The 118,247-nt window shown below is 43.3% G+C and overlaps 8 protein-coding genes and 1 pseudogene across 15 annotated transcripts; 6 read left to right on the top strand and 3 right to left on the bottom strand.

The window, feature by feature from the left end:
• Positions 1–13,490: 13,490 nt before the first annotated feature.
• LOC128458885 (methionine-R-sulfoxide reductase B1-A-like) lies at positions 13,491–14,166 on the top strand (annotated as a pseudogene).
• Positions 14,167–26,032: 11,866 nt separating this feature from the next.
• Positions 26,033–39,096, top strand: LOC128458646 (heparan sulfate glucosamine 3-O-sulfotransferase 6). Its single transcript, XM_053443554.1, has 2 exons — positions 26,033–26,852; positions 37,560–39,096. The coding sequence occupies exons 1-2, from the start codon at positions 26,347–26,349 to the stop codon at positions 38,176–38,178; spliced, it is 1,125 nt and encodes a 374-aa protein (XP_053299529.1). The 5' UTR covers positions 26,033–26,346; the 3' UTR covers positions 38,179–39,096.
• Positions 39,097–46,016: 6,920 nt separating this feature from the next.
• On the bottom strand, positions 46,017–48,620 carry fahd1 (fumarylacetoacetate hydrolase domain containing 1). Of its 2 annotated transcripts, none has more exons than XM_053443625.1 (2): positions 48,173–48,620; positions 46,017–47,679 (listed from the first exon to the last, which is right to left on the bottom strand). In XM_053443625.1, exon 2 carries the CDS (start codon positions 47,590–47,592, stop codon positions 46,930–46,932), a length of 663 nt encoding a protein of 220 aa, XP_053299600.1. In that variant the 5' UTR covers positions 47,593–47,679; positions 48,173–48,620; the 3' UTR covers positions 46,017–46,929. The 2 variants fall into 2 exon arrangements, with proteins under 2 accessions (XP_053299600.1, XP_053299599.1); XM_053443624.1 differs by having other exon boundaries at positions 48,339–48,620.
• Positions 47,907–51,269, top strand: hagh (hydroxyacylglutathione hydrolase). Of its 2 annotated transcripts, none has more exons than XM_053443622.1 (9): positions 47,907–48,066; positions 48,461–48,645; positions 48,959–49,023; positions 49,215–49,332; positions 49,426–49,534; positions 49,733–49,836; positions 50,013–50,114; positions 50,222–50,301; positions 50,408–51,269. In XM_053443622.1, exons 1-9 carry the CDS (start codon positions 48,000–48,002, stop codon positions 50,505–50,507), a joined length of 930 nt encoding a protein of 309 aa, XP_053299597.1. In that variant the 5' UTR covers positions 47,907–47,999; the 3' UTR covers positions 50,508–51,269. The 2 variants fall into 2 exon arrangements, with proteins under 2 accessions (XP_053299597.1, XP_053299598.1); XM_053443623.1 differs by lacking the exon at positions 47,907–48,066 and adding an exon at positions 48,096–48,216.
• A 2,410-nt stretch (positions 51,270–53,679) lies between these two features.
• Positions 53,680–57,505, bottom strand: narfl (nuclear prelamin A recognition factor-like). Its single transcript, XM_053443064.1, has 11 exons — positions 57,421–57,505; positions 56,480–56,575; positions 56,237–56,380; positions 56,023–56,152; positions 55,756–55,890; positions 55,466–55,584; positions 55,210–55,339; positions 55,054–55,126; positions 54,793–54,930; positions 54,521–54,678; positions 53,680–54,367 (listed from the first exon to the last, which is right to left on the bottom strand). Exons 1-11 carry the CDS (start codon positions 57,484–57,486, stop codon positions 54,126–54,128), a joined length of 1,431 nt encoding a protein of 476 aa, XP_053299039.1. The 5' UTR covers positions 57,487–57,505; the 3' UTR covers positions 53,680–54,125.
• Positions 57,506–58,296: 791 nt separating this feature from the next.
• On the top strand, positions 58,297–63,925 carry e4f1 (E4F transcription factor 1). Its single transcript, XM_053443068.1, has 14 exons — positions 58,297–58,445; positions 58,688–58,815; positions 58,908–58,992; positions 59,552–59,733; positions 59,865–59,985; positions 60,082–60,234; positions 60,363–60,550; positions 60,680–60,916; positions 61,007–61,115; positions 61,234–61,451; positions 61,550–61,748; positions 61,847–62,010; positions 62,674–62,736; positions 62,885–63,925. The coding sequence occupies exons 1-14, from the start codon at positions 58,355–58,357 to the stop codon at positions 63,257–63,259; spliced, it is 2,313 nt and encodes a 770-aa protein (XP_053299043.1). The 5' UTR covers positions 58,297–58,354; the 3' UTR covers positions 63,260–63,925.
• A 1,335-nt stretch (positions 63,926–65,260) lies between these two features.
• Positions 65,261–86,144, top strand: grid2ipa (glutamate receptor, ionotropic, delta 2 (Grid2) interacting protein, a). The gene is given in 23 exon segments (XM_053444210.1): positions 65,261–65,366; positions 66,812–67,119; positions 67,203–67,535; positions 67,620–67,774; positions 75,559–75,834; positions 76,934–77,019; positions 77,220–77,289; positions 77,428–77,724; positions 78,046–78,197; positions 78,439–78,594; positions 78,912–79,018; positions 79,118–79,265; positions 79,991–80,325; positions 81,054–83,477; positions 83,578–83,665; positions 83,975–84,064; positions 84,239–84,435; positions 84,572–84,727; positions 85,098–85,184; positions 85,267–85,396; positions 85,506–85,624; positions 85,724–85,888; positions 86,064–86,144. Coding segments are annotated over 23 exon segments (6,066 nt in total).
• A 3,184-nt stretch (positions 86,145–89,328) lies between these two features.
• On the top strand, positions 89,329–94,981 carry slc5a11 (solute carrier family 5 member 11). 2 transcript variants are annotated; one of them, XM_053442912.1, is made up of 14 exons: positions 89,329–89,358; positions 89,547–89,651; positions 89,763–89,822; positions 89,917–90,021; positions 90,157–90,262; positions 90,349–90,429; positions 90,507–90,712; positions 91,254–91,389; positions 92,018–92,125; positions 92,209–92,359; positions 92,872–93,040; positions 93,683–93,898; positions 94,426–94,515; positions 94,678–94,981. In XM_053442912.1, the coding sequence occupies exons 1-14, from the start codon at positions 89,344–89,346 to the stop codon at positions 94,921–94,923; spliced, it is 1,794 nt and encodes a 597-aa protein (XP_053298887.1). In that variant the 5' UTR covers positions 89,329–89,343; the 3' UTR covers positions 94,924–94,981. The 2 variants fall into 2 exon arrangements, with proteins under 2 accessions (XP_053298887.1, XP_053298885.1); XM_053442910.1 differs by having other exon boundaries at positions 94,426–94,600; positions 94,703–94,981.
• A 451-nt stretch (positions 94,982–95,432) lies between these two features.
• arhgap17b (Rho GTPase activating protein 17b) lies at positions 95,433–117,033 on the bottom strand. 5 transcript variants are annotated; one of them, XM_053442906.1, is made up of 21 exons: positions 116,717–117,033; positions 112,529–112,568; positions 106,670–106,774; positions 106,040–106,116; positions 105,623–105,734; positions 105,361–105,437; positions 105,047–105,149; positions 104,676–104,744; positions 104,485–104,566; positions 103,355–103,482; positions 102,205–102,316; positions 102,046–102,127; positions 101,794–101,874; positions 101,261–101,374; positions 101,052–101,143; positions 100,264–100,402; positions 99,171–99,458; positions 98,532–98,653; positions 98,050–98,457; positions 97,311–97,350; positions 96,596–96,733 (listed from the first exon to the last, which is right to left on the bottom strand). In XM_053442906.1, exons 1-20 carry the CDS (start codon positions 116,767–116,769, stop codon positions 97,343–97,345), a joined length of 2,292 nt encoding a protein of 763 aa, XP_053298881.1. In that variant the 5' UTR covers positions 116,770–117,033; the 3' UTR covers positions 96,596–96,733; positions 97,311–97,342. The 5 variants fall into 5 exon arrangements, with proteins under 5 accessions (XP_053298880.1, XP_053298884.1, XP_053298881.1 ...); XM_053442907.1 differs by having other exon boundaries at positions 96,612–96,733; positions 97,305–97,350; XM_053442908.1 differs by having other exon boundaries at positions 96,633–96,733; positions 97,315–97,350.
• Positions 117,034–118,247: the final 1,214 nt, after the last annotated feature.

Below are 118,247 nucleotides of genomic sequence, written 5' to 3'. Positions count from 1 at the left end.
GACTTTGACATGTCCCCAAAAATCATGGATAAACTCCACAAGGTCATATTCAAGGACCTGTGTACGATGTGGGGCTGTCCAGAGCTGCTGCTTCTCTCCTTTCGTCAGAAGGAACCAGAGGTCGAGAAAAGAGTCGCGACCTGTGTAAAAAGCCTCCTGTCCCAAAAACCCGTCAGAATCTCCAGATTCTGCTCTTGGTTCAGCAGATTCTTTAAATGGTAGGGGTGGGGTCGATGATGTCCTTCTCCAGCATGTTGACGTACTCTCCCAACATGGCGTCGTAGCCGATCTCATCTGATGACTGGAGGATCTTCTCCACCACCAGTGAACCCTCCACGCCGGCGTTCTTAGCGATGGTCATGGCGGGGATACGCAGCGCCCGCCTGATGATGTCAACACCTGATTGGAAGGAAAGGAAGAAGATTAATGGAATTGTTTTTCACAAAAGTAAAATCAATGTTATACTTTCAGGCTTGTTTAACTCTAGTTAAATCTCTCGTAACTATTTGGAATGACTTTGTACTTTATAAATGTAATAAACTGAGGATTTGAAAACGTACAACATCTACATGTGGATTTTTATTATGCCTGCTTTTGTTTGACACCAGTTAAACTGCTCCTCGTGATTTTATGTATAAATAGCGGAGTTAGTTAGGAAAACAAACGCATGCTAACACCCTAAGTCTACATGAGTATTTGTTTTTTAACTGTTTACCTTTGAGATTCTACATATTCTACATATCCACGAAGAACCTCGACCCACAAACACGTCCAGACAAATATAGTTAGACACGCTAAAGATTCCATGGAACTAGAGAGCGAGGGAATAAAATACACGCGTCCATCCTGTGGTGTTATTAGCGTTAGCTGCTAACGTTAGCTGCCGTTTACATCAACTGACAAGGTCAAACCGTTGAAAGACTCGTTTATCATCGTGTTTAATAAACTGTGAAAACACGGTGGACAGAAAGAAGGAGGAGGGAAGGTTTGGGGGGTGTCGCCGGGGATCGAACCGACAACCTCGTGACAAGTGGGTCTGCGGAACCATCCACAGAACATGCGCAGATAATTAAAATCTTCAGTCACTGTAGCAACCACATGGAGCAATGAATGAAGTGTTCAGGAACAGTCAGACAGAAGGTCGAGGGTCTGTATTGTTTTAAATCTCTTATTCTGCCTTAAACATGCTGCGTCATTGAAGACTAAGAATTACACTCATGTCATCTTCTTTACTTGCCGATGAAAAAAGCTCAGATCTCGAGCTGAATCAATCAGCCGATTAATCAATAAGTCGATCGATTGACAGCTGTTTTGATAATAGTTTGGAGTCATCGATAAAACTACAATACCCACAAGTACTAGTTCCTACTCTTAAATGTGGACGGTAATACAGAGAAACCAGTTTTGCCAACATAGTCCCATAAAAATAAATTGTTAAGTCACTATCCCAGTCAGATTCATTGAATCTTCGTTAGCTGCTAACAGGTGATGGAGTAGATTGTTACACAAAACTGACAATTTAGTTTTTATTTGCTGCCATTGAGAAGCAATTAATGTGGATTTTGAAAAGTACTCTAGAGGTGATTATTATAAAGCACAACTCCTATTAAAGTTCTACTTGCATAACTGTGCTTGGTTACTTCATGACTATCAGTTACTTACCACATTCATATTGTGTCAATACACAATAAATACCATTGAGCGGCATTTATATAATATGCAGATGAATACAGCAATAAGTATAATCCAATAAATAATATAGATAATGATTAGTAGTTACTCATAATGTGGATACTTTGTGCTTAATGGGGAATTTATCTTGAAACTGAGTTTTTCTACTCTGTGTTATTGCTGCCTTTACTGTTTGACAAACGTCTTGATTTTAATGCTCGATTATATTTGCACAATATCCAGAATGACCGGATCATGTTTAAAATTGAAGCGGTGGGGAGATTATCTCACCAGAATTCATCATCAAAACATGTTTATGCAACTGGTTCTCCTCACACCACCTCGTGTAAAGCAGCGGTCCTCAACCTTTTTTGCGCTATGGACCGGTTGGATGTTAGACAATATTTTCACGAACCGGCCTTTAAGGTGTGGCTACGGACCCTCACTACGGAAGCCCTCTGGTACGGCCTCTGGTGACATCGGAAGCTGATTTTTTTATTTCACGAAATTAACGAATTGTTAATACGCGGCCTCAAATGAATTATTGCGTGGTAAGTTACCAGCAAGATGGAGAGGGACGGATACCAAAGCTCCATTACGCACACGCTGCGCCTCTGTGCGCTTTGGAGAGATTTTTTTGCTATTTAGTAATTGGAAATTAATTCGTTAATTTAATAAAATTCCACCAATGTCACTAGAGGGCGGATAAATACGACAAAATAAAATGATATACGACTAGCATAAAAACTGGGGTATTTAAAAAAAATAAAAAAAATAAATGTGATACTGATGTGTAACTAATGCAACTTTATTCGCAGCGTCCTCGTAACATGGCACCAACAACACAACAGTGAGTAGCAATGAATAAATCACAAATAAAAAGCAAATATAAAGTGCATGAAACATATAACTAACCACAACGCTGAATCAGTGGGAGCCCTGAGCCTGTTTCTCTGCAACAAGGCGGTTCCATCTAGGGCTAAGGGGTGACAATGACACCCGAAGTGTGTTGCTGATGTCCAGTCTACTCCGTAATTTCGTTTTGGTTGCGGTCACAGCAGAAAACCCTGCTTCGCACAGATATGATGTCGGAAATGGCAACAGAGTTTTTTCCATCACATTTTAAGTCAAAGTAAAACTTTTGCATTTTTATTTTAGTTGTTTGATTAGGGGATGATTTGAATTGTTTAAGTGAGAAATTAAACATAAAAGTTAACGATTGGTTATATCTGAATACTTTTTTTAACGATTCAAACAAGAATCAAGACGCTTCACATGAGTGGAAGCAGCCATATTATAATTATTATTGTGGATTAGTACTCAGAAAAGTAAAACTACATAATAAATAACTGTAAATGTATTTAAAAGTTGGAGGCAACCATCCTGGATATCACTCGTTTAATAATCAATGTCTACCTCACACCAGCTACATTTTTAAAGTAACTAGTTTCTGATTTGTGTTGAATATGTCTATCTTGAAGTTAGTTAAGTGGGATTTTTAAGTTGCATTGCATAGACCAGAAGTAAATGTACTTAAAACTTGTAATTTAATGGGTTTTGTGTATCAGAGCCGGTATATATCTCAACAATGCCCCCAGTGGTCACCTTGTGTTGTCACAATAAATCTCAAGGCTTTTCACTGATGAAGTGAATCTTGATGATCATCGGCTCAATTCTTTATTTCTACATGTATGGTTCCTCATTGTTATCCTGGGATATTTATGTTCTTCCAATTTTACGTCTGTCACGTGTAACAGACGTCATCAACACGCTCACCCCGCTATCTTTTCCAGCTGTATTTTCTCAAGGACTTACTTGGGGTCTGTGAGGAAAAGTTCCAGAAAATGACCGGAGCAACAGACAAGTTCATTTGCTTTCTCAAACACAGCCCCTTGGAGAGATTTCAGCAAAATGTCTGGATTCTAGTGCATGTCTGAAAGCAGCTAAACACTCATACACCTCACATGTATGGATCATTCGGCAAAGCAAAATGCTAATGGTGGGAATTTTTTGTTTTAATTTGCTGACATAGTCCAGTTATAAAACTCTCCCAGGGTTAGGGTCAGTTAGGTCAGACATTATATTTTTTAACGATATCCCAAAAATTGGGTCCGAATAGTTTCTTGAGTTTACTTTTCATATACGAAAAAGACAGCAGGAGATTATCCAGGTCAGATGTGATCGCAACATGAATCAGACATTTTTTGAAAACATTCAGGTGAGAGGTGGCTATGGGTAGAGCAGCAGGAGACAGGACATGACGTATATGACTCGTTTTTTTTATGAGCCCATAGACACCGAAGTTGGCTTGTATTGCAAAATGTTCTTGAATCTTGTCTGTCTTTCCAAGTTTACAACTTCGTTTGCGTTTTCCACATGTAGTGTTCCTCATTGTTATCCTGGGATATTTATGTTCTTCCAATTTTACATCTGTCACATTTACAGACGTCATCAACACGCTCACCCCGCTATCTTTTCCAGCTGTATTTTCTCAAGGACTTACTTGGGGTCTGGGAGGAAAAGTTCCAGAAAATGACTGGAGCAACAGACAAGTTAATTGGCTTTCTCAAACACAGCCCCTTGGAGAGATTTCAGCAAAATGTCTGGATTGGAGTGCATGTCTGAAAGCAGCTAAACACTCATACACCTCACATACAAAACAGCTCTTCAAGTTCATTAAATTAATCTTTATTCTCTATGGTTATATGCAAAAAATCCGTTGCTGCTGCTTCTTTGTTCGGTTCATTGGCAGGTGGCATCCAATGTCAGGGTGCGTTACTTATCCCTTATTACCCTATGTGAGGAAAGCAAAATAATTAGTTGAACCAACAAGGTTGTCAAGATGTCTTTCATGGGGGCGGGGCTTATCTGTGTGTCACTATATATAGGATCTCATCTTTCATAGCTTCCTTTAAAGTTTCCTTTGACCGTGTACATGTCTATGATGAGATGTGGTATACTCAGACGTTGGTTTTCACCTGACTATAAACCGAACTACTAACAGGATTTATTAAGAAGAGCTTGCAAGACTTGCAATAGATAAGTAAAAAGACAGATTTGAGTTAAGAGTTTCTTATTCAGCTTCACAATGGGTCCATCTCATGAATTAGAGCTACCCGATATAACATTTGAAACTATTCGCCCGCACATTGACAATGTCTTTAACAACCTAATTGCGGAGGACTGGAGGCTGTTAAAATTAAGTACACCGAACAGTGTCACAAGGTTTCTGTTGGCAGAACTTGTCATAAACATGACATCGACTGCTTCCTCCAAACTGTTAGCGACTCTTGGAAATGAAGGCATGTCCGTGACCGTAGAAAAGGTCAAGTCCACTCTGGTAGACGCCCTCTCTTTTGCACTGGGCAGCTCAACCAACTGTGAGACTTTGGATGAATTCACAGAGTTGTTTGCAGAGGAGGTGACAGAGAGCATCAACGCCAGCCTGCATTCCCATTCCACCAGCATACAGTCCAGTGGACCACCATGGTGTCACCAGACCACAGCCAACAAAGTGGAGAAAATGGTGAGTTGTCTTTGCAGAGTATTTAGGGACTCTGTTTTGGACATCAAGAGCTTGTCCAAGCCAAGACTACGTAGTCAAAAGACATTGGATCTTTTAAATAAGCTTTCTCAGGGTAGAACAACCTCAACCTCTTCAGACTCTGACTCCACATCACACAGTCGTTACTCTGACAGAGCATCATCCTCAGGATCAACAGTCCGCAGCAGGGACAGTGGAAAAAGTGAGGCTGTCCAGGAAATCCTTATGAAGGAGTTTAGAGGCATTATCGAACTCCTTGTGGATGAAATGGCCGAATCGGACCTGAGTGGGCTGATAACTGAATCGTCTCTGGAGCTTAAATCTACTGCAGATGAAATCTGTCAGAAAATCAGTGAAGCATCTGATCCGTGTAGAGGCTCCAAATTCACAAAGAGCCCCAAAGGGTTTTGGAAAGGAGTGGGGCAGAAGATCAGGAAGCTTTTTGCAAAGCTTTTTGGCACAGCATGGATGCTCAAGATGGGGACAGAAGTCCGGAAGAAGTTCTGTAAGGGGACCCAAGTCCAGAGCAGGGAGTCAGTCAAGTCTCTGATGGACGGTGTGGGGTCTCTGCTTCTGACAGAGACCAAGAACAGAGTTTCACCTGAAAACGCCCCCGTCCTCTCCAATGTCCTCTATAGGTACATCACATGTGACACTTTTGAGGCGAATCCAGTTGATGTGACGAAAGTGTCTGTTCCTAAGTCCCACAGAAAGATGTACGCGGACATAAGGGAGAGAGTGAAAAATTCCCTGCCCCTGATGAACTGGTGGTTCTCAAAAGAGGCCGGTGACTACACCAAGAGGGTGACCTCCGCTTTAATGGGGATTGAATCAATCGTAGTGTCTCGGGTCTCAGAGATCGACACTGCGAAGGAACGAGAAGAGTCCCGCAAAAAGATGTATCTCAGTCTCCTCATCGACCAGCTCGTCACTCGAGTGTATTTAAAGTCCAAGGTGACCTTTCTCCCTGGCGAACCAAAAGACATCTCTCAAAACCTGTTTGAAAAAACATGGGCCGAAGTCCAAGATGTTGACTTTGACATGTCCCCACAAATCATGGATAAACTCCACAAGGTCATGTTCAAGGACCTGTGTACGATGTGGGGCTGTCCAGAGCTGCTGCTTCTCTCCTTTCGGCAGAAGGAACCAGAGGTCGAGAAAAGAGTCGCGACCTGTGTAAAAAGCCTCCTGTCCCAAAAACCCGTCAGAAGCTCCAGATTCTGCTCTTGGTTCAGCAGATTCTTTAAATGGTAGGGGTGGGGTCGATGATGCCCTTCTCCATCATGTTGAAGAACTCTCCCAACATGGCGTCGTAGCCGATCTCATCTGAAGACTGGAGGACCTTCTCCACCACCAGTGAACCCTCCACGCCGGCGTTCTTAGCGATGGTCATGGCGGGGATACGCAGCGCCCGCCTGATGATGTCAACACCTGATTGGAAGGAAAGGAAGCAGATTAATAGAATTGTTTTTCACAAAAGTCAAATCAATGTTATCCTTTCAGGCCTGTTTAACTCTAGTTAAATCTCTTGTAACTATTTGGAATGACTTTGTACTTTATAAATGTAATAAACTGAGGATTTGAAAACGTACAACATCTACATGTGGATTTTTATTATGCCTGCTTTTGTTTGACACCAGTTAAACTGCTCCTCGTGATTTTATGTATAAATAGCAGAGTTAGTTAGGAAAACAAATGCATGCTAACACCCTAAGTCTACATGAGTATTTGTTTTTTAACTGTTTACCTTTGAGATTCTACATATTCTACATATCCACGAGGAACCTCGACCCACAAACACGTCCAGACAAATATAGTTAGACACGCTAAAGATTCCATGGAACTAGAGAGCGAGGGAATAAAAGACACGCCTCCATCCTGTGGTGTTATTAGCGTTAGCTGCTAGCGTTAGCTGCTAACGTTAGCTGCCGTTTACATCAACTGACAAGGTCAAACCGTTGAAAGACTCGTTTAACATCGTGTTTAATAAGATGTGAAAACACGGTGGACAGAAAGAAGGAGGAGGGAAGGTTTGGGGGGTGTCGCCGGGGATCGAACCGACAACCTCGTGACAAGTGGGTCTGCGGAACCATCCACAGAACATGCGCAGATAATTAAAATCTTCAGTCACTGTAGCAACCACATGGAGCAATGAATGAAGTGTTCAGGAACAGTCAGACAGAAAGTCGAGAGTCTGTATTGTTTTAAATCTCTTATTCTGCCTTAAACATGCTGCGTCATTGAAGATTAAGACTTACACTCATGTCATCTTCTTTACTTGCCGATGAAAAAAGCTCAGATCTCGAGCTGAATCAATCAGCCGATTAATCAATAAGTCGATTGATTGACAGCTGTTTTGATAATAGTTTGGAGTCATCGATAAAACTACAATACCCACAAGTACTAGTTCCTACTCTTAAATGTGGACGGTAATACAGAGAAACCAGTTTTGCCAACATAGTCCCATAAAAATAAATTGTTAAGTCACTATCCCAGTCAGATTCATTGAATCTTCGTTAGCTGCTAACAGGTGATGGAGTAGATTGTTACACAAAACTGACAATTTAGTTTTTATTTGCTGCCATTGAGAAGCAATTAATGTGGATTTTGAAAAGTACTCTAGAGGTGATTATTATAAAGCACAACCCCGATTAAAGTTCTACTTGCATAACTGTGCTTGGTTACTTCATGACTATCAGTTACTTACCACATTCATATTGTGTCAATACACAATAAATACCATTGAGCGGCATTTATATAATATGCAGATGAATACAGCAATAAGTATAATACAATAAATAATATAGATAATGATTAGTAGTTACTCATAATGTGGATACTTTGTGCTTAATGGGGAATTTATCTTGAAACTGAGTTTTTCTACTCTGTGTTATTGCTGCCTTTACTGTTTGACAAACTTCTTGATTTTAATGCTCGATTATATTTGCACAATATCCAGAATGACCGGATCATGATTAAAATTGAAGCGGTGGGGAGATTATCTCACCAGAATTCATCATCAAAACATTTTTATGCAACTAGTTCTCCTCACACCACCTTGTGTAAAGCAGCGGTCCTCAACCTTTTTTGCGCTATGGACCGGTTGGATGTTAGACAATATTTTCACGGACCGGCCTTTAAGGTGTGGCTACGGACCCTCACTACGGAAGCCCTCTGGTACGGCCTCTGGTGACAGCGGAAGCAGATTTTTTTATTTAACGAAATTAACGAATTGTTAATACGCGGCCTCAAATGAATTATTGGATGGTAAGTTACCAGCAAGACGGAGAGGGACGGATACCAAAGCTCCATTACGTACACGCTGCGCCTCTGTGCGCTTTGGAGAGATTTTTTTGCTATTTAGTAATTGGAAATTAATTCGTTAATTTAATAAAATTCCACCAATGTCACTAGAGGGCGGATAAATACGACAAAATAAAATGATATACGACTAGCATAAAAACTGGGGTATTTAAAAAAATTTAATAATAATAAATGTGATACTGATGTGTAACTAATGCAACTTTATTCGCAGCGTCCTCGTAACATGGCACCAACAACACAACAGTGAGTAGCAATGAATAAATCACAAATAAAAAGCAAATATAAAGTGCATGAAACATATAACTAACCACAACGCTGAATCAGTGGAAGCCCTGAGCCTGTTTCTCTGCAACAAAGCGGTTCCATCTAGGGCTAAGGGTGACAATGACACCCGAAGTGTGTTGCTGATGTCCAGTCTACTCCGTAATTTCGTTTTGGTTGCGGTCACAGCAGAAAACCCTGCTTCGCACAGATAAGATGTCGGAAATGGCAACAGAGTTTTTTCCATCACATTTTAAGTCAAAGTTAAACTTGTGCATTTTTATTTTAGTTATTTGATTAGGGGATGATTTGAATTGTTTAAGTGAGAAATTAAACATAGAAGTTAACGTTTGGTTATATCTGAATACTTTTTTTAACGATTCAAACAAGAATCAAGACGCTTCACATGAGTGGAAGCAGCCATATTATAATTATTATTGTGGATTAGTACTCAGAAAAGTAAAACTACATAATTAATAACTGTAAATGTATTTAAAAGTTGGAGGCAACCATCCTGGATATCACTCGTTTAATAATCAATGTCTACCTCACACCAGCTACATTTTTAAAGTAACTAGTTTCTGATTTGTGTTGAATATGTCTATCTTGAAGTTAGGTAAGTGGGATTTTTAAGTTGCATTACATAGACCAGAAGTAAATGTACTTAAAACTTGTAATTTAATGGGTTTTGTGTATCAGAGCCGGTATATATCTCAACAACGCCCCCAGTGGTCACCTTGTGTTGTCACAATAAATCTCAAGGCTTTTCACTGATGAAGTGAATCTTGATGATCATCGGCTCATTTCTTTATTTCTGCATGTATGGTTCCTCATTGTTATCCTGGGATATTTATGTTCTTCCAATTTTACGTCTGTCACGTGTAACAGACGTCATCAATCCGCTCACCCCGCTATCTTTTCCAGCTGTATTTTCTCAAGGACTTACTTGGGGTCTGTGAGGAAAAGTTCCAGAAAATGACTGGAGCAACAGACAAGTTCATTTGCTTTCTCAAACACAGCCCCTTGGAGAGATTTCAGGAAAATGTCTGGATTCTAGTGCATGTCTGAAAGCAGCTAAACACTCATACACCTCACATACAAAACAGCTCTTCAAGTTCATTGAATTAATCTTAATTCGTTATTGTTATATACAAAAAATCTGTTGTTGCTGCTTCTTTGTTCGGTTCATTGGCAGGTGGCATCCAATGTCAGGGTGCATTACTTATCCCTTATTACCCTATGTGAGGAAAGCAAAATAATTAGTTGAACCAACAAGGTTGTCAAGATGTCTGTCATAGGGGCGGGGCTTATCTGTGTGTCACTATATATAGGATCTGATCTTTCATAGCTTCCTTTAAAGTTTGCTTTGACCGTTTACATGTCTATGATGAGATGTGGCATAATCAGATGTTGGTTTTCACCTGACTATCAACCGAACTACTAACAGGATTTATTAAGAAGAGCTTGCAGGACTTGCAATAGATAAGTAAAAAGACAGATTTTAGTTAAGGGTTTCTGATTCAGCTTCACAATGGGTCCATCTCGTGAATTAGAGCTACCCGATATAACATTTGAAACTATTCGCCCGCACATTGACAATGTCTTTAACAACCTAATAGCGGAGGACTGGAGGCTGTTAAAATTAAGTGCACCGAACAGTGTCACAAGGTTTCTGTTGGCAGAACTTGTCATAAACATGACATCGACTGCTTCCTCCAAACTGTTAGCGACTCTTGGAAATGAAGGCATGTCCGTGACCGTAGAAAAGGTCAAGTCCACTCTGGTAGACGCCCTCTCTTTTGCACTGGGCAGCTCAACCAACTGTGAGACTTTGGATGAATTCACAGAGTTGTTTGCAGAGGAGGTGACAGAGAGCATCAACGCCAGCCTGCATTCCCATTCCACCAGCATACAGTCCAGTGGACCACCATGGTGTCACCAGACCACAGCCAACAAAGTGGAGAAAATGGTCAGTTGTCTTTGCAGAGTATTTAGGGACTCTGTTTTGGACATCAAGAGCTTGTCCAAGCCAAGACTACGTAGTCAAAAGAAATTGGATCTTTTAAATAAGCTTTCTCAGGGTAGAACAACCTCAACCTCTTCAGACTCTGACTCCACATCACACAGTCGTTACTCTGACAGAGCATCATCCTCAGGATCAACCGTCCGCAGCAGGGACAGTGGAAAAAGTGAGGCTGTCCAGGAAATCCTTATGAAGGAGTTTAGAGGCATTATCGAACTCCTTGTGGATGAAATGGCCGAATCGGACCTTAGTGGGCTGATAACTGAATCGTCTCTGGAGCTTAAATCTACTGCAGATGAAATCTGTCCGAAAATCAGTGAATCATCTGATTCGTGTAGAGGCTCCAACTTCTCAAAGAGCCCCAAAGGGTTTTGGAAAGGAGTGGGGCAGAAGATCAGGAAGCTTTTTGCAAAGCTTTTTGGCACAGCATGGATGCTCAAGATGGGGACAGAAGTCCGGAAGAAGTTCTGTAAGGGGACCCAAGTCCAGAGCAGGGAGTCAGTCAAGTCTCTGATGAACGGTGTGGGGTCTCTGCTTCTGACAGAGACCAAGAACAGAGTTTCACCTGAAAACGCCCCCGTCCTCTCCAATGTCCTCTATAGGTACATCACATGTGACACTTTCGAGGCGAATCCAGTTGATGTGACGAAAGTGTCTGTTCCTAAGTCCCACAGAAAGATGTACGCGGACACAAAGGAGAGAGTGAAAAATTCGCTGCCCCTGATGAACTGGTGGTTCTCAAAAGAGGCCGGTGACTACACCAAGAGGGTGACCTCCGCTTTAATGGGGATTGAATCAATCGTAGTGTCTCGGGTCTCAGAGATCGACACTGCGAATGAACGAGAAGAGTCCCGCAAAAAAAAGTATCTCAGTCTCCTCATCGACCAGCTCGTCACTCGAGTGTATTTAAAGTCCAAGGTGACCTTTCTCCCTGGTGAACCAAAAGACGTCTCTCGAAACCTGTTTGAAAAAACATGGGCCGAAGTCCAAGATATTGACTTTGACATGATCCCAAAAATCATGGATAAACTCCACAAGGTCATGTTCAAGGACCTGTGTACGATGTGGGGCTGTCCAGAGTTGCTGCTTCTCTCCTTTCGGCAGAAGGAACCAGAGGTCGAGAAAAGAGTCGCGACCTGTGTAAAAAGCCTCCTGTCAAAAAAACCCGTCAGAATCTCCAGATTCTGCTCTTGGTTCAGCAGATTCTTTAAATGGTAGGGGTGGTGTCGATGATGCCCTTCTCCATCATGTTGAAGTACTCTCCCAACATGGCGTCGTAGCCGATCTCATATGATGACTGGAGGATCTTCTCCACCACCAGTGAACCCTCCACGCCGGCGTTCTTAGCGATGGTCATGGCGGGGATACGCAGCGCCCGCCTGATGATGTCAACACCTGATTGGAAAGAAAGGAAGCAGATTAATGGAATTGTTTTTAACAAAAGTCAAATCAATGTTATCCTTTCAGGCTTGTTTAACTCTAGTTAAATCTCTTGGAACTATTTGGAATGACTTTGTACTTTATAAACGTAATAAACGGAGAATTTGAAGACGTACAACATCTACATGTGGATTTTTATTATGCCTGCTTTTATTTGACACCAGTTAAACTGCTCCTCGTGATTTTATGTATAAATAGCAGAGTTAGTTAGGAAAAACAAATGTAGGTGAACACCCTAAGTCTACATGAGTATTTGTTATTTAACTGTTTACCTTTGAGATCTAAATTCTACAAATCATGGTGTCACATTCCCCCGCCTTAAAATCCCCACTGATCCCTCACAGGACCTCTGTGGAGCCCAACTACTGAAAATCGTAGAGAGAGAGAGAGAGAGAGAGGTTAATCATCAAATCTGCTAAAAAGTTTTTCTTTTATCCTGAAAGTTCACAGAAAATTAGAGGTGCAGCTAAATAATGATTATCTATGATAGAGGTGTACTCTGCCCCCGGTGGTCGGCAGTGAATCATTGAGATGCAGAAACACTGTCCCAGAATGACCTTGCACTTACAGCACAGTGGAGGTGTTGTATTCACCGGTTTATTATCCAGCTATTTAATAAGTCACTCAGTAAATGAATGTCAAGAAATATAGAAACATGTGAGATCTTCAAAAATGATGCAGTATTAATGTAGAAGGAAAAATTGGATATGGCAGTTTGCCCTAAAGCCCCTCAAGAAAAACTGTCATCTGCCCGGTAGCTAAATCTCCTCGTTCTCTACCTGACAAAAGCTTTTTAGATTGATTGATCCGTCGTTCCAACAAATAAGAGCAACAACTAACGAATCAAGAGATTGAGACGGAAATGATGAATCACAGAGGCATTTAAATCTTAAATAACAAACAGATATTATCCAGGCTCTTCTTGTTTGTAGAGAAGTGCAGCGTTTGGCTGCTATCTTTAAAGAAGGGCGTGTTCGGAAACATAATTTGCACGTAACATATATTAGTATTTCCTGGAGTTGAAACTCCCCAGGTGTACGTTGAGCTCTCCGAGGTGATCGGACAGGGCGTTCCACGTTGGCGAAGGCGTTTCCATGTGTACGTCTCAGTCAAAATGGAGTAGCATATAGTGGCCTTTAGGCCACGTGGTTCTTTGTGAAAGTTCATGTTGCTGAACTAGCTGAGGGGAAACTAGTCTTGGTTTTAAGGGGCTGAGACTTGGATGAAATGTCATATTGTTTTTTTTCTGGGGAAGAGGAAGGGAAAAATCACTTCCAGCCTGGTGAGTCACAAAAAGCAAGAGCAAGGTTTAAGGTCAAGGGGAATGGATACCTCCGCTGTATCACAACAACAACAACAAAAATAAATATTTTTTGGTTTCTCAGGTATTTATACGTGTGTTCTTCTGAATGTGGGAACAAGTTATTTTTCAGTAGGTCAAAGTTTGAGCAGTTGTCTTCTTGGCCAGCTTTCTCAGAAACAATCCACGGGGACAGTGTCTCCAACGAGCCTGAAGCATGGGGACCCCTAAAGGTAGATAATGCAGAAGTAGCAGTACTTAATATTTGTTGAATGAAGACTAAGTGGAATTTACTTCAACAGTTGACTGTTATTAACTGTGATTTAAAGGAATTGTGTTTTGACTTGAATCTTCTGGATCTCTCGGTCCCAGGTTTGTTGTGGAAAGTGTGGCAATGGATTGGGCCATGAGTTTTTGTATGACGGCCCGAGAGAGGGTCTGTCACGCTTCTGAATATTCAGCAGCTCACTGTGGTTGATCCCTATGGGTGAGTGCGTCTATGTTGTTTCTGTGTGGCTAGTTCGAATGAAGCTCACCACCCTCATTATCGTCCTCTATTTAACCCACTGTTTGAACCTCTTTTCCCTTCACAGAAAAGGTTGATGGATCGAAAGGTGAGCACTAGAAGAGAAGCTCTGTTGCTGCAGGTACAGGCAGTTGATGACGTACTCTGTGGTAAAAACATGTCGGTCTCCAGGGCACTGATGGACCCTGGCCTCACTGAGCAGGAAGAACAGACCGGTCTGAGTTACTTTTTATAAACCATTAAAAAACTGAAACTGGGTCATGTAGACTCAGCCACATTAATTTGTACTGTGTGATTTAATGCTTAACCTCCATCTCTGGCAAAGACTTTAAGATGTTTAATGGTTACGAGAATACGGAGCTCGCTTCTCTTAGTTTTGCACATTGTTTGCAGGCCTCAGCTCAAATGAATCTACCACATGTGAAATGTACATGACAGACCTCAAAGCGTTCCTCAAATGTGCAGTTGCATATTTCTTTCAGCTGATGGTGCTATTTGTCCTAAAAACTATCCTCTTGTGCTGTAATGCATCACTTTGGACGTACATATGGGGAAATAATAGAGATGTACAGAGCTGGGCAAAAGTTTTAAGTGAGGAAAATGTGTCCACTTGCTGCCCCCCCCCCCCCCCCCCCCCCCCCCGCTCCTCCCCACCCCCCTCCCCACCAAAAGCCACGGGCCTGTTCACAAACTCATCTGCACCAGAACAACTGACTTATTTCAGTCCATGTCAGGAGATGTATGGAGCTTCTATGTTTCTCTACTCTGCAAAGTTTTTCAGGTAACTCAGAAAACCATTTCTTGGCCGGGTTAGGGTTAGGGTTAGAGAGAGAGAGAGAACGTTCAACAGCTCCGATGCTGTCTAAGTGTCTGGGATGAGCAGGTGTGGAGATGCTCATTTCAAAGAGCGAGAGAGATCACAGAAGGAGATGAAAGCTTCAGTGGCAGCCCGGGGATTAAGAGAGGAAGTGCAAACATTCATAGACGGCAGTGCTCTGTGGTATTAAAATATTTTTTTTAAAGCATAGACAGCATTCATTTCCTGTGATAGACACTGTTCTTTTTCTCCCTTCATCTCAGCGGGAGCAGCCGATAGATAGATAGACAGACAGACAGACAGACAGACACATAGATAGATAATTAGCAGTCTAATTTTAGTCATAGTCTATGATCAGCTGCCACCACGGTCAGAAATAAAGTCTAGTAGAAAGTACAAGGCGAGTAGTGCGATCATCTTACGTGAATAAAGCAAAGTTCAGTGCATGGACTGTCTGTAATCCTTATGTTGCCTTACCTCAAGTTCTTCATTAGTGCCTGATCAGACGTTGTTGTGCATTGTTTGTTGTATTGCCACACAGCTGGCACACAGACAGACTGAAGTGTCCTCGGTGGGGGGGGGGGGGGGGGGGGGGGGTCTGGAGGAAGTTACAAATCCACCAAAAAAAAACTAGATAAACTAAATGTGAGAATGAGCGATGAAGAGGAAATGGCTCTGAACCCAGGGCTGTAATTGACGTTGCCTATTTGCACGAACACTCCTTCAGGTCGGATTCTGGGCGCAGCTGTATGGCCAAGTGGAAGTAAACAGGAAGGAGGAAGTGGTAATCCTTTGATAGGATCGTGAGACAGACCCCACTTCTCTTCCACTGACCTCTGGGGCTCATCATGCAGACATGTTCCTTAACTACATTAAACCAGGATGGGTCCAAAGCTGCCCCGCTCCCGAAGGCCGAGCCCCGAGGTCCGACTGCACATATGCGTGCCAGGCTGACTCATTCAGGGGACATCTTGTTTTAATCGTAACCTATGTGAGCTCGTCGCTTGGATGTGGATGTTTACGGGCACTGCACCTGCTTCTGTTTTTAAGTGGTGGTGTCTCGTTCTGCGTTCACATGCCATGGCAGTTCACCCTCGTTCGTTTGAGGCAACATTCCCCAAAAACATCTGTCATCCAGCGGCTCTGCTTCACACGCCACAGAAGCTGTGATCGCTCTGTGGCAGGAATAAAAAGCTCCTGAAAGCGGGACTGTAGCAGAAAGAGAGAAAACGCCTTTCATCAAGGAGTAATATCTGCCGTCTATGTACGTGTCTCCGTCCACACATAGTGGTGCTGCCCTCCACATGTTTCAGACACAAGTACGTACACAGGCCAAACATCTGTCTCCCTCTGAGTAATGAATGAAAGGCCAAACAAAGTTTTTATACATGACACAGGAATGTGATTTCCGCTCTGGATCAAAAGAAAGTTCTGGAAACCTCAGCCGGTCCAGGTCCAGTTGGGCATCGTTCTAATTCTGTCCGGACAACATGTGTTTGAAAGAGACGGAGGCCGTGAAAACCAAAAGGAGGATTCTGTTTTCGCCCTTCCTCTCTGGCAGGCCCGGCAGTGAACCACAACATAAAATGATGTGTATTTTACAGAGTGTATAAACAGATTTTATGTGGTGCGGGTGTATGAAACGCATATCTTTATGGGCCGTATTGGTTATAAACACTGTAAATGTGGAATGAGGAGTAATAAAAACACAATTACAATGAGGAAAAAACAATGGGAAACCTCACATTTCTGTAATTTCCGTCAAAAAGTCAACGGTGAAAACATGTGAGAGATGCAAAGTTGCCCGGTGAGGCCAAAAAAGCGCCTCGTAAAATCCCAAGTATGAGGGCTCCAGTGAGAAAATAAACAATAAGCGAAGTTTCAATGGCCTCGGCTGCTTTATTGTCATCTTTAACACATGAGCACATTCCTGTTTAGAGCTCCCCCAGCTTCAATAACACAGAGGGGTTCTGAACACGTATGTATTTTCAAACATCGCTCGCTATCTGTGTTCTGATCTGTTTCAGGGAGACAGGACCCCAAGACAGCAGCGCAGGTTGGTCTGAAACTTCAAAAGAATACTTGAGGTGTGTGGCACTGGCTTTGTTCGCAGGGATCAGGGAGAGAGGTCCTTATTTTCAGGGAGGCTGTGCTGAGTGAGGGATAACAGAGGAGGTTTTAACCACTGGCTGATTCTATGCCCACATGTCAACTTCTTTATCTGCCTCCATCGCGGACTTACAGGGGGTTTGAAAGGCCTCAAAGGGAGCCACCATAATCCAGAAAGAAACTGTGGACAAGCTGTGTCTGTCGTGTCAAAAAAAAATAATTCATTCCTAGTTTGCGTTTGCTGCATGAGTTTCAGAGTCAGGGGCTGGTGAGAATGATCAAATGGATTCCCAGACAAAAGTGTGCCAGAGGCCAGGAAGCATTCATCAAACACGCCGTCTTCAGAGAGTATGGAAATCTCAGGAGCGGTTTTGGATTTCAGCTGAGTGATTTAAATGGAGGCTCGGTTCAGAGATAGCCGGGGCAGCGGTGGACTGTGGAAAATGCCCTATTTGTGTCAGCGCGTGGCCGGAGATGTCAGAGGCCTTCGCCCAACGCCTGGAGAGGTTCACGGCACTCTAATGCAAACACGCTAAAATGCAGACAGAGGCTGAACCCTACAGAGGGGAAGAAAGTAATTGCCTCAGTCTTTCCCCGGGTACTGTGCCACAGGCTGTCTCCCTCCCTCTCGTCCAAACTGCACCCAGCTAATCCCGGCTCCCTGCAATTTGTGGCTGCTCATCCTCTGTCATCTTGTTCAGTAATCCCAGCTTCATGTGAGATCCACATCAAGTTATGTGGATCTGCCAAGGAGAGAATAAGAATGAGGACAACAACCAGTTGTGCATGTTCCTTTCCGTATATGATCATACACGTCTCTTTGTTTGCAACACATGTATAAATATGGTCTCTACATACATTTTGTGAACCCTGAAACCCCCCACAGGCCCCAGATGGGTGGTCTTAATAGTCAAAATTGCTCCTTTGGTTATGTTGATTGCTAACTTCTGTGCAGAAGTTGTTCAGAGGTGCCTGAGCTCTTTATTCTCCTCAGTGATTATAACCCAATCAGGAACCTATAATCTACATCGTATGTAGTATCCTGAAGCCGTCATGGAGGTATTTTTGACTTGATTTGGCAAACATTTTGAATGTCTTCTTTAGTAATCTTGAGTGTTTGTGATGGTTTTAAATTACATTCACAGTTTCATGCAACCTTATCAGTTACTGTAAATTCAATGTTAATGGTCACATTTGAATGTGAATAAATAAAAGTAACACTTATTCATTCATTTTACAACTTTTGTGTACTTAATTTAATCAAGTTACTTTCAAGTTATTTGATTTATTCACATTCACTCAACATGATAGAAAAGTAATTTAATGTGACACTTTACATTGAACTTATGTTGTAAGGCTACATGGGAAATGTAATACACAAAGCTACACAACTATTTACGTTTCTGCCGAAATCTGTTGAAAGAATGTGTCGCTGCTTTATCCCACTCACTGAACACACGCTCTTTTGAAACAAACAAAACAAAGTTGCCAGGTGGATCTTGAACGTTCTCTTGTCCCCAACCACAAATCTAAATTGGTCCCGCTGACACTTTGTGTTTGTACAGATCAAATGAGCTATAACTTCAAACTGTGATTAATGAGCCTCAGAGGTGCTGGTAGGTGGGTTGTGTTACCTTTTGAGAGAGCCAGGCTAGCTGTTCGGCCCTGTTTACAGTCTTATTGCTAAGCTCCAACACAAAGCAAATAAGCGTGTTTCTCAAAATGTCCTCTGTCATCTGTTATACTGAATTTCACCTCAAATACTAATATAACTGGATCTAAATGAAGTGTTTAGCGTGTTTGTTTGTGTGGATACCACTCACGAGTGAATGAGGGGAATTCCATGCATCTATACAGCTTTATGGCCCTCAGCACCTATTGTGTAACACACACACACACACACACACCTATTCCCCTCAAAGTATGTATCATTAGAGCCAACAATCCTTCAAGAGTTATCACTTATCGGGGGATTTACTATATCAAAAATAATCCTCACAACATGATTAATATTTCTTCCGCATTAATATTTGGCCCACACAAACTTTAATTCCCCACCTTTACACTTTATGCTTTTACTTTTGTGCCAGTAAAGCAAACACGCTCTGATCTCACCTGTCAGTCACTCTGCAGTAATTGTTTCTCTTGATCCCTGCAGCCTCTCCCTGCTGGCGTGTGTGGAGAACACACTGTCGGGCCAAAACTAAAGACACAGTGAGAGACACTGGGAGAACTTTGGGTTTTCCTCCATGTGTATCTGTAACACTCGCTGCAGTAAATGAGTGATTGCTTGGTCAAAACAGAATCCAAATTAATTTTCAGTGTATTTTGGGGAAGTCTGCAGAAGGCCCTTCCTGCCGTCTTTCAGACCAGCAGCTTCCTTGTAGCCCCCGAAAAACATAGACCTCAAAAACCAAAAGTGAGACCAGATGAGAGACACAGGAAGGAGAGGAAGATTGGTGAGTGTGTGTGTGTGTGTGTGTGTGTGTGTGTGTGTGTGTGTGTGTGTGTGTGTGTGTTGGTTAGGGCTTTTTGAAAGAAGCCTCAAAATACATTCTCACAGGAATGAAGCTCACAGAAAACCCAGAAGAGTTTGGTCTTAGTGTTAACTCCATCAAACAAATGTTCAGTTTAACCACTAAATCTGAGCTGATGTGTAAAAGGAAATCTCCGTCCATCTCAGGACACTTTTTGCTTTCTCGCTGAAAGTGACAATAGATTAGAACTTTGATTCCACTCTCATGTGAAGCAGCTTAGCTTAGCATAGATACTGGAAACAGGGCGAAACACTTAGCCTGGCCCTGTCCAAAATCTAAAACATCTTATGTCTTATTTGTTTAACTTGTACAAAAACTAAACAAGAAATAGCATAGGGCACCTTGTCCCCTGTAAAACGACAATTAATCATTTTTAAACATCAGTTCTGATGCCAACGAAATACAACTAATGAATGTGTGAGCTGGTCGGTGGATTTTGGACCTTTGCACAGAGCCTTAACTTTGCATCAGAGCATATTAGATATTTGCCAATATCAAACTTTAACCTTCCTCCCCAGCCAAGTCTTCTTGCTGTAAAACTGTGCTTATGTATTGGTCCAAGTTATAATTCAAATGTCTGGACCTGAATAACATGTCAATCTCCTGAAAGGAATATCCAATTTTTACACCTCATTTATCTCCTAACCGGCCTGTTTCCCCCCTGTAGGTCACATATTTGGTACACTCCTGTCCCCTGTGGCCAAAACAACCATCAGTACCTTAGCTGGTGGTTTGCTTGTTTGAGACGCAGATGATTTCACATTCCTGTGAAATGCAGACTGCCCCCACGGGGTAGAAGAACCATCTCCTGTTTCTGGCGCATGAAACAGTTTTGACACACGCACACGTGCACACACACACACACACACACACACACACACACACACACACACACACACACACACACACACACCCTCTGGCCTGGAGGATCTCACAGGATAGGTGATACTATTTTAGCAGACCCGACTCAACACTGAGGCAACGGACGACTGTTTTTTTTGTTTTTTCAGGATGACAGCTCTGTTTCTCACAGTCGATGTGAAAGGTTGGAATTTGAAAAACATGGGAAACTCCAGAGAGCGGAAAGACTGAAATGCTGCGGTTTTTACACCAGTAATTACAGTCTGTTAACACCCATCTGATGACTGTTTGTGTTTTTATTTACCGAGACTGTGCAGGTCTGAGTTGTTTACGCGGAAGAAAACATTCAAACCAGTCAAATAATGAGACATTCCCTCAGTCGCTCATTCACACGCATCTTTAGTTCTTTCGATTGTTTCGGGGGGGAGCTGAGCGACTCTGAAAATTAATGAGCACGTCCATATTTGGGTGTCGGTTCTGGCCCGCTAACAGAAGCACAGTGTTCGACCCAACTGTCCGTGTCGGGGGACTCGCAGGGACAGAAAGAAAGTTGTTTTTCACACGCACGGCGGAAATAAATGGTGACAGCGACACATTGAAGGGCAAGGCCGCGGTCTGAGGCTGACGTCATGGCAATCAACCTTTTAAAAGACGACAAGGACTTTCAACGGGAGAAAGCCACAAGGAGCAGCCCACAGAGACGTTTCAGTATAAGTAACAGTTTCTGGATGGGGGTAACACAAGTGGCACATGTTGCCCGCAGAGTGGAACAGTGGGGATTCCACGTGCACATGCGTGCATCTGCACACGCATCACATGTGGAGCCAGACGCGAGCTGCTGCCCAGAACGTTTCACCTCCACATCAGCTCTGTCAGATTTGCAGCCACACGTCTTGAGTGGATCCCCCCAGAGTGAGCTGGGAGGCATGAAACTGAACACTGAACCTATCACGGTTGTCTGTTCTTTAACCCTCACTCACACCCATCTCATCTCAAACAGAAACACACACACACACACAAACACACTACTGCCATTCCCTGCTCTCCCTGTGCCTCCACCCGTCCCAACGCACCCAATACCACTTAGGAGCCGACCGCCAGATCCCACTTCTCACCACAGAGCTGTGGATTAGCAGAGAAGGCCTTTCCCAAATGGTCTGTGGCTTGCGTGATGACATGATTGTCATTCAGTTCTATTCCCTCTGTGCTCTTTCGATTCAATAGAGCGCCCAGAGAAGGTAAATAACTGTTTGAAAAAACACGGGACTCCTGTACAGACTTGTTTCCTGGAAAGGCATTTTGTTTTTTATTGCCAGGATGAAAGACACATTGAAAATAGTTCTGTGCAGCTGTTTCCCAGCAGTCAAGGATGGCTTGCATGCATTTTTGTTTATGCGAAAAATATCTTTGGGCTTATATCTCTATACATGTATATTATTTACATAATTGAACCTCCTGGCAGATCTCAAATCTAACCCACATGAAGCTGGAATGAATCTCAGCAAACTCTTCCTCAGATATTAAATGACTCCCATGTAAAACTTGAGGCCTAATGTGGGTCTCACACTGTTTAATTCTTTCAAGGCCGTTGAGGATGATGCATAAGCTGCGACCATGTCTCCTCTCTGATCTTTGGCACATTCATCTTTTCACTGATGTCTTGATAAAGCTGCAGGGCAGAACTGCGACTCTATAAAGTCCCGCTGCAGGGGACAGAGATCGATGCACCTGTGTGAAGGTGGCGGGACACGAGGGACAGACGGCTGGGAGGAGTCCAGGAAGACGTGCGGGCCAGAAGGCTGTGTACGGTTTTAGAGATCAGAGTGATTTTGTTCCCTCCTCCGTCTCCTCTTCCAACCATCAGTCTTACTGTTTTTTGCTTCAATTTGCAGATGAAAGTTGGGACGGCTCCAGGAGAAGGGTGGGGCCTCACCGTGGCTTTGTTGTCCGCCTTTGTATTCACTACCTGAGGGTTCAACAATCGAGCAGCGGACATATTGCAGAGTGTGTGTGACATGTTTTCTTTCTTCAAAGCAGCTGCACTTCAGACACCACAGTATGATCTATAAAATGAATTGTTTTGGGATAACCCCCTGCTTTAATCTATGAACCACATCACTGACGAGAACAGTAGATGAAAGGGGAGTTGGGATATGATTCAATAGAAGCTACATCCAACACAAAACATTTGAAAAACACTCTGTACATCTTCAAATCTGGAGTTCATTATTAGTAAATATCTCATTGATATTCATTCCAGAAAGCATGAGCTTCCATTTGTAGGAAACTACAGCCATGCCTCTGCACCGCTAAATGAGCATCTCCTGGTCTGTGGTTTCAAAGATCTGTCAGGATGGCTTTAAGGATTCTGACGGGTATCTTGCGGCTATTTTAAATCACCGACAAGTTCTTCCTCATACTGGAAATTACAAAATGAGAGTGGAACATTCTGCTTTCGCTCGAGAGGATTTGTAATTTGCTGTAATGGCTGACACATGTACCCGCCACCAGCAGGCCTCTGGCTATGGAAATCTCTATCAGGGATTCACACAGAGATGCAGCAGCAGCAGCAGCGCCTACCTGCCTGCTGCTGTCATGGCTGGATATATAATGTCTGGACTGCACGCACGCATCCACAACGGCCCTACACATGAATGTGAGCACACGGTAAAGTGTACAAAGACAATTACTGTGCCTCACATTGCAAATTTCCCTACACACACTTGTTATTTAGAGTGCATAAGGTGTGTTCACACCATAGACTGTATAAGAAGATGGACAAATCGTCTCCACTTCTTCCCACTTTCCAGGAAAGAAGCCAAAACATTCCGGATCGGAACGCTGCCATCTTGCGCATTTGGAGCCAGAGTCTAGCACAGTAGCGATTGGGGGGGTTGGAGCCATGGTAGAGATGTCCCACTGATTCACATACTCAATTAATCGCTAGTCAGTCTCAGCTGTCAATCATGAAGTTTCACCCCGTATTTATAGAATTCATTAAAACCAAAAGCGCGATAAGAACTACCTAAAATGACTGAAACGAACTTTGAGAAATTTTACTTTGACTTTATTGTTTGGTCCATGTTCCGACCACTAACATGGAGGAGGCAGGATTTATAACCTAGGTGGCGATTGAGACACTATGGCGGCTTCACTTTAGGGGAGCAGTCATGTCGTCCATCTTTATAAACAGTTGGGATGGGTTGGGGTGGGATCATTATGATTTCTACTTTGTGTGAAACATGGGGTGCACACAGGAAAGGTGACAATCACAGTCACGTGTCGCAATCACGATTTCCTATGTGTGTAAGATGGCTGTGTTGGATTTGAGAGAAAACTGCCCCCTGTCAGAATACTTTGAGTACACTGTGTACTACACGGCGCAGACTACTACCTCCAAGTGTACTGACTGAATCATCCAATCTGAGACACAGCCGGAGAGACATATGCACACAAACACATCAACAGGGAGACAGATTATCTAACCACAATCCCAGACAGAAAGACACAGTTCACAACTTGCATGTCGTATTTGTTTCCTCAACACCACTGCTGCCTGTTTGTTTCTTTAATTTCACTGTTTATATTTCTGGGTCCAAGCCTGTCAGTTTAACTGCAACTAGAGCAATTAGTATGAGGGAAAAGCAAATAAAATGTCTGATGAAAGCAAAGCTTGGATCCTGACCTCATTCTGACTGAATCTGCCGCTAGCCAGCAGACAGTCATTTACAAAGCTGTGAATTCCTCAGTGCCAGGCTGGCCTCTCTTTGGACGGGTGTACAATGGCTGTTTGTGCCTCAAAACATGTCATTATTCTATATTTGCCTGGGTCATGTCAGTATCCGCAGAGACCTTTGTTGGAGCACTGTTTTTATCTCACAAGGTGGAAAGTGTAACTTCGTGATAGCCTACTGAACTGTGAAAAGTTATTTTCTTAAAGAAAAAGTTTGACATTTTGGGACCAATTCTTTCAGTTTCGTGAGAAACGTTTGCTGATGAGACTAATCACACTCTAATATACATTAAACATGAAGTTACCCCAACTAACTTGGCTTAGCACAAAACTTCAACAGGGGGAAGCCGCTAGAATGGTTTAGTCCAATGACAACTCAACCTTTTCTTCAGCATCTCTAACACTCAAGCTGCTCTCAGGCATGAACTGAAGTCATTTTATTGCGAGAACGCAAATATCCCAGTTAGTTACTCTTGAGATTTTTTCCTGCCAGACTCAGAAAATGTCTGAGTGAGTCGTGTAAGAATGCAGCAGGAAATTTCCCAGCAAGCCAATGGGCATGTTGATGATGTTTCTCACATGCGACAGATGCCAAACTCTCCATGAAACAGAGGCGCCAGACGTTGACGAAGACAATGAGCTTTGAGAGCCTTTGGTGCCGATGTTGAATGTGCCTTTAATAGGCAGACATGATTTTGATCTTCTCATCTAACTGCAAGAAAGGAAATAAGCAATAATCAATTATTAGCCTGGCAACTGGTCAACAACCAGGAATACTCTACTGCTGGTAGGCAGATTCTGTTATCTTTAAATAGCTGTTTCCCTCTTTTTCCAGTCTTTGTGCTGAGCTAAGCTAGCCGGCTGATGGCGCCCAAACAAGAGACTCAATAAAATTTCCAACAATCCGTTTATATCCAAGCAATCTCTGTTTTCTCCGAGAATATACAGAGCAAGAGATAAAGATAAAGATAAAACATAAAATCCTCATTAGCCAACAGAGTGAGTTTTCCAATGTCATCTGTTTCTGAAACAAGCGGTGCCCCAGGGCTGAATGTGTGTGTGTGTGTGTGTGTGTGTGTGTGTGTGTTCCCCTCTTTCCCACCTCCCTTTACCTCTCCTCCCTCTTCCTTCATCAATCCAGACAGCCGCCCTCGGTGCGTTAGTCAGGTTGAACGACTGAACTCCATCTCGTTGCCAAGAAGAAACTCAATACCTGCTCCAGCTTTACAGAATCAGGGGAACATCCCCATGCTGCTCCTTCCTGTACAGCCCCCAAGGTGACACACTCAGCCTCAGATACTGTATTTATGGGATGGAGGCAGAGCAGTCAGTAAGGGGGGGAGGCTTTTGTTCTGAAGGTTTGTGTCAGGAGACTTGTCACTTTGTTGCCTATGAGTGGGTTCAGTGTTGAGTCTCAGGGCGACGGGATAGACAACCTCAGGCTTCTCTTATTCTCAGGGCCGACTGAGGCATCTATCATATGGGTTCAAAGGGCCAAGGAGGATTTTCCTCCGTGGAGTCAGTTTACATTTGTAAAACCCTGATGGCCCTCTAGCTCATAACAAAGTGCTCTAGAATTTTTTATTTTGCAGGTCACAAAGTTCCACAAAAAGAACGATTTCTGTTGCTCGTGTTGCAAAAAGAGGCCAAAAGCGAATCTTGTAAATCTCTTTGGACGCGGTCTCAAAGCGAGTGGGTTTAACACATGTGCAATGGGTTTCATTATATTGGAGTGATTTTGCTCATGGAAGTTAGCACATATGTCACTCCTACGTTGATGAGTGCATGTTTATGCTATGGCTTGAGAAGAGAAGGGTGGAGACTTAGTAAAAGGGAGGGGGCGTAGGAGACGCAGAGGAGAAACCTTGAATGAGGGATTAGTGGCTCAGAGCGCACAGATACAGCAGACTGTCAAAGTCTATATGCAAACAAACGAGTCATGTTAAATGATACAACTTTCTCCACTGAGCAGGATTAGACTCATTCTCACCAGACTTTCCTGGACAGAGACTATGAAGGTAATTTTTTGAGAAATCCTGTGTGACTCCGCTTCTGAGAGGAGCTTTTCCGTGTGATGGCTCACTTTTACGCAACAGGTTCTGCGATATAAATTTTTACAACAGTATTCGATCAATGTAGGAAGAAGGAGAAGCATGCTGTCTCCGTTTTGGCCCCTGGGCATCGAGCAGGAGATCAACTCATGGGATGTAGTGGAGGCAGAGTCAGGTTCAACTTTGGGAAGGCGCTGTCCAAAGCCTCGGTGTTCTTCACCATGGTCCTGATCTTCACCTACTTCTTCTACTGCCTCGCCGGATTGTGCGACTCGGCTCCGAGGACCCTGTACAGCCAGCGGGGGGTAGACAGGGACTATGACGCTCTGGACGATCATCGCCGCGTACTGGACGACCTACGACCAGCGCGGAACCGCACTGACTCCGCGGAGGCACCAAGGATGGACGCGCCAACGGGACGCTTGCTTCCTCCGCGCGCAACGGACAGCGCCAATGCGAGCGCGCGGAGCGGCGGCATCCCCGTGTCCAACACCTTCGGGACCAAAAGGTTTCCACAGGCGATTATAATCGGCGTGAAGAAAGGAGGGACCCGGGCACTGCTGGAGTTTCTCCGCATCCACCCGGACGTGAGAGCGGTCGGTTCTGAGCCACACTTCTTCGACAGGTTCTATGATAAAGGACTGGAGTGGTACAGGTAGGAAACACCTTCAAAAGCTTCCACTTTACGCATCCTATGGATATATAAGATAATTTTAGTCATAAAGTGAATATAGAGTGCAAATATGAGTTAATCTGTAATAAACAGTAGGCTATAATATTTGCATTTCTCAGTTTCTCCTAGATTATTTGGACTATAGAATATATATTCACTTTGCATCTGGAAGAAGTCAGACAGATCCAGGACGGTGGCAACACATATCACTATCTAACTTTCACTTTTGGTCTCAATAAGCGTAATAAACGGAAAATATGTTAGGTATTATGATATTATAATGTTATGATGTTAATCGAATTACAAATATTGAGTTACGTTTTTGAAAACAAAGGCATACCACGAGTCATGTCCAGATGTTACAGATGTAATACAATCTCTTCAGTGTGAGACAGTAAGAAGTGCAACAAACTCCTGTTACACGTATTCACGGTATAAAACTGCAACCTTAAATAAACAGTTAAAGATTTTACTGTGCAAATTTTTACACATATATGTTTGTTTTTATGTAGTTTTTTTTAGCTTATAATTTGAAACTGAGGAGTTTAAACCTCAGTCGATGCAGGATGATGTATGGTGTCCGGCTGAGGGGTCAGTTTGAGCTTGACATCCGTTCAGCTGCATGTGCAGAAGTGCTGATGCCTCCAGTCAATAGACAGGACAGCCACACACTGACCGGCTGATGTATTCAGATCAGCTATACAGCCAATATTCTCCTTGTGTGTGTGGATCAAAACGCTGGTGAGGTCCCTGAGGAGCAGTTCATCACCTTTGACAGTCATCCATATAAACACCATTTATACACTTCAACATGGCGTCCACGTTCTCACCTTGTTCCCACTGGTTCTCCAGAAGAGGTCGGATGAAACATCACGGTGATTAATACTACTCTAATAAAACTTTGATCGATACAAGCAGCTCATTGAAGATGGTCCGGCCTTTGTGGCGAGTTACAGTTTTACAGTTCTAAAAACAGATGAAACACTCATCTGCCACTCTCACAGGGGCGACCAGGCGGACCAGAGCTATCATTTACGTGTAGTCAAGGCCCTAAAGAAGGATTTGTATGTGGATGAAGCTGATCATCCCCAGATGTTGTTGAAGAAGATCTCAGCCGAGCAGATCAAACACTCATCAGCAGTGGCAGTGCTCAGGTTTGGACCTGTGAGTTCTGCAGTAAAGGTTCCATAAGGAGAGACTGAGCTTTGACAGCATGAACACCACTGATTAACAAGCTCTTTGGTAGCTGAAACACTGAAGTGTAATTGAATCTTCTCTTGTTTTCTGTCTTCGTTACCCGCTTGGAGCTTAACTGAGAACACAAGGACACATGGAAACACTTTCACCATTGATAATTTTAGCATGCTGTTAAGCCTCCTCTCTTTTTCCCCCCTCTCTGCACGCACAAACAAGCGAAAACACACACGCACCACATGCAGGTTAGCACTTCCCTCCCTTATCTAGCGCCTTGTTTTTATTTCACTCCTCTCGTCCGCCGTCTTTCTGCACCACATTCGCAACCGATCTTTCTTCCCACATTATTCGGTCCCATTTTATTTCTCACAAATTTCTCTCATTCCTTATTTTCCACCCCTGCTGTCTAGTTTCCCTTCCCCTTATTATTCCGTTAGTGGCGAGGAGGTCTTTATGTGGAAATACCTGTGGCAGACCTGGTGTTTCCAGGGCATGTTTTATGTGTGTTTCTGTGTGTTTTAATTAGCCTGACTGCGGCCTTAAAGCTGTTAGTGCTGTGACACAGCAGCAATACTGACTGGGATTGTTAGGGCAATCATAACACGGGCTGAGAGTAATGATTCTTTTCATTATTGATCAATCTCACCTAACCATTCCTTCTTTAAACGCATAATCGAGAGACATCCAGTTCCCTCTCCTGTATGACGGAGAAAGTGAGAGTGGACGTTTGTCTGTAGAGCTCAGCTCGGGGATACAGTGGCGACCAGTCCCGGGTTGTACTGTGCCTCTCGTCCAATGTCTACTGGGATTGACTCCAGTCACTGGGGAGACCCTCGAATGATACACAGTATATAGATAACTGAAGAGTTATAGAAGCTATAAGATGAGCTAACGTCCTTCATCAGTTATCAAAGTAATTGTCTTACCAGATCATTTTATACAATTATTGTTTCAGTTCTTATCATATATTCAAAAACCAAACTGACGGAGGCTGGTGCCAAATTTCTCAGTAGTTACAGTCAGCATGAAGCTCACGTGGAATAAAAGTCTCAGCATTTGTTTTATAATAATTATATTTATAGGTAAATTTGGTTCTAAATACAGTACATTCAATATTTCAACCCTCAAGAAAGTGTCATGATTAGGGTTTGATCAGCTTTTGTAAATGGCTGTGGTGTCTGTGACTGCATGGACATTAACTTTCACAATCTGTTGTGTGTGTGGTTCAACAACCTGCAATTTAACGATAGTAGATTTTAATAGAAGTAAGTTCAACTGAAAGCCGAGGTGCAGGTTGAAAAGTTTAACTCAACAACAGAAGCAGCAGCAACGTGAGCCTGAAAGACGATTCTCCTGTTGTCACTGAGTCTCAGGAACTGGGAAAACTGTTCCCTGTCATCTGAAGTGACCCCCAGAGAAGGGGAAGGAGAGCAGTGATGTGTATGTGTGTGTGTGTGTGTGTGTGTTTGTGTGTGTATGTGTGTGTGTGCGACGCTGCTCCTTGACCCATGCATGCTTGTGTTTCAGACATGCCTCCAAAAATATGTTTATCATTTTATATCAGAAAGATTCAGATGTTCGTAAACAACGTATCAATCACCAAGTTGTTCCAGATTGGAGGAGAGCAGATATTGGATTGAACCATTGCTTGTCCCCAGGGGTGATCCACATGTTGGAGACACTTCACAGACGTGGCAGCGTAGACGTGTTGTTACACCAGCGTTGTCTCCCGTGAGACAAACTTCGACAAACATCATTCATGTATGTTTTCCATCGTGATCCATTCATTCCTCTCTTTCTTCACTATTTTTCCGCTCCACCCCGTCTGTCTCTCCACCCCATCCCCTCGTTTGCATGTGTGTATATGTGCCGATTACTGGAATTGAAAAACCACAAACAGCGCATTCAAAAAATTTAAGCAAAGATTTAATGATTTTCTGTGTTGTTTTATGGTTTTAAGGGGAATTCGTAGAAGTGATGGGTTTCAGATGGGACTTGAGAGCCACCACGGAAAACTGAAAAAACCTCGGCTTTCCGTGGCACAATGGTTCTGATTGTCTCGGCTTTGTCACCATGAGGTGGCCTGGAATGAGTAATCTGTAAACTCAGTCTTTTTTCTCCCCTTGTATCTTGTATCTTGATGTCGTTAGAATAAACACATTTGTTTTTGTTGTCTCATAGCGGAACAAGCTGCGGTTGTTTCACTGTGAAACAAAAAAAGATCAGTTAATGAATCCAAGAACCAAAATAAGATCCTGGAAACCAAGTGACTGGTCTGATTTATGAATGAATCATTTATGCATTTCTATTGGAGGAAAAACCTCCTTGGCTCTTCAATATTTTGACAGCTTGTCAATTGGTTGACTTACTGTCTTGACACCAAAGGCCATGCCCGATCGGATAGCTATAAAAAATATCGTACACATCCTTTATGGGCAGCGGCTCAAGGTCAAGCAGAAATGTCGGCAGTGCTGCAATTGACAGTGGTCATTATAAATACAGATTTATGTAAATATGACCAACAGTAGGTCACTAGGACTTAACTTTAGCTGGATCAGTTTTATCTCAAAAAATTTAACTACTCTATAATATAAAAAAAAAAATTCAATTAGTTTTGGCATTTTATCTAATTTGAAAACATATGAAAATATATATAATTTTCGATATAAGCTTTTTAAAACAACTGACCTTTGACCTCCGGCTATATCAAAAATATTATAACATACATTTACTGTCTGTTACAGTTATTAAACTAGAAACTTTTTTGCAAGTAGATTTCTGCAGTCTGTATGTAATTGTTTTTGCAATACCATTAAAAATCTAAGACATAATTAAAGTCATTGATTAGGCATGGCAGATAATCTATTGGACAGTATTTAATCTGCATGTGTACTGAACCGGAGCTGTTTGTTGATGGTATAATGCGTTGCTTTGGTGAATATGGATTCATCTTGATTAAATATGTAATATCAGAGCTTTACTGTTAATTAAAGATGGAACAAAATCTTTAGCTTTATTTCCTTAATGTGCAGTTTATAATAAGTTGTTAAAAATACGTTACATCCATCAACTAAAATTATCCTACAACTACTGCAACAGTTTTTTTCTGTGAGGCCTGAGTCAAGTAAATAATCATCTCAGTCTGGATCTTCAGAAAGATGAAATGCTAAACGTTCACTCTAACACACACGGAGCAATGCCCTCCGCGGTGAGGGTGATTTCCCCGACACCTCATTCTGTGTCAAGCCCTGAGGCCGTTAATGATAGCTGCTGATTGGTGTAACAGACCAGGAAGTGGTGTCTGTAGTGTTGAGCTGTAGAGTCTGTTTCAAAGGTGGTGGTTTTGGCGAGAGTTGGGTCTGGGTGGTGGTGCAAGATTTGAAAAGGCCCCACACTCGTACCCCAGATGGTGAGAATTATAATAATTTGAGGTGCATTGTGGTCTATTTTGGGGCGCCTGTTAAATTGTGGGGAGGTTTGAGTCGTGTCGTGTTGAGTTGTGCTGCAGTTGGCTATCCTGAGGAAAATGCTGTGTGAAGAAATAATGGTGAATGATGAAATGTTTCAGATGCTTGGCATTTGTGCTCAGTTGCGTTGCCATTTTTCAGAAAAGAAAAACACAAAGTTGAAAACAGACTTGCGTATCCAGCGGATCCCTAAATCTAATTTAAAAAACAGTTGTTTTATCGCACATAGTCAACAATTGCATGGTCTAAAAGAATGAGTCTGGTTTTCATAACTGTGAATGACGAAAAGAGCCCCAACCGTAATGTTCTGTTGAGCATTACGCCGAAAAGTGAACAAGAAATGGGCACAAATTGTGCACCTAGCATCAGTTATTCAAGTAGAAAGTTGATAAAGCATCTCTTTTCAGATTCGTATTTACACATTCTTTGATTAGATATGACCACATTTAAGAAATAATTTAGCAAACCAAATTCTACACGCTGGCGAGCTGGTTAGGATCTTAGTCTTTCTGTGAGACCTTTCCATGTTCCTCCCATCGCCGGCTTCCTCCTACAAAAATGTGCAGATTCGAGTTAGATTAATTGGAACCTGCAAATTGACGTAGGTGTGGATATGAGTGTGAATAGTTTGTGTGGTTCTGTATGTTGGCCCTGTGACACACCCAGGGTGCACCCCGCCTCTCGCCCAACGCTTGGCTCCAGCCCTCCTGCGACCCTACAAGTTCTCAATGTGACATAAGAGTCTACATGCGCTAGCAACACCCACACACACTTACACACACGAAACAAACCAACACATATTCCAGCTCATTGCAATTATATAACGCTGTTCACCACCACAGATGTAAATTTAAACACTGTAGTCTCTGCATAGTGAGTGTTGCACATAAACTAGAGTCCCGTGTAGAAATTAATAGAGAGGGGAAACAGCTGATAACAATGTAATTATAATCTGTGAGTGGCAACAGTCTCATGGGGTTTCTATCCACCTCCTCTCTTGTGGAGAGCGAGGTTATGATCGTCAGCGTAACTGCCATAAATTCCCCTCCAGGTTGACGCTGACTCACACTGCAGCAAGTGCGATTGTGTGTGTTTGAATATTGTGAAAATGTGTTTATAAGTTGTTTTTCAGTCTGAACCCCGTCCTCGGGCTACATTTGGCATTATCATCTTGAATTTGTGTTTCAGTTCCCCTTCGACAGACACTACAGGGCCTTGTCACTTGCATCAGGTTTCTGTTTAGACAATGAACACATAGACAGCATGGCGGCACTCAGCCATACTGTTCCCCAAACAATGACGACGACTCTTGTGTGTTCAGGTTCTTGGATACTATCACACTCGCAGTATCAGTGGCAGGTTAATGCAAGCTTATGTTCAGCTTTGTGTACTCTACTCAGGTTAAAGTGAAAGCAACAGATTGACATTTTTGCCGATACATTTATTTGCTATCTCACCCTGGGACGTTGCAACAGGGTAGACAAAGCAAGGAATGGTCTGGGGCCCTCGAGCTGAGAGGGCAGTCCAGAGAATGGCGTTCGTTAGTCTACGGCAAAGAAAGTTTCATAAGAACCTCCTTAAAATCTGTGATTGGCTACGACATGAGACTGCAATGACATCATGGTCGGAAACTCCTTAAAGAGTCCCAATGCACCATTTCTGCTTCATTATTTAAAGTGTTGGTTGGGGGCTATAACGTCTAAATGTGTACGTTACACATTTGATGGTGATGGGATGGTGGAAGGGGTTTGCACTCTTTACTTTTGTACTTTTATTTATGTCCACAAACAGTAAATGAACTTTGTTTACAATTTTAATAAGAGTGGTTAGAAGATTGTAATAAAGTGGTTTGGTGTCAGTTTGGGGCTTTGGAGGGTTGCGTTTCTTACAGAGTTGAGTAAGATTAGATTGGTGCTACTCTAACGTCCATTAAATCTGAAGCTACTGACAGTAGCCATTTAGCTTAACTCACCAAAAAGACTTGAAACCGGTGGAAACAGATAGCCTGACTGAAAAGTTAAGAAAATAGTTCAGCCATAAAAATAAATGTTGGTTTACCAGGTAATCAGTGGATAACTCTAGATATTGATGCTCTCTGCCAAGAAATCTCAAACAAAACTTCACTTAAAACTGCAGTTTATCACGTTTACTCTTGGTTTTGTACTGAAAACAGATGCGATAGAATGTGTCAAGGTTTACAAGTTCCTATTTAGTTTCCTTTGGGCTGAGCCAGGTTGGGTTTCCAGGTCTGTATGCTAAGCTAAACTAAGCATTTACGAGCTAGTCAGATATGTACTGAGTGGTGTCAATCTTCTCATCGAACTCCAGTCAAGAAAACATATGAGTTCATTTCCCAAAACGTCAAACTCATCCTCCACACGTCTGTTTATGTGCTGCTTGTTGAGCTCACAGCATTTCATTTGTTGTGTTTCTGTTGTTTTCTGGTCAGAGGGGAACAGCAGCATTTGCTATCCTGGCATAAATCGAGGTTCCCACATTCATCCTGACGGGGCGTCCGTGACCCTCAGGCTCCTCCTGTCACAGTCGGATCATAGCAGCGCTGCTGGGAAGTGTTTTCCTCCAGATTGTTGTTCACTTCCCATTTTTACAGCCCTAATTTTTTCCACCACCACTTTAATTGGGTCTCGGTTAAGAAAGCGTTTGGGCGTGGAGATGCCCGTCAGATTGTTATCCCCCCTCGAAAAATCAGCTTTCAGCTCAGATGTTTCTGTAAATGACTGAAATCCGTTGGATTTGAGATCTATTCTGTTTGAGAAAATGAATTGCTAATTGGATTTTGAGGATCTTTTTTGATCTAAACATCAGCTTTAATATCTGTGCACAATGCCCTTTGTTGGGGCACTGAAAGGCATGTAGCTGCAGCACATCAGCGGGAGAACCCATAATCTCAGGAGGGGGGGACAGGAAGTCTCTTGGCCACATCCTTGTTGCCGTCGTTAGTATTTAATCGTCGGCCCCAGACTGCAGAGAACATATCAGTAGATTAATCAGTGCTGTGCAACACTTCAGGGAGGAAAAGCTCGACATCCTTTTAACAGCAGGGAGTTCCAGATTAATGTGGTTTGTCAGCAAGGCTTTCCAGGGCTGCACTTAGTAGAAAAACATCTAACCTGTCCAGAGTTACTCTCTTTACATGAGTAGCTGCTGGAGTCTAGAGTCATATGCATTGTGATTTGATGAAAAGGGCCGGGGGGGCCATGAACATCTTTGGAGGCGAACTCTGTTTATTCTGACAAAAAGTCGAGCCCAAATTCAATTTTTACTAATAACACAGAGGCTAACATACTGCTGTATAACTTGCATTGTTACACATGTTCATGTGCAAACAACAGCAGTTTCAAATGCATATTTCCTGAGGCTGAGTGAACGAGGTGTGTTTGTAAGCATAAGAATAAATTTACATGTATGAGAACATTGACAAGATATTAATCATCCCTGAGATGTTTACAGTTGCTCCTGACACCACGTACACAGGTAGATTTATGATAGAAAATGGCTTTTATTGATTCTCTGATAATGAGACAGATTGTGATGAGGGAGATAGGGACCCGAGGAGAGTGGTGGGGGGGCAGAGGCCACAATTCATTAACTATTCATGAGAATTGAACAGACAACTTCTGGTCAATTACTGAAGTGACACTTATGTGAAGGAGTGAAGGACAAATCAAAGACTTTGGACGAGAGAGGAGGGGGGGCGAGAGGAAGATGAGTGCCCAGTTTCTCATTAACTGACACTGACACCTCTGTGCTTGCATGTGTGAATATGTCGCCTGTGTGCACAAATACACCAACACACACACACACACACACATACTCGCCAACATATGTTGAGCAATCCATCAAATAGAGACAGACATATTGATCAGACACAGATAAACAGGGGACAGACAGACAGGGAGAGGCCATTTGCAGCTATTGTAATTGGATAATAATCAATTAATGTTTTTTATTAAGAGTATCACTTAATGGGGAGTTGGGTCGAAATAGCTTAACTTTCAGGAAAGAGGTGAAACTCAAAGCTTCATTGAGATTCATTGATAACTATTCATCTCCTTGTCTAAGTCTAAAGAAAGTGAACAGGTTATGTGTGTTTCCCAAAATGTCAGATGTCCAGTAGAATTTAAAATGAAGTTTAGCGATATTGAACTAATGGAGCACTAAGACACGTGAAGGGAAAACAACAAGGATTTATAATAATTGACTGATTTGTTGTCTTATGAGTTTAAAACATATTCGAGGGTCTATCTCTCGAGTCATGTCTTTAAAGCTGAATGAAAAATCAAAATGATGCTGCCTCAAGATGTCCACCAATTGTTCTGCATGGAACTGGGTTTATATTTGTTTCTCAGCTAATTATAGTTTCCTAAGATGAAAATCATTTCTGCTGCCAGCTGTTATTTTTGTACCGACTTGCAAACAATTAGCCCGTTGGATTTTATGAAAACTGGCTTTTATAAATCACTGATATCAGCTCACTAATAACTGACAAAATGTAAATACATTTATTTTCCGCGTCCTTCATTCATCTACACAAAGGCCTCTTGTCACTGACTTCCAATCTGAAACACATAAAGCACAGAGGCCCCATCTTTGTTTTCTATTAAGCCACATGAAAGATCTCTGTTTCCAGTAACAGGGTATAAGATGTGTTGGTGAATTAACTACAGGCAATTCATTTGCTCTTTGTAACATTGCTCATCTTGCGTGTGTCATGCAGAAATACTTGATCGACCACGAGCCCGCCCATTGCAGTCCATCTGTGTCATAGACAAATGAGACACATACCGTGTCTCCAGGATATGATACCCACCATGTCTGTTTGCTGGATAGTCCTGAATGAAGACTGTGTGTGTAACATGGAGGACAGCTACTCTGATCTGTGAGGAGATGCTGTTGAAGCATATCGATGTGAAAAAAGATTCTCACAGCTATAGTGCACCCAGATGTTTGTAAAGTAGAGAAGAAACCTAAGCTTACCGAAACAGCCTTCAGGTCGACATGTTGCTGACCTTTCTAACATGAGACACAAAACTGAAGAAATACAAATGTATCAGAAGAAGATGAAAAAGAGGAGCCATGCACGTAGAAGAAGCTGAGGAAGATGTCAAGTGGTTCATATGTGAAAGGCAAAAGCCCTTTTCCACAGTTCATTTCTGAAAACAGCTCAAGAAAAACTAAAAGATAAACAAATGATAATTCAGTAGATTAGTGATTAACAGTTTGTCGGATTGTTGTGTAAAAGGAATCTCTGTATTATAGAAAAACAAACTTCCATAATGGATTTCCATAGGCATATCTTGCCGAGCATCTCTCCTTATTGCAGGCATGTGTTTAACACACTAGCTGAGCTCGGCAGCTTGTCATCCTGGTCCCACTTCCTGCTGATTTTGTTTGGGTCCTTGCAGGAGAAGCCCGTAGGGGAGGTGTGTGTGTGTGCATGTGTTTGGGACTGATCTTGCAAGATGAATGGGGGGTTGGAAATCTGTAGGAAATTGCTGTTAAGTGGTTCTTGAGGCTTTGTGGTTTTGACTCATCGGGCCTGTAGTGAGTGGATGGTGCTGTTGTGCAGGCCTCATACACTGAGGCTCTGAGGGCCTGTCTGGGGCCCTCGTGCATAAACACAGAACAGCGCTCGAAGCTTTAATCACGGCAGACTTTGGGGGTGCTTTAATGTATAGTGTATATGATGTGTTTACATTATCGCTTGATTTTTATTTCCCCCAAAGTCAGTGTGGATTTGATGTCGCTGCTCCTGTATTTAAAAAGTTGCTCTGTTTAAAGATTTTGGGTTAAAAAAAGCTTAAATGTAGCTTTTTCCCTTTTGTGCATTTTAGACAAACTGTTTATTTATGTGATAAAGACAATGTGTCTTTGTAAAGATGAACTGATCTATATTTGTATATTAAATTTGTGGTGATGCACACAGAGAGAACTAACAGTTTTCACTTTGGTTTTAAGAGATGAATCAGATTTGGTGGCATCTGACCAGTTCTTTCTTTTCCTTTAGGAACCTGATGCCTCGGACACTGGACGGGCAGATCACCATGGAGAAAACCCCCAGCTACTTTGTCACAAAGGAGGCTCCTGGGCGTGTCTGCACCATGAACTGCCAAACCAAGCTCATTGTGGTGGTCAGGGATCCTGTGACCCGGGCGGTGTCTGACTACACCCAGACACTGTCCAAGAACCCAGGCCTCCCATCCTTCCAGAGCCTGGCCTTGAAAAACTCCTCCACAGGTCTGATTGACACCACGTGGAGCGCCGTGCGCATCGGCCTCTACGCCAAGCATCTGGAGAACTGGCTGCAGCACTTCCCCCTGTCTCACTTTCTGTTTGTCAGTGGTGAGCGGTTGGTCAGCGACCCAGCTGGGGAGATGGGCCGGGTGCAAGACTTCCTGGGTCTGAAGAGGGTTGTTTCAGACAAACACTTCTACTTCAACCAGACCAAAGGTTTCCCCTGCTTGAAGAAGCCTGAGGGGAGCAGCAGGCCTCGCTGCCTTGGGAAGTCAAAGGGCAGACCCCATCCCCAGATCCCCACCGAGGTCCTACAGAGACTGAGAGACTTCTACAGGCCCTTCAACCACCACTTCTACCAGATAAGCGGACAAGACTTTGGGTGGGACTAACACAGGAGGACGCATTATAGACAGCCTCTTACTTTTAGGAGGGACTGTTCAGGGCTAAAGTTCTCAGGTAGGATGTAAAGGAATACAATGTCCACAAACTGGGACTCTTCTTGGCCCATTCTGCCTCAATGGAATCAACATGACGTGCAGCGCTCACAAAATGTCCCTGTGTTGTCGTAGAGTCGAAGATGACGTGCGCACAGTGCTGCCAATATGCAACTTAAACACACACACAGTTAATGGCTTAGTTATTTAACAATTTCTCTTGGTTGTAATGTAATGTACAAAAGTTAAAAAGAAAATAGGTACCAAAGGAAAAGTCAAAAACGTTGCCTTGAAAATCGATTTTACTTGCTTTATGTTTTGTTTATTAAATAAGATGATATTTATAGTTTCTGTTGATTTGAAATGCAACAGTCACAGTTTTTTAAATGACAGAAATGTATTTATTACCAGACAAGGCAAGACAGAATATGTGTTCATTGACAGGACATTGGAAAGAGAAATGTCACGCTTAACAATAAACCACTATTTCTTTTTACTGCATTTATATTTTCATTATACTTACTGTTGGCCTAAGTGATGCTACATATCTTAATGTTGATGATATTCTTCTGTGTTTTGCAGATATAACAGTGATACCTCATCTGTAAATAAAAACAATAACAACAATAATCAGAGAACAAAACATACACAGATTCCATGATGTAGGTTTTTGTAGTTTTTGCCACTTCATCAACTGCCTTGGACATCAATCTGTTTACCACTTATAATAAATTGTTCTATTTCTATCTGTGATTATTTTGAAGCTTTTATGATATGTAAAGTATGCAAATCACAGTGGGGTGTATAAAACCATCATCCTGACTCTGATGCTCTGTGTTGTGAAGTAAAGTTTTATTTCATGTGACACTCACACTATAATGTCTCATTCTTTTTTTGTTTCCTATCGCAATTTTTTTTTTTACAAATTTACAAATTTAAAACCAAAATTTTAAACCAAATATCAAATCCAGCTGAACAGAGATCCAAAACCAACATCAAGGGTGTAGAAATAGATTGACCGCCTGTTTGTGACCTAACTACCATCAGTGTGATAAAACCTAGCATATCTAGTAACTACAGTACGTTGAATTACTCTTCTATGTTAGTGGAAGGGACATAGACAAATATGAAATATATAAGTATCCCGTCAAAATTCCGGCAACTGGTTTTTCTGGTGATTTTTGTGTTCATTTGTTATCCGATGCTATAAATCCAGTGCTAACTTGCCTCCATCACTACTGTTCTGACTCTGGGTCCAAATCCACAAGATGGCAGCGTTCATATCCTGGATAATTTGGCATCTTTCCTGGGTAGAGGAAGGAAGTGGAGACTCGTCCTCCATCAGCAGGTCACTGGTCCGACTCCTGGACAGTTTGAACATATACTGAGAGTCTCTCTCCTATTCCTTCTCAATCTGTTTCCTGTCTCTCCTTCACTGTATCTATCAAAATAAATGCCAAAATGCCAAAAATCTTGATATATATAAAGAGTAGGAAAGAAGAACTTTATTCCCCTTTTTCTCTGCAAAGATCATCAAATTGGGACGATGTTACATTTTTCCTTGAGACATGAAAATATAGCTCCCGCCTGTTAGACTCATGTATGTCAAGAAGTGTTTAGGTTAAAAAACATAAAAGTGAATAAAGCGGACCCTTGGGAAGAGGACCTGCTCCTAATGTACACATAAAGGCTCAAAATTTCAAGAATATACAATGATTCTTAGTTTTCGGTGAATGTCTACTAATGAAAAAACATATTTCTGAATGTTATGTTTCTTTCCTGCTGATGGACACGCTGGACCTTTAAAACCTCAGCCTTAATCCATTGGCATCAAGAATGGAGGGCTGGTTATTGTAAACAACAGTACTGATCAGAAAATATTACAATATCTTTTTAGTCTTTAACCTTTAAGCTCTCTCACATGAAGATCTAACTTTATTCTCCTCCACCGTCACCGGAGAGAAATCCCACTCTTTCCTTCCTCTCGTCAGTTTCTCTCTCCCTGCGTCTCCTCTCGCCACCTCCACACAGTGAGGCCACATGGACCGTCTGAGGTCTGCGTGCGCTGTGGCCTCTAATTATGAGAGATGTCAGCTCACCCAGAAAAGCCCCCTCTTTCCTCTCCGGGCTCAGAATTAGCAGCAGAGCTCTTCTCTTTCATGGTGCATTGTACCCTATGGAAGAAGAAGAGAAAAAAAGAAGCATCTGTTTGGGTGGAACGACCAAAAAAGGAACCCACTTAAGAACTGAAATATGCTCCGACTGACTGAAATGCAGATGTTCTCATAACAATGCGTGGAAAAGGGAGAAACCGGTGCTTGCAACTGATGATTAAAACCAAAAAATGTCAATCAAATCGATTAAGACTGAGCTTTGTTTATGGAAATCTACGGGGTTCGTGAGTGTAAAAATAGCATGCTGCTTGCAGGAGCCTGCTGCTGTCTTTATTTGTGCCAGTTTGCATGCACACACACACACACACACGCAAACACACACACACACTCACATACACACACCGAAGACACACACCCAGGGCTCTGGCTCTCTCCATACATCTCGCCTCCTTTAATTCCACTCAGTATTTAAGTCATATCCCCTCTATTTTTTATAGGTCTGGCAGTAGTTTTTAGTGGGCCTCACTAAAATCTAAATGTGCTCGGCTCACTTCATCTGTGCCAACTTTTATTACTCTGTATTACCAGTCACACATATTTTTTTCTTCTTCGCTGTGCCAGCCCAACACCTGGCAAAGATGTTAGTGACAGTATTTGCAGGAGCACATTCATTAAATCAGCAGGAGATTCAACATAATCCACCGTTGTCACTTAACGCTGGTAATGATGTGAGAAATCCAACTGAGGCGAATGAAAGAACGGGCAGGAAAAAGGGAGGAATGATTGATAATACATGCCCTAAGAGGGGGACGTGAAGATCTACTGCACGTTCGCTGAACTATAACTTGATCTGAGCAAACAAGTCTGAAAATATTGGCTCTGCTCTGTGTTTGCACATATGAGCTCATGAGCAGCCAGCCTCCACTTGCGGCTGCCACAGGAATCCGTGGACACCACCAGCATTTAGTCGTGTTTTATGACTCTGTCGACAATATTTTAGGTGTACAGTAATTCACAAAATGCATGATTCTAAAGCACAGGGGTGTTGCCGTTCCAGGACTTTAAAACACAACTAAGAAAGCAGAACCTGAATGTCTTTAAACTTAAGTCTATTGTAAAATTCAACTCTGCAGAATAAAACAATAGAAAAAAGTTTAATATATTTAATTGCTCAAATGTGAGAAAATAGATCACATACCTCCCCAACAATTCATTCAAGCCACATTAAACTGCTCCTAGATACCAGTCCCCTAAATATTTTGGTTTTTCATCAAGATCTCTGCATTGTTTCTTGAGAAATTCACAAAACATTCTCACAATGTTGAAGAGAATGAAATAAAAATTCCTTGGCCTCCCCGTGTAAAAGAATCCACTCCAAAAGTTAATGTGTACATATAAAAAGACAAAGGAATCTTGGTCAGAATTTCTCTAAAACAACTCAAAGACAATAAACTAAAGGTTCGTAGCTCCTCTCGTTCTCGTGGGAACAGCGATTTGTTTTGCTCGGAAGCTCCCAAGGACTCACGCCCACACTTCAGTGCATGCCATCGACTCGGGCCATTGTGGATTCGTTTGCATGAACCAAAAAATGTCCGGTATGGTCTGAGTTACAGGCCGCTGTGACTGTCTGAGATATGGCGTGATGGATGGAAGGATGTATATTCCGTGTGGTGATTCTTATTTGGGGAGTAATGGGCACATGTCAGGCTAATTAGAAACACTCTGAGGGAAGGATGAACCACTCTGCGCTGAAGGAAAAGGGGGGGGGGGGATTTTCTTGCGCAGCAGATAGAAAAGTAAGGATTAGAGTGTAAAAGTGGTTTCCCATCGAGCAGCCACAAATGAAGACGGTTCATACCGAGGCCTCCACACATTTTCCACCCGTACCGCAGTCTCCTTCGATTCAAGGAAGAAATGCTCAGGGATTTGTTCCCCTCTCCTCTGTGGTTTGGGCCTCGCAGCATCTTGTTAAACTGTGACTGCTGAGTCCTGAGCTTTAATTGATGAGAGAGTAATTTCGGGGTTGGGAGATTTTCAGATGATCATGGTAGCTCAACGTAAATTGAGGAACTTTTTAGGGGAAGTATGGGATTAAGATGTTTGACAATCGGATTTTACAACATCGTTTTTCTGGACACGTTTCAGCACACACTGCTGTTGCCATTAGAGTCGACAATGCACCGGCTATGTTCTGCTCATTGGGGCTTGATTGGAAAACTTGAGTTTATGGAGATGCTCACGTTGATGAGGTCTTAACTGAGACACTGCTGCCAAATGGATGGAAGGAGTAATGCTGCAAAAACACAACGCTCCTGGAAACACTGGTGGAAGAAAGATGCTCAAACCAAATGCTGTGTTTAGTTGCTACACCGACATTATGCTCCATGGTACACTGCCCACTTAGTTTTCCACCTGTGTCTTAAACCATACTGTTAACACGCAACGTGCAGTTAATCACCCTGAAAGAAAGGAGCTTGCAAGTGGCCGTCATGCATGGTTTCTTTTCATTTTCCAAAGATCCTATTCATTATCCCACAAGAATAGATCACGGCTTCATGGCTTTGGCTTTACAAATACGCCAAACACGCACTTATTCATTCAGTGGAAGAAACTGGATCATTGAACGCATTGTAATTGTTCAAACCAGTCAAAACATGCCGATGAATTGGGACACATGAACAGAAGAAGAGACGTATCCAGTGCAGAAGCGTGCAGTCGTTGCTTTGACTTTCCAAAAAGTGAAATGAGATCAGTTCCGTGGCCATGTGGTGCACGTCTTTCTGATGTGATATGTCATATGCATCCACTCTGACTCAGTCCCTCCAATGGTTGCATGTGCACCGCCTCGTGACACACAGTGCTGCACACAAAGTGAGGCACCCCATACCAAAAAGTCATTTTCTGAAGACACGCACACCCACACGCACACACACACACACACACACACACACACACACACACACACACACACACACACACACACACACACAAGGTCTCAGAAATTACATTCGGGCTCGTTCGGAACAGGCTTTGGTCCCCTTAAGATCTACTGGTCCTGACAAGACAAGTGTTTATACTGGGAGAGTTCCTGAAGAGGTAACCAAAGCGAGTACAAACACACACACATACACACACACACACACACACACACACACTACCACACTATTAAACATGCACGGTGCTTCAATGCATTCCAAAATAACGAAATGCAAACTTTTGGATACCTCATTTAACAAAGTCGCTGTATCGCCGCATTTATGCGTTTTATATTTACTACACACTGTGTGTGTTTGTGTGTCTACTTTAGATAAAGTCTGACTTAAGCCCAACACCATCATCTTCCCCTGAGACTCCATTTGAACAGTGTTCACATGTCCCGGCCTGCATTCATGTTCAAGTTATTTTCCTTGTGAACCTGCATGAGATTTGACCCAATCACCTCTGACATGATTCCTCTGTAATAAACTCACTGACGGACTGACGGCTACAAACAGATGTTTTAACACGTCTGTGGTAATATGTCACATGTGGCGTGTCACAGTTGGTGTGAAACAAGCCTCACTTTCAAGTGTTGCATGTGTGTATCCCCGTCCTGTCGTTTTACAGTCTATCTCTGCACCTCTCTGCCCTCACACGCAGCAGATGTAGTGTTGGAATCTTCTTGCATCCAGATGCTTTGGAGGCCTACAGCAGACACATATCAAAGTAATGCTAATAAAATGCACGTGCAAGTATAGTAGTGGACCACATGCACATAATTCTGGGACTTTTGGTATTTTTTATATTTCCTTGTGTGTGGATTAGCTTTCTTATTACCTCTGCCAAGGAGGTTGTGTTCACCCCTTTGCATTTGTTTGTTTGTTTGTTTGTTTCTAAGCATGATTGCAGGACCACGAAACTTAGTTAACATTTTCAACATTTCACAGTATTTCTACGAATAATTCATGAATGTTGATGAAGGAAATCTGGCTCATTTACGGAACTGATACCGATGACTGTGTAAGATTTAGTGAAACTTGATTGAATTTAAAGGGGCTGTTGGGCCTTAGAGGATGTATACGGCCTTCTTAGTGGCGTTACTTTATTACATTTCTACTGATGTTTCTATTTTTACTACTATGGTAACATGGCAAATCCCCTCATAGTGGGACTGGTAATGGATAACCTCAAAGTGTATCATGTTGGCATGCAGGTATTTCATAAACCCAAGTACTCGAAACACTAAGGTTTTCACCTTAAAATGATGCTGGGCTAGAACTGAAGATATTACAACTGATGAGACTAAAATTCATCCCGAGGGCAACACTAAAAACCAGGGGAGTCAAAATGTTGTCACCTGAAATCCAAAGATGTTGTGCCAATCCACCCAATAGTTGTGGAGATATTTCAGTGTGGACCAAGGAGGTGGTCGGACGGAGCAGCATCGTTTGATCCTTGCTGCTCACATGGAAAATCCATTATATCTGCACCTATTTCTGAAATATCAGGGTGGGGTGGAACTTTCTGCTTTGTCTACAAGAGGATTCCCTCCAGTCTCCAGTGTTTGGCTCAGTTACCACCTGGCTTGATTTCATGTCATGAATGACATCATTGTGTGTGTGTGTGTGTGTGTGTGTGTGTGTGTGTGTGTGTGAATGTGATCTCTACCTAATCCCCACTGCTTTGAGAGCGTCAAATACACCTTCTAAGGCTCCTGCTCGATGACAACATACCGTTTCACGTGGTGAACGCTAAACCAGAGCTGAGCTCCGGCTTTGAAGGCATTGTTAAAATCTGTAAGGGTGTAATACCTCCAGTCACACGGGGACAATGAATAGTATGATTCATATCTCATAAAAGACAACACCTGTGAGCACAGGCCATGCCCTACACTGCTCCAACTCTGCTCTAATATGCTTGGGAGGAAAGAAAGGTCACAACTACATTTCTCGGATCCTAAATGTAATTGAATCTGTCATAGCTGTTCTAATGATGGACGTGTAGAACCTGGAGTCCCCTGAGGGTGGGGGTTTGGGTAAGGTGTGAGCCTGGGAGATAACGTGCCCTGCAGGTGTGGGGAGATGATGTACACGACTCAGGTTACAGCAGACCGGCCTGGGACAGGTTGACAGGGACTCTGACTGATCTCAAAAAACAAGGAAGCCGGTGGGAGAATTGTAATTGAACCTGGAACAGATGTTAAACAGGCCTGGAAGAACGCGGTTATGGTGAAGGCACAACGGGCGAAAGCCCAAAATATACCGGACGAACTGAATCATTAACACAGGTCATAACATTTTCTTTTTACTGATGGACTGACACATTTCACTTCGATCCAGTTATAAATATATCCCTGTTTGAATGTGACTCCACCGGACTTGGGGAGGAAAACACATCTCGGCTAATCCGACCAGCAGCACAGTGTGTTCCAAATGAAACAGGAACCGCAGGTGGACGGTGCCAAACCATCAGTCCCATGAGCTTCCTCACTGATACAACTATTTACTCAACTTGAACTCCGCAGGGATAAACGGTTTAACTTCTAATACACCACATTGATTCAGATTGTGCTGTTTAAAGTGACAGCGGGAAATAATAAACTGCAGTGTGAGAAGGATTTTATCAGAAATATACGAGCCAGAAAAATACAGTTATACCGTCAGTGAAAGCCACAAATTATTATTATATCATTCTAATCATAATTTTAACTTACATCTAAAATTATGGATATGACTTAGTCATTATCTTTTGTCTGCTCCATCTACAAGTATATAAATATATTGCTTGTGTGGAATATAACCGAGTACTTAGTAATTTCTCAGGTACTTTATTGTCTGTAACTCTGTGGTAATTGGAGGTAAGCGTCCCTATTTAAATGTTTTAAATCTCTACTCGACATTTCACAGGGAAAAACCCACTTTTGGCACTTGTCCTTCAACATCAAGTTTTTCCATTGTCTGTATCTTAATACTTTGATTCCATGAAACATCAGAGGGAAGTATTTAACTTTTTACTCCATTACATTTATCTTAAAGCTGCAGTTAATTATTACCTCGCAGATTTAGGTTAATACTGAACTTCTCATTCATTACTATAGATTCAGATTTCCAACTGTTTATGAAGTGGTTATTAGCCTCATATTTACCAGCTTAAGCAATAAAGAATGCAGGTATATATACAGGTTTTTTTTTTTGCAGACAAACGTATGTCTACCCTTTATTTCCAAGAACATTATTTATCAAAATATGATTGCATCTTTGATTTGAGTAAAATTCTACTGTACTGGAGATCTAAGACAAAGATGGTGTTTGATGAATGGTTTTCTTTTAGGTGTAAGTAAAAGATACAGAACACCACAGTGAAACAGATCATCATCATCATCAAGTCCCCAGATGTTGCTGAGATTATTCGTTCAAACTCTGAACATGGCAGCATGAGATGTATCCATAGACCTTGTGGGTTTATCAGAGATGTGGTCTCTTGTGTGGCACTGCACTGCCCCCTGCTGATACACACAGACACTGAACAGATATGTAAAAAGAATTGAGGTTCATGTTTGCAGTGAAATCACAGTTTTCTCATCAGTCTGATTAGATCCTCTTGATAGCTGTCACTACTTCTCCCGTCTGTCCACTCTGAAGCTCATGGTGACCACGTCCTCGATCCCGGCCTGCAGCACGTCATGCTCCTGCACGGCGGACACTCCCTTAGGGGTCCCGGTGAGGATGAGGTCCCCCTCCTCCAGGGTGATGAAGTCGCTGATGTAGCTGATGAGGAAGGGGATGGAGAAGATCATCTGGGACGTGCAGCCGTTCTGCCGCAGCTGCTCGTTCACCTTCAGCCACAGCTTGACGTTGCCCGGGTCGGGGATACGCTCCTTGGGGATGAACTCGCTGACGGGGCAAGAGGTGTTGAAGGCTTTGGCCAGGGTCCAGGGCAGACCCTTGGACTTGCACACGTCCTGGATGTCCCGGGCTGTCATGTCCAAGCACAGCGCGTAGCCGGCGACGTGCTCCATGGCGGCGGACTGAGGGATGGCCGTGCCCCCCTTCCCGATCACCACCCCCAGCTCCACCTCATGGTGCAGGTTGCTGGAGTACCGGGGCACCAGGATCGGGGAGCCCTCCGTGACATATGCCGACGGCGGCTTCAGGAACAGGATGGGCTCCGTGGGGATCGCGTTTTTCAGCTCCTTGGCGTGATCCGCGTAGTTCCTCCCCACGCAGATGATCTTCCTGCCCCACTCCCAGAAGAGGGATATGTTTCTCGCTGTCATTGCGGCGGATCGTGAAGGTGACAGCCGCTCAGGGGCAGTCGGCTCCAGCTCAGGTGAACTTCGACCCACGAGGAACAGATGATTCACCTACGGAAAGCCAGGAGGGACATACAAGCAGCTAAAAAAAAGGTAAAATCACAACTGTATCATATCATTTTCCAGTTGTTTATCGAGGTTAAGATATAAACTAAATTCCTCTCATATTATCTAACGCATCCTTGTGGATCCCTCGTTAAAACCACGCAAATAACGAACTTATCAAAAGTGATTATTGACGATCGACTCCCCCGCGCTTGATTGGTCGAGCCTGGGACGTCGGCGTTGAAAAAGAGGGCGGATGCGGAAGTGAGCCAGAACTAAACTTTTCTGGTTTACACGAATGTGATAAGGCTGCTAATGCTGTTGTGATGTTATTCCGGTCCTTGTCCCGGGGTGCGTGCGCGCTGATAGGAGCTGCCACCGCTTTCAAACTAGGTACGTCCGCACGCTTTACCCCCTACAGCACACTGACAGCTAGCATGCTAGTTAGCCCTGTGTGCGTGCATGTTGTGTATTTTGGGGGTTTCGCCAACGTGTTTACCTTTTTGTCGTGAGTTGAGGGATGGTGCCAGCTGGCCCGTGTCGGTAAACACTTCCGCTTACATAATCGCGTCTGCTACGGTCACGTCAGATCAATGTTTGTCCTGCTAGCCAACGCCTTTTAACGCTTATTTCTACAGTTAGCATCGAAGCTACACGTTGTTTACCAGTGTTATCCATGGGTTGTCAGTCTTGTCGTGACAGCACAGGGTTGAAGTGTCAAACCCAAAGTGGTGTCCTCGTGTCAGTCTGACGTGTGTCTCTGCCTCTCGTTGACCCCCCGGTGCAGCTCCTGTGGAAGTCCAGGCCCAGGCAGTCGCTCTCCTTCACGGCGCAGTGAGGAAACCATCGCTGGTGCAACAAGCAAACATGAAGGTTGAACTTCTCCCAGCTCTCAGCGACAACTACATGTACCTGCTGATCGATGTGGACTCCAAAGAGGCAGCGATTGTTGACCCCGTGGAGCCAATAAAGGTCAGTGCACATATTACATTGACTCCAGTACAGTCTGCACTGCTTTTAAAGTCCCTGTACCTGAGTATTCTTTCCTTTTGACTATGCATCACCACCTGTCACACTTTATTTCTTTAACAGCAGCAATTACTAGTCAGTTTACACATTAATATGAGATAAAAACATGTGATTAACTTTTGTAAACTTATATGGTGCATCAGGAGAGGCCAATATGGACAGAACCCTCAATACTAATGAATTTGTTCTTCAGATGGATTAACCAACTAAACAATTCACCACTTTTTCAGTTAAGTGTGTTTGTTCTTTTCGACAGGTTGTGGAGGCTGTTAGAAAACATGGCGTAAGACTCACAACAATTCTAACCACCCATCACCACTGGTAGGCTACATGTTGAGTCCCGTTTTATTTCACCTATACACCGGTTTACACTGGCCACTATATTCAGGATTACAATTCTACAAACGCATGATCTAACCTGTTAATATGTTAGCAAACTGTTAAACATTGCTTCATACTTCCCTTCTGCTGAAGCAAAACATTACAGTACGTTGATCATTTTCTCTTCTCAGGGACCATGCCAGTGGAAATGAGAAGATGGTGAGGCTCATGCCGGGACTCAAGGTCTATGGAGGAGACGACCGAGTAGATGCTCTCACGAAGAAAGTCTCTAATTCCCACACTTTCAAAGTAAGACCACCTTCAGTCACCCTAGGTATCCCACAATCCAGATACAAGCCCCAGATGAGTGATGTTGTGCCCTCTGGTGTCGTTCTTTCCCAGCTTGGATCACTCACCGTCAAATGCCTGTTTACACCGTGTCACACCACTGGTCACATCTGCTACTACGTGACAAAGGAGAACTGCACTGAGCCACCAGCTGTTTTCACAGGTACATATAAGCACAATAACCCTTTTAGTTCAGATGAACAGCACAAGTTAATACTGGGTCATATGACACACCCACAAAACAAAACCCTTTAATCTGATGAGCTTGACGAGTCTGTCGTTATGTAGCCTCTGGAACGACCCTCTGTCATGTGCCAACTTACGATGCCCTGAGGTCACTGTTCTGTTTGTGTTCTTGAAGGCGACACACTTTTCATGGCTGGTTGTGGCAAATTCTTCGAGGGTACAGCCGAGCAGATGTACAAAGCCTTGATAGAAATTCTGGGACGACTGCCTCCTGAAACGGTAAGTAAATGTACTCTATTTGTACATGTCAGTGTTGGAGCTGTTATTAAACATCTAAATGGAGCACTGAAGACATTTTCACACCTAGTGATTTAAAAAATGTAATCGACTGACAAAGTATCGTGAAGCTGTACAACAGATTGATTAACCATGGTGATATTTTTCTCCTCGTTTAGCGTGTTTACTGCGGTCATGAGTACACCGTCAGCAATCTGAAATTTGCACGTCATGTGGAACCAGACAATGAAGTCATTCAGGAGAAGCTCGCATGGGCAAAGGTATTTGTTTCACGTGTCCCATCTAAGCAATCATTGCTTCCATCAGATGATCAATCACTCTTAACTGTTGAAATCAATATATTTGTGTGCGTTTTGTGTTTCCACAGGAGAAATGCAGCAACGGAGAAGCTACTGTTCCTTCCACTCTGGCCGAAGAATTCACCTTTAACCCCTTTATGAGAGTAAAGTGTGTACAGCTCAATCAAACACTACTTATTTAAGCAGACTGCAACTTCTTATGAGTTCATTGCAAAAAGAATGCTGCCTAATTGGTTTTCTGATTTTCAATTTAGAGAGAAGTCCGTCCAAGATCACGTAAAGCAGACGAACCCGATTGAGACCATGAGAAGCCTACGGAAAGAAAAGGACAACTTCCGGGTGCCCAAGGAGTGACGCCCCAAAACAGTCACGCTGATTGTTGCTGAACAGTTGCTTCTGACACTACAAGTTGTTAACAGTGTACTAAAGTAAATATCTGCAGCTCATCTTCAGAGCCACTTCAAATAGACTTTCTGCATTCACTCTTATTTCAAGCACACCGTTTTTAATCTATGTTGATCACTAATGTGGCTACACATTTCCCAGTCTTTGTTTTAATTGAATTTCATTTGATTGGCTGGTATCGGTTACACTTTTGAAGAATGTATGGCCATAAATGGAATGCTTTAAATGAGAAATGCATTTGTTTGTCTTTAAGTAAGAGTTTTAGAAATTATGTTTAATATATTATGTACAAGGGTGAACCACTGTTTAATTCAGTGTTTCAATGAGAAACAAAGCAAGAAAACACTTAAAGTAACAAATCTTGGAATGTGTGTAGAATTTCTGTGAATTGACAACATAATTTGATATGTTAAGATTCACCTCGGTTTTATTCTGACCCGGAATGTTTCTTCCTTCCATGTCTTTTGTATTGGCATGAAAGCAAAATTTGTATGATTTTATAATTGAGTTTGAGTGCTTTTCAATTTTTCCTTCATTTAATAGCTTTCTGTGACCGTGACAATCTCTACCTGTTGGTGGTTCAGCATTAGATGCCCTCAGTTCTGCTTTGCATGTAGAGGAAAATCATACAAAGATTATTTCTTCAGGATCTTTGGAAGAGCAATAATACATATTTCTTGCCGTTCAGTAGAAATAAAAGAATTTAAACTACTCATGCTGCAGAATAAGATTTTTGTATCATGGACGAATGTATCGGGAGCGTTTGGATGCAGCTGGTTGAGGTGCAGCTAATTGTATAGGCCCTGCACAACTACGCACTTAGTTATATCACTTAAGTGAGCCTCTGCTTAGGTTAAAAGTCTGCCAATGTCTGTTGTGTTCACCTCAGGTCACCGAACTTGACAAACCTAAAGGAATGATCAACAGCATTGCCTCACTTGAACTGTCCTGTCTGGCTTTAAAACTGTTTGTACACTGTGGAAAAGTTACATCTGTGTAAATGCATCACAATTTCTAAAATTATTTGCAGTGTAGCTAATAAAGGTATCAAATATGGAGTACAGAAGAAACCAGCAAAACACAAATGAAGCACCTTAAAGTTATATTTAAGTGGATTGCTGTTGGTTATATTAAAACCTTTGATGCGGTCTAAGTATTCTGTCACATTTCTTTTATAATTGTCTTTATTTTCAGCCATGTTTAACTAACCTCATTAAATCAGTCGAGTATAGTTTTTGTCCTGCCAACCAACGCATAATACACCTTTATATAGCATGTTTGAAGGCAAACCATAGTGCTGATGAAAACATAAGCTATAATAACGAATATCCAACCCAAATAATCCCATGTTGTATTTCCTCTATTTTTTAATGTCACATATTTACGTTTTCTTAGAAAGAGACATAAATAAATGATCTCATTCTGTGTCCAGGAACTAAAACTCCTTCCTGGTTGAATGTTTCCGGCTCGATTAAAATGTCTTTTGACATGTTGACGTGTGTGATGTCGCGATAACTTCCGACTGTGAGCGCACATATGCAGCGTTGTGCATAGATGTACACTCCTGATCAAAATCTTAAGACCAGTTAAAAAATTGCATGAATTTGCATTTTGCACTGTTGAATCTTAGGAAGGTTCTAAGTAGAGTTTCAAAATGCAAAAAGAAGAAATGGGAACAAGAGCCCAAAAGTTGTGAGCAGGCAATTTATTGAAAACAACAATTTAACTGAAGTAGGCTGTTCATCAGCTGATCAAAAGTTTAAGACCACAGCTAAAAAAAAAAAAAAAAAACCTCCTAAAACAGAAATTAAAGTGTCAAAAACTGACTCAGTAATGAGTAGCTCCACCATTATTGTTGAACACTTCAAAAATTCGTTTTGGCATGCTTGATGCAAGTGTTTCTAAAAGGCTAGTGCGAACGTTGAGCCAAGTGGTGAAGATGGCTTCACGAAGGGCATCCACTGTCTTGAACTGAAGTCCATTTTTGTAAACTTCCCTTGCCATCCATCCCCAAATGTTCTCAATTGGATTAAGATCAGGGGAACACGCAGGATGGTCCAAAAGAGTGATGTTATTCTCCTGGAAAAAAGTCTTGGTCAGACGGGCATTGTGAATTGGAGCGTTGTCCTGCTGAAAAACCCAGTCGTTACCACACAGACGAGGGCCCTCAGTCATGAGGGATGCCCGCTGCAACATCTCCACATAGCCAGCTGCTGTTTGACGCCCCTGCACAACCTGGAGCTCCATTGTTCCATTGAAGGAAAAAGCACCCCAGATCATGATGGCGCCCCCTCCAAGTAAACATGAACTATTCATGTTTACTTGTATGAACTGAACTTTGAACTAGTTCATGAGAGGTGTGAACTTGCACAACACTGCACATATGTAGGATCATGAATTCAACAGCATCACAAGTGAATAGAGAATAGTCTGAACCTGATAAACTCTGGTAAATGAGTTTCTCTTCTCGTCCACCGACTCTGTATTTGACATGTAATGTTTCAAATGCCTGGAGATGTCGTCTGAGCTGCAGCAGAATTTTATCATCATTAATATGACAATTTTTTCTTGATATAAGTTTTGGCCCAGTATTTTCCAGTTTCATCCTTGACTTAACAATGTATATTCCTGGATGACTGGTTGACCCTCTTATAAAAGCCTGTTTCAAACTTTTCCCTTAAAAATGCTGCTCTCCCACAACTTATTTTCTTTAATTTATTGATTGCTTCATTGATATTTTATTTCCGTGGAATAATAAGCTTAATGTCTTTGTCTAAATTGAATTGATTTCCTTGGTATCTACACTTGATCTCCTAATGTTTATTTCCTGTCTGTAAACCTTGTCACTGCTTTGTCATTTAGCAGTTTGACTCATTTCATTATTTATGTATGAATATTTTCCCAGTCCCTCATTTTCTAACTTGTGTGGTTGAAAGATAGACAAGTGATTTACTATAATATAATTCAAGATCATTTCTGTCAAAGTGGCGGATACTTGATGTGTTATAAACTCTGCAACATAAGGGTAGAGAAAGATTCCGTGTACATGACCATGAATGTGAATTGCTGCTTCATCCCAGGAGTTCACATCCTCATTTCGAGATTATACACTGACATAACATATCAGCCCGAATCTTTATTGAGTTGGACAGATTCTTACGAACAAATTACAATTAAATAAAGTTTCTCGAAAATATATATATGTATATTTATGTATAATCATTAGGTTAAATACACGAGGAATGATTCTGCTGTGTATTAATTCAGCTGCCATTTTCAAAGTGTAACAGGTGCCACACAAAATAATTATATACTATTCGTACATTTCAGAGCACAATCAGTAAATCATCATACACATAATTCAGTTTGGCACAGCGTTGTATCTATAATCTAAGCCCTGATCTTCCACAGTGCCAAGTGCTCAGGTTTTGGACACAGAGAAAAGTGGTTTGAAAGATTGCTGGCAAACATCAAATCTGCTTATATTCCACTTTGTCCATGTAAAACAAAGTTTCTTGTGCAGTTGAGACAAAAAATGTTATTTGTAGACGGCTCTGTTTTCACTCATCACCACTTCATAGTGAGTCCATTGGTCATCTTCTCCACTGTGTGGTACTGGGTGTGCAGCAGCTCTTTGGCCCTCTCCTCCCCAACACTGTGTAGCCAGGACTGATACAGCTCAGCGACGCGAGTATCGTCTTCTGGCAACAGGGGGTGCTCTGCCTTGTAGAGCTCCTCAACCTTCTGGAGGAGCTCCTTTTGGTTCTGATCAGGTGAGGCTTTTACCTGTCCACCACCATTTAGACAACCTGAATATCAACAAGACGTAAAAAGAATCACAATTAATCGTCCTTGCAAACTGAAGTCCCTACTGTCAGTGATGAATCACCACAATGCCATGGTGATACTTTTATGATGTGGCAAACTAATGCTGTGTAGGTTTTTGGAAATGTTCTCCTTACCTGATGGACAGGCCATTACTTCCACGAAGTGATAAGGTGACTTTCCCCTCTTGAGTTTCTGCACCAGATTCTGTATGTTGCGGAAGCCATATGTAGAAGCAAAGGAGAGCAGGACCACTCCATCTTTCTCTAGAGTCACTTCCTGGAAGTCTTTATTCCTGCAGCAGAGGATTTATACCCCAATCACATTATTATTCACCATCAAAAGCTATTGTGAGGCCAATTAAAATGTTTGAATGTATGTATATAACAAGCACTGGAACTGGATTCACTTGAGGGTCTTATAGGTGAGTTCCTTCACTTCCTCTCCAAACAGCTGCTTGGCAGCATAGGTGAAGACATGATGGAGGTAACCGCCTGAACCACTCCCTGCATGGCTCAGGAACTCATCTCCACAAACACTACTGAACCTGGGTAAAGAGGTAAATGAAGTGTGTGAGAATGAGTTCACACATTCTTCTGGAAATTCATCCTATGGCTTATTTTCACAGAAACAACAGGCTGAGAAAAAGCAAAGATGGTACAGATCTTACATCGTATCCAGGGCTGTAGGTTCCACATCATTAAGGGACACATGTTTCTCCTCCATCATTTTCTGAACCTCTCCTGTATGAGACAATGGAAAGAATAAAAAACAAGATACTCCACATCCACACGCACGAAAAGCATTGTGACAGTAGTTTCTGTACCTGAGGTGATGACACAGTCTACTTCTCTGGTCTCAGCTTTGTTCAGGTAGAAATCTGACCTCGAGGCTTCAAGTTTCTTGTCAAAGCAGGGCATTACTGCCACGTGATAGATCTGCTGTGGACTCAGGCCCTAACAACACACAATAGACAACTTAATGGCAACTCTGTATTCTGTATTCTATTCCCAGCAGTCCAATGTCCGCACTGGATTTTTCACGGATTTACTCTCACATCTGTTATTCCTCTACAACTTTACCTGTTGTTCAGCAAAATATCCTTTAACCAGTGAACCCATCATCTGCTGGGGGGAGCGAGTGGTGCTAATGTATGGAAGAATGAACTCCCCATGGGTCTTCTCTGCATAACATATCCAACCTGTATAGAACACGCACACAAACATATTGGAACGCTGTCTTGCTGATGGTCTGAGTACAAACATTAAAAACATGTAAATATTATAACACTAAAGCCACTGATGCAACTTGTTGACCTCATTGCATTATACATTAATCCGAAATTATACATTTAGGGTTTTTAGTGAAATACCTGGACAGGCCGATGTGAGCATGGGCAGGGCTTTGCTGTCCTGCTCTTTCCTCTGTATCCGCTCCATAAACTCTCTCTGACTCTCCAGCAGGCTGAAGGTCCGACTAAAGCTGGTGTCAAACACATGATGAATCCCTGAAACACAGATAATGAAATGATAAGAATAATGAATATTCAGGGGACACTGTACATGCCTGAATCAACTCATCGTATTTTCATTTCCTGTTTTACTTTGAGTTGTAACCCTAACCCAAAATTTGAACTCACCAATGCTTTTGAAGAAAGAGGTAAGTCTCTTGCCTGCCTCGCCGCTGCTGAGGTTATAGTGTGCTGCAAGGGAGGCTCTGGACTGTGGTGACACCGAAACCACCACAACCTTCTTATCAGTCACGTCAGCCTGACACACAAAATGTTCACCCGTCATTTTTCCAAAGGCAGACACATCATACACAGTACCTCAAACGCATGTATCCAACTGTACCTTGTTGTTTTGCAGCACTTTCAAAAGCTCCTCGTGGCTCTGCTGTGCGATGAGGACGCTCTCAGCTGAGGTGATGCAGCCACTGCAGGCCAAACAGTCGTTCAGTGTGATCTTTGCTCTCTCCAGCTTCTTCTTCCCACCATCCTACAGACATAAAAGCAAATGACTTCAAGATAACTGTTGGTGCGCTACCACTATCATAATAGTTCACACACAGGTTTTGTTTCCGCCTGAAAAACCCACCTGGTTGACTTGGACGTAACTTCCATCATCTTCTATTTGAATTTTGGCCACAGATTTACCTTGTTTCTTCTCTACTTTCACAGGTTTGACACATTCCTGTGAAACAGAGAAAAAAAGAGTTGACATCAAACTATAAAACAACTGGTGCTTAATGTTATTAAAGAATTTAATGATCAAGCAACATCCCCAAGGCAACTCGGAGAACTGAGTACGAACTAAGAGAAGGAAATAAGTTAATAGAAAATAAAATACTCAACAAACAAACATAGACCATGACAAATAGAGAGATAGGTTTCTTCCTAGTTCCAGTAGCATTTTATTTTCTTCATACAGCTTAAAGAGGACAGAGAGTGACGACACATTTGTATGAGAAAGGACTGAAAAAAGCAAATGAACAGTGTCACTGCCACATAAGTCAGGTGATAAACTAAATTATAGTTATAGTTCTCAAAGACATTCAGCTTTACAATTAGAACTCAGTGAGTCAAGCTGCAGTGTTGCATTGTCTGTTAATATAAAGAAAAACTTGCCAAAATCAACTAAACCACGTTTTTACCAACCATGTTATTTCATGGTGCTTACATCAGAGCTAGCATTAGCAGCCAGCTAACTACATACATGTGACGGATTAAACCTCCTCGCCTTTTACGCCTCGACAGTGGTCAGCCTCACTTTACCAGTAACAATTAAACCAAGTAGTTAAAACCATAACAATATAAGCTTCACTCGGTGGTGGTGGTGGGGGATTAAGTTGCGGGCTCTTTCTCTTACACAACAGACACCGACAACAACAGCTAATAGCTAGTAAACATGTCCGCTACTTCTGTATGTTTGTCCGCCACTCGCTGCGTTTCAATGCGACCTGAGTTTATGGTTCTAACCATGCGGGAATACGTATAATGTTATAAAACGTTACAGCGTGTTATAACAAGTTCCACAACCTGAGAGGGGGTGATAAAATCATCCAGATCGGTCAACTGGAGCACACCGCTAAAGTGCGACGCCATATTTGATGCCGTAAAGTGTTTGTTGTTTACCTTTGTGTCGTGAATACCCCACACAGCTATCCTATGTTCACCTCCACATGTTGTCTTTTGGTATCTCACATGCTCTGCATGATAATAATAATAAAAATAGCGATTCTACTACTACTAAAAAAGGAATATAAGAGAACACATTTGAAGTAACATAAGAATATGTTAAAATGACATTTATAAGAAAGGAAATAGAAAATAAACTATTTTTATGCCAATTTTTGTAAGAATAATTTATAATATAAAATAATAATAATCCTTACAATTTCAATAGGGCCTCACTGGTCAGTGCTCGGGCCCTAAAAATTAAATTAAATTAAATTAATCCTGCGCAGGAGATTCATAGTCCGCTTCTGCGCAAGAGGTAAACGTTTTTTTTTTTTATTATTATTAAATTAAAAAGAAAAAAATGTATAATAACAAAAAACAATTAATTTGCCTGAAAAAAATTAATAATAAAAACCAGGATTGTGCAACCCTTGAAAGTACCAACTATAAAACACAATTTCAAAAATGTATTAATTAAACTTACAATGAGTGCATTCACCATGAGGGTACAGCCCCAGAACAACAAGAATCAGTCATGTAAATAAAGGTGCAATAATATCAATGTGGAGAACTGATGATTATACATGTATGGAAATAACATTACCACCAGGAAGCTATAGCATTTAAAAGCTTTAAAGATGATTAAAGTTAAACTAAAGTTTCTCTCCTCCTCTCTGCCTGTGGGGGGACGCACGCACGCGCTCTCCTTGTTGTTATGACTACGGGGTCGTAAATCCGCCATGTTTTCCCTCCGCGGAGCAGCGTTGCGACAGAGACGCAGAACTCGAACGACATGAATGTAGAAAATAATCTTACGGCAGAAACAGAGCAAACGAAGAACGGCACCGAGACAATCACCATCCAGACCACGCTGGGAGACGAAGGTCAGTCCGCCCGCACCAACACTCCCTGGCCGCAGCATTTGGGCCTTTGCTAACTTCTTCCACCGTGAAACGTTGCTAGCAGCTAGCTGCCGTTAGCAGCGTTAGCAGCTTGGCTTCCCCGCCGCAGCGTCATCGGTCCAGCAAAGTGTTTGTGTTTACGTGAGCTAGCTGGTAGCTTGCAGCACTGATGCTGCTCGAAAGTTCCCCTCGCGTAAAGAGCTTTGGTCTGTGTGTCTCCTCAGATGAGGACGTGCACCGGTGCGGACGCTGTCAGTCCGAGTTCTCCACGTTGGAAGCTTTCATCCAGCACAAGCTGCACCAGGGCTGCCGGCGGGAGGAGAGCGGCGGAGGCGACGACAACAACCAGGAGGTACGAGCTGTGTTGTGTTGCTTTGTTGTACTGTGTATTGAGCACTGTGAACTGCAGACCTGGGACAAATGTGGATCCCTGCGTTTTGCTAGGTTACTGCCACCGTCGGGACCCCTTCCCCTGAGGTGAAAACAGCTGAAGGTGCATCCTCGGATGAGCCAGAGAAGACCACTCAAGGTGGGTCAACACAATGGCCGCAGCTAACAATCTACTGAATACTCTTATTTTTCAGCTTATTACGAACACCCAGTTAAAACGAATGAGGTCTAATACACCAGCCCTGCAGTAAATCGTTCCTGCATGAAGCTTTGCATAATCTTAAATTGACATTTGTGGAGATTTTGGCTGTTGGCCAAACAGAACATGACATTTGATGTCGTCACCCTGTGCCGGAGGAAATCATGGTGATATTTCTTAAAGGTTACAAATCAAATGGTTAATATATGTGCAGCGGGAATTATCAAATAATTTGTTAGTTTGACCATTATTGAATCAGGCTTTTCATTATAGATTGTTTATTGCATAACATGTCATAGAATTTTCTCTACTGACGAGGTGGCCTGATTTTATCCAAAGTTACAACCATGTGAGTCAAAGAAAGGCATCATCTCCACCAATTAAAATGATTAATTCAATAATAATTAATTAAGACCCCAGTCAGCTTTTGTCTGCTCTGTTTTAGCCTGTGAATTAGATCTTAGATTATTTGGTCATTTTGTTGTTTTTTTAAACTCAGATGAAACCGGCGGTCTGCTGGGTCGAGGTCGCAGGAAAAGAACAGCTTCCCTTAAAGTCACTGACCTGTCAGATGGGGCCGAAGAATCCATATCTGATAATGCCGACAGTGACAAGCTTGTTTACAAAGTCAGCCAAGATGGACGCTACATTTGCCAACTGTGTGAAAAGACATTTAAAACAGTGAGTCCCACTTTCACTTGTCTTTATTAAAAGATGTTATACTTTATAATATCATGAGCTAAGTGATGCCAGCCCGTCTATTTATGTTACTTTATGTTGCCCGTGTTGACTCTATTCCCGCCCCCCAATAGACAAACATCTTGAGAACTCACATGAAAACACACAGTGACCAGAAGAACTTCTCATGTGACCTGTGTGGAACCTCCTTTCGTACCAAAGGCTCCCTGATTCGCCACAACCGTCGTCACACTGGTACAGAGCGGAAACTTAGCCACTGTTCTGTATTGACTTGCTGTCCTCTAAAATTTGACGTGATGATAACGCTGCTTTCTTCCTGTCCTCTTACAGATGAGCGGCCATATCGCTGCACCCTCTGTGGTCAGTCCTTCAGAGAGTCGGGGGCCCTCACTAGACACCTGAAGGCCCTCACACCCTGCACAGAGAAGATCCGCTTCGTTCAGTACAAGGAGATCCTGGTCAGCAAAGATGGAGCACAGAAAGGTCAGACTAACTAACATGGGTTTCACATTCATAGTCCATTGTGTAGTACTGTATTTAAACAAAGATTCAGAATACCTTAGGAAGTGACAGTCCATTTAGTCACAGACTGGCTTGTGTGCATTGAGCAGGTGTTGAAGCTGATCATGCTGCAGGGGCTGGCCAGCAGGAGGTGGTGGTTGTGGAGCAGCAGCCAGAGGAGCAGGAGATGGTGGAGGCTCAGACTGCTGTCGTCAGCGTGGTAGAGGCTGGTTCCCAAGAGGTTCTGCATCAGGTCCACTTCACAATGGAGGTGGATGGAACGACGCAGGAGCAACAGGTGAGTGGAGAAAGCGGGTTCATAAAAAGCCCTGTGAGGGCTTTTACCGATCAGGCTTTTGTTAGTTATTTTCAGATTTACCTGTATCCCCTCCAACCTGTTCTCTTTATGTGTTGTTGACCTGTCCAGGTGGTGGTGGAGCAGTCTCAGGCTGAAGCGCTGGCTGCAGCTGCAGCAGCAGGCGACAACCTCATCTGTCAGGCCATCATCAACTCTGGTATTGCACTGGAGACGGAGGAAACAGTAGTTGAGGAGATCTCCGAGGAAACTGAGGAGATGGAAAAAATGGTCTCTGACTGTCCTGATGTTGATGAGGGGGTCACAGAGATCCAGGTTAAAGAGGAGTTTGTAGAGAGGGAGACAGAGGTAGGCAACTGTTCCTAATCATAATCAACTAACGACTATTTTCATAACATTGTTTTTTTTAACTGACCTTCTCCTTTGTTTATTTTTCAGGAAACCGAAGATGGAGACAGTCATGTGCCAAAATTGTACTCGTGTCCACATTGTAATCGCTCCTTCAAGGGAATAAACTACTTCCGTTTTCATGTCAAGGGCCATTTGGGTAGGTCCACAACTAGTGACGAAGACTCACTGAATGCTTTCTGTAACCATCCAACAATCACTTAAGCGAGCTGTTGATGGGACACTGCCCTAAAGATAAATATGGTCTCTTTTTGCAGGTTATAAGCCCTTCAAGTGCACACTCTGCCAAAAAGAGTTTCTGACTGGTTACCTGCTGAAGAAACACATGGAAGTTCACGTCAGTGAGAGGAGATACAAGTGTGGCGAGTGTGGTAAGCTGTACAAAACTGTAGGACACGTACGTGAGCACATGAGGGCCCACTCGGACGAAAGACCCTACAACTGTGGCAGATGCAGCAAAGGATACAAAACCAAGGTGAGTTCAGTGTACGTGACAACTACTATTTGTAGATATCATTTTTTGTATTGGATGGTATTTTTTAGCTTTTTCCTAACCCTTCCTTTCTTGCTCAGAATGCCTTGCAGGTGCATCAGCGGACTCATGGTGAGGACAAACCCTATGTGTGTCAATTCTGCTTGAGAGGCTTCAGGGAGAAAGGTTCTCTGGTGCGACACATTCGCCATCACACCGGAGAGAAGCCCTTTAAATGCCAAAAGTGTGGACGGGGTTTTGCTGAGCACGGAACCCTCAATCGTCACATGCGTGCTAAAGGTCAGTGTGATTGATGGAAATCAAAATAAATCATTGTTATTATTTAAAGCAAGTGATATTACCAGGTCCTAAAGCGAGCTGGTTTTGATTTCCACCAGGAGGCTGCCATAACGACGACTCCTGTGAGTCGCAGGTCGAAGTAACTGAGGAGCAGACGTCAGTGGACAGCCTCGCTACAGCAGCCATCATCTCAGAGGACCCTCATGCTGTCCTGGTGGAGTTCTCCTCTGTGGTGGCAGACACACAGGAGTACATCATCAAGGTGAGATCCACAGGGATTAGAGCAAAGGGAAAGAGTGGTTGCCTCTTATTGAGCGGAGAAAAACAACAACACAGTCTGTGTGCTCAAGCTCTGAAGAGTGTTATAGATCTGTCCACACCCCACCCCTGGTATCGGCAAATATTGTCTATTAGTAATTAATAGCTAAATACGTGCATCACTGATTGGAGTGCAACACACTTTGTACAGAATGATTTGATCTATGGGGTTTTGAATGGTTTGCTGTTTGGGAACCAATCACTCAAATCTTTCCCTTGCCAAGTGCAGAGTGCAGAGTTTGAACCCAACAGTGAGGAGAAAACCTGATTTCTGGTAGTTTTAAGATTTTTCATCTGTTTACATATATCGACTGAAATACAAATACTGGCTTCAGTGAATTTTAATTTACACAATACTGGGAGGCGAGAATTGTCAAATATTTGATCATGCTCAAGCGAATAATATGCTTAGAGAAGGCTAACGAGGCTTGAGGGGGCCCCAAAAGAGTTAACCACTTATATAACCTTTAGATTACTTTCTTCTAACAAATACATTTTACTTTATAATTTACTTTTAATAATAAATAGCTTGTTGAGGCAGTAGCTGACTTTATAGGAGTATGCCGCTTTTCTTTTACTAATTTAATCTGCTCGTCTGGTTCTCCAGACTCAAACGGACGAGGAAGTGCACGAGGAGGAAGTTACACTCATCCAAGACGGCCAAAATGAGGTCAGTACACATGTAAAGGTTTTAATCTCAGTGTTCATACAATAACTTTCTCACTGTTACACTTATTTAAGATACATTATATATAATTGCTAGTGATGTTTGTGTTGTTTTTATAACTAATGCATCATATCAAACCTCTCCCTGCCAGATGGGAAACCACATCATGAAAGTGGTGCAGCGGATTGTCAACCAGTCCCGCAGCGCCGGCGGCACGGGCAGCCATCAGATCATTGTGCGTAACGTGGCGGGGGACGAGGAGGGCCCGACCATCTCCGACTGTGGGGACACCATCACCATCGCTACGCCCGAGAGCCTGACGGAGCAGGTGGCCATGACACTGGCCTCCGCCATCAGCGACGGCACGCTGCTGGCCGCGACGGAGACTGTGGAGACGGCAGACGGAACAGTTACTATGGTTACCAGCGAGGAAGCAGGGGAGGAGGGAATAGAAGTGGTGCAGCAGCAGGAGGAATATGTCATCACCACCCCAGAGGACGTGGAGATTCAAACTGTCATCGTATGATGGAGGAGGACACAGACTATGGACTGTCGCATTTGGGCTCGACTGTACCCGGGTAGCAGATTACTGTATTTTACTTTGTAGGAGCTTCATGTGTGATATTAAAACACATGATAACAGAGGCCAAAGTAGATAGAAAAACCGTGTCCAATGTGGACTAGCTCTCTCATGTGTTTTGATTTTTGATTGGTTTACTGAAATGAAGCACTGCATACAATCTACTAGCTAATTGAACTCATAGGTGCAGACAGCTTAAAAGAATAACTAGATTAATTGTGTGACGTTTTCATTCTGAATGCCTGAACAGTTTTATATTTAATTATATTTGCTATTTCAAACGTTCAGTTTCCTTTTCCTATACTGCCTTATATGGCCTGATTTCATTGCAGTTCTCTCATGTGCTCTCTGTTGTCCTGGTCGGCTTCAGTTTTTCTAAACTCCACATCTCGTGGAGCCCTCAAAAGTCCGATCATCCTAAACTGTGCGCATGTTCCTGCCCGTCTGAGGACGTTCAGGGACACAACCAATCCCCCATATTACAGTGTTGCACTTCTAAGATGGTCAATCGTGATAATGCATCTTTAAGCATGACAGATACGCCGGTAAACGTGAAAATGTGTTCAGTTTACTCAAGCAGAGTTTGCATCAAATAAATGCTATTTTATTTTTCACCTGACTTCATGTTATCTTTGATGAAACCTCGTTTGTCTGACGTTTCAGGATGTGATTGTTTGGTGCACTAGGTCTATGTGATGCCAAACCTTATTTTGTCAACACAAACCAAATGCATGTGTCGATCTAGCAAAACAGTCTTTTGGGACCCCTGTTGATTCAAGAATAAGAATCTTTGACCCCTTAAACCAGAGGTCTTCAACAGGGGGTCCTTGGCCTGAAAAATGTTGAAGACCCCTGCCTTAAACCAACCAAATTGCTTACATCAAAGTTTTCAATGAGAGTAATCCACTGTACTGATCTCCCTGGTCCACATAGATTTGTCTGTAGCATGTTAGGTTTTTACCAATCCACCTATTATAATTGTTTCCTAAACTTGAGAGAAAAATGCTTCAGTATCAGCCGTTTTTCTTTCCTACGTTGCAAAGCTGAAATGATCAACCAATGTTAGTGATGGTTTTTCTCTGTTGCTGAGTTAAATTAATGTCATTTTTATTTTTAGAAGTGTGTGTGTGTGTGGCTACAGTGTGAATGTCATCTATCACCTCATCATGGGAACACCACCTGCTTTGAAAACACAGCGCCCACTGCTAGTTATCTCTGTATCTCACATATTCCAAGTCTTACTGACGATCCTATGCTAAATTCCCACAGCTGATTGGCTCTGCTTGGTGCGTGTAACCTTGAGCATATCCGCAGGTTACATCTCTGTGACCGCTGCTCCGCCACTGAGGTTAACACAATTTTTCTATAATCAGAGAAGTGTCCCTGGCTGGTACAGCACACAGTTTCTGGGTCACTCCTCAGCCCACAGAGAGGGCCCCCATCCACATGAGCGACAGAGGGAGACAGAGAGAACGAGAGGGCGGGAGAGAGAGAGAGAGAGAGAAAGGGATAGGTATTTATAGAAAAATGGGGCTTTGCAGTACCTTTTCTTGCAAAGAACCATTTCAGGACCAAGTGAGAGTGTCCCAGTTTTCTGATCACCGCTCTGCCATAGGGCTTGGACTGAAGCTGAGGCTGGGCTGCCTCATCCAGGATGGAGAGCCTGATTTTCAGATGCTCTCCCCTCTCCTCTGGCCTCCCTGTCCTCAACTACAGAGCACTGGTTCTTTGATTGAGAACAGGGGATGGTATTGGCCTATATTACCTACAGATGTGACCTTTTAAGGTACCCTTGATTTGCCTAGCCGGGTATAGGCTTTCGGAGGAGGTGAGGTCAGGTGAGGAGCAGCACGAGAGTGTCCGAGGGCACTCTTTGGCTGCATCGACCCCCTGGACGGGGGTTAAAGGAGGCTGGCTGGAACGTGCCCTGCCGCAAGCCGGGCAAGGATGAGGCGCTTCCTGAGCAGGAAGGGCCGCTTCTCCCTTCGCCAGAGCAAGTCCGGGACCCGGAGTGCCTCCAAGGATTTCTGTAAGTCTTCTTTTTCTCAGATTCATAATTTTTACAAAGCTGTCCTGAACTGCTGGAGGGTCGCTGAGATTGTGTATCTTGGGCACAGGTTGGAGAGAACAGTACTGAAGAAAGTCTTGACAATCCTCTGAGTGCAGCTTGTGTTCTGTCAGGGAGGAAAGACTGCTGCTCCACGACAGTGATTTCCCAAAGTATTTTAGATCAATAATCGGCTACAGTTTGATGCTTCCTCTCGTTAGTCTGAACCAAAGTTCTGCGCCTTGTTGAGCCTTTTGGTTTGATTGGACTTATTCACTCAGCCACAGCCCTCCCTGACTATTTTGCCCTGTGGTCCAGGAAGATCTGATTTGTCTTTTTCTGCATTTAAGCTGATCTGAAGACTTTTATTCTCTCACTTCTTGTGCACTTAAAAAAAAAACTTTTATCTCTATATCTAATTTTGTTTGTCTCACTCTCACTGCCTCCATATTTCTCTGCCTCCGTTCAGATACAAGAAGAAAAAGACTGGTTTAGTTCTCGTGGTTCGATGAAGCACTGCATGCACTTACTTTTTTCTTTCATGAGCTCTCTTTCATCCCACAATGTCAAGGTGTCTCTTTTAGCTTTGCACTCTGGGGGCGATTAAGATAATTATCATTGGGGAGTGGTAGTGCAGCCTCGACTTGAGACTTGAGGTTATTTTTATTATTCATTTGAGTAATTATATTTCAGGTCATTGCAACCTAAGCTTTTATTAAATCACAGCGAAACGAGATTGGAAAACAACATGAATTTAAACGAAACTAAGGGCAAGTACTTGTGCTTAAAAATTATATTTAGATTTATCAGTTTATGATCTAGATTATGGAGCGAGATTGTAATGTTTGGTGAGAGATTTTCAACAGACACCATCACATAGACTGATCCCTGTAATGTCCTACATAATTCTACTGTGTATATATAAATATATGTTTGATGATCCAGATGGTTGTAGATCAGATTAAATGGGCCTGTTGGGACTGTTCCTGCTGCAGTAGAATGAGGCCAGTGACCAGGGGAAGGGCAGCAGTTCAACATGTGGGTTCGATACCATCAGTCCAAAATAACCTGCAGTCATTTTTTATTTCTCTTTAACTGTCGTTGAATTTATCGAAAACAAATCTATCATTCTGAAAGATAGATTATTTATTCTTCCGTGTCTTTTTATCCGTGGCCTCATTAAACAGACCAGTGCACTTGCTGGGACAAGTCGGCAGCTCCATCACTGAGGTGCCCTATTTAAACCAATGGACATTCTGACCTCCATTTTAGTCACAACCTGCTCCTCTCCATGAGCCGCATGCTCCAGATAAGCAGTTAATACTTGCTCATGTATCCTCCAGCATTAAAAAGTCCCTGTTTGCTGATTTCTTGTGTTGATGAAAGAAAACTACCTTCTGTAAACTGAGCTGAACTGTTTTACTTATACATTCCAAAAATATGCCGATTACAGTGTCCGTCCCTTTGAACCTCTCTGAGTTTTATCTTTCCATCCATCCCACCAGACCTTGGTCTCCCTGCCACCAATCAGAACTGGCCAGAGGCGTTTGGCTTCCGGCTGGGTGGCACTGGGCCCAGCTACATCCTCTCCGTGGTGGAGGGCAGCAGTGCCTACCTGGCTGGCCTGCAGCCGGGCGACCAGGTGGTGGACATCGAGGGCCAGGATGTGACCAACCTCAGCACACCGGCGCTAGTCGCCCTGGCTCAGACCCTCAAGACTGTCCCACCCAGCATCGGAGTAGTGTCACGGCTTGAACAGGTCAGCTGACACACAATAATCTGCATTTTGTGTTTTTATTTGGTGACAAAAAGTCACTCAGCCATGCTTTTTCCCTTCTTTAGATCGACATCACCCCTGGCCCTGATGGCCGTTTTGGATTCACCATCGTTGGAGACAGCCCTCTGATGGTGGAGGACTGCATGCCCAGCGGCCCGGCCGGGCGCAGTGGCCTGAAGGTCGGAGACTACGTCATGGAGGTCAACGGCATCCCAGTGAAGCATCACGAAACGGCAGCGGCCATGATCAAAGCAGCTCAGGGTCGACCTCTGCGTCTGGGCGTGCTCAGTATGGCCCGGCGACCCAAGCGGTTAAGCAGCAGCATGAGGGTGTTGTCACAGAGCGGGGACAGCGTCAGGGACAGTCGCGCCCACAAGGCCATGGAGTTCAATAAGAAGGTGCCTGTGAAACGCATGGCTGCATCTCAGAGGGCATACATGCTGTTGCAATAGTGTGTATTAATGAATGTATTCATCCGTCAGGTGGAGGAGGTGCTGGGGGAGGAACCGGATGTGAAGGAGCAGCTGTTTGATGTGCTGAAGCAGTACGCTGCCGAGAGGGATGTGGACAGTCTGGCCGAGGCGCTGCCTGACATCCTGATCACAGAGGAGCACCAGCAGCTGATCGACAGCGTCAGGTAGCTGCTCGGCTGGTCGCACTCAGAGGTCACATGCACAGCTTTTCATGTTTAATAGTCTGAGCCACCACATATGGGAAGATTTAAGAGGCTTTGTCAGGTACAAGGGAATTTCTTATAACTGAAAACCCTCAACACTCTGCAGTCCGTGAAAACCAGGGCCGATCCACTGTGTGACAAAGTTCTGCAACAGCTTTACATCTGGATCCCACTGCAAAGCATTCATGTTTTAGTGAGCACTGCTGTTTCCAGTCTTATCTCTGAAAGGGGGAATTGTATTCGCTCGTGAGCTCAGAATTGAAGCTGAGGGTTCATGAGGGTGCACGAAAAGTCCTCTCATGCATTGTTGGGGAATAACTGTGATGCTTCTTAGTACGGAAATTTTTCCAAACAACCAAAACTCTTTGTATATCTCAATATTGCTTGGATTGTATATTGTTACTTGAGTGGTCCTTGGGCCTTTTGTAAATTACTTCTGGATTTCTGCAGCTCTTGACTATAATACATTAACATAACTAAGATTGCAATCAGGGGAGCAAAGACCTCTACCAAAGTCCAGTCCCCTTATGAAACCACGTTTACATTACAATATGTGTTTCGATAAATTATTAATGTCTTTCGAAATACAGAATTTTTTTCCGAATTCATTCAGTCTATTGTCATATAGTTTCCCACCAGAGCTGATTGTATTTTCATGAATTGAAAACCAGACTCAGATAAGGTTGTGGATTTGTTGGTTTCAATCATTTGCTCTCCTAGTCTTTAGATTTTGAGAAAGCTTGTAAAAGCGCACAGGGGAGAGTTATAGTCAGATGTGTGGTACATTATATCCAGATTCACTGTACAGCATATTATTATGTAGCTAAAGGAGCAGAGAGGGATTTCAAACTCCTTAATTGCCCTGTGAAATCAGTATTTTAGAATCGCCCCCTCAGCAGTTTACTGTGAAATATGGGGGGTGTTGCCCTCGGGTGCTTAAATGTCACTTTGTCCTGTTTCCCTCCTCTTAGGAACAGTACACGAGGCTACGGTGAGAAAATCACTGCAGAATATCACGTTTCTCCCGACTCAGCATTGATCTGGAAATCAGAATCGAAAATACAATACCTCTGCACACATTCGCAAACTCTATTTGGCAGCCCCCCCCTCCCTTCAGTCACTTGCTCTCACTTTGACTTTCTCTCTGTTGGTCCCTTCCTCTCCCAGCTCTCCCTGTCAGCTGTGATGCACCCTTTGATACATGCACCGTTTTCTTTTTTTTCCCGTGGATCTCATCACTGGATGCTCTTTATTCCCTCCTCTGCATACAGCTCTTAGCCAGTTTGCTGCTGGTGCTTTACAGAGCACAACAACATGCAGATCCTCACACTGCATGTCTCTCACACGCACATGCACATGGTCCCTGCTCTGAAGTTTTCTGCTGGGAGGAATTATGCTCTGCTGCCTCAAGTGAGTATTGAAAATCAATTTGACATGGCATTGTGCATTTGCAGATTTTGCAGTGAGCAGTGAAAGAGCTTGGTGTCCGAGCGTCTTGTGTCGCCGCCCGTGATTGGTCATGAAATGAGCAGAGGTGCAGTTGGAGTATATTGAACGAGCAGTCGTGTTACTGTCAATTAGTGCTCAGCTTGTCCAGTGACAGATTAATGTTGAGTAATCTGTTCTTCCTCCAGCTGTTGTCAAGCCGCCTCTTCATCACAGCTCTGATTTCCTTTCTTCGAAAGCTGCCTGTGAAAATGCTTCGTAATGTTTGTGTTGCACAGCAGTGACATTAATTATGCATTGGCTGTTTCCACAGAGGCCTGATGACTGTTTCCCTCACATTCAGGCAGCGAGGAACTGTCCCAGTAAGAGCCGTACTTTTTTTATATAAATCTACTGTAACTTCAGACAGCTGTAGTTACCCATAGCTTCATCCTGCTGTGTAAAGTTCACGTGTGCTTGAACATTGAAAGGCGTTAATGTGAAAAATATTTCTTTGAGGATGGTGATGTTTTCAGCAGTCTTCTCATCACATTTCTGTGGCAGCAGCCTTGTGGAGGTTTGCTTCCAGGCTGTTCACGAGCAATGGTTTGTGCAAATGGCTGCCACCTTAGTAAGGTCAGTACTTTGAACACAATGGGTTGTGACCGAATAACCAATAACCTCCCCTGTATAGTGTCTACATATCAAGTGGTTGCGTGCTAACGTGATAAACTAGTCTTGTTGATATTAACCCAAAGTTAAAGCTGGTCTGAAAGTGTCAATAGCTGTATTTACTTTTATTTTCTCTATTCCAATATTGGAATATATATTGAATGCATATGTTTTTTGGCATCCAGCCTCTAAGACATCAGCAAACCACTGAAGATATTATATTGTAGATGTGCTGGGGGTCACTCTTGTCGTCTGAGGCTTGGAGAACCAATGTGTCTGGAGCTTGATCCCCCAACCTGTCAGTCTCTCTTCTCCTGCCTCAATCATTGTCACATCAGTCACACACACACACACACACACACACACTCCACCACCCGCCCCCAACTAAGACCAGTTCTTAGTGGGTTGTGTTAGAGGATGTGAGCCTAACATCAGTCATTTCTTATGTACGCCCTGTAGAACTTGACCAGCCGGGGCCACGCTCCCCTCCGTCGGCCTCGGTCCCCTCGCCGATTCGCCCTGCCCTCCCAGAGGATGTGTTCTATTTATATGCAGCCTATTTCTTTTAATAAATTCTCTCTTAGGTTTCTGACGCACTTGCCAGTGTTGTTTCTTTAAATGGCTCCAAAAACCCAGGGGTTACAGTTTTAGCGAGTGCTTGAACAATTTGGAAATCAGGCAGAGGATTATGTATCCTGAGTGTCATTAGAGACAATCCCGGAACAGCTATTAGCTCTTTAGTTTGTGTTGTTCTGTCGTGTTGTTGTAACTGAATTTAATTACAGCCTTTGTGTATCTGTATATAGACTTCAAAGCTGGGAATTAATTAGACCGGTGCATTCTCTACCCAGGGTTTGGGAGGCAGCGCATTTGTTTTCTTTATTTTTCCTCACTGTTTGATGTGTTTCTGTGATTAGTGAGGATTAGTGAAGCTGTTGTGGGCTCGAGGTATTTATACAGATTAGGACGGATGCCGAGCAACATGGTCAGAAACTTAAATTCAGATTAAAATGTTCATATCAGACGATATTGATTATAATCAGGATAACTATCACATTATTACTTCCTTTAAGTTTAAAGAGTGAATTTAGCTCCTGAGAGAAGGCTAAACTTGTCTTTATGGGCAGAGAATAACAAACACAATATTTGACAATTCTGGGGTAGAACTATTCGACAAAAATTATATTGCGTTATTATTGATATTGCTTTATTGCTCAGCCATATGTGTAGAAATAAATGTGTCAAGCATGTCATTCATGTAGACATGACTGTAAACGTTTTCGTACATTCAGTTACTCATATAAGTGGTTCTCACACACACACACACGCACACACACACACACACACACACACACACACACACACACACACACAGTCATTTTTCTGACCTGCCTATGAAATTCCACCGGGGCTCTCGTCTCTTCTCAGATTCTCTCCTCCTCTCTCCCTCCTCACCTACTCCTCTGTTCCTCTCATTCCTTCCTCCTCCCTCCACTAAGGGAAGAGATGATTTGTCACTCACTTCTTTCCTCTGCCAAATGATGGATGACTCAGGTGATGAGGATTGTCCCGTAGCTGTGCCCGGGAAGACCACCCTGTGGTGACCTGGCTTCACGGGTCCCCCGAAAGAGAGGGAACAACATGGGGACGAGGGGAGAGTGCCGCCCCAAACATGAAGTTGGAGAACAGCTGAGGATGCTGCCTGAGGATGTTTTGGAGGTGTGGAGGGATTTTTGCACTTTGCTCCCTCCCTCTCTCTCATTCTCTCTCTTTCCTCGTCTGGCTGTTTTCCGAGTCTGCAGTGAGCGGTTTTGAGATCCCGGACGCCTTCTTGTTCCTCCATCTTTCTCCTCTTCTCCCTTTGTCCTGGAGAGTTTGCTTGTTCAGATAAGATGGGGACTCACCGAGATACAGGGGAGGCACTTGCATTGCTTAACTGAGCGCAGGCACTTCCTCAAAGCCCCCAAAGAGCCATGGGAAGGGACAGGAGCCTTTCCAGACACGTTCGGTATGGCGCTTCCACTTTGCTTTTGTGTTGTTTGTGCTGACTCGTATCTGAAGTTGCGGGAGTATTGTCGTGCAACGGTTCTGTGTGTTTGTTGCCACGGCTTGTATTGACAATTATTCTGCCAGCAAATATATGAAAATCTGTGCTGTCTCTACACAGAGGAAAACTGCAGGTTCCAGCAAAACTCAGCTCTACTTCTGCTGATGACTCTATCTTGTTGGGGTTCTTCTATTTCTGAGACGGTTTAATTCCATGTCTGCAAATTCATGCTTGGCCCTGCTGTCAAAATGTCTGATCAGAAGTGGGTCTGATGGTTGTTGCAATGAGTTTCCCAGCTGATTGCGGTTGTCATTCATCTGTCTGCGCGCCCTGTCCTCGATCCACCCCCCCCTCCGACCCTAATTATAGGCTCCTCTCGTCCTCCTTATAATTGAGGGCATCCCGAGGCCTACATCCAACTTCAGTGGAGGCGGCTGTGAAGTTCTGCTCACTTGTGTTTGGTTGGGTTACAAGATTTGGCGATTGAAATGCTCCTTCGCTTAGATGGTACCATGGCAGCGCAGCGAGGCCAAACTTCAACTTCGAGAGCTGTCGGTGATGATTGGAGCCGAAGTCGATGGTTGATCAAATGAAATGGAGCCATGATGCTGCTGTAAAACGATGAATGGCCCTGTTCTTTTTCGTTCTCCCTATCCGCGGTTTGTCCGAGTCACTGTGGTGATGTATGAATGTTGTTTGGGAAAGTTCTGTGGCCTACATAGCGTACGGAGCGCAGAATACCCAGCTTCATTCCCAGTAGCTCCATGACCCTGGCCTAGAAAGAGCTCTAGTTCTCCACTTCTTCTCTCTCTGGCTCTGTCATATTTTACCGCTTATATCCTCATATTGGCTTTTAATGCCTTTCTTCAAATCATTCCATTGATTCCTCCTCCTTGTCGTTCTGCCTTTCACCAACTTCTATCTCTTTCCCCCCACTCTATGTTTTTGCCATAGTCTCTCACTACTTCTCTGCTTGCAAGAGAAAGCTGACCCTCGAGATGACACCACAGAGCAGCTTGGCGTCACAGATGAGCACGTTGTAGCCCTCGGGTGAAGTTTTGCCTTTTTGGTGCATGAACACATCGTGCACTTAATCACTGTCACCTAGACACCCTACTTCCCTTGGCTTTTGTTTTTCAGGATGTAAGAACATAAATCTGAATCCATAGAGAAGATTATCACCTCAAAAATGAGATCACTGATTGATCGGGGTTGTACTGACACATTTTCCACACATGCACCACCACGTCACTCCTCTCATAACTTAATCAATAGTTTTAAGAGACAGTGAATCCAGATGAGAGATCAGTTGTTGGTTTTCACCTTGGCACAAAACACTAATATGTCTTTCATTACTGCCATTATATGGCTTAATTAATAAGCAGTTATTGTTGTAAGAATATAGTGGTTTGTGTTGCAACCAGTGCCTCCACAGCTGGGTGAACTCACAAAAAACAGGTATTAATCATTTAACTCACACAAACACACACACACACACACACACACACACACGCAAATGCACACACACATACACAACACATGCACACACACAAAGTGATTTGAAAGTTTGCTCAGGATTCCCATCACATCTTGATCTCTAACCCTAACCCTAACCCTAACCCTAACCCTAAGATGCAAGTGTGTGGTGCCACCGTTTCATAGCAGCCTGGTTTATCTTAAAAAATCTTACATTACTGAAACGGTGTATTGAATTCAATATATTGTTATATATATAACACCATAAAACGCACTTAGTTTTAATTGGTTACGAGTGGTTTAACTTGGATTTACAGACTGAGAGTCCATGACCTGATTTGAAAAACCTGGACTGGATCAAAGTGAGGCTGCCTGGTTTTAGCTGTAATTACAGGCATGCTTTTTGGTTTGTGTGTGTGTGTGTGTGTGTGTGTGTGTGTGTGTGTGTGTGTGTGTGTGTGTGTGTTTGTGTGTGTGTGTGGGCGCGTCAGCATTTTGTCTCCTCCAGAGGGCAGAAATCTGTTTTTTAGATATTGGTATGGAGGCAGCTCAGCTTCTTTATGACTCTTGATTCAAATCTAAAACCAGAACATGTATTCCTTGCTTCCAAACAACGTTCCCAAATGTACCTGCAAACTGACTGCAGCCGCTTTTAATACCGAATCTGCATCGCTGAGCATTATTCTGTGGCATTTGCGTAAGGAGCTGTGCTGCGTGTGTGTGGATGCACGTTGGAACTTGTGCAGGCTCAAAAAAACACAAGGCACTCTTTTTTTCCCCAATGCACAGCGGAGGAACCCTGGAGATTCACATTGAAGACGGAACGATAGAGAGAGGCTTATGATGAGGATGGAGGCAGCATCATCTTGTGGGTGGGATGGGGAGGCAGATACGCAAAAGACAAAAGTGACAAATGAGGTGTGTGTGTACGTGCATGTGAGGTGGAGGTTTTCTCAGTTATCTGTGTGCAATTATCTCCAGATGAAGGAAACAGAATCAGGGAGGCTTCAGGCGTCCTATATTTAAAGGAAACATGAAATCAAACACTTCTAAAACACAGTTATCGGCAACGTCTCTTTCCTTTCTGGGTCATTTCTGTTGTTCTGTTTTGTTATTTTCTTGTTCTCGCAGATAATTGGCCAAAAATAAATGGCATGCAGTGCAGCTACAAGGGAGTTTGATGGGAGCAGGCATTGCGAGCAGTCTAAAACATCAGTGGTGAATGACAGGTTTGACTGCTAGTTATGGGAAACAAAGAGCTTCTTCACAATTCTGTGCTGATGCTGAAAAGCAACAAAAGACAACCATCTTACACAGAAGAGGCAACGACACCAATTTTGCCACCAAGCCTCAGGCTGCTTAAGACACGAGCCTTCTCCGATACGTTTGCACTTATAGTCACTACTGCTGGTCCTCTTTCCAGTCTTCATTTTAATGACTGGACACTTTCTTATAATCATCACACAAAGCAGACTAGAGGAAAGTGAGCGAGCCAGGCTTACAAATACTCCCATGAAAAGCAAACCACATCAAACTCAGCAGTATCTGAGGGTGGGAGAGGGGAGAAGGCATCGGGAGCTGATGATGGGAGGAGAAAATAACACTCATGGAGGGAGTGGAGTGTTTTCTCCGAGAGGTGGCTCCGGCACTGCTCTTCCTGCTCTTTGCATATTAGCTGTGGGCTGTCACTGATGCTGAACACTCTTACCTGCAGCCGCCAATACGGGACCACACACACCAAAGCTCATCCTTTATCGCTTTCATCCTCTTTCTCTCTCACACACACACACACACATACCACAGACACACACACACACACCATCTATAGCGTTGGACCAGTTTCTTCTACATGCCATGGCCCTCTCATGAGACGATGTGGACTGAACAGTTTTTGAACCAATTAAGTGGATCCCCAGCCGGTTTAATATGTATCCAGAGCAAGAATCCATGTTCTTTGGAAACGCAGAGTCGTGGATTTTGTGGCTGAGATGTTGCTTTTCATGTGATTGTGTTTTGTCGCTGTGCATAAAACAAAAAAATTGGTCTTTTCACTGCCTGAGCTGAGCGGGATGCTGCTCCACATCTGCTCTCCTTACTCTGACTCTGGTTTCACAATGTTTGCCAGGATCTTCATTCCCAAGAAGCACCGGGAGCGTTTTGACGAGGTGGTTTCCCAGAGCCTGATGAGCCGGCTTAAGGGGCGGAGCTTCAGTGACCCCAGCCGCAACCGCCTACGCCGCAGCCGAAGCGAGGATCACCCCGAGCGCCTCCTGGTGTCCACGCGCGCCAGCTCAGTGCCACGCACCCACGCAGAGGAGGGCGGGAACCAACCACCCAGGGGCATGAGGAAGACCACCTCCCTAATAGCCGGCCACTCCAGTGGCACCACCACCAACTGCAGGTGTGTATGTTGCAGCCCCACCCATTACTGTGGCTCATGAATATTTAATTACTCATCCTTTCTGTGTGTTTCTATCAGCAGGAGTCTCAGCTTTTATTTTTAAGCAACACTGGTTTTAGGGCTGGGCGATAGAACAATATCATAAATTATAATTTTCATCAATAGCAATACAGCAAAAGTCCAATTTACTGTATATATTGATTTTATGCTTATGCAATGTGCACAGTGAGGAGGATTCACACATAATTGATCCACCTCAGATTTGCAAAGAGTCATTCTTTGCCCATGAAGAAGAGTTTAAACCCCCAACCTTCATCAGTCTTAAAACATAATGTGACAACTATCCTGATAATTATCGATATTGATTGATGTGAAAATCTTTACGATGAAGTCTTCGCTCAGCCCTAACTGGTCGTGTCAGTTTTCAAAGACGACCCTTTTCCAGAAATAACTCTTCCTCTCCCGTTGCCTGATCAAATCTGTAACCACTCCACACGAGAACCGCTGTGATACGTCTTTTTGTGTCAGGAATTAATGCCAGCGGAAATGTGGAGGAGTGAACTGAAAAGCAGACCCACCGGTGGTGACGCCTAAATCTATATAAAGCATAAACCTATTTGGACGAGTCATGCCTGACCTCCTCCTTCCTGTCTTCATCTGCCGACGTGTCTCTATGTTTCCTCTCTGCTAAGCTCCTGCTCACATTCATCTGGATTTTATAACTATTCAAAACACGTAAACAACATGATTACAAACATCCTATCACCATCCGTTTAAACTTTAGGAATAAACTTCCCCAGGAATCTGCTCTGCAGTGGCCCAGGTCTTTGAAGATGCTCTACAGCTCCCCGGGGACGTCTTGTCCATTTTGAAGTAGACTCTGTCATGCAGGATGTGAATTTAAAGTAGTCTGCTGAATATGGCAGTGTGTTGGAGGTCCACTGTGTCAGTCCACAGTAATAAATAGACCACCTTTACTAAAATACACTTTGGTTTCACTATGAGATGTCTAACAGGGTTTCTATGGTAACTTGTTGTTGTTTGTTTTCTACAACATTTGGTTATTCCTGTAAAGCTCAATCTTTCTCTGTCTCTTCAGGACGGTGAGAGTCTGCAAAGGCAACATGAGTTTTGGCTTCACTCTTAGAGGTCATGCTCCAGTGTGGATTGATTCCGTCATCCCTGGTACGTTCACTTGTCTGTGCATTTGTGTCTGTGCAAATGTAAAATGTGCCAGCTGCAGTTCCAGATTAGTACTTTCACATATTATAGTCAAGTAACTCTTTTTCAAGGGGACTTTTGTAATATCTTGACTTTTTCCTCATCTTTGCTTTTTCCTTGGTCAAATCATCGAATCGCTGAAACTCTCTTTTTCTGTTCTGCAGGAAGCCCAGCAGACAAAGCAGGACTGAAACCAGGAGACCGCATCCTGTTTCTCAACGGGCTGGACATGAGGTTGAGCTCCCACTCACATTAACTTGACTTTTTTGCAGAAAACAATGCATTTACTGAAGCAAATCTAAACCTGATACATAATACAGACGTTTTTAAAGAAAAGGCTTCCATCTAGTGTATGTGTGCATGTGTGTGTAGGACCTCCTCCCATGAGAAGGTGGTGACCATGCTGCAGGGCAGTGGTGCCATGCCCACTCTGGTAGTGGAGGACGGTTCGTCCACTTACAGCCTGGCAGAGCAGGACCTCGCAGGGGGCGGTGGTCCTCCAGAACGTGCCCGCTCCCCTGTGTTCAGCTCCCTGCAGTGGGTGGCGGAGATTCTGCCTCCCAGTATCAGGGTTCAGGGCCGCACCTTCGGTCAGCAGCTGGAGCACCTGCTGACCATCCAGGAGAGGTACACCATCTGCAAGGCTTTGGAGAACTTCTTCCAGCACAGGTGAGCAATCGGGTGGGAAGAAGAGTGGGGCGTTAGAAGGAAGGAAAGCTGGGAGGAAATAGAGTCAGAGGGTGAATTTGAAGTCAAAGGTATAACTGAACTGTTGATATTTTTCAGTGCAAGTTGAATTGTACTTAAATTAAACCACAATTGGCTGTGGAGATGCTGGAAATTACCATTTCATGAGTGTTATTGTCAGTATATAAAGATTTCAAAATCAGGTGGGTCTGTGCTACATAGGAGACGTGGATCAGGAAGTAGAATTGGTTCTTATTAGTACAAAACATCTCTGTCACCTTGCCTGTGTTTCCTTGAAAACAGGAATGTTGACACTCTGATCGTGGATGTGTTCCCGGTGCTGGACACTCCAGCCAAACAGGTGATCTGGCAGTTTGTTTACCAGCTGCTGACGTACGAGGAGCAGGAACACTGCCAGAGCAAGATCTCACGCTTTATTGGATTCAAAGCATCAGGTGTGTGAGCTCACATCCACATTGTTAGATGTGACTTTGGTTTTTACATTTTTGTGAAGTTTTGTGTGTGTAAACTACAGGAAGTTTGTTTGTGAGAAGATCCCTCCGGCTGGGATGTGTAATACATTTGTCCGCTTCACTGAAGTGCAATAAACTCGGGTGCTGATTTTTTTTTGCCTCTTCCTCTGCACTGCCAATGTGTGTGTGTGTGTGTGTGTGTGTGTGTGTGTGTGTTTTCCAGTTCCACCACCACCACCTCCCCCTCCTCCCGAGCCTGAGTCTGCCCACGAGCCCCATCGCCGCAGCAGCTCCATGAGAGTAACGGGGACCACGTACAGGAGCAGTGTGAGGGGACGTAGTTCAGACGACCTGGTCATTGGCACACACTTGGGCCTGGGTACAGATCTTCACTGTCTTCCTCATTGCTGTGATCAGAGGCATCATCACTATTTAAATCGTTATCACTCACATTGCCGTCAACATTATCATAAATACAGTTATTTAATAACCTTTTACATCACCAGTGTGGCAGATATTATTTCATACTGTAGATTTTCCAGTACATTGTGATACAATCAGCTGCCTGCAGTCACTGGCCCAAATCTGACTGGAGTACATGTAAACTGAGCTGATCTTATCCCAGATCAGCTGAATCCTGCACCGTAAAAACCCAACAAAGCCTTGGATGTCATTCTAATGAGTGTATTACCATAGGCCTCCGTGCAGAGCCAGTGATGGAGATGGGGATGAGGTTGGCTCCAGGAGAGAGACAGTCAGGTGATGGTACCTCCCTCCCTGAGACTCCCAACAACCTCACCAATGTAAGAAACACCAAGATACAGTAAATATCAAGATAGGATTCATAGTCATCGGGACAGGAGGTCTGACCCCGGTCTCTCTGTGCATTTCCACCCCACCAGCTGTCGGCAGTGTACGCTGAGCTGGAGAACATGTATTCATCCAAGAGGTCCAAGTCTCTAAAGAGTCGCCCTCTTCCCACCCAAGAGAGTTTGCTGGATCTGGATCCTCCTTCGCGCTCGGCTTCCCCCACAATGCTCGCTAACACAGGTGCCCAAAGTTCACATCCTACAGCAGCTGGAGTTAGAAAATAACTTTATTGTAAACGATTACTATTGCGTGCATGAGTGAGTGTGTGTATGTGTTTAGGGGAATGATGTTAGAGAAAGAGGATGACAAAAATGATGAATCCCAAGGTAGCCAACCTAGTTCTGACTCAACTGTACATCCTTGGATTTTACACAGACAGGCATCTTCCTGATCTCTTTACATCTCGGAGTCTTTTTCAGTGTTTTTCATCCTGGCTGTTAATAGATTCAATTTATTTTGCATGTGTGAAGAAAAAGAGTGCAGGGTCAGAGATGGCATCAGACACAGGGAGAGGAAATTTTTAGGCGGTTCTTTTAACCAACTGGCTTTTTTTTTCTGGATTTGCTCTGTGCATCGCTTTTCCTCCCACAAGTCAGACTCTCAGCCCCAGGGATGCAGAGTGCTCTCAGATTTCACTTTTATGTACAAGGTGGGCTTGTTACTCGCATAAGGAGGACATGAAGATGGTGGAAGTGGAACTAGAAAGCACACAAGACACCATCTAAATCAAAAATATGTTTTTTTTTAATTGGGACATGTTCTGATTACTTTTTGTGCAGTATCTGAAAGTGTCACTGATAGAAGGCCTCTGATAGAGAGTACGTATTATTGTTAATACTGTTACATGATGCTTCAGATGTTTATCTTTGATTAATATAACTGAGTTTGTATCCTCCTTCTCTCAGGTAGCCGTAAAGGTCCCCCGACCCCTTCATCCTGGCATGAAACCCCTCTCCCCAGCCCCCCTCAGGCTCAGTTCTACTCATCTGGGCTGCCCAGCCAGACCAGCGGGGAGTCCAATCCCTACATCAGCTTGGACAGTCCCCCACCTTCACCCCCGGAGCCCGCTGACTACCCAGCAAGTCCACCACCGACTCGCAGCAGCAAGCGGCGCTACACCTTCTCCAAACCCCCGCGTTCAGAAGACACAGATCGCTTCCTGGATGCACTGAGTGAGCAGCTGGGACAGAGGGTGGCCATCATCGACGACTTCCTGACTCCTGAGAACGACTACGAGGAGGTGGGGTCATATTAACGCTGCTCTGTAAAGTCTCATTCTGAAGCTGTTTTAAAAATGTATTGGCTAGTAATTTAAAAACCTTTAATGCTTATTCAGTTATCACGTTTAATAAGTGTAACATCTGAATCATCACAAATTATTGACATTGACTATTTTTTCTACATTACCCATAATGTCATAGGTCCTGTTGATAGCGGCTTAATTCCCCCATGGTACACTGACTCCCTGCAGTGCACTTAAGTTTGCCTTAAGTTAAAATAGGACAGATCCCATGACTCCTACACATACATAGAATGGGTATAGACCATATTATCAGTACCCACTGGCCTGTAAAGTTTGTTTCCTTCAGTAAATTTTGTCGTGAAACACTTTGACGCAAAAGAATCTATAAAAAACACAAAGATCGGGCATTGACATCGGTCGTGGGTCATCCAATCATACGTGGACGGCTGTAAGAACAGATGTGAATGCACCCAAGAGGCATTGAGGACCCATGTGAGATCTCATCACTCAGAAAACATCACCCCACCCTCTATTATAGTAAACCTAAGCAATAACAACCTAGGTTTTAAATTATTTTTTGCAGGCAAAGAGAGCTGAGAGATCCTGTAAACCCATACTAGTTTTATTTGGCAACAATGCAACATGATCAATTCATTTACCAATATGATAAGAAGTTCGATTTTGAAATTAATGGTCTAATTAAGTGTGATTGGTGTTAATACCAGGATGTTGTGCAGATGGGTTTCCCGGATGATGAGGATGAGGATATCGAAGAGGAGCTGGGGGTTGACGAAGAAGAAAGTGGAGGATTTGTGGCCCCAGAGCTGAGCAGCCCGAGTGACGCTCAAAGCAGCAGTGGAGAAGAGAACGCCTCCTCTCTCACCTACTCCTCATCCTCTGACCACATCCCTCCTCCCCCAATGACACCTCCTCCGCCTCCACCTAATCAGTTCAATGACCCACCTCCTCCCCCTCCACCACCTGCACAGCCTCAGCACCAACAACAACCGAAGCAGCAGCTCGACTTCACCCCCGAACACTCCCCAAGAGCATATGTGCCCATTCGCCGTAAATCTGGACCCCCTCCGCCACCTCCACCCCGCAGTAATCCACCAGCGAAGCGGCTCTCTCTCCACAAAGCACTACCCACAAGAGAGGACTTACAGGTGCATGCTACCATACTAGAGCTAAAAGCCTTCCAAGAACAACACTCCTACAAGGAAAGGCAAGTCTATGAGAAGCAACAAGCGTTCAAGGAGAGGCAGGCCTTTGAGGAGCAGAAAGCCTATGAGGAACAACAACTGTTTCAAGAGCAGCAGGCCTACCAGGAGCAACAGGCCTATCAGGAGTCATTCTTCAAAGAGAGACAAGCTTATGAGGAGCAGAAAGCATACGAGGAGCAAAAAGCTATTGAAGAGCAACAAATGCACCAGGAGCAACAAGCCTACCAAGAAAGACAAGCATACGAACAGCGTCAAGCCTACCAGGAACAAAAAGTATACGAACAGCGCCAAGCCTACAAGGAGCAAAAGGCATTTGAAGAGCTTCAAGCTTACCAGGAGCTTCAAGCTTACGAAGTGCAAAAAGCTTTCGAGGAGCGTCAGGCCTACGACAAGCAACAAGCTTATCAAGAGCAACAGATGCAACAGATTTACCAGAGTCACCACTCGATGCCTACCCAGCCAACGCAGCAAAAAGCCCTGTCACCACTTCCTCACCAACAACTTCACCAATCCTTACCCCCACTCCCTTCTCCGGACTCCACCCATCACCACGCCAACCATCCTCTCTATGTGATGCACCAAGCACAGCTGCAGCAGGCTCACCCGGGTCATCACCACCGGCGTTTGTCTCGTTCAGCCCCTCCGCCGCACCAACCGCCACCTCAACCGTCGCCCCAACCGATGGCTCACCCCAGCCAACAAGTTCAATATGCTGAGGGAATCTACCAAAGTCACCAGGGCCTGAGACCCCATCCCCACCATTCTTCAGCTGAGATGCTCCACCAGACGCATCAAGCCCCCACCCATCACTCCTCTGCTGAGGTGCTCAACCAGTTGCAACAATCTCAGGCCCACCACTCATCTACTGAGATACTCCAGCAGAGGCAACAAGCCCATGCCCACTACTCCTCCTCAGAAATGCTCCACCAAATACACAAAACCAAGGGACATCATTCTTCAACAGAGTTACTGAACCAAGCTCATCAAATGCAGCAGATGCAGCCTCACCACTCCTCAACAGAACTTCTCCATCAAGCTCAACAGATGCATCAGGGTCAACCACACCATTCCTCTACTGAGCTGCTCCATCAAATGCAAAAGGCCCAGGCCCACCACTCCTCCACAGAGCTGCTCCATCAAGCCCATCAGATGCACCAACCCATGCCCCATCACTCCTCTGCAGAGGTTCTGCATCAAGCCCAGCAAGAGCCTGGCTCCCTTCCTGTTCAGTTAAAGCAAGACAGTCACTCACACCAGAGCCGCAGAAGTCTTAAAGGTCTTCATCAAACCCAAGCTTCACCTCAAGGGAGACACCAAGAGCAGCAGATCCACCAAACCCATCACCCCCAACCCACTAAACCCTCTCCTCAGAGACCCCACTCTATCCAGCAGACCCACCACCACTCTAGCACACCTCAGATTCACCACATTCACCACATAACCCCACAGCCCCCTCCGAAGGACTACCAACACCAGATTCATGTCATCCACCCCCCACAGCAGTCCCACAGGCCCCAGCCTCTTCTTTCTACCTTTCAGCCCCTCCAGCCACATCAAACCACCCTGTCTACATTCCAGCCCCTCCCCCAACACCACAAGCTGCAGCACCAAGTCCAGACCTCCACCCAAGCCACTCGCCCACAGTCTCAGCCCTCGCATCACCTGCTGCAATCCCCAAACCAGCCGCAATCCCAATCATCCCACCATAAACAATCCCATGGCCAGAGTCAGCCCCAGTCCCTCCCGCACTCTCTGTCTGATCCCACAGAGCACCTGGGGCCCCCTCCTCCTCCGCCCCTTCCCCCACCTTGTTCTCCTCCACCACTGCCAAGGCCCAATCTGTCCAGAATGGATTCCAATCACATGAGTGTGAAGCGGTTACGCTGGGAGCAAGTGGAGAATTCAGAGGGGACTATCTGGGGACAGGTGAGTTGTGTGGTGTTTGACCACAAGGAGCCAAGTAAATGCTAAAGTTTTGTCATGAAATCATTATTCACATTGCACCATTTTTACATATCTTTGGTAGTTGGGAGCTAATTCTGATTATGATAAACTGCACGACATGGTGAAGTATCTGGATCTGGAGCTGCACTTTGGGACACAGAAGAGCTCCAGTGAGTACAAGTGGCTGTATTCATATCATAGTAATTACTGTTTGATTTGAGAGAATGACACTTGAATAAAGATACACTTACTTTTAAATACTAATTAACCAACCTTAAAATGATCATTATTTCCTAGTTTTATTTCTGTAATTTTCCTTGTAGTGCAACTGTAGTTTGTGGAATCTAAGGTTATTCTCCAACAGCACTTCTTGCAGTTTGACCTCCTGAAACCAATCAAAATGGAAAATGTTCACTAACGTGTATCTACCATGTACCTGTGTAATATTCTGCATTTTACCAACACTGACCTCACTTTAGTGCCGGCTCCAGATCCATCCCTCCTGCCAGAAACCCTCAAGAAGAAAGATGTGATAGAAATTCTGTCCCATAAGAAGGCTTATAATGCCTGTAAGTATAAAATGGTATATAATGTGTGACCATGGTTTGGTTAAGGATACTCTTACCTGCCTCAGCTGCAATGTGTGTAGCTGAAATTATCAAATACTGATAGAAGAATAAACTAAGATGGTGAACATTAAACCAGCATTTCTCCTGCTTAAACCTTTGTTTGTTAACCTCTAGCCATCCTGATAGCCCACCTGAAGCTGTCTCCTGCAGAGCTGCGTCAGGTGCTGATGAGCATGGCCACTGATAGGCTGGAGGCGTCGCACATCAAACAGCTGCTGCTGTACGCCCCCGACACAGAGGAGGTCAAAAAGTATGAAGAGTACAGACAGGATCCCGGCAAACTCAGTGAACCAGACAAGTTTGTGTTGCAGGTACAGTCCTGACCGGGTAGTGGAGTGAGTCATTGTGTGGCAGACATCAGCCTGTGTCATTGTTCATGTTGTTCATCAGTGGGTCGTTTGCTTATTGTGTGTGTGTGTGTGTGTGTGTGTGTGTGATTTCCACCAGATGTTGTCAGTACCAGAGTACAAGACACGCCTGCAGAGCCTCCTCTTCAAGTGTTCCCTGCAGGAGAAGACCGAGGAGTTGAGGGGAGCGTTCGACTGTATCAACAAGGCCTCCATGGAGCTGAAGACCAGCAGGAAGCTAGCGAAGATACTGGAGGTAAAGTACAATTTGGAAAAGTACACGAAAATTCAAAGAAGGATATACCTGTATTGAATCAACTTTGTATGGTGTCATGCTGATGGGGTATAAAAGCTGCGTTTACAATTCTATGTGATAGTGATAAGGAATATGGTGTTTATGTTATCAGATATGAAGAACAGTAAAACATTCACTAACCTACAGCACATTTACATTTACCCCTGAGCTGGAACTATACAGACAGTCCAACCAACAGAACAAATATTCACGCCTATAAATGAAGATTCAGAAAAATATTGCCAAACACTAAAAATCCTTTTAAGCTCAAACATGAATGAGTTGTTTGGCAGAGTAACGGTTCTGCTCGCCTCATTCTGTCCTTCCTCAGTTTGTACTGGCGATGGGAAACTACTTGAATAACAGCCAACCGAAAACCAACAAGACCACAGGCTTCAAGATCAACTTCCTTACAGAGGTACGTCGCGCAGAGTCAACGCTCTTTTCTTTTTCATCATATTGCACTGGTTAGGTTATTAAATTCTGTGTTTCCTCCACAGTTGAGCACAACTAAAACAGTGGATGGGAAGTCGACATTCCTTCACATTCTGGTCAAGTCGTTGTGTCAACACTTTCCTGACGTGTTGGATTTTTCCAAAGATCTAACAATGATTCCACCTGCAGCCAAAGGTTTGATTTTCCTTTAAGCTCGGAGCAAACTGATCATGATGTGTTAATATTAGTCACTGATTGAAAGTGTGTTTTTATTCTGCTGTTTTACACACTCACACATCTTCAGTAAACCAGAGGACGATCGCGTCAGATCTGAATGACCTTCATGCAACCATCCAAGACATTCGCTCGGCCTGTCAGAAGATGCCTGCGACTGCTGACGACCGTTTTGCTGCTGTCATGAGTGTATCTTTCACAAAATGTACTACTTTCAACATATAAAGTTAAAAAAAAGAGCAGAAAAGGTGATTTGAAACATTTGTGGCCCTTGACTTCATTGTGTAGAACTTTTTGGAAAACAGTCACCCAGCGATCCAGTCTCTGGAGTCCCTGCAGCAGAGAGCAATGGAAGAATTCAGCAAAACTGCGTCCTACTTCGGAGAAGACGGCAAAGCCACCAACACCGAAGGCTTCTTTGGCATCTTTGCGGAGTTCATGATCAAGTTTGAGGTGAGGGAAGAAGATTCAGCCGTCCATTTTAATATTTCAATATGATTCCTGTTGTCGCCTCTACAGTATAACAGTAAGAATCTTATTTAATTGTCCTCTTTGGCTCCATCTCTGACTTCAACAAACTAAAAAAATATACTCTCTCTGATGCAATCCTGCTGGTTCTTTACCACAGAGAGCGCTGAGTGAGCATCAGGCTGCAGAAATCCAGAAGAGTCCTCGGAGTCCACGAATGGCCTCGCCCCTGGCCTGGTAACACACACATACATGTCCACAGAGACATTCAAACACACACACATCGCATACACATTCTGTACACCGCACAAATACACACACATACACACACATACACAACACTCAATGCACATTTTTGAGCAATAAAATACTTAGTTTCATATATGTATGTACTTTTGGTTACATTCAGCGAGACAGAATGTCTTTGCATCAAATATGGACAATTTTGCATTATACCAGTGGTGAAGTGTATGTGTCCTTTTCAAAATAAGTTTTATTGTAGTCTAAAGCGTTAAGGCTTCGAGATAGAAGACAACTTTGTTTGGATGTCAAAATATCTGTACTGTTAAGAAGATACAGTTCCGATAACTCATCCTAAGTTTTCTTTCTCTAAGCCAGAGTTATCTACGGTGTCAAACTTTATGATAGATCCTTGAATAAGATGATGATTTATGAAAATTAAATTGTATCCTGAATATAGATGTTTACTTAAAATATACCCACGTACAGCCATTGGTTTGGAAGAAACCACAAATGCAGTTTCATTATTAGTGAACTGTGGTTTGTACGAAGCCCACCACCCTGAATGTAACATAGGTTCTTTACTGATTAACCCTAGATTATTTTCTCGAGTAAATAATCAGTAACATCCCAATGATAGATTATTTAATGTGCTGTATCATGTTTATACCTCCACTTATATAAGGATTTTCTTACTGCATCAGGTGTAGCTTTAATAACTTTCTATTCCTAAATGGTTTTGCTGTGGTATCATACCGCCAATGCTACAAACGTGTACATATGAGACAGTGGGGTGTTGGCACTTACTACTTGAGACAAATTTGAACTGTCGTAAGGATCCTTTTTATTTATGTGTATTCAGTAGGAGAAGAAGAAGTGGGATCATGTGGCGCCCACAGTGGGCAGTGTGCAATATGTTTTTTGCTGTTCACTGCTGTTCTGCTGTAACAGCGATACCTTGTATTTGCACTGTACAGAATGAGAGTGAATGTATGCTACGGTATATGATGCACTTTTGTGTATTAACCAAAATATTTATGTCATTGGGTTACGCTGTACAGACCGAGCAGAGCGATAAGTTTAGTGTAAGAGATGCATCATTATGGATAGTTCTCAACTAGTGATGCAGTGTCACATCTCAGAATATACACCAGTGCTTTGTAAAAGTCTATAGGTGATATGTTGAATTGTTAAGGTTAATCTGTGCAGCTAGTGAAAGCTTTGTTTTCTAATCTAAGTTGTCTTTACAGAAAGTCTAAGGCCTATAAAGTGTTATAAAAGTCTATAAAGTCTGTATTTTTTATTCTGTCCTAACGATGCTGACAAATATAAAGTCGTATTAAATACATGTCTGTGTCTGTGTGAGATAAATGCTCTTTAATATGTAATGCTAAATGTTTTGCAGAGAAATGATACTGTACAGTACAAGGGTAACAGCCTTTAAAGGCCTCGTCCTCGTGTTTCCCTGCGTCTGCTTCCACCCTCAGTACAACTTGCTGCTCACACACCTGCTGCTTCTGCAATGTCTCCGTTGAGCGTTTGTTTTCTTGGGACTCACTAAGCTCTTCCTTTGATAGCAGGGGGGCGTGTTGTGTGTCTCTCTGTGAAGAGTAATAAATCCCTTACTTTTTAACTAAACCTTGTGGTTCGAGAGGGGAAAGTGGAATTTGATCCCTCAGCGAGTGGAGGAAGCTTCAACAAACAAGCGTGAGATTCCTGCGTTCGTCCTCTGATCATTTGTGACGTGCCCGGTTGTTTGGGGAGGAAACAACAAACTGGGCTCAGGACAGTCCAGCTGGAATAATACCAGTGTGTGGACACTTGCTGAAAAGTGAGTTTAATGTTTAATCTAACTTTTCATCGATCTTTCATTTTTACAAAACGTTACTCAGAGAAGTAAATTTTTAACGCGGCTGTCTTGTGTGTGTTTTTGCTCTCTGTGATTGTCCCTCATGTTCATACTGTTCATTTAAAGATCCCTTTCGTAGCAGGCTTACAGGTGATGGGGGACAAAATCTGTTAGCATATTTTAAATCGATATTTTATCCAAACAGGCATAATAGAAGAAAGCCTTTCTTGATTTAATCCGTCTATCTATTTAAGTTCAATCATTTGATTTGATTTGTTGTCTTCCTTATTGTGTAACTGTGTTTTGAAAAAGAAAGAAAAAGAAAGTTTATTCTAGCAACTTAAAATATTAAAAAGTAAAAGTTTAATGTTAGCATATGAAAGAAATACACCTTGAACAACTACATGTACTTGTTGGTATCAAGAGTCCAACATGTGATGTGTTTAATGGGGCAGTAATTACCTGCAACATTTTATTATGTTTCTGATCAAGGATAATAAACAAAACACTATATAATCTGTTTACGTCTTGGTCTCCAGATGACTTTTGACTTTGAGGGGGGGCACCGAGCGACCAGCATGACCAGCATGACCAGCATGACACCATCACCCTCTCCATCGCCCTCTCCTGGGCCCGGAGCTTCTCTGACTGCTGTGGATATAGTGGTGCTGGTGATCTACTTCATGCTGGTGCTGGCAGTGGGATTCTGGGTAAGTGCAGTGGTAAAGATGTGGTTCACTGCTTCAACACTGATACCAAGCATCAGCTGTTTCCTGTCAGACAAACAAAAACAGCAATGAATGTTTTACTTTTATTTAAATCCGGATTTAGAATTTGTCCTTGAAAGCAAATGTCCCTGAAGTCCCTCGATAAGAACAGAGCTGTCCTGTATCTGTTCATCTTTAGCACAAGTTAGGTTTCACTTTTCCATCTCATCTACTTCTCATGGTCATGTCTGAGATCCTGCACTTTCTCTCTGAAGTCACGGGCTGGACTTCAGTGAGTAGTGGGCTTTGTGACCGACAGCCAGTGAAGGTGGGAAGCAGCGACCTACAGACCACTGTATTTATTTAACTGGTTTTCCTCCGATAACCTCTTCTGCTGTCTGGTTTTTAAGCAGCACCTCAAATGTTGTGGATCACAGGTGACAGAGATTATTTTTATAAAGGCCAAACTGAGAACATCCTTCCATTTAGTTCGGGATCCTGTTGCGTCCCAGGCTGTGTGAATGATATTCCTTCTGCACGTGTACAGTATTTCTAAGAGGTGTTTTTTCATTTCATTTTTCTACCAGTCCATGTGGAAGACGAAGCGCAGCACGGTGGATGGGTACTTCCTGGCTGGGAAGAGCATGACCTGGTGGCCGGTGAGTTCAACACCAGAGAAACGTCCACAGAGCACAACAGAAACGCTAAAGAATTGAAGTGAAGCATGTTTTTATCACTGGATCCTCCATTCCTAATATTTCAGACTCACATAGACAGAGGCCAAATGTTGTGTAGTAGTAGTTGCAGCACAGGGTTGATCCTCACTCTGACTCCTGTGTGTTCTCAGGTGGGGGCCTCACTGTTTGCCAGCAACATTGGCAGCGGACATTTCATTGGCCTGGCCGGGTCCGGGGCCGCAGCAGGGATTGGAGCAATTGCTTATGAATGGAATGTAAGAGGCTGCACATTGTCTCCTGAAATACAGCATGCTCATCAGAAACCAAGTATATCATATGAATTTTGTTAAGTGTGTTAAAATGTTGATATATCCATTGATCACCAGGGCATGCTGATGGTGCTGCTGCTGGGATGGCTCTTCCTGCCCATTTATATCGCCTCTGGGGTGAGGTGTCTACGCAGACAGTTGAATATCCCACATGTAACACGTGCACATGCGTGATTTTGTCGGATTATATTGTCTTTAATTTCTTTTCTAGGTCACAACAATGCCAGAATACCTGCAGAGGCGCTTTGGTGGTCGAAGAACGCAGTTATTTATAGCGGTCCTCTCCTTGTTTATTTACATTTTCACAAAGATATCGGTACGAGACAAATGCACAATAATGCTATTTTGCTTTCTGTGCTGTTTTGTGCATGTTTTTCAAGCTTCTCTGTGGCGTGTAAAGAACAAATCCTGTGTGTTGTGTGCGTGTGTGTGTGTGTGTGTTTCTCTCCAGGTGGACATGTATGCTGGTGCATTGTTTATACAGCTTGCTTTACGGTGGAATATCTATGTGGCTATAGTGCTGCTGCTGTCAATCACGGCTCTCTACACTGTAGCAGGTGACGATTCTACTTCCTTTGCCATTTTAAAACACATACAAATTGTTATATATCGCTTGCTGCATGTGTTGTGTGTTGTGTCCCAGGTGGTCTGGCTGCAGTCATCTACACAGATGCTGCTCAAACTGCTATCATGCTGGCAGGAGCTCTCACCCTCATGGGCTTCAGTAAGTCACGCTCCACACCAGACCCTCCCACCTGCAGCACTTTACCTCCCTTTATAAATGTTGTCCCCCTTTTTGAGGCTTTGCCGAGGTCGGGGGCTGGAATGCTCTGATGGAGGGATACGCCCACGCCATCCCTTCCATCCGCGTGCAGAACTCGACCTGCGGGATCCCCCGAGAGGACGCGTTCCACATCTTCAGAGACCCGGTGTACTCTGACCTGCCGTGGCCTGGGGTCATCATCGGCATGTCCGTCCCCTCCATGTGGTACTGGTGTTCGGATCAGGTAATAATCGCCCAGAAAATTGGAAAATACTATAGATGTGGTAAAGATTGTCCGATTATTATATAAAAGAGTAAAATCAGATGTAACGAATCAGGATATTTCAAGAAACCTTTTCTTAAAGTTATAAATGAATCAGGGATTTCAAACTAGATGGTATGCTGGGAAGAACTTATTTGCCCAAATCGTGGTCTTACATCTAGAAGCTGAAAAAATCTCCATTCTCCAATATTCCATTTAAACAATATCAGTGTTAAACTTTGCAAACCAGCTAAAACCCGGCACAACAGAGCTTATCAATATCTCATTTGTGCACATACGACAAGTGACTGTTAGTGTATCAGTAATTGAGCTATTTATCACTATAAAATCACTTTATAAAAGGAGAATTTATATTTATATTTATATAGTTTTGATCACACTGATAACAATAAGATGTGTCCACTCTGACCTAAACTCTATTTTCCCCTGTTAAGTTACTCGCTAACCAGCAGTCTCTGGTCTCTGACTGGGGGGGGGGGGCTGTGGTTGTGTTTCTCTGCAGGTGATCGTGCAGCGCTCCCTCGCTGCCAAGAACCTGACACATGCAAAAGGAGGCTCGCTGCTTGCTGCTTATCTCAAGATTTTGCCTTTCTTTGCCATTATGCTGCCTGGCATGATCAGCAGGATCCTTTACACAGGTAGGATATGCATGTGTATGTCAATGATTGTGTGTTTATAATTATACGACTTAATTAACCCCGTAAAAGGACTGGATTTAGAAGTTGGTCTTCAGTTGACAACTCAGGGTTGCATAATGTTGATAGTTTAAAGTCCCCTCAGGTGAAAATCAAGTTTTAAATCATGTCAACATCCGTCTGACTGGTGCCGTTTATATGACAAAAGACGTATTTGGGGTCAAATTAATCACCTTGACGAAGTAGTTCCACCTTAACCCTGGAGTAAACAAATTCCTGTGTGGAAAAAAACTGATTCAGACAGCCAGGGTTTGTGATCACAAAACCATTAAACCAATCCTGTCAACTTGTGGGTGGGGCAGAGGAGCTGGAAAAGACTCCTCAGCAGGGGTGGGGCCAAATTAACATATTCATAGATCCCAGTCACTCAAGGAGGAGGGAAGGTGTCAGTTTCAGGGCCTTGAGGGGAAGTTTTTCATATCAAAGTTTTTCAATATGTAATGTGGAGGAAAAGGGAAGGGTGGTGAAGCAGGTCCAGTGGGAATTGAAGCGATCAGATTGATGCTGGTAAAACAGGGTCAAACACTGTGGATGTGTGAGTTTCAGTTCTTGTGTGTGCGTTATTGTGCAGATGATGTGGCCTGTGCAGAGCCTGAGCAGTGCAAAAAGATCTGCGGCAATCAAGTGGGTTGTTCAGATACCGCCTACGCCAGACTGGTCATGGAACTGCTGCCGACAGGTGAGAAATCTGATCCCCCCCCGCGCCCCCGTCCAGCCTTCTGCTCTCTTATTTACTCTGATCGGTGTGTTTTTTGTGCCCAGGATTGAGGGGTCTGATGATGGCGGTGATGGTCGCCGCCCTCATGTCCTCTCTGACCTCCGTCTTCAACAGCGCCAGCACCATTTTCACCATGGACCTGTGGAAGAGTTTCAGATCCCATGCCACTGAGTGGGAGCTCATGATTGTGGGCAGGTATGTGAGCAGATTGGAAAAAGTATACGTAACCGGAAATATATCTCTAGTTGCACCAGTATGTCCTGTATTGAAGCACTGGTTTGTGTGTGCAACAAAATAACGGACCTTGATGAAAAACATCTGGCATGTTAGGTGCAGAGCAAAGAGTAAAAGGAATCCGGACTCTGCAGTGACCCAGCCTGTGTCAGTTTCTTTTTCCACTGGGCCTTAAATTAAAGTTTAAAAGGCTTATATACTAAGGACTATTTACTGTCCACTTTTACCATCTACATTTAAAAAGTAACCATGTGTGGCGTTACTGTGCACTTTGGATCATTTCCTTTTTCTGTCATGCTCACCCTAACCCCGTCCTCAAATTTCTAAGTAATGACTTAAACAGATTTTCCCTGCAAACACACACACACACACACACACACACACACACACACAATCATTACTCCGTGTCCTGTGGTCATATTACATCATGCCTTTACAGAACTGAACTGCTCCATTTTTCATTCACGCTGCAGGGTGTTTGTTCTCATGCTGGCGGTGGCGTCCGTGCTGTGGATTCCTGTTGTCCAGGCCAGTCAGGGGGGGCAGCTCTTTATCTACATCCAGTCCATCAGCACCTACCTCCAGCCCCCAGTCTCCATCATCTTCATCTTGGGCTGCTTCTGGAAGAGGACTAATGAGAAGGTGAGGATGTGTGTCATTTCAGGGGTAATTTTTTTAATCAATTCTAATATTTATATTTTGGGGGGGAAAAAGAGAAAAGTAAATCACTCCAAACAAAGGACTGTTTATTGCACTGCAGTCCCAAACTAGGGGTTGGGACCCCCCGGGGGGGTGGGAATCAAATACGATTTCAAAGTAATTAGAAATAGCCTTTTAAACATTGTTACAAAAGGTGAAAGATAGTTGTTCAATTTACAAGTGGTGAATTCTTGCAAACTATCTCAAATCCTTTGTTCCTTGAACCAACTCTGGGGGGTCGCAAGTCTCTGGAACCTTTATTTTGGGAGTCAGATGCTGAAATCCTGGAATATTCTTATTTTTAAATGTTAATTAAAATAATACCTTCATGTCTTTGTGGTTGTAGATATACTTTTCTTTTTGATTATTTGGGAGTGTATAGATATGCTTTACCAATACAGTAAAGGACTCATTACCACACTTCCTCTCTTGTTGTACTGTAGCATGACAGCAACATGACTGCACAGAGTCCAGCTCACAATGTGAACCTCGTCTTATATTCCATTACAGATAGAACAAATGTCACTTTCTATTTTCTTTGACTCTCCTCTCGTCTTCTGCTCTCTCTCTCTCCCTCTCTCTCAGGGGGCCTTTTGGGGCCTGTCTATCGGCCTGTTGGTGGGCTGCATCCGCATGTTGCTGGACTTCATTTACCCGGCGCCTCTGTGCTACGAGGAGGACACCAGGCCCGCGGTGTTGAAATACGTCCACTACCTCTACTTCTCCATCGTGCTGTCCCTCATCACGCTGGTTGTGGTGGTCGTGGTCAGCCTGGCCACGGAGGAGCCCAAACCGGAGCAGGTGAAGTCACAGAGTCGGATCTGTTGTGTTATATCTCAGTTTTCCTCTTCTCTGGTCACAAATTCAAATGTAGAAATGAAAGTTTGCTAGTGAAGTTTTTATTGCCGAAAGCAAACATGTTTAAATTCAGTGTTTCTTACAATAACCACAACCGTTCATACCTATATACATACAGCAGATTTCCTGCCTAAGAATAACGTAGTGATGAATGCACTGATAAAATCAGTTTGCATTCTTCTTCTCTGACACTGGAGCTTACAAACATCACAGGGATCCACAGCAATGCAGCACCAGTAGGTGTCATGAACACCTCAGGAAACGTTTAAGACAAAGGGATATTTGTTTACAGTTCACAGATGTGAAACTCTGGCCTAATTTAATCATTATTTGGATTCTTGATTAAAACTACTTCTGCCTATTTACTGCTAAAATTGACATCCAACTTAACATATGCACAGTTTTGTGGGACAGACAAATATAAACAGATGCCCTCGGAAATGTCTTGGAGTTAACAATCTGTCTTACAGATCAGTCGTCTTACCTGGTACACAAGGTTTGACCCCGTGGAGCCCAAAGTGAACGAGGTCCCAGTGGAGCGGAGCATTAAGACCATTGAGATCACAGATCAGAAAGATGAGATGGGAGTTGTAGGAAAAGAGCAGGAGGACACCAGCGATACTAAAACATGTCATCACAGGAAAGGTGGGTCTGTCCTGTTTGTCATGACTCTTTTCCATTCCACTATGTTTCCCTAATTCTGCCGAGCACACTCAGTGAACAATACAAAACGTTTCCTCTGTCCAGACTCCTCATCCTCTGTGTCCAGCATCCAAAGCCAGTCCAGGCTGATGTCTGCCGTCTACTGGATGTGCGGGATGGAAAGACAGAAGGAGGGGGAGAGTCCTCCTGCACCTGAACAGATCATCAGCTCTCTGGAAGAAAAGCCACGTCTGCGCCACATTATCAACGCCAACCTCATCATTTGCATCTCTGTCACTGCTTTTATCATTGGCTTCTGGGCCTGATGGGAAGGTATTGACACTCCTCATGGACACGTGGTGTGTGGCTTGGGTAAAATGTTGTGTACAGACTTTCTTATCCTTTAATTCGTTCATTGAAACAATAAAATGTGAAACATGGACCCTGTTTATTTGAAAGAATCCGGATCAGGGGGTGGATCCAGGACTTTTTACCCTTTTCTTTACAATTGGGAGATATGCTGCTTTTTTACGTTTTCACATATTTCTGAGGGGAACAATTCTTCTTGATAAAAACAGATCTGGCACATTTAGGGAACTGATATCTATGAGTGTGTGAAATTAGGTGCAGCTGGATTGAATAAAAAGGGACGTCAGTGGTCTGTGGCTTCTAGTCTGTAAATCAAACGATATGACTTTTTTTTTTTTTTTTTATTCTTTGTGACATACATGAAGAAGTAATGTAAAGATCTTTTATGACTTTATAGCTGAAAATCGAAACATAGCTGGTAATATGAATGAATTAATTTAGTGTTGGCCAAAAAGAAAAGACTGTAAAATGTTGAAAATCTTTTATTATTAAGAGTAATGATGCAACATATGCGGGAAAAAACCAAACATAAAAATGCTGAGAGGAAAAAAACATAATCAAAGATCTCACAAATACCACAACCGGGTACAGATTGTCAGCTGCAGTAGAAAATTATACACAAAGAAGATTTTGAATTATTTGGCTGCATTTGGTCGAAGCTTCCAGCTCGAGTGGGAGTGATCACTTACCATCTATGTTATAAAAATCTAATTCTTTGAATAATCTTTTTTCCCTTTTCACAATAAAGGTTAATCTTTGAGCTTTTTTGAGCTTGGTAAATTAAGTCAGCTGAAATAATAATAAAACAGAATCATACATTTTACCAAACTGGATCACTAATAAGAGTACTTCCTGTGGAGAGGACACTGCTGGAAGACGACTGCGTTTTTTAATATTGCACTCTTGCCAAAAATATTTGGTCATTAACAACCTTAATACAAACCAAGCAACTCGTTCGGCCCCCTCGTGATCTCTTTGGTCATTTTATATGTGTGTGACCAAAGTTCTCAGCTGAATGTCGCATTTAGCCTGAAAATGTCTTGTTTTTTAAGGATAAATAGATCAGCAGTGGGCGGCTAACCCTCACAGAGCTGTGCTGCTGAATAAAGAAAGTAGGCTACTCGTCTTTGGGTCTATGTGGTCAAACCTGGTGCTAAAACCAACAGCAGGATTTGAAATAGAAGCAAGGGACGAGCAAAAGCTTGGAATGCTTCACCATCACTCTTTGAGCTCAGCTGCTACAGTAAATTGCTGAGGTTATACGTTTTAAGTCCCATTAGCCTTCTGTGTAACGAGGCCCTGCCGTCCAATCTCAAAATACTCTGCAGTGCATCGAGCAGAAAGAGTCCAACGTGAAGTCTTATGTGGAAAGTGATCAACGAGGGGATTGCGGTTTAAGCCAACACTGTAATAAGATGAGGTTTCAGTTTTGAGTCAGTATAATGTGAGGAAAGACAGCCTTTTTTTGTTTTCTCTGCGAGTTGGAGCGTGCAGAGCTTGAGCCGACTGATGGTGGGTGGGGCGTGGGGGGGGGTTACCTATCTGATATGTGATTCTATACATTCAAACCGGAAGAAGGCGTTCGACGACAGTGGTCCCTCTCATTTTGTTGTATTCACAGAGAGGTGCTCTCTGACTCGATGCTAGGGTCTGCGTTTGGGGCTGGGCTGGAGGCGGGCTCTTGACCTGCAGAGCTGTCCTCCTGTTGGTCCACAATCACCTCAGGGATGAGGGCTCGTCCAATCCCCTTAAGAACAAGGCCGCCGTCTGTACAGGACAGTTACGGGGGGGGGGGACCAGTCAGCAAACAGATCAGTTGAGACCAAACTTAACCATAACCACACAGTGTTTCAATCATGCCACCTTTATACACTTAGTGAGACACCAAGGATTGCTCCCATTATTTAAGACAGTCAATTTTGCACATTTGGTCCTAGTTCAGTAACATGTTTAGAGGTGAGGCAGGAATGAGAGAGCGTATCCTTGGTGTGTTCAGCTTAAACGTTTCTTTGATCATCTGTACAACAGCACACGCTTGGTTTCTACGTTTGTTTAGTTTGTTTAGTTGCACGTGACAGAAAACTCTTAGCAGGCAGAAGCCAGCCAACCTCAGCAGTGAGAGATGGTGTCAGAATCATAAGCATGTTAGTGTCGTTGGACAGCGGGGGTTAAAGTGCAAGACAAATCCATACTAGTATACATAAAATATGTATACAGTATGTGTGTAGTTACACACTGAAGGGAGCGAACGGCTGCATTGTTCGTCTCCCCACAAACACACAGACACATGCAGTGGACACACAAGCAAGGCCCGTGCATCAGCCCGTCACAGCCTTACCATTACCTGCCTCGCAAAGCTCATCTCAGGCTGCCAGCTCAGACATCTGCAATAGATCACGTCATCTGAATGTCATGCTTCAGATCACCACAGGTCACATGTAGTGTGTGAGGCTTGTGCAGAAAAGTGAAACCAAACGCCAGAGAGCTAAAAACACAGACATGCTCCGAGAGGACGCAGAGCAAACACCACCACTCGATGCTGAATGTAACCATTGTTATTTCTTACTTTGCAGAAGATCTCCATAAAAAAACATGATGGTGGGATTATAAAGTATGAAAAACTACTCAGTAGTCAATTAGTTGCAGCTACAACATTAAAATTGCTCTTAAACCTAAACACAATAACGATGGAATGTAATTGTGTAAAAATAATAATACATAGCGTATTTATTGCTGAGAAACATACATTAAAGAATGATTTTAAGTATTTTTGAATACTTCATTCATTCTTAAATTGATACTCTTAACTCTGGTGCACCACAAAGTGACCAGACCCAAGATCCTGCTCTACTTGGAGCTAGATGAGTTTCCACTGGAAAAACTTGATCATACAATAAATGTTTTATGCTCAAACACACACACACACACACACACACACAGACTCACATAGAGAGAGAACGCATTCTTCGACAATATTGCTGCTACAGTTGACATAAGCTGATAAACTTGCTTGTGATCCCTGATACTATTAATGACTACAACACTAAACTGGATTAATGAGAAACAAGGGACAAACTGTTTACCTGTTATGACTTTGGAGGCGGAGCTGAAGAGGTCATTTCCATCGTCACTGGCTGCAGGTTGTGGGGGCGGCGGCATGTGGGGGCGTGGTCGTGGCTTCGGAGCTGGCCTAGATGGGCGGGGGAGAGAGTGGTGGGAATACAGCTGATTGGAGACGGGCCCATCGTGGGGTGGAGTGCCGGGCGGGGTGGGAGTGCTAGGCGGAGAGGGCTCTGACTCCACGTGGGCCTGGTGGGGTTGCGGCGGCTGCGGGGGCGGGTGGCTCGGGGCGTGGATTGGGCTGTCTTTGCTGGAGTGGCGCCGGGGTGTGATGGGCGGGTAATGAGTGGAGCCGGGCGTCTGGGTGCTGCCGGGCTGGAAGGCGAAGGGGCTGGCCTGTTTGGGCGGGGCTGGGGCCTGCTTCTTGGTTCCTTTAAAGAAAAACAATAATTATTACATGATATAAAAATATTAATGGTATGACAAATACTGCTCATTCTCTCACCTCTGCGGCTCAAGTGTGGACTCGGCCCCCTAGACCCACCCTGAGAGTAGGGGGATCCTACTGCAAGGTGGACTGAGCCATTCCTCTGAGGAGGGGGAGTGGACATGAGTTCACGTGCCGGGCTGCAAGAAAATACAATAAATCTCCATTATAATTTCCATTCAAAGGCTTCAAATTACATTAGGAGTCATTCATGAGAAATGACTCAACAACAATATAAAGTGTAGGGAAGAGAATGCTAGATCAGAAAATAAGTTTGTTGGAAAGACTGAACAAAGGTTTGATAACGCGTCGCATGCAAATTCAGACAACACCAAAAAATGCAGGCAGGAAGAACGGCAAGTCAATTTAAAACAGAAGACGAGTTTGGAGTGGAGGATAAGAGACGTCTGTAGACAGAGCAGGAAGGACTTTCATTATTCTGCTTTTGCTAAAATGAAGCCAAATTTAAAGCTGAGGCCATTGCAGATGTTGTTAACATATGATTATATATATTTTACGGTTTCCATTATGGGAGCTGTAAACTCAAATCAAACACATGACAAACAAAGGAGGGGGGAGGGGGGGTAGAGCTTCGGAATGGCTGATTGGCTGCGAGCAGGCGGTGGAGTATTGTTGGTACCTCAGCTCGCTCCTTACCTGCTCTCCTCTGCGCTGAGCTGGGTTACAACCTGCGGCTGCACTGCAGCTACCTGGACCCCACCAGCCAGACCACCACCACCAACACCAGCACTGCCAGCTCCACTCAAGCCAGGCTGCTCAGCCTCTACAGCCGCGGACGGAGCCTCGGTCTGGGGCTCAGGCTGGGCGGGACCCCCGGCTTCCAGAGGGGGCAGTGGGGGTTGGAAGGTGGGTGAGGTTGGCTGCGGCTGCTTTCTATTTACAGCGTTGGATCTACGTGCCGTGGGCTCCGGTTTGTTAACAGTGCTAGGGAGGGGGGAGAGGGGAGAGAGTTCAGGAGGGCAGACCACACGCCATCAGACAGCAGAAGACCGAGGGACAGAGAACCAGCGAGAGAGAGAGAGAGAAAGAGAGAGAGGTGGTGCCAGAGACAGAGACGGACGCAACTTCCTGAGATCGATGAAACCCGAAAGAAGAACCCCCCCAAAAAAAGACTAAAAAGCGCGTGACAGTGACCTTTGTTTAGAGGAACTGCTTTGAGCTGCGATGTCACTGCAGGGACAGAGGAGACAGATGCCGCACCGTACAAACAAAATGCAACAGAGGAAGCCCACACAAAACATAAAACCAGCAACCTACAGTGAGACCGGGGCTTTAATTGGAAATAAGAGAGACAACACAAGAGTACACAAGAGTAACACAAGCGGATTTTAACTCCAGACAAAGTGGTGTCCAACAATAAGGAAAAACGTTTCATGAGAACTGCGTCTTCATCATGTTCTGTACAGACCTTGAGGAAAACAAATCGATTAGCTCGAAATCAGCTGAACAATAACAGAAGTTATGTTGTGTAAGAATCACAATGAACATCATTCCCTTCTTTCTTCGATCAGTAAATGGATAAACGGGAGCTACATTGGACTATGGCACAGCTTTGAAGTCTGGCATGGGCAGATCTTCGGTGGGTGTCTCAGTGACTGTGATGGACTCGTCGGCCACTACATAGAGGGCCGACACAGCCGGGCCCCGCGACTCCTGCCTGCTCACGGTCTTGGGGCGTGACGGGAGGGTGAGGGGCAGGCTGAGGCTGAGGTGGGGGCGAGACAGGTACCTGTCTTTACGGGGAGTGTGACTGTCCCCGTCCTGCCCCACTTGGCTGCCGGGGCGTTTCCTTTCCAGGCTGGGTTCGGGGTCTGGGGTGGCCGGGTGGGTGGGCAAGGCAAACATGCCCGACACATTGAAGTCCACCTCTGATGAGGAAGAAACAAAAACAGATGATGAAGATTACATTGATGAAATGACCTTCTAATACCTGTGGTAGACTGCAGGAATTATTCTACTGTTTGTTATCTTTAGCCGTGCTAGCTATGAACTCTGGTCCAGATATTTATATCTTTGTCAGAATAACTGCGATAACTCTGATGCTACCTATAGCGCCATCAACAGGTCAAATTTTGAAGATTGATTTTTTTTTTGTTATACAGAGAAGACAAATATAAAAATTAAACTGCCCCAAAATATATCAAATCTGAGTTTATACTTTTAATTAGTTGATAATATTTAATTAAGTGATATTTTAAATGCAGGACTTTTCTATGTAATGTTTTTTTCCTACAGTGTTGTATGTTACTTCAAACTGACGTCTTCAGGAGTATAATCATGTTTTTTAAATTTTACATGGTTTCCATAAGAATAAAAGCAACAGGACATTTTCTTAGAGAGTATGTGACTTGTATTTTTAAGCTCACAATGGTTGAGGAAAATGTTCTGCTGTATCTGCCCTTAATAAAAAAATTAAATGCATTGTCTTTGTTTGTGCTGTGTTCAACAGGAATACATCACCACTGGACACTGCAGATAGGTGTTACTAGTTACACAATGATAGAACAGATGTTTTACCATCAGGGAAGAACCAATCAGCATGCTGGATAATGGGCTCAATGATGGCGACGACATGGAGAGATGTAGCCGCTGCCATCTCTGCCAGCGTCCTGAATGCACATTCACACACAGACAAGGAAAGAAGAGCAAGGTCAGTTAGCTCCATCAACATCGGCTTCACTTTGTTCTCAGCAAAGGGAGGTGAACAGTGTGTGACTTTGTTTTACCCCTCTGCCTTCGCCCAGAGCAGATTGGGTCCCAGGACGATGGCAATGTTGCTGGGTGACATTTTATTAACGTCGCTGTCCTGAGCCAGTTTGGCAAGAAACTTCACCAGATACCTGCAACAGAGACCACTGCTGTAAAACCTCCAGGAAACACATTTACTGTATCACTTGTCTGGTCCTGATCTCTAGCATCAGAACCGTACAGTGCTCTAATGAGATGAGGCATTCAAGTCTGAATCACTGTGTATAAAAGATGGACGACATCACAGCGCCCCAAAAATGAAGCCAAAGCGCCTCAATTGCCACCTGCTGGCTTACTGCAGTATAGGTCATAAACCTCACCAGTCAATATGAAAGGACCAAACTCAAAAGTCCAAGTACACGTTAACAAAGTTTTTCTCAAAGAAGGTTTCTGTTATTTTAGGTACCTCTTACCACATTTTGTTTTGTTACAATAGCGTGTATTGCATCATTTGAAGGTTCTTATACATCATATGTGAAAAAGATAAGAAAATAACTGAATGTCTTCTCACCTGAGGTTGGCTTTGTGAGTCTTTGGCAAGTGGTCACATGTCACCCACAGGGCCTGAAGCCTCTTGTCAGAGTCCGACACACTGAAACCACACACACACAAACGCGATTTAAAATTCCTTGTTACATAACCAGCAGCCTTTCTAAAGCAGCCTGTGAGCACACGCTGCTTCAGGTATGTGACTACTGCTTATTAGCACAGACTTGAGTTTGTTTTGCAGGATATTAAAAATGAGTTGTGCGCGTTGTCTTACTTGGAGGCCTGTAACCACTCGTCGTACAGGCCAAACGTCATTAGAGGTTCAGGAAGTTCCCTGAGGTAGGACTTCAGAGCTCCTGTGTGTGAAGAGGAGGGCGATGAGATATTGACCTGAACCAGAGGGGGCCACTTTATGTTGGATTTGAGGTCGTACCTGCGACAGCGTGAGGATCAGAGTAAAATTCCTCCAGCTGCGAAGTGGAACAGTCTAACGCTGCTTTGAGCTTCTTCAGCTTCGAAGCTCCGGCAGCTATTCTGAAGAGTCCCTGCAATGATGACAAGAGGACAAAATGACTGGATTATGCTTTTCCCTCCTGAGGTGATGTTTCCAGCCTAAAATTAAAGAGGTGTGTTTGCTCTGATATCTAGAAAGGTGAAGGTAATGCATGGGGTAGGTAACATCTTCCTGGTGTTATTTGTAAGCATAATGTAAATCAAGTGATCTGGGAGAAAACTTGACTTCTGCACATCCTCTTGGCTCCGTTTCCAGCTTTAGGGAAATCTGGCTCATTAGGGAAGACTTGAGCCAATCACAGGGCAGTTCAGAGATAGAACGCTCTTCCTATTGGCTGTCGTAGTAAGCAGCTGCACCTGCACGGCCCTTATGTGAAAGGCCGGCCCTGACTTAAAGGAGTTAAATCCTATAGGAAAGGTCACTGTTACGGCATTGGCAACAACTTCCAAAGCAACCTAAACAAAGGGAGACTGAATTACCGAAAGAAGAGTCTAAAGAGAGTTGGACAATAAACACAATAAAACACCCGTGGGCTCTATGATGCCCGTATGAAACTTAGTTTTGAACAACAACTATTTTTCAAGGAAACTCACCTACTGCAGCTTTAAATAACTGAGAAAGAGGAATAGTTTCTTTCTGCCAACAGAGAAGCAGCTCTTTCAGGATGAGTATCAGACAGATACACAGCACGAGCTTTGTTTCCGTTTATAAACTCGTCTTAGATTGTCCTCCTTGGGGAGTCTAGTGGTTCGGTTACATTTAGAGAGTGTAAGAGTGAACATGGTAATGGATAACAGATGCCTGTCTGCACACACACACATACAAATGGTGCTTATTCCTGACGCCCAAAGCCTTGCTGACCACAAGTTGGCCACAGATGTTTCCAGACTGTAGGCTCCATCATCTCGCCAGAGCAGTTCACATGACCCACGTTTCCTTCCAGCTCTGACAGAGTGACAGTTTTTTCTGACAGTTTTCTAGGGACAAGTCCACGTCCAACTTTTGGTCAATTAACCATCAACTTTGTCCCAGTTTACCGAAGTTCCTCTCTCCGTGATTCAAGCCGTACCTCCTCCTTCATGCCAGTTTCCAGCAGCATCATGACGCAGGCCTCAAGCGGCAGAGCGATCTCCCGGTTGCTCCTCTTCAGGTGCTCCTCCAGGGCCGTACCAAACGCTGGCTTCTCCATCCAGGAGTCTGGGTGAGACATAAACCGTCAGGGTCTTTACATTAAATCGGATTGTTTGACAGTTTTCCCCCGTCTAAGTCTTTATTAAGCACATTCATACTTTTTTATGTAAAAAGCCAAGTGGAGCCCTGGTTCTGCCTTTGAAAAAAAGCTTCTGCTTCTGATAAATGAAGGCAGCGTTTATGTCACACATATAAATAGACAAATCATTTATATTATATCTTCATTTTAATTGAACAAAGATTCTTTCATTCCCGACAGGATCCCTCACAGTGTTTATGTGGCCATGTGATAATTGGAAATAAAAACTAAACCCTTTGATGTGTTTTACTTGAAAACTGATCCACACACTTTTAACAATTTCTCATGATTATAAATGAATATTTCAGTCACAGTGAGCTCATCACGCATTAACTACTCTCCCCTGTTTGGGCAGCAGAGACAGTCTGACCTCCCTTTAACTTTATCTTATCTGCAGCACAAGAGAAAAGTTTGTTCATAAACAAAAACACTAAATCAGTAAGAAAATCTTAATTAATGACCGTACTTTTTTTATAATATATCCGTAGCCTCACTTTAACAACTGCAAATGATTTCTCGTGTTTCTTTTCTGTTCTACTAATGTGATCATACTGTTTACATTTGAACTTGCTGAACATCACTTTTGTCTGTTGTTATAACCACATTAACCCGCAGGTTTATAAACACTGACAATGTTGCTTGTAAATTAACGACTCCTCCTCAATCACATGAACTCACTCGTAGCTAAATAAGAAAACCCAGAGTTAACAGAGCCCGTTGACAACCTGCTCTATTACGCAGGTTATCCCGACTGATATTAGGCTCAGTAAAGCCAGATAACTACAATATACAGTATCCTGTATGTATGTTTAACTAGCTTCGTTGTACAGTCCTCAGGACAGTCAACATAGTTTGCATCTATTTAACTGAATTAAGCTATAATAATTATGTATTTAAATAAATGAAATGTTTTCATGTCTAATGCTCACCTTGCTGTATTTGGATTGTTGGTATAGCTGCTTCCAGAGCTGCCAGAGACCTCTTGTGGTAGTCGGCCTGGGTCTGTAATAACTGGTTTACACAAACAAACATAAACACAAGTCACATGGATAAATTATAGTGTAGCAGGCATTGAGATGTAATCTTCTTATACAGATTTTCATATTTGCATCACACTCACCAGGACGTAGTAGCGTGCATACTCTCCCTCTTTGGAAGCAAAGTTGTACATGTCAGCAGAGAGCTGGTCCTGTGGATGACAGGACGGCAACCTTAAACTTTCTGCCCTGGAATATTTTCAGTAACCCAGGTGAACTCCAGATGAAGAAGCAATGAGCTGTAATTACATGTTGGCCTGATAATGTGCACAGTTTGTTATTGTTCCTCTCCTGCTACAAAGGCCTCCTTTGTTCAGCCTGTTCTATTATACTAACCTGATGAAGAGGCCCTGTCTGGAATGTACAGTTAAAACATGCTTGCATTCAATACTACATATACTGCCAACCTGAACAACAAATATGTTACGTAGAAAGTCCGATTTTTTTTTCTTACCTTGCATATTTCTACTTTATTTAGAGCCTCGTCCATCTCGTCTTTTAGAGAATCGGTTTTAGCTGCCATGGCCTGGTTGTTGGACTTTGCTGCCTGGTACCACCTGAAGGCCAAGACATTATTTAGACACTATTCACATGAGCTTATTTTATTTGACGGTTTTTTCCTTTCTCACTGTGCTAACATTTTTACATAAATACGTATCACATTTCCTAAAGATGTAAAAAGAAATACAGTAATTTACTTAACACAAAATAAATCCAAATAAAGACTTGGTCCATCACTAAATACTAAATGTACATTAACAGTTGAACCTTGTCCTGGCCGAGTCATAGTCCAGAACCAGCTTGGCTAGTTGTTTCCTCTGTTTCAGTATGTTGGGAATCTCCACCTGTGACAGTGAGAACATCGAGCGTTTCGTCAGGATGAATCGTGCACGACGGTAACTTGACGTACAGTCTCACTTAATATCTCAGCAATTTGTCTTATAATATAAAGTCGGGTTATAAAGTGAGTTTTAAAGTAAAGTAAGGTAACGTTGTATCATGGCGGGGTTGAAACAGTCAGTGTCTTTACCTCTGCCACCTGGTTGAGCGGATCCAGGATGTCTCTCTCGAGCTGCACTTCATGCTGCATCAGTTCAGTGGCCAACCTGCTCTCTGCCTCCCCGCACACGTCCATCATCTTGCTGTTCACACAGACACACAGGTACGGACACACAAATTAAACATGCAAAAGGCCAAAACGTGTTTAACTTAGGGAATGCATAGAGGTAGGGACCTCATGTGCAATATATCCAAGTACAGAAAGTAAACAAAACGTTCCAAGAAAACACAGATTAACACTTAAATGTTATTATGAATGAAAACAAGAATCACTGGAGGTAAAATAGGGTAGAACTTAATATTTAAGTGAAATGCTGTGAGCTGTTCAAAAGCTGCCCAAAAAGGTTTGTCATTCAATAAAATCCTGTGGTTGCATTTCCCATCTCACCCAATCAGACTCTCGTCTCCCAGCTGAACGCCTCCCTCCTGCATGGCCTGTGACAGTGTCGTCAGGGGAAGCTTTTTCTGCAAATAGAACATAAACGTTTCGTTTGTCTAAATTCTTCATTTCACATCCATTTCAACCGCTCATGTTTCAGTTCTCATGCATTTTCATCACATTCATGTTTTGTCACACCTCTCATAAACTAATAATCCAAACATAAACAAAAGATCCACATGTGGAGCTTAAGCAAATACACAATGTACCGTGTGTGTGTGTGTGTGTGTGTGTGTGTGTGTGTGTGTGTGTATGTGTGTGTTGTTTCCAGTGAAGTTGGCAGGAGTCAACTGCTGAATATTTTTCTCATGAGTCCTGCACATATTTGTGTTTTATAAGCGATGCTATGTGCTCATAGCACAAGATAGCAGGTCCACCCTAATCTGATAATGGTGTGACAGTGATTCATCCTTAATTAATTTCTCTATGAGTGACATGGTGCATTAGCATCTCTCTGTGTGGCCCCGAAAGAAAATGAAAAGGTTTTATAAGGTCTTAATTTGTAGCGTGTTGCCAACATGCAGAGATGAGTTTATTTGAGTGTCTCCAAAGAGGGAAGAGAAATCGAGCACTTCTTACATGTCTCTTCTCGGTGTCTGTGCCGAGTTGACCCTGCAGACAGGACACCAGCCTCTTGTGCGTGTTGTGCGACACCAGACGCACCAACTCCATCCGCCTCTCGATCTTCACATGAAGAAAAAAACAACAAATGCAATGTCATTAAAGTCAGAACAGAACAAACAGGCCCCCTGTGAGAAGAGTGCAGGCGTCACATTTACAGCAGCGTGAAGGTTACGTGTTGTGGATTTTCCTGCTGAACAGAAACACTCCAGATGAGGGCTACAGATCCAAACACAGATACTGCACCAGAGCACAGCCATCTCCAAACTTTATATCCAGTTTACGTTTGAGAGATGACGGATGACGTCACCGCCATTTGTTCAGCTCCGTCCTGCAGCATCCAGTGCTACACACACAGCAGATAAATAACACAGACTGATGGTTTGGGGTCTTCACTGAGAATAGAGAAAGCTTTTGTGTTTTAACACATGAAAACTCTGAGCTCAGACACTTTTGAGTAACAGAGATTTGTTACAGGCGGATCAACTTCATGAGCAGGTATTTTAAGGACCTGATAGAGCTGCTGTTTCAAACCCTTATCTCCATTAATCCTCGTACATTACGGTGTATTTCCAGAGCTCATTTTCTCAGAGTATAACACGGTCTCAGGGAGATTCACTCAAGTTCATTTCAGCAGTTTCAACAGTGATTCTACTTTCTCTCTCCTGATAAACTCAGCTAAAGGCTTGCTGTGGCGCCAAGAATTGAGCGAACGTCCAGCTGGGATTGAATGAATGAACAGAAACAGTTGATTTTACAGTAAATAATGTGGCTCGGTCACATCTGGTTTCTACCAAACACACTGAATAAGGTCAGGATCGAGCCCAATGCTGATCTCACTCATTGGAGAACTCCTGCTTCCCTGCGTTCCTGAAATACTTTGTCCTTCAGTTTGTATTTTATAAATCACTTCAATGATTTCATAGCTTGATTTGTTTCATTCCGTTATATCACAAACATTATATTTATGGGTAAAATAACCACAAAAAAATACAAACGATACAAATCAAAGTCAAGGATTTGTGAGCTTGCCACAGTGGCCTGATATAATGAGAGATATTAAACTACCAAAGCATGAACCGTGTGGTAAAGTCTCTGAAGGTCTGATGCTTTACATCATCGTATTACTCATCCCTATACAAACCACCATCATTTGAGAGATTTTCACGTTAAAACTTTCCATCTGGGATTCAGCGCTGACGTCAGAGTGTCCTTGAATGCCCCGCCAGTGAGAGCCTTCACATCAGATTCCTGCATCGCTGTTTTAACGCTCATATAAAGTTTACTGATAGAAAATAAGTCTCAAATTTCAAGACTCTTGTTAAATGAATATACCTAGAATTACAGCCCTGTGGTTGTCTGCCTTCGCTAACCAGTGCAAGGACACATCTATATTTCCAGACTCATATGAGATTGACCTTTGAATTCTCATAAGTTCATCCTTGAGTCCAAATGACAACTGATCAGAATTAAAATAAATTCCCTAAATGGCAGTCGTGAGATATCATGTTCAAGATGCCAAAAACATGTCCTCCACCTTGACCAACAAAATCCAATCTAATTAACGTTTGTGTCAAATTTGAAAGGAGACATTCTTAAGATTCCGTTTAGAAACAGTCACAGTGACCTTGACTCAAGGTGTTCCTGAGATATCGTGTTCAGTAGAATGGGACGGACAGGCAGAGGACAACCCCTCATACATATTGCCTCCGGGTACTGGCTGTCGCTGACTCAGGCATAAAAACACGCTGGTGTCGTTCTTAAAACAAAACCATCATGAATAAATTGTTTCATATCCTTCACTTGGAAAATCCTCTGCAGTATTTCCAAAACCAGAGAGAATTTGAACAAGGCGACATGAATTGAGTCTTCTATTTGGAACTGAAGTTAAAACTCTTGTTCTTGCAGCACCGGGGACATTTTGATTTAGCACCAAGGGTATCTCATCTAAGTATCTACTTCCTCTTCCTGTTTCACTATAAACAACAGCGTCCAGTTGTGCCACTACATCTGACCGCCCTTCATATAGTGTCTGATCGTCATCTTTCTCTTTTACTTTCATCCTCACTAATTTGCGGCTCTCTTTACGTCACATCAGGCTCCCGCTCCCTCACTCGCACACGTTTCCTCCTCCCTCTCTCCTGGGGCCCCGCCAGACCGCAGCTGGAGCTGGCCTCTTTGCCTGGATCCAATGGATTCGCTCACCATTGAGCTGATCCCCGGCTCTGATTAGTGCAGCACAGTATAGTTCTATCTGGTGGTGGCTCGATTGGATCCAGACTTCCAATGCTCAGTGCCAGGAAGGAAAGAAAGGGGAGTGAGTGGCTGCAGTGTGGGCGGTGATACACTTGGTGATCGCATTGTCTGTGCCGACGGAAACTTTTCTTTCATTATACACAAGAAACACCCTCGGGACCCTCAACAAATTTTCAAAATATTAAGTCTGCTTTAGACAATTTACTTTTGAAAAAGTCTCAAAGTTTAAACTTCCTTCTCGCCGTAACTTCTACTACTCCGATAAAGTTGTTAAGATGTACTGGGATAGAGGTAATCATGACAAATAATCGTGTTAAACCTCCATGAGACTAAATCCGAAAGTCAATTAAGGGAACAAACTCTTCTACACACACAGAAAAACAACCTGATAAGTTGAAGTCATGAAGCTCCCGGATCAGAGCCACACACACACACACACACACACACACACACACACACACACACACACACACACACACACACACACACACACACACACACACACTTAAACGATTGACAGGAAAGAGACAATCCCTTCCTCCCACGTCTCTGTAATGTAGCTGACCAAAGGTTTACAGTGCAGTAACTGCGATCACCTTTTTTTTTTTTTCCAGTCAGCAATGAGAGCAGTGAAGAGAGTGAGCTGACGACCTCTGACCTACCACAGCAGAAAATGTGGAACGCTTAGTGAGTCACAGAGGAACCGGGGGGGTGGATTCAGTTTTGTTTTCTGGCTTCGAGCTGCTTTTGTTGCCTGGACAGTGTGGAAAACCGATAGGCTGGTGGACTGCAGCGGTGCCGCCAGGGATTTAGGTTCCCCATGAAAAGAGTTACCACAGGCCAGGCTGTGAAAATACATGTATGCTATAAACTAGATGAAACCTCTCTGAGAACTGTCCATATTTTACAGTCTGAGTGGAACTTTAGGGGCAGACGTCTCTTTAGTGTCTGATAAAGAGGCACAAAGCAGGATTCAAATGTGTCAGAGGGTAACGTCATCTACTGACCAGCACCACAGAACTTTATTAGAGAAGAGTTGTCTGTTGTCATTATAACACACCTACACTTAGAAGATATCAGCCTATTGGGGTCAGAGGTCAGGGTTATTGATCCACAAATAATATTTACGAATATTTACCTCCAACGAGGAGGTAACATTTTCATGTTCGCTTGTTTGTCTGTTGGCAAGATTACGCAGAAACTACAGAGCTACTTATCTTGTACCTTGTAGGTACAGGCCAAGAAAGAAACAATTTTTTTCTAGAAAAAATTTACAGATTTCTTTATGAAAACAATTAGGCTTATATACAGGACTCATTGTGTGATTTGGTGATGATGGGTTGGATCCAAGGGGACTGTTGACAAATGGCGGATGTAGCTCCACTTTAATCTAACATAAAATTTGCAGAGCACAACAATGTTTGAAAACAGAATATCTGACTGGAAAAGGTCGAACCCTGGGAAAACTGACCCTGTAAAAATGCTGTTGATGTGAAAAAACCTCCCAACTAGACTGTAATCTTTATTAAATAGACAAGCCAGTGTATGAGGCCTCTGTTTGGCTTTAAGAGCTGTGTAACCAACAAATACCTGTTTTACATACAGTATCAGATATGGGTTTGTGTGAGTAACCACAACAGTAACAGTCTATCATGTCTCCTAAGTGGAAATACTGAGATAGGTGGCCTGTTTCAGCCTGACTCTCTCCAACATGAGGTCAGGCAGGCAGCAATTCAATCCCGTCTGACAGCAGTTCTCCCACTGAGGGCAGGACGTGTCCAAACAAGATAAACGCCTCAGCCGGTGCAAAGGATTGTGGAAAAATGGAAAAAGAAAAGACGACTACGACACCACAGAAGTGTCAGATTTCATGCTGGACAGTTCCGGAGAAGGGGGATGTGGGGAGGGGGGAAAGTAAAAACTTTTCTTTTCTCTGCTCATGTTTGGATTGTCTATGAATAAGTAAACTAACATCTTACAGAAACTGACAGCAGCTTGTTTACTGATTGACTATATCACGTCTTTTTCAGTGTGATTTCTTAAAAGCTGCAGACTCTGACTGGCAACACGGAGCCAAAGTTGTTATGCCAAAAGACATCCAAGCCACTTGCACCACGCTGACGGCCTGACAATCACATTCCTGACTGAGGAATGTCTACCGCAGCACAAAGCTCCTGTCGTTCAGGACAAGGACCAAAGATGAGAGCATTCTCAGGAAGGGTTGGGTCAGTTATCGCTCGGCGCTGTGAGGACGGTGATATGTGGCTAAACTTAACTATTTCCACTGTTATAGCTAAAATCTTGCTATAGACTGTTCATACAGATCACAGCATGTTTTTTAAACTACATGTATGTATCCATACCGGATTATAAATACTTGTATTTGTCACTTGTTGTGTGTCACTGCGTGTGAACCACATGGGGTCCAGAGTTCATTACTGCCCATCATAAAACTTTGACTCACAGAACTGTTGAAAGTTTTGTTTTTACTTCACTCTTCTCTCCACACACACACACACACACACACACACACACACACACACACACACACACACACACACACACACACACACACACACACACACACACACACACACACACACACACACACACACACACACACACACACACACACACGACAACAGAACATAGCCAGGTTTTTGCCTTGAGTGGAAAACCATGAGGCACTTCTCCTCCAGTGCCAAACCTCTGAGCTGGCGAGTCATTGCTGAATGAAAGACTCCCCACTGCTGTAGCTGTAATTCTAACAGTTGTACTCCAAGACTGCAGAGCGACCTGGCGTCAACAAGCCGCTCAGGCACGATGGCTTCACCAGGGCCTCTGAGGAGAAGTAGTAAGTCCTGTGATAACTTCCGCATTTCGCTCTTTCTGTAAGCGACATCTAAAATAGCCCTTCATACACTGGTTCTAAAATAATGTGGGTTAGGCGGTGAACAGGACCTAACACCCTTCATGGGGAGCAGATAATAAACCACAGAGTCAAATTAACCTTTACACATTGTGTGTCAGAGACTGCAGACACATCCGAGGCTGAGAGGGGAGCAACAGTATGGTCACAGGTTACTTAGATAAGACTTTCAAAAAACTATGGTGGGGCACTGAAAATTCTTACTCATGACTGTTTTAGGCACACCCTGTGCATGTGGAGCGTTTTCAAGGTATAGCTCTTTGTATTTTATTTATTTAACTGCATTCCTTTAAATATGTAAACAAATCTGCGTTACAAATAACAGGCGGAGCCCTTTCCAAAGAAAAGTTAACTAAATATAACAAAGAAAGGAATTCCACTGACTAAATCATTCATTTGCTAATCATTTTATAGATGGACCATGTTTGTACAGTATGACACATCCAAATGTAGTTAAACACGGTTACTGTAGTCTCCCATAAAACAAGATGATGTGTATTGTTCTGCTCAATAACCAAATATAGTCCTACACGACTGGAACCAGCAAATAATTCAAAAGCTTTTTTGAAAACGATAAAAAATATAGCTTTAAGAATAATATAAATAATCATAAATAAGAATGATATATTCACCTGTAGGAGGTCATCACTCAGCACCTCAGTTTTCTCAGCCCTGTTGAGAGAAACACAAATATGAGGACAAAAATAAAAGACACTTTTTTCTCATGTTCACTGTTAGCTTTTGACAACTAAAACACATTAACATGAGGTCATTATGACATTGACCTTTGACCTGTAGGCACCAAAATCAAAAATCAGTTCATCTTGGAGTGAAAGTTTGCTCCAAATTCGTAGACATTCCCTCCACCAGATCTCAAGATATCACGTTCAAGAAAGACAAACATACTTTGTGAAGCCCTGGTGACCTTGACCTTTGACCTTGATGTACAGCGACAACCCGGAAACATAAAAACGCACCTTCTACATACAGAGATAAGACACGATACCATAAACACCTCCACAATATTATGCAATTCAAGGATATGAGTTGAATGACACGCCTGTTAAATGCCAAGAATTCAATTCAGTCCAATAAACTTTTATGTACCCCCTTTAAATAACTAAAGAATATATATAGACTGAATATGGAAACTTTAATTTGGCAGAAGATGTGCATTTATGTTTACCCTTGCTCACTTTTCTGTACTGGTGAAACAAAAGGCAGCAAAGTGAAGTATAGTGATCCATTGAGGTTATAGTTTCACCCCTGTCTTTCACAAAAACAACTGAATGGTTTATTACGAAACTTGCTGGAAGGATGTGGCATATTTAGGGTTCTATGAGTGTGTGAAATTCGGGGCAGCTTGATTGAATTTTAAGTGAATTAAGAGGTATGCGTTCTGCTGAGTGCCATTCTAGTTCTTTTATTCTATTTAAACTAAACAAGGCCTAGCTTGTTGTAGAGAAATAGCTGATGTGCAGAACAGTCCATCCAGCCCAACCTGTCTGCAGTTTGCACTGTGTGTGCCTGCAGCAAGATTACACAAGGCACCATATTCCTAAATACACAACTAAATGTTATCACTTGAAATACTTCAGATGAGTATTAAGTCATATCACGCGTTCTGAATTAACGCACATACATATTCGACACCCAGGCACAAAACAGATTCCTCTACCGTGTCCGAAAACACACTTCCTGTTGTGTCGTGTGCACCTGGTTTGTTATGGCAACAGGGGCCAGGTGTGTGCGTTTGTGTGAAGGAGGTCGGGTGTTGCCAAGTGTCTTGTGGATCTGAAAATCCCCCAAACACACACCTCACATTGTAGCAGAGTCTGCGGAAAGTAGGACACTGTGCACAAAATGCCAAAATCCCCTCCGTCACATCTGGAATAAGATAAAGATTCACTTCTTCATATGTGTCTTCTTGCTCCCATCACAGCTCATTCCAGATTTCAATGTCAGAAAATAATCACTGCTTTTTGTTTCTTGGCTTGAATCTCGCTGAGCTAGCGAGCTCCTCACTGACCCTGTTGATGTCGAGCATAATCCAGCAACCACACACCACCGTGCACACGTATAGCATCTCCGCACACAGATCCCCGAGGACCTCTTCCCTCGCTCGACCGTGCAGAGCAGACGCACACTATAGATTTAAATCTCGCAGGGATCAATTAGCCCTCTCCCACACAAGAGTTATTACCTAATACAGCTGGAAGACTCAGAAATGAGATCCTTGCATGTTACACCCACCAGTAACACGCTTACCTCACCGCCTGAAATATCCTCACTGATCATTGAAAATCCCTTCGGCTGCACTCTGCTGTCCCGAGCCTGAAGCACGAGTAGAGATTTTAATTGTACAATCGAGGTGAACTTCCGGAAGCACCAATATCGCTGCAACACACCCAACACTAAACTGGGCTTCAAAGCAGAGCGGCCACCATCTCCTCAGGGAAAGAGACATGAGCACCTAAAGGACTCTGAGACTGTGAGAAACAAGATTCTCCGGTCTGATAAAAGTTTGAAATGTTTGGCCTCAATTCTGAGCCTCCTGCCTGGCTGCTCTCCCCATATTGCTAAGTTCGGCTGGGGTGCCGGCTCTATAAAGAGTCCTGGTCATTCCAAACTTCTTCCTTTGAGAATTACAGAGGCCGCTGTGCTCTCAGGAACCTTCAGTGCAGCAGCAACTCTCAGCCTTCCTCATGCACAGGGTTCCAGTGTCAACAATTAGTAACACGTAACCTTGATGTGAGTCATAATCAGACTTTAACATGTAAATGGGAATTGGAATGTCTGATTCAGAGTTAGGAGGCGGAGGTGCAGTTTATGACGGTGTTGGATACGATCTGCAGCCAGAGCACCTACACACACAATCATCCACATGATCCCATTACACATTACAGGCTACACAGCCTCGCCATCTTAAGATTCCTATCAATATTCAATTTGCATTGATTTTCCCGTAGCACAGCTTGGCTCTGGCCAGCAGCTACTGCTCTAAGAATAGACTTTCACAATGCTGGAGTCCAGACCCTGAACGAGAACAACACAGAAAGCTGGAGCAGAACAGTAACTGTGCAAACGTACTATATTCTGTTAGGTTTATGGACTTGTGTTGGGAAATGAATAAACCTAAACCCCTTATATATATTCATATAATATAACAATATCTATTATATGGGGTTTCGTTGCCTGTTTCCTCCGCAAATCCAAATTTTGTGAAACTTTGTCAAAGTAAGTAAATCTGTACAACGACCGTTACCCTGCTGTCTCACCACACACGGGAACTACATGCAAATTAAAAGGGCTTCCTCTTTTTGAAAAAGAAAACAACACTGTGGGGCCGTGTGATGTCCCCAGCCCCCCGCCCCCGCCAAGCGTAGAAATGCTTATGCCACAAAAAGCCTCAGAGTCTGGCTCTTCCGGTGCCAAGAAGAGAAGCACATCAACACGAACTGTAGTGCGGGGGACAAAGTCACTGGTTTGGGAACTTGATAAAAAGTCATTGTAGTTTCTGAAGTAGGGAGAAGCTTATATGAGATGTAATCTAAGTTTAACTTGGCTTCTTTGGGCCTCTGGAGGGTTTAAAACTTTCATAGAAACAAACTTTTTAGGGGAAAATTTGTTTATACTGGAACATCTCTACTTCAATCCACTTTTTACTGATCATTGTTCTCCTCCACCATTTACTTTCAAACTCCCACTTTCTGCTCTGCTACTCATGCAGACCAGCAAAAGGCATCAGAGGATTTCTGGCATGTTAAACTAATCCACAGTGGGTGTGAGCCCGGGAACACTCGTACTTCTCAGTCCTCCAGCTGTCAGTCTGCTCACAGGAGTTTTACTGCTCTCTCACGACATATGGGAGGAATGTATACGAGGAGTCCTGGGCCTGTGCCTGCAGGGTGTTGGTTGGAGAGTCATTTTAAAGAGACATAACTTCTGCAGACACGATTAATGCCGTAATAACTGGAGACATCATCCCAGTGGTAGCTGCTGATGCAAAGTGGGAGAGGAGAGGGAGGTGGTATATAGATAGTGTGTGTGCATGTGTTTCTGTGTTAATGTTGTCTTGGTAAAATGGTTCGCTGGTAATCGAGTGTTCGTCATTAAAGAAAAGTTTCAAAACAAAGAGGAAGAGATAAAAGAAATAATGATTCAAAAGTTCTCGCGATAATTGTCGGTATCGTCTGATATTAAATCGTTTTTTATCGTATATAACTTCCCTGAAAACATGTTTGCACCATGGCAAACAGGTCCCATACCTTGCATCTTCATTTGTTATAAAAATTCCAAAGGTGTTTAGTTTGTCCAGTTTGGGCTACTGTAAAAAACATGGTGGCCTCCGTAAAGAGGGCCCACTCCCTGTAAATATGAAGTATTTAGATATAAAAGGGCCCGTTCTAGGGTAAAGAAAACAACAACTTGTACACTTTAGATGAAACACACTAGTGGAAACATCACTAGGATTCTTTTATATTCAATTTCTGCCAATAGATCCCTTTCACCTCAACCTTACACACTGGACCTTTAACAGTCAAAGCAGAACTTCTGAGGTCACGTAAGAATTGCACAGGTTTATTTTCAACTGCAAAATGTTACTTTTCTTTTGTGTTTCGAAAAACTTGGCCCAGCCCTTCAGACACCGCCCACACCAGGAGGGCGGGTGGTAATGGAGGGCAACATACACACATACACACACACAAACACACACAGACAAACTCACACAGTTTTCACAAATTCACAACTTCAGTGCTGCTTCAATATAAATAATACAAACATAAGCAACTTGTGACTTTAACTTGCAGGACTCTCACCTTCCCACAGTCTGGTTGGCGAGTTGCTTCATGCGATTGAACTGTTTCTTCATGGCGATACTTTCCTCTCGTTTCCTCCAAGGTGCGTAAAAAGTGCGCTGCGCCTGTCGATCATCCACAGAGGTGCGTTACGTCTCAGCCATGGTGGCGGACCAGCTCTTGCGCTCAGTGAGTTCCCCTCTGGTCGGGAGTTAGAAGCGCCTGTGACGAGCTCCGGGTTCCATATCTCCAGATTTCAGCCCTGTGCTCCGGTGCCTGGCCTGTGCGCTGCCACTGTGGTGGAAAGAAGGAAGTGCCTTCACTTCCCCACTGTACCGAGCAGGCTGACATGTGATACCTCAGCTCCAGAGAGAGGGGGGGGGAGCTTTGAGTCAGCTACTGGTCCGTCTCGGTCACAGCAAAGTCTGATTAGTGTTTTACAGTGAGAATAACTAGTTTAAGATGTCAAATAAATGAAGGAAGTCATTATATGGAAACGTACTTTTCAGTAAACTTTAAATGCAAACTAGTAAACAAACTAATAAAAGTGTTTGATTCACATCAGAGCCAATAAACGAAACTTCACCATCAGCTGCTTTCTAGAAAACTGCTCTCAAACTGCTTTGAACTCTCACCACTGCTCTGACGGTCTCAGGTAATGAAACTCAAACTGACTGGAGACCAGTTTGACCCTGAGCAGAAACACTTTCGTTCCATATTATCTGCTGCCACCTGGTGGCTACTTCTCTGGCATGACATATAATATAATATAAATAATATAATCAATCAATCAATCAATTTTTTAATGTATAGCCCATATTCACAAAACACAATGATAAGATATAATATATTATTATTCATTGTGTATATTTATCTATCTATCTATCTATCTATCTATCAATCTATCAGATTACACTGCAAGAAAAGACAATAGATTAAAATTACCATATCTTAGATTCATGTCACCGAGGTAGAAGTAAATGGGATTTTTTTGTATTTTTCTCTTGTGCCTGGTTAACAGTTTTTCTTCAGTGGACTTTGTCGTAGTGTTTATGATTCAAGCTCATAATGTCTGCAGATATTCCACCAAGCGTCTCAGACAAAGGTCGCTCTCCAGCCCTATGGAGTATCTCAATATTACATCATGTATACATTTCAATGGTATTTCTGACTGAGTAGCTTTTATGTGTTTGGACCTGTGAGCCCTGTTTGTCATGAGACTGGTGGGGACTGTGATCTCAAAAGATGGAGCGTTGTGTATGTGTGTGCGCGAGTGTGCGCGAGTGTGTGTGTGTGTTTGTATGAGTGTGTGTGTTTGTGTTCATTCAAGTGTACATAGAGCAACTTTTGAACCTTCCCTTGAGATACTTTAACTCTGGTTGGATGATGTTAAAGAACAACCAGTGGCACGGTTTCGCATCTGTGATTTGCAAGCAGCTGTGCAGTCAAGTGGAAACACACGACCTGGCCTAGATTTCACCAATGCCTCAGTATGCATTTGTGTAGATACACTCAGCAACTCCAATGGGTCCCAGTAGGCCTTGTCGAAGAA

This window comes from Pleuronectes platessa, chromosome 16 (assembly GCF_947347685.1).
Source record: "Pleuronectes platessa chromosome 16, fPlePla1.1, whole genome shotgun sequence".
Classification (NCBI taxonomy): Eukaryota; Metazoa; Chordata; class Actinopteri; order Pleuronectiformes; family Pleuronectidae; genus Pleuronectes; species Pleuronectes platessa.
The sequence above is the reverse complement of the archived record's forward strand: the minus strand, read 5'-3'. Positions and strand labels throughout refer to the sequence as shown.

What these genes read in the sequence shown, in the direction of transcription:
- narfl (XM_053443064.1), bottom strand. Translation starts at nt 57,486, where the DNA reads ATGGCGTCGCACTTTAGCGGTGTGCTCCAGTTGACCGATCTGGATGAT. An exon ending in ATTTTATCACCCCCTCTCAG is followed by an intron (nt 56,576 to 57,420) that starts GTTGTGGAACTT and finishes TCTGTTTCACAG; the next exon opens with GAATGTGTCAAACCTGTGAA. An exon ending in CTCTTTCTTCAAAAGCATTG is followed by an intron (nt 55,891 to 56,022) that starts GTGAGTTCAAAT and finishes TCTGTGTTTCAG; the next exon opens with GGATTCATCATGTGTTTGAC.
- fahd1 (XM_053443625.1), bottom strand. Translation starts at nt 47,592, where the DNA reads ATGACAGCGAGAAACATATCCCTCTTCTGGGAGTGGGGCAGGAAGATC.
- hagh (XM_053443622.1), top strand. Translation starts at nt 48,000, where the DNA reads ATGTTATTCCGGTCCTTGTCCCGGGGTGCGTGCGCGCTGATAGGAGCT. An exon ending in GACGACTGCCTCCTGAAACG is followed by an intron (nt 49,837 to 50,012) that starts GTAAGTAAATGT and finishes CTCCTCGTTTAG; the next exon opens with CGTGTTTACTGCGGTCATGA. An exon ending in AGAAGCTCGCATGGGCAAAG is followed by an intron (nt 50,115 to 50,221) that starts GTATTTGTTTCA and finishes GTGTTTCCACAG; the next exon opens with GAGAAATGCAGCAACGGAGA.
- slc5a11 (XM_053442910.1), top strand. An exon ending in GGCTCTCTACACTGTAGCAG is followed by an intron (nt 90,263 to 90,348) that starts GTGACGATTCTA and finishes GTTGTGTCCCAG; the next exon opens with GTGGTCTGGCTGCAGTCATC. An exon ending in CAGCAGGATCCTTTACACAG is followed by an intron (nt 91,390 to 92,017) that starts GTAGGATATGCA and finishes GTTATTGTGCAG; the next exon opens with ATGATGTGGCCTGTGCAGAG.
- arhgap17b (XM_053442905.1), bottom strand. Translation starts at nt 116,769, where the DNA reads ATGAAGAAACAGTTCAATCGCATGAAGCAACTCGCCAACCAGACTGTG. An exon ending in AACAATCCAAATACAGCAAG is followed by an intron (nt 103,483 to 104,484) that starts GTGAGCATTAGA and finishes TGTCTCACCCAG; the next exon opens with ACTCCTGGATGGAGAAGCCA. An exon ending in CTCAGCGCAGAGGAGAGCAG is followed by an intron (nt 98,654 to 99,170) that starts GTAAGGAGCGAG and finishes ATTTTCTTGCAG; the next exon opens with CCCGGCACGTGAACTCATGT.
- LOC128458646 (XM_053443554.1), top strand. Translation starts at nt 26,347, where the DNA reads ATGGGATGTAGTGGAGGCAGAGTCAGGTTCAACTTTGGGAAGGCGCTG. An exon ending in AAAGGACTGGAGTGGTACAG is followed by an intron (nt 26,853 to 37,559) that starts GTAGGAAACACC and finishes CTTTTCCTTTAG; the next exon opens with GAACCTGATGCCTCGGACAC.
- e4f1 (XM_053443068.1), top strand. Translation starts at nt 58,355, where the DNA reads ATGAATGTAGAAAATAATCTTACGGCAGAAACAGAGCAAACGAAGAAC. An exon ending in GCGACGACAACAACCAGGAG is followed by an intron (nt 58,816 to 58,907) that starts GTACGAGCTGTG and finishes GCGTTTTGCTAG; the next exon opens with GTTACTGCCACCGTCGGGAC. An exon ending in GCAAAGGATACAAAACCAAG is followed by an intron (nt 61,452 to 61,549) that starts GTGAGTTCAGTG and finishes TTTCTTGCTCAG; the next exon opens with AATGCCTTGCAGGTGCATCA.